We start from the raw sequence: 144,179 nt of genomic DNA on the forward strand, positions 1-144,179 counted from the left end.
CATTTGGCGCCGCATGTGGGAACGACACTTATTCTCACTCTCTTCAGCTTTGTTAAGCTGGTTTCCACCATTCGTACACTCTCTTTTGACCAGGCATCCCTCTCCAACATGGGGAGCGAAGGAAGCCACAGCACGCAGAATGACACCCCTCTTGCACTTGGTGCGAATCAACGAAAGAATGAAGGAAAAAGGGTTGCTTTTCAAGCTAAAGTCGATGAGCTAGAAGCTCAGAACAACAAGATAGTAATGAAGAACGAGGTTCTCCAGGAGCAGTATGAGAAGCTCTTTGAGACGCTTCATGAAACTAGGCATACTCAAACACGCGAGCTCGTTACCCATGTGGACATCAACCATCATTTGGGTGCCCCCCAACACGGAGGGTCGCCTTCCTTCGACATGGGTATCCCTGGTGAGGAGCGAGCTAATCATCAAAATATTGATCAACATGAGACTTCTCTCAACCCAGCCGCTTCGACCCGAAGTAGGAGAAGTGGAGGAAGACACCTCCTTACAGAAGGAGTGGAATGATCGAAAGCCATCTTTCGCAACTGTCGAGATTTCCTAAAGCAATGTCGACACAATCCCATCCATGTAAGCTCGAAGGTCAATGATCCAAGGGTCTCTGAAAGACTCGGTCCCCTCCCATGTCCCAGGCCAACTACCAATTTGGGGAAGGGGCAACAAGTCCTAGAGAAACACGAAGGTATAGAGGACTCAGAGATGTTCCGACAGACATACCTTGGAAGTCAGTACGGCGAGTCCAGGGAAAAATCACATGCTCTTGATTAAACCTTCATACTTCCAAGAGGATATGGAGATTTACGAAATAAAGCTCCAGTGGTACATGACTCCACTCAGAACCCTCTTGTCCTACAGCTTCTTAAGGAAGTAAACAAGTTGAAGGCCGAACGACAAGCTGAGATACCTGATTGGAATCAACCTAGGCCTGGCCCTCTTACAAGGAGGATCATCGACACCCCCTTCAAGCGAAGACAAAACAAAAGCTTGGTTTACAACTCTATACTGGAATGGGAGGACCTAATTGAACACTTTAACCTCTTTGAGTCCACCATGGCATATCAGATGCACGTCGACGAAAAATGATGTCTTCTCTTCCCCTCCACCCTCTCTGGCGGAACTCTAAATTGGTATTGTCGTCTTCCACCTAAGACAGTAGACTCATTTGAGGAACTAAGGAAACTGTTTGTCTCTCAACATATCTTCCAGACCAATCGCTTGCATTCTGTAGATGACTTGTACACTATTCGTCAGAAGCCGGACGAGTCACTACGAGAGTATGCCGGTCGTTTCAGCCATGAGTATTCTTGTTGCGCTGAGGCAGATGACAAGATTGCCCTCAAGGCCTTCACGGCAGGCCTACGTGATTGTTTCTTCAAGTACATGATCAATGCCAACACTTGGAAGACTTACTCTGAGGTGATGGCACGGGCTTACAACCATGCATCTGCCGAGGCAATGACATATTAAGGGAAACCCCCCCACAACCACCATTTATCAGCAAGTAGGGAGTGGAAGCCAGATCCAACCAAATGAGAAGACCTCAACCTTCCAAACGGCATCGGTGCCTCCATCTGCCTTACTTAACACTTTGCCAAATCAACAGACATATCAATCTCAGGCCAAAATGAAAGATTTCCATCATCACCAGTCTCATTTTAGTAAAAGGAGTAAGGGATACTACCGCGATAACCAAGGGTATCGCCATGATAATCCCCGACCCCAGGCAGTTAACACAGTGGGTCAAGCATGTGTCAGGACAACCCCTACCCCGAGGTATGAGGCATACACACCTTTGAACGCCACATGCGTGGCCATTTATCCTAACATAGCACACCTAATAACGAAGCCAAAACCGATGCACCCGGATTACAAGCCCACGAAGAACACGGGCACATTTTGCTGCTACCACGAGCATAACGGCCATGACGGCGAGAAGTGTATCACCCTTCGTGATCATATTGAAGCTTTGGCTCGTGAAGGAAAAATTGATCAATTCCTCCTTCACCCTCCAAAGGGTAACCGTAACCAACGCTAGGTGAATGTGATATATTCCATAAGTGGTGGCACACCCATATCTAAATCTTCCAACAGGGCCATGAAAAATAGTGAAAAAGCTTTAAGGTCTGACCACCAAGTGTTTCATGTGGAAGACATCAGGGGAGGTAAATATCAAAAGCCTAATTGGGATCCAATATGTTTCTACCCTGAGGAAGAAAGAGGTATCATCTACCCTCACAACGACCCACTGATTGTGGAAGCTCACATAGCCAACTTTGAAGTACAACAAATCTTGGTAGACACGGGGGCTTTGGTCAATATCATGTTTGCTGAAGCTTTCAAGGTACTTAATGTAGCTAAACACTTGCTCGATCGCTCGATTTCCCCTCTGATAAGCTTCTCCAGTGATATCGTGTAACCTTTGGGGAGCATACACTTACCTTTCACCATTGGTACATACCCTTACACAGCTACCATTACCATTAACTTCCTGGTGATTGATTACCCAATGACATACAATGTCATCTTAGGACGCACAAGCATCAATGATCTCAAGGCGATGGTATCCACACATATGTTGTTGATGAAATTTCCAACCCCCTATGGCAATGGTTACATCAGAGGAGATCAACTTAGTGCACGATCATGTTACAACACTTCGGTCAAGCAACAACACCTGTCTGTGCCCAAGGAAACCCTTTCTATACATGACTAAGTCATAAAGACCAGCCCAGACGAAGCCAACTTAGATCTTCACGGTGGCAACAGTTAACCCGTCGATCCTCACGATGACTATTTCACCCAGCAAGCACAACCCGCTGAAGAGTTGGAGAAGGTCTCTATCTCAAAAGATTATCCGGATCGCATGGTGAAGATTGGCACCACCTTGTCATCATCCATTCGGTTGGCATTGATCTCTTTTTTACAAAAGAACACTGAGGTCTTCACCTAGTCATACGAGGACATGTCAGGCATCTCTCCCGATATCATCTGTCATCGCTTAAGTATTGACCCCAAGACCAAGCAGTGAGACAGAAGCGAAGATCTTATGACGCTGAACGATACGAGGCAATGAAGGCAGAAGTTGAAAAACTCAAAGACATAGGCTTCGTCCATGAAGTTAATTATCCAACGTGGGTAGCAAATGTTATCCTTGTTAAAAAGAATCCGACCAAGGAAAGTCTCCTGCTCCAAAAGGTCTTGTGGACAATGTGTGTCGATTACACCGACCTAAACAAATGGTGCCCGAATGATAGCTTTCTTCTTCCTCTCATAGACAGACTTATAGACTCTACGACAGGGTGTGAACTCCTGAGCTTCATGGATGCTTACTTAGGATACAACCAAATCCTCATGAACCCTCTGAACCAAGAACACACAGCCTTCACTACTGATAGGGGATATATTGCTATAAAGTCATGCCCTTCAGCATAAAGAATGCAGGAGCAACTTATCAGATACTGGTCAATTCAATGTTCGCCGAACAGATTGGGAAGAACATGGATGTTTACGTTGATGATATGCTAGTCAATAGCAAACATGCTGACCAACACATCACCAATCTATCTGAAACTTTCACCATTCTGAAGAGGTATTAAATGAGGTTGAACCCCAACAAATGTGCCTTCGGCGTAGGCTCTAGCAAATTCTTAGGCTTCATGATAAGCCAACGAGGCATTGAGGCTAATCCCGAGAAGATCAAAGCAATCCTCGACATGAAGGAACCGGTAACTTCAAATGACATCCAGAGCCTTACTGGCAAGGTGGCAGCCTTAACTAGGTTCATCTCTAAGGCCACAGACAGATGTGCTATTTTCTTCAAAGCACTTAAGGGAAGTAAGAAGTACATTACATGGACTGATGAATGTGCTAAGGCATTCAAGAACCTCAAAGACTACATGAGTAAAGCCCATCTGCTCTCTAAACATGAGGTTGGTGACACTTTCATTATCTATCTGTCTGTATCGGCTTCAGCAGTAAGTTCCGTTCTCATTCGAAATGATGGTAATGTCGAACGGCCTATCTACTACGCTAGCAAGGCCTTACAAGATGCGGAGACACGATACTCCAACATTGAGAAATTGGCTCTAGCATTAGTCATGTCTGCTCGAAAATTTCGCCCTTACTTCCAAGCACACTCTATCATCGTGCTTACCAATCATCATCTTCGACAAATACTCTAAAGTCCTGACACTTCTGGGCGAATGATCAAATGGGCGATAGCATTGGGTGAGTTTGACATCTCCTACCAACCAAAGCCAGCTGAGAAGGGCCAAGCAGTGGCAGACTTCATCGTCGACTTCACATATCCTGTTGACATTGTTTCTACGCCTTTAGAAGTGGTTTCATTACCCTCGGAAGCTCAGAAAATAGAACCAACAGCCCCAGCATGGAGTCTATATGTTGATGGCTCGTCCAACCAACGGGGTTGTGGAGCAGGACTAGTCCTTACGACCCCTGACAAAGTGGCGATGGAGTATGCTCTTCGTTTCAAATTCAAGGCGTCGAACAATGAGGCCGAATATGAAGCCCTCCTAGCAGGCTTACGTTTGGCCAAACACCTTGGAGTTAAACAAATTGATATTTTCAGTGACTCCCAATTGGTGGTTAACTAGGTCACCAACAACTTTGACGCTAAGGATAGCTCTATGGCAGCATATCTGGCACAAACACAATTGTTGCTCAAGCACTTCTACTACCAGATCACCCAAATTCCTCAAGCGGTAAACAGTCATGTAGATGCTTTGGCTCGCCTCGCCTCAGCGGTGGAAGACAAAATTGGGAGAAAAATTCAGGTCGAATTGTTGCTAGCACCAAGCACCATGGTTGCAGAAGTGTACAACTTACAACAGGGGGATTGTTGGATTACCCCGATTTATAGATTCATTGCTCATGGCACCCTTCCAAATGACAAAGTCCATAGATTCGATACAAGGCTACCCGTTACTTAATCATTAATGACCAACTCTACAAGCGGGGTTTTAACCTACCATACCTAAGATGCCTTACGTCCGTAGAGGCGGAAACTGTCTTTCGAGAAATACATGAAGGAGTCTGCGGAGATTCACATTGTACAAGTGTTAAGCTTCAGTCGTTCGGCATCTTATGTAACGAAGACTATTTGGCATGAATTCAATAAAGAGGTGACTTAGATAACTCGGTCCTAATCCTCTTACATTTCTAGCAATGAAACGCTCGGGTTCAAAGCTTCAACATGAATGTTTCCAACATGAAACAAAGTCTAAGTATATGTCAACAAGACTATACAAATAAACGAACAGCTTCACAGTATATTCGTTCAATCATACATTCCAACACATTCATACATAAGCTAACTGTGCTTTGAAAAGGTTCAACATACTTTGTGTCATTCAACACTTGCTACAATGTGCCTAGACACCTTGCCCTTATTCTCACCAACTAGGTGATGAAATGTGAAGAAGCAACTCATCTTCATACCACCAACCAAGTGATGAAATGTACAACCCATACTCTCCTTCATACCACCAACCAGGTGATGAAATGTACAACCTGTACTCTAATATCATTTGGCAACTTGACACTCATGCCATCAACCAGGTGAAGAAGGAACTCATCTTCATGCCACCAACCAGGTGATGAAATGTACAACCCGTACTCTCCTTCATGCCACCAACCAGGTGATGAAATGTATAACCCGTACCCTAATATCATTTGGCAACTTGTCATTCATGCCACCAATCAGGGGAAGAAGGAACATTCATGCCACCAATCAGGGGAAGAAGGAACTCATTCTCGTGCCACCAACCAGGTGATGAAATGTGATGAAAGGTGATGAAGGAACTCACCATCGTACCACCAACCAAGTGATGAAAGCAACTAACAATTCATTCCACCTACCAGAAGACGAGTGGTACAACTTGTACATGTGAACTCCTAGCATTCACAAATAATCAAAACCCTCAAGCTTGACAAGTCAACTAGGGGAGCACTTATGCCCAACAAGAGTTATAGTCACCAACAAAGTCTTATTGCAAACCAATAATAACTTCAGTGCATGGCATACGAAGATCAAGCTATTCAGCCCTTTTTCATTTGCTTCAGACATTTCTCCTCTGTAACAATGCAAACACTACAACTCGTAGAAAGTTTCACACACTCTTGATCAAGACAATGTGAAACAAAACCAATTATGGTGCCAACAAAAGCTTCATCAAAGGAGTTCAACCATAATTCTTAAAAGCTTCACAAACTCTTGATCAAGACAGTGTAAAGCAAAACCAATTTATGGTGCCAACAAGAGTTTCATCAATGGAGGGCAACCATAATTCTCAAAAGCTTCACACACTCTTGATCAAGACAGTGTGAAGCAAAACCAATTTATGGTGCCAACAAAAGCTTCATCAAAGGAGTTCAACCATAATTCTTAAAAACTTCACACACTCTTGATCAAGACAGTGTGAAGCAAAACCAATTTATGGTGCCAACAAAAGCTTCATCAATGGAGGGCAATTACAATTCTCAAACCTTCGAAGCAAATTCAAGATTGTTCGAAGCAAATTCAATTTATATGTGTTTGTACCATACTTGACCAATCCCGAAACTACTGAGCACCGGTCAACGTTATACCGTCAATGACCCAGAAAAGTTTCCCTCCAACCAGGAGGCCAATCACAGCACGACATGTGTCGACATCAGAAGCCAATCATAGCGCGACACGTGTCAACGTCAGAGCCAATCACAACACGACATGTGTCAATGTCAGAATGAAACTAGAAACTCTCTTCTATAAATAGAGATCATTCTCTCACAATATTTCCTAATGTCATTTGTACTAAATTATTCACTTGTACTCACTAAAGGAGAGCTTGAACCTATGTACTTGGATAAACCCTTCACAATTAATCTATTCCGTGGACGTAGCCAATCTGGGTGAACCACGTACATCTTGTGTTTGCTTCCCTTTCTCCATCCATTTACATACTTATCCATACTAATGACCGAAGCAATCTAGCGAAGGTCACAAACTTAACACTTTCTGTTGTACCAAAGTCCTCACTGATTTTGTGCATCAACAATATGGTTCATCCAAACATTCGACTACTATAAGGTATGGCTTACATCACAATCCCTTGCTCAAAAGTGTGGAAGCAAAATTTGTATATGTTGTCTCTCCCACATTTTCAAGTTTCTAGTTTCCCAAAAAAAAAAAGAAATTGGGAAATTCAACAAAGCTTCATCAATGGAGGACAACTACAAATTCTCAAAAGCTTTACATTATCTTGATCAAGATAGTGTGAAGCAAAATCAATTCATGGTACCCAACAAAAGCTTCAACACAAAAGCTTCAACACAAAAGCTTCAACACAAAAGCTTGACCAACAAAAGCTTCATCAATGGAGGACAACTACAAATTCTCAAAAGCTTCACACTATCTTGATCAAGATAGTGTGAAGCAAAATCAATTCATGGTACCCAACAAAAGTTTCAACTCCAAAGCTTCACCTACAAAGTTTCAAATCCAAAGCTTCACATACAAAAGCTTCACCCACAAAAGCTTTACCTACAAAAGCTTCACCCATAAAAGCTTCACCAACAAAGTGTGAAGCAAAACCAATTCATGGTACCCAACAAAAGCTTCAACTCCAAAGCTTCACCTACAAAGTTTCAACTCCAAAGCTTCACCTACAAAAGCTTCAACTCCAAAGCTTCACCTACAAAAGCTTCACCCATAAAAGCTTCACCAACAAAAGATTCACCTACAAAGCTTCAACTCCAAAGCTTCACCCACCACAAAACCTTCACCTACAAAGCTTCAACTCCAAAGCTTCACCTACAAAAGCTTCATCCATAAAAGCTTCACCAACAAAAGCTTCACCCACAAAAGCTTCACCAACAAAAGCTTCACCCACAAAAGCTTCACCAACAAAAGCTTCACCAACAAAAGCTTCACCCACAAAAGCTTCACCAACAAAAGTTTCACCCACAAAAGCTTCACCAACAAAAGCTTCACCAACAAAAGCTTCACCTACAAAGCTTCAACTCCAAAGTTTCACCCACCACAAAAGCTTCACCCACAAAAGCTTCACCCACCACAAAAGCTTCACCTACAAAAGCTTCACCCACAAAAGCTTCACCCACCACAAAAGCTTCACCCACAAAAGCTTCACCCATAAAAGCTTCACCCACCACAAAATCTTCATCCACAAAAGCTTCACCTACAAAGCTTCAACACAAAAGCTTCACCTACAAAGCTTCAACACAAAAGCTTCACCTACAAAGCTTCAACACAAAAGCTTCACCTACAAAAGCTTCACATTATCTTGATCAAGATAGTGTGAAGCAAAATCAATTCATAGTACCCAACAAAGCTTCACTTATAAAGCTTCAACACCAAAGCTTCACCTATAAAGCTTTAAAAAAAAAATATATATATATATATTTTTTTTTTCGAAAATTCGAAAAATCGAAAAAAAAAATTTCGAATAAAAAAAAATCGAAAAAAAAAATTGCCTAGGCCTCCTCTTCTTCGGGCCTAACAACTTTCATAACAAATATATATGAAGAAGGAGTTTTGGGCTACCACTTAGAAAGGAAATGCCTCATTCGTTAACTCCTTCGACCGGAGACTTGGGGGACTCTTACCATATGCTACTGCACCTTGATACTCAGAAGTCTCACGACCACTCAGTGACTTGGATTTTTCAAGTCTCCAAACGAGAAGTTTTCCTCACTCGGGAAATTAAGGGAGCACTACCTCAACCTACATGCTTCACTCACAAAGCTTCAACATACAAGCTTCAACAAAAGGAAAAATTCAAAGAACTTAGTGAAGAAGGCCTTGGTGTATTTAACACAATACGTTGAAATGAAGCAAAGCTTGTTTATTGATATCTCTGATAAGTTACAAATATGTACATATACATGAATCAAAATAAACAAACAAGAGGGAGCCTTCACAAAGGTTGCTCAGGATAAGTCTCAGCAGTCGGCAGAGCCCCAAAAAGAGGAGACACCAGAGGGTGATTATTCAGAGCCTCAGTACTAGGCAGAACCCCAGAATGAGGAGGCATCGAAGGTTGATCATTTGGAGCTTTATTACGCGGTACAGCCCCAGAAGACGAAGGTAATAAATGCCTTTAGAACAAACCCACAAACCTCTGATGATCAAGTAAAATCAAACCATCAGATTCCTGCACTTGGTCGAGCTTCATCTTTATGTTTGTAGCATAGTCATGTGCGAGTTTGTGCAACTGTTTATTCTCATGCTTGAGCCCTCTGATATCCTATTTGAGACTTATCACTTCAGCCGCCAATGATTCAACTTGATTGGTTCGAACAAATAGGCGTTGGGCCATATTAGACACAGAACCTGCACACTGAACACTGAAAGCCAGAGAATCCTTAACAGCCAACTCATCAGACCGTTTGGAAAGTAGTCTGTTATCTTTGGGAGTGAGAAGGTTCATGGCCACCACCACAGCGATCATATCATTCTTCATCACAGAGTCCCCAATGGTAAAAGGACCAGTAGGAGATAAGAAGGATGGGCGCCATATGTTGTTTTGAGAAGGCATGGCTGCCTCTTCACCAAAGTTCAAGTCAAAACGACGGTCGGATAGGCCAGACATTCTCAGAAATGATGAAGGAGAAATGAGATGCAATAAATCTCTGAAGTAATGGGAAAATTCCTACAAGCAATAACTCTCTGAATGTACTTCTTGCACATAATTAGTGCCCTTATAAAAGAAAGGGCAACAGGGCCGTTGGTTCAAAAATCGAAGAGGCACCATTCTCCGAATTCTGAAGAGGCACCACTTTCCACACGCAACATCAGCTCATCGGGTTCAAAAATTGAAAAGGCACCGCCCTCTGAATCTCGAGAGCCAGACTCCCAACAGGATTACTTTCTCAAAAATCGAAGAGACACTACTCTCCGAATCTCAAGAGTTAGACTCCCAACAGGATTTCTTTCTCAAAAATCGAAGAGGCACTATTATCTGAATCTCGAGATTCAGATCCCTGACAAGATTGCTTGTTCGAAAATCGAAGAGGCATCGCTCTCCGAACTTCGAGAGCCAGATTTCCTTGGATAAAGCTTGTCTGCAATCTTCACACGCAACATCAGCTTTCCAGATACCACATACTACTTTTTCAAAGTGCCCTGACAAAGTTAAAACACGTGAAACTTGCAACTCCCATTACACTGCTATGACCAAGAAAGGTAAAAGAATAACACTACTACTTGTTGTTAGGGAGACTCCTATATATGTCGACCTCCATCCTCCACAACCAAGTAGACCTGCAAATAAAAAAAATGCTTAACTTTTCTTCACATCCGAGAGGGCACTCTCAGCAGAGTCTCTCGAAATACTCAGCTTCTTTTCCTCCTGATAATACCTCTGCAAACAAACCACACCAGAGCAAGAGTATCTCATATCATTAAGGTTAAAAGCAATAGTATCCCATATCATATTTTTTTCCCTGTCTTTTCCTTTGGCCTTGTTCTTACCTGCAAGACAAGGAGAAAGAGAGCAATCAGTTAGCACTTGGAATCAAGCTTCCAGTCAGGAATTGACTGCCTAGAACCCCTTGCCTGATTACTTACCTAGCATTGCTCTCGAGTACTCATCTTCAACATCTTATGCTTCCAGAGAAGATACCACATCTGCCTGAGGAACAGATAGGGCAAGTGAGAAGGATACAAGGAAGCATGTGGAGACAAGCGTAACAGAACGCGTGCCGATACATCCATTACTTTGTCAACAGCAAAAGTATCTCATATCATCAGGGTCGAACGTACTCTAGATTTGATGGACTTGTTTTGACCCTCAAATTCTTGAGTCGGCCTTATACTCTGGAGGAAATCAGAAAACCCTCCAGCCCAGTTCAAGAATAAGCCTGTGGAAAGTTACTTATTCAAAAGCAAAAGTATCTCATATCATCTCTTCTCCATTTGTTTCTCCTTATCCTTGTTGCTGTTTACGACACAAGGAGAATAAGAACAATCAACCGGAAGCCGAAGTCGAACCTCCAATCCAGGTTGCTTGCTTGGAAGTCTGATTACTTACCTTGTCTGTTACCTCCTTCGGCAAATCTCCTAGCTCGGCGACTTGGGGGACTCCTGCTATAGGGTTTGTATCGCATTTGACCAAGCCCAAAACTACAAGTAAGCTTCAAGTGAAATTAATACATTACCTTGTGCATTTTCATCGGTTAAAGATACCATCCCTGGATGGAGGAAAAGTACTTCCAGAGAAGATGTCACATATACATATGAGACAGATAAGGCAAGTGAAAATGATACCACATTTCGGTACTTAGAAGTTTCGTGATTACTCAATGGCTTGGATCTTGCAAGTCCCCAACCGAGGAGCTTCCCTCACTCGGGAACTTAGGGGAGCACTGTTTGTACCATACTTGACCAATCCCAAAACTACTGAGCACCGGTCAACGTTATACCATCAAGGACCCAGAAGAGTTTCCCTCCAACCAGGAGGCCAATCATAGCGCGACACGTGTCGACATCAGAAGCCAATTATATCGTGACACGTGTCAACATCATAAGCCAATCACAACACGACACATGTCAATGTCAGAATGAAACTAGAAACTCTCTTCTATAAATAGAGATCATTCTCTCACAATATTTCCTAATGTCATTTGTACTAAATCATTCACTAGTACTCACTAAAGGAAAGCTTGAACCTATGTACTTGTGTAAACCCTTCACAATTAATGAGAACTCCTCTACTCCGTAGACGTAGCCAATTTGGGTGAACCACGTACATCTTGTGTTTGCTTCCCTGTCCCTATCCATTTACTTACTTATCCACACCAGTGACCGGAGCAATCTAGCGAAGGTCACAAACTTAACATTTTCTGTTGTACAAAAGTCCCCACTGATTTTGTGCATCAACAAATCTCATCTTGAATTTGATTGAATAAAGGTTTTTTTTTTTAACAAATGATATTATCTGCATGTGAGGAAATGAGTTTAGTCTCGCAATGAGTTAGCAATAATGTGATTCAAATTTATTTTTTTGTAAGAATCAAATCTTATATCTCTTACTAACAAAAAAAAAACTAATAAAAATGGCTTGAAAACTTTGAGTTTTAATGATAAAGACAAAATAAAGGATAAAATAAATAGTAACAGAATTAATTTTTTAGTGTAAAAATATAATTTTTCGTTAAAATAAATAGTATCGAAAACTTTTCATTAAAATTTCTAAAAAAAAAGAAAACTAATGAATCGATTGAATAAAAATTAAAGAACGATCTAGACTCACACCGAAGAAAGAATGAGCCCGACAAATACCCTCTTTGGGGAGAAAACTCAAAACTCACACGTGTCCGACAAAGACGAACTGCACGTTGTTAGAAACCTCCAGAAAACTCCAGCGTTGGATGTCGCGGGAAACATCTCGAAACACCAAGCCTCGGATTTTTCCCGTTGATTTGCATTTCTAGCCTTTCCTATATATTGCTCGACTCCTTTCTCCCCAAAACACAGATTTTGAATTTCAGAAAGCGAAAGCCGAAAGAAAACCAGACTACAAAAGCTTCCATTTTTCTAATTTTCGGGTTTGTGGACCGATTCGCTCCGATAACTTTGTCATCCGGATTGTGGAACCGCAATTGGCTGTTTGAATTTTCTCGAGAAAATAAACTGTAAGTTCTTCCTCTCTTCTTTCTTCTCCTTGTGATTTTGCGTTTTCCTTTGTTTCTGCAATGATGTGAGATTATCTGAGAGAAGATTTAGATGAATAGTAATAACTCAGGAAAAAAGATTTGAACTTTTTGTGAATTTTGAGTGGAGAATGAAAACCCAGAAATCAAAATTTGGACTTTTTACGAATTTTGTTTCGAATCTTCTGATTTGTATTGTCTTAGAAAAACCCATTAATCTGAATGCAAGCTTTTTACTTTGTATGCTGTCTCTCTCTAAATCTGGAATTTCTATAATCTTTGGTATGCATCTTCTTATTTACTAGGTCCAATTTATGAGTTTGAATTTAAGGTACGGTTTGGAAATTTGGGATTAAAAGTTCATAAATTTGAATTTAGTGCTTGTTAGTTATAGAACATTAGTTTGAATGCGATTACCGTTTGGTGCTTGTTGGTTCTTTTTTCCGCTATGGTTTAGACTTTTAGGAATTTAAGTTCTAAGCATTTTCTCGTTCCTTTTATGTCAACAGATTTAACAAGTGCTTTTGGTGTTGTTTAAACACTTTTTGGAGAATTCCTTTTTCGTCTTTGTGTGTATAGAGTTGATGAATAATGATGCCATTATACAGATACATGGATTCAAACCCCTACCAAAGAAACCAAACTTTCTCTTACCCTCAGTATCATAATCCGGGTTTCGGGTCCAATCCGTCCATGGTATGTGAGCCTTGGCCCTGTGGCGGAAACTATGGCTACCCAATGCCTTGCCATTCTTGCTATAACCATAATTTCAGACCCTCTTACCCTCATCCTTCAATGCCATCACCGCGACACTTCTATGGGGGTTATCCTGTTCCGCATCACGAGGCCTACCCTGTTCCATATGTGCCGCCGCCTCCTCATTATTCCATGGAGATTCCTAAATATGAGTATGATAAGATGGCGCCTCGAAATTATCACTGCTGTGGGTGTCCTAATCATGTTTGCCACCAGAATGTAGATAAGGGTGTGAAGATTGAAGAACAAGGATCGGATGTTGTCAATAAGAAGGCAGATTTGGTTCCGGTTCATATGAACAACAACCATTATCCAACTTTGTGGTTTCCACCGGATTCCTTGAATGGTAGAGAGCAAAGGAAGGTTTCCGTACCGGAGGTCGTAGGGGAAACAAAAATTCCAACTGATTCTAAGCCTACAGAGGGTTTGAAGTCTCAGGGAGATCAAAGGCATATTCGGTTCCCTTTTGATCTGAATGACATTGGGGCTTCGATGCAAGGAGGAAATAGAGAGCCACGTCAAGAACAGCAGGTGGAGGATAAAAAGAAGGAATTCCCATTTCCAATTTTCTGGATGCCACCTTATCAGGAGGCTGGAAAGAATGACAAGAATGTCAATGCTTCTCGTGATCACAAGTCTGAGGATGAACAGAAGCAAATCCCATTTCCATTCTTCTGGTTTCCTTACGGAAACAAGCAGGAGGAAGTTCGAAAGGAGGACAACAGGGAGGTGAATTCCGCACCAAAAATTGTTCCAATGAAAATTACTGGGGGTGGTGTCACAAAGGAGGCTGGTACAAATGAAGAGAAACCTGCTGGTCAGGGTGCTGAGGAGAGGAAGGAAAACACTGCTAACGTGAAAAGCATAGTTGTGAAGCAAATGGATCCACGTAAGGAGGAAAAGAACTCTGAAGACGAGGAGAGAAGAGAAAGGAGTGTCCCCGTGAAACAAGTGGAAGAGAATGTGGGGAACAAACCTTCTGGTACGAGTGTTAAGAGACAGTCCTCTTCCCCTAAAAAGTCATCTGAGCTACCTCCCGTCTGTCTGAGAGTTGATCCACTGCCGAGGAAGAAGAAGGCCAATGGCAGTTCACGGTCTCCTAGTCCTCCTGCTCAAAAAGGACACAAAAAAGAAGTGGAGCCATCCATAAAGGAGAAGGATACAGAGGTGGTGGATAGGACAATCAGTGAGAACAAGGATCCGATGCATACATCCAAGATTCTTACTAATTCTAAAGAGGATGTTTCTAGGAATTCAACCGTTTGGGAATCTGAGAAGGATGGAGATAGATGTCGGACCAACAAGGATGAAGGAGCACAAAAGGTTGCAGATGCAAAATCTGAGGAGACTAATAAGCCTACGGAGGCAACCAAATCAGTTGCTGATGGAAAACTTGCGAGGACATTGTCAGATATAGAGGCTGCTGTGCTTATTCAATCTGCCTTTCGTGGGTTTGAGGTCAGGAGGTGGGAACCATTGAAGAAACTAAAGCAAATAGCTGACATTCGTGAGCAGGTTGCTGATATTCGTAATCGTATCTCCACTTTAGAGACTTCTGATCTCCAGAAAGATGACAAGCAGAGAGTAATAATTGGGGAGACAATCATGAGACTCCTCCTCAAGTTGGATACCATTCAGGTATGTACTTAAACTGGTTGAGTTAAAGACCCTTGTGCACGCACACTCGCGCACTCACAAACACTTGCAGAAATGGACAGATTTGCAAACCATCAACCCTCATGTTATAGTGTTCGTTTAAAAGTAATTGATGTATGTAGTTTATGCTTAGATGATTCTCCGTCTTAGCAATGAAAGAGGCACCTGAATCTAAAAGTTTCTAGATTGTGGGATTTGTTTTAAAACTATGCTGATCTGGTTGGTTATTTGGTGGTTGTTCAACAGGGTTTGCTTCCAAGCCTCAGAGACATTAGAAGATCGTTGGCAAGGGAGCTCGTAGTTCTGCAGGAAAAGCTCGACGAGTTTAAAGCTAAGAAGTCTCAAAATCCAACACAGGAGGTATCCACTGTTGAGCATATGGAAGAGCTCGGTGAGAACACCAACAACGGTAACTGCATGCTAGAGCAGCAAAGAGAGGACGTGACTGGACTTGGTGAAGGATTGCCTGATGGTGTCAGTGATAGCAGTCATCATGGTACAGACCATTGTCAAGGGGAAGTGCTTCAGAATGTTGAACCTGAGCCTGGTTTGAGAGCCAAGGAACCAGGCCATTGTAATCATAGAGAGTTGCACGCCGCAGCAGAGGATGGTGATCAAGAGCTACAGGTGGAAAGTTGCTTAAAGTCTGAAGATAATGGTTTTGCGCCCATTGTGGAAACAAAAGATGATGTGGTTGGTGAACAGTCTACTGGAGATATGGCGGTGGGAGATGCAGAAATGAAGAATGGTTTTACTCAGCCTGGGCAATGCAGTGAAGCACCATCTCTTGTAGAAGGAAACCATACTCTGACAGGAAACTCTTCCGAAGCTGTTAATATAAACGTAGAGACAAGAGAGCCTGGAGAGTTGCCTCGAGGAGTAACTGATGACAAACCTGCCATTTTGGAGCCTGGAAAGGATGAACAAGTGGAAGTGTTGCCGGATGTGACCCCACCAAATGCTTGTGCTTGTGTGATGGAAAAGGACTTAGAGATGCAAGAGATAGCAGAACTGTCACGGAGCATGATTGATGAGTACAATGCACTTACCGAATCTACCATTTTGGAGCCTAAAATCGTTGAACAAGTAGAACTGTTGCCAGATGTGACTTCATCAAATGCTTGTGCTTATGTGACGGAAAAGGAAGCAGAGATGCAAGAGCTAGCAGAACTGCCACGGGGCATGACTGATGAGCACAATGCACTTAATGAGTCCAAGGAAATTGAAGAAGTCGGAGTGGTGAAGGAAGATGATTCCCTACAAAGTGGAGAAGAACATCATGTGGCATTTGATGTAACTTCACAACCGGATGGAACTTCAAATACGGATCAATTAGAGCAACGACGAGAGGGAGCAGGGGAGGAGCAACCTGTTGTCCGTTTTGAGCAGCAGGTAGAGATTGGATCTCAGGACGATGAAGGACGCCCTTCAGATTCAGTGCTTGATTTAGAGGTAGTGCTCCAGCCACAAGAACAAGTCGGCAAAGATGATCATCTTCCACTGGCCTTCGAGTCGATTGAAACCCAAGCACTGAGCTTACCTGTTCAGACCGAAGCTCATGATGCTGTGCATGAAGATGGACCCTTGGACATAATTCATGATCATCATTTGGGCCGGCCTATCGAGGACGAAGTGCCAATTGAGAGAAGTACAAAAGACTCTGAGCACCTGCGAGCAGAAACAGTTATAGAGGATACAAAGATGCAGGAGATCAACCTCAAATGCGAGGACAACAAGAATGCACCGCCTAATGTTGCTGAAACTGTTGTGGATGACGTCTTCAGTGAGACACAATCCACTCCAGTGCAGAAGAGTGAATCATTGCCTGAGAAACAAGTAGCGATCGAGGCATCCTCCATTGATGGAGATGTCATGGAACTCGAAAGTGGTAGAAAGCTGATTGAAGAGAACGAGAAACTCAGGGCAATGATGCAGAAGTTCATGGAAGCCGGAAATGAACAGCTACAAGCTATATCGAACCTGACCGGCAGAGTGAAAGACTTGGAGAAAAAATTGGCTCGGAAGAAGAAAGTAAGGGGTAGAAGGTTACCTTCTCGTGCCAGGCCATCAAACAATTGTTCCAAGGAGATGGATGCTGGTGTTGCAATGTGAAAAGTTCATTTCATATCTCAATTGAATGAATGTAAGCAGTTGTAATCTGGGGTTTGGTTTGAGTGTCTGTGTATCTATAATGTGTGAATTTGTATTTACTTTTTTTTTTTTTTTTTCAATTTTACAGAAAAATAAAGGACTGTTTCAGTATATATTTTCCATCTTGCATTTTTTTTGGTAAAACGAAGCCACCAAATTCCAGATGATAATGTCTGTATACGTACCAAAGTAATGTTAGGAATAATTGAGGTCCAGTATTATTTTGGTAAATAAACTTCATCACCTATTGCAAGAACTTGAACTTTTTTTAACATAATCATTCGCGAGATATAAGGTAGAACCTTCTCCAACATCATGTACATATCTCGGCCAAAACACGTTTTCATGACACAATCATTCATAAGACGAGACCATGACATAATCATTCATGAGACAGAGACGTAGAATGCCCCCAGCATAATGTCTATGTTTTTGCCAAAACACGTTTTCAAGAGAGACTGAACGTAGAACGTCCCCGAACATAACATCTCTGTTTTGGCCAAAACACGTTTTCACAACATAATCGTTCGTGAGACAGAACATAGAACGTCCTTCAGCATAATGTTTATGTTTTGGCCAAAACACGTTTTCGCAATATAATCTTCGTGAGAAAGAGCATAGAACCTCTATATCTCGACCAAAACACGTTTACGCAACGTTCAACTTTCCTTCATTTATTTTTAATTTGCATCAAATACAGTGATTGTAGTTTGCATCCAATGCATACAACACGTGTATATGCATGGTGTATTATAACCAGACTTAGCAATAGGATATAGTTTTGTACACACTTGGGAAATTAAACAAGTACAATGAAATCACGGTGACAAATTAATCAAAATCAAACTAGCTAGAGCCTAGAGCCTAGAGAGCCGGTGGAGGGCTAATAATGTTCGACTTAGGATTAGAACGAAAAAGCGTAATGTAACACTGACGTTCTGTTCGAGGCATCCTCCGTCGATGGAGATGTCACAGAACTCTGAAAGTGGTAGAAAGCTGATCGAAGAGAATGAAAAAGAGAACGAGAAACATAGGGCAATCACGCTGAAGTTCATTGAGGCCGGAAACGAACAGCAACGAGCTATATCGAACTCGTCTGGCAGAGTAATGTATTGTTCGTGCACTTTATAATGTTCTTTTTATCCGATATCTAGCATCATCCAACAACTCTCGTTCACGAGACAGAACTTAAGAGAGGGTATTCAATTAAGAATTTGAGATATTTTAATTCTTTTAATGAATCTAGCGGTATTTAATCATGATTTTAAGTAATTCTCTAAAATTCAATATGTATTCAATTAGGATTTTAAGATAGTTTATTAAAATCCCTAGAAATCCGGGTTTATTCAACTAGGATTTTAAAGAAATTTATAACATTCCAGGTGTATTTATCTAGAAATTTATTTTGAAGGATTTTAAAAAATTGAGGAATTTGAGGGAATTAGAGAGATTTCGTAGTGCAATATAAGCATTCACAAATCTCACATCTCCCCCTGAGATTTCGAGAGAATTGAATCAAATTTTTTCATAGAATCTCTAGAAATCAATTAGGGGTTGTATTCAACTTGAGAATTTGAGAGACTATCATGGATTTATAAATCCATGAATTTTTATGGAGTTTAATTTACTTATAGAGATTTCATATAAAATTTGATTCAATTCCTTCGAAATCTTATAGGGAGATGAGGGATTTGTGGATGCTTAAAATACACTACGAAATCTCTCAAATTCCCTCTAATTCCTCCACTTTCTCAAATTCTTTAAAATCAATTTCTAATTGAATACACCTGGAATTTTATAAACTTTTTTAAAATCCTAATTGAATACGTCTGGATTTCTAAAGATTTTAATACACAAACTAGCAGCTGGAGCCTTGATGCTAATAGCTTATTAGCACATTTTACATATCCGGCGGAATTTGTCTAATAAATGTGGCCCGTGCCGGAGGAGGGGGCGGAGCTCTTTAAGTAATTAAAATTATGAGTACCATATAACAACGTTAATTAGAGATAAACAGAGAAAACATGCAACAACTAGTGCATGTTTTTCTTTTTAATCTCATAGCCGTTTAATAACTCTTTCGTTTTCTCCTTCTTTTTGTATATAAAAGTACCAATTAGTTCATGCATGTTAATTATAATTAGAAATTTAGAACCGAACAAACCTGCTTGGAGCGGAGCTGATTTCATACAGTGGACAAATAAGATGGGAAGTGCAACTTCCAGTCTCTTAAAATAATGTAACTGATTCATAATATATATAATATCGTTTATTAAAAATAAAAATCTACCGCTTTCCTTATAAAAAAATAAAAATCAAACTTGACTTAACATAAAAAAATTGTCGCTGCTCACTGCTCACTCATTCATCTTTTAATATAAATAATATTGTTTGTTTAAAAAAATAAACGAGTGCCACTAGAAGGTAAATTAAAAGCAAAAGGGTTAAAAATAGAATTACCAAGCAAGTTCCAACAAATTAACCCCACTGATTTTTACTTTCCACCGTATAAATTTGATGCATCATCCACCCTGTAACCACGCAACTTGACACCCCGGCAAAACCCTAGCCATCCGCTTCATTTTTTACCCTACACGAATATTCCCCCCGACTAATCCGGACCCGCCAATTTCCCCATAACTCTTCGTTTTTTTTTTTTTACTCCACCCCACCTGCCCCACCTCCTCTCCCTCTCGCCTGTCCCCTCTCCATCCACCGGCGAGCCATGCGCCGACGACCTTCACGTTCTTGAATCTCATCAAGGCCGTCCGTTTTCTCTTTTCCTTCTTTCTCGATCGATTCTCGGCCCTCCGATTCCGCCTGAGAACCGACGACGATGATGATGAAGAAAGAAAACGGAGACCATCACGTGCACGTCTTGGAGATCAACCTCATCTCCGCCCAGGGCCTCAAGCCTCCCTCCGCCGCCCTCCGCCGCATGCAGACCTACGCCCTCGCCTGGGTCGACTCTGCCCACAAGATCCGCTCCCGGGTCGACAAGATCGGCGGCGAGAACCCCACGTGGAACGATCGGTTCCTCTTCAAGGTCCCGTCCGCATTTCTCTCAAGCGAGACCTCCCAGGTCTCCATCCAGATCTATGCCGTCGGCTGCTTCAGCGATCACCTCGTCGGCACCGTCCGACTTCTGATCAACAACTTTCTCGACGTCGCGTCCAAGGTTCCGTCGTTTACGGCCATCCAGATTCGGAGACCTTCTGGAAGATTCCAAGGCGTGTTGAATGTGGCCGCGATGGTGATCGACGGCTCGTATCTGGCTCCGGCGGTGAGCGAGTTGTCTGCGATCGGGTACCGCGACCTGATGGGAAAGGGAGAAAGCTTCCGGCGCCGGCGACGCGAAAGCATGAAGAGCAAATCGAGTGATTACCCCGGCGATTCGAAGGAAAACTCTTTCACTGAGTCGGCGGAGAACTCAGACGTCTGCGAGTCGGCGGCATCATCTCCTGCGACGCCATTACCGCCTCTGAAGGAGCTGAACACGATCACCGAATTGGCGGGAACAACAAGGCAGGTGTTGAAGGCTCGTCCAATGGACGGCTCGCGTTTCCTGTGCTGCTTGCTGACGCAGAGGAAGATGCAATACAGTCCGTCGGATGAGAACGCGGATGGAGCCCACAGCAGAGAAAGGTAAAAAGAAAGAGTAAAACGGTAAAAAAGTAAAAAAAAGTTTGACTGAGCATGGAGGTTATTCGTGTGAATAATGCCGGTGGAGGGATGAAGATTAAAATGGTAATGAGAGAGGATTAAGAGTAAGAGAGTGCAAATTACGGATTAATGAGGAGTTTGATTACGAGTAGCCAGAGTTTAGTTTCTTCTTGATTCTAAAATAAAAATGTAGGAATCAGGCAGGCACCGGTGATTGTTGGCTTCTATTAAGCATGTAAATTTGTAATTTTGCTTTTTGTGCAAACAATGTGCAATTAGTCATGCAGTAATCTCATCAAATTCTCCTCTACTTTTGAGGTGTTTTAATGACAATTCAAGTGGTGGACTTTGCACATTTTTCATTTCTTTTGAAATTGGAATTTTGTTTTTGTGCATTATGGCGGTAATAATGTTATTTGTATTGCATTTACTGTTGGGTTTAGCAATTATCGTGGTGAACTTAAGCTAAGTGAGAAATTTTTACCGTTGTGACATATGTGACATCATGTAAAAAGAACATGATTGTAGTAAACTAGTGTAGTTAAAGCTGTTTTCAGCTCCACTTTGCACTTTGGATAGAAAAATGGGGTTTTCATTTTTGTGCATTGATCGTTAGTAGTGATAGAGAGCGCTAATTGTGATGACATTATGATCCACAAATACACCCCTACAATCTTGATGATCAAATCAAGTTAAGAATTTAGAGGTGTAGTTTGATTGATTTTCCCTTTTCAATTAAGAAAGGTAGCACATATGAGAATGCTTTGTTAGATTGTGGGCACACGATAAATGACATAATTAAGATCGAGAATATCTAAGGTAAAGTAAAAGTAGCTGAGATTGAACATAAGATGAGAGAAAATCGGTTAAGGTAGTTTGGACATGTGAAACAAAGATCTACAGACGTTTAAATTAAAAGATGTGATTGCAAGACACAGGCTCAGGGCCAAAGAGTTAGAGGAAGACTTGGAAATAGGCTATAAGAAAAGACATGGAGTAATTGGATTTAACGGAAGACTTGACACAAAATTGAGCACACTAGCATTCTAAGATTCATACAGCCAGCCCCACTTAACGGGATAAGACTTTGTTATTGTTGTAGTTGAATAAAAATCAATATCTAAGAACACTGATGCCATATCACAAGAAAAATGGACATCGAGAGTTTTCTTTGTGCTACGAAGAAAGTATTCAATGTGGTTGTAGCACTGTGACAGTAGACACGCATGGTGAAGGTCACGATTTAGTTGGGAGAGGGAAATGGCGCAAGGTGTGAGAGGGTTTTTGCGTGTGCATGTAAAAATACGTTTAAATTTGATCTGAACGTATGTATGAAAGTTTTTCTCCAATGCCTTAGAACTACCTATTGGGTTTACCTTTGCTATGCTGCTGGGCCCAATATCAACCCAAGTTTACGGTTGGGCCTAAATAAAAACTTGGAATTGGATGCATCAGTTCCGGCCCAATTTCCGATTTCAAAAATCCACCCATTTGTCCATCTGATTTGATGTTTCCAACAAACTCCACAAATCAAAGCAAAATCTCTTTACCAATCCCGAAAAACAAGGACAGGCACGCCACGTTTCGATTAGACAGAGCGAGTACACACCACCATCGAAGCAGTGCGAGTAAGCTCAGCAGAAGAAAATCAGCAAATTGCAGACCGCAGAAGCAGCAGGGGGCAGCCTAGAAGTAGCCTAGTACCCTGGGCTGCAGGGGCAGGGATTGTGTAGACTACAGCACACGATTTGATTGATTGAAGTAACCAAAACAAGTAAGCACCGACCACTCACAATTTCACACGTAGTCACGCACGTACACAGTTTCAAATACGCGGGGATTGATTGGTACAACTTCAGCTGATGCAACAACTGCTGTGGATCCGGCTGTCTCTGATTGCAATCTCCGGATCCCGTGCCGAACTCTGATATTGTAAATTTTTTTTTATCGATTGTCGTCAACGATGCTGATAAGTGATCCCCTGAAAGTGACTCCCTTGTGCCTAAATAATTGAGTGTTGCTATCTACCTATATTATTTTAATTTTTAATATTATTTTTAATTTTTATTCGTCAAGTAATATATATATATATATATATATATATATATAGATATTAAATTACAGAAATTATCGGAATGTGTACGAAATGTTAAAATAAGTGTGTGAACAGCATCCATCTAGATATCATGGTATTGATTTTTGTTGGCTCAAAATAGTTTTCCCTTGTAACTTTATAAGTGAGAAACCACTTGCATTTGTTTATAATGACTTTGGCTATATCGCCAAATAGTTTTAAAGTTGAATATCAAATGAGAATTGTTATTAGCACTTCAAACTTTCTATATTATGAAAGAAAAATACACTTGTGAGAAGTGTAGAATAAGATTTTTGATATATCGCCAAATAGTTTTAAAGTTGAATATCAAATGAGAATTTTTATTAGCACTTGAAAATCTCATTCTATACTTCAAACTTTTTATATTAGGAAAGAAAAATACGTTTATGAGGAGTGTAGAATAAAATTTATAGAATGCCAATAACACTTGTCTATCAAATTTTCTCAAGTCTCATGGTCGACTCGATTAGATGACTCGGCCTAAATTGGCACTTATAACTATTGTTGTACTAAAAAAAAAAGTTATAGAATATCTCCGAGTTCTTCCTTTATTGTGAATATTTTTTGAGTGAACACGTTCGCACTCTTTTGTGTTGTCAAAGTAGTTTATAGTGTCAGAGCATCCCCCCAGAGATGCTGTAAAACAACCAAAACTCTACTTTAAAAAACGAAACTCAAAAATTCATCTCCAAGAGATGTTGTCAAAGAAGATGTTGTAAAAAGTTTATGTTATAACAAAACAATCAGTTACTCTTTGAATTTAAAGAGCAATTAAATATTAAAAAATAACAAAACTCAAGGGTCCTTTGAGCAAGGAGAAAAGAAAGAGAGACGGTTGTTTTATAAAATGAGTGGGTTGTGTTTGAATTGTTAATAATAAAAGATTTAAAGTTTGTTAAAATAGCGAGTATTGTTGGAGATAAAAAGTTTGACATTGTTCACTTGTTAATTTAACAAAAATTCAGAGTTGCTCTTGGAGATGTTTTTCCTTTTTAGGAATTGAAAGCCTTGCATTAGTGTTGGGTTTGATGCTTATATTCTACCAAGATTTTATGGTGCTCTAAGGATGTTCTGAGTGTTTTCATTGTTAAATCCTGATTTTGTATTTTTACACAAAAATTTAATAGTTAAAACATTTAGAATATCTCATACTTCGAAGTACCGTAAAAAATCTTCATATTCTATCGTACAGTCGTTAGAGGTTGTTACTCAGAGAACCCTAATCCAACTGTACGAGTGGAGAAATAGGAGCTTGATATCAAAATTCAAAACAGGCAAAAGAAGGCGTCAATATCAGGTAGTGGCCTAATGCCTTGATACCTATCGACCATATGATTATGTCTATAAGTAATGCCAGGTTAACGAATTTTTTAGACAAAATTTGTAAATCATATAATGTGTCACAAATAAAAAATAAACACCTTAATTAATTTAAGTAATAATTCATCCATCAACAATCACATCATATGATTTCCAAAATTTGATCTAATTAGTTAATCTCCCTAGCATTACTCGTGTATGACTATTCTTAATTACTTTTTCACAAACTTGCATGTCATCGATCGGATTGATTACTACAATTAATGCACTCTTGCAAGTATAGCGTTAATTTGTTTATTCAGGATACTACGTGATTGTTTTTGGAACTAGCAACGATTGTGATTACATGTATGGTGGCCACTCAATAAGCTTAGAAACAAAACGTAGAACAAGTGCGATAATGTTGGACTTTGCAATGAAAACATAGGGCAAGTGGGATAACGTTGTGCTTTTGTAGTGATCTTACGGCATCATGTTTGATATCTTCTTAATATATACACATAATAGGGATTCAAATTTAGGGTATATTTGAAAATACTTTTAAAATAACTGAAATTATTTTTGGTAATTCTGATAATTGTTTGGTATTAATGTAAATGTAGGGTTTCAATCTCTTTACAAACCTGATTATTCTGATTCGATCTCTAGGGTGAAAATGTGTGTGTTGTTGATCTGAGGGTCATGATGACTTGATCTCGAATGAACGAGCGCCTCAAGGTTTTGACATGTGGGGATGGAGGAATCGGCACATGTAGGGGTGCTTGGTGGTTCTTCACAAGAATGATGAAGAATGCATAGAGTTTTCTGAATCTTCTGAGTGTCTGTGAATTTGGGAGTTTAAGGCTTGAGAGCTTCAACGTCTGGGTGTGAGAATGATTTTCTAACCCCTTTCTTTGTCTTGGAGCCTCATATTATAGGCTTTCCAAGTCTTTCCTACGACTGAATTTGGCCTTGATTGTGGACTTGATTCATTGACTAAAGAACCAAAGACTTGATTTGTGACTCGGTTCATGATTTAACTTCATCAATTAATTGTTTTAAATTTAAATCAATTAATTTGTTTGATGTAAATTAAAATCAATCAAAAAATTAAAAAAGATCATTCTTTAACTATTTTTCGCCAAATGTTGACATGTGTCCCTTTTGATAACTTGTTCGGTTTTGATGAGTCAAATACCCTGTGTACAATTTGTGAGACACATGATGTATGTCACGTAAGTCATGACATGTAAAAATTTATTATGTTAGTGAATATATATATATATATATATATATATATATATATATATATATATATATCAAGGAAATTTCAATGTCTACACAGGTACCTACTTCTCTTTTACCTTTACTTAATTTATCAAAACAAGGACCAACTTTATGGAATCGGATCCCCTCCTGAGCAAATGGTGGGGATCCTCATGACCCACTAACATGAGTCGTTGGATTTTGATCCAACGGTTACAAACAAGAGGTTCTTCTAAAAGTTATAATAATTGTAGCCGTTGAATCAAAATCAAACGGCCCTTATTAATAGGTCATGAGGATCCCACAATTTGCTCAGGAGGGGATCCAATTCCCAACTTTATAACAATACAACAACTTATTTTCTGTTAAATCAATTTGGTCTCTTCTCCTTTCCCAAGTGAGCTTAATCTGTCCCATCGTTTCTAATCACATTGATATTATTGTGCTTGGGAGAGAAGAGAAATCACCTTTTGCTACTACTTCTTTCTTCTTATTGCCTTATGTGGTAACAAGTGATCATCTCTTCTTTGGAAGATGTTATGTTGAAACCTTTTCACAATGAGAACTCACCAACAAATATAGTTCATTAAATTTTAGAAACCCTTTTTTTTTGGTTTTAACAAGAAACAAATCACCATAAGATTTTTAAATCATACATGTTAATTAAACTATAACTGAGAAATAGATATCATTAAGAAAATTAGCAAATCATATACAAAATTAAGGGGTTTTTGAACATTAATCCTTGCAAAAGATTAAAATTTAAAAAAAAAAACCTGGTGCTAGATTAAATATTCAATTTAATCCCTTGAGTGTACTTTTATCAAAATTTACATTCAATTTTTGTTACTTAATGTGTATTTTTATTTAATCTCTCCATATTAAATTTTAATTTTATTAATATGCACATATTTAGTTTTTTTTTAATTATAAATGAATGTAAATGAGAAAATATTTAAAAAATTGTGATACAAAAATATATAAATACATAAGTGTTCAGAAATGATTGTGCCAAAATATATAAAATTGACTTTTTTGTACCGAAATATTTGTACCTACATGATTGTACCGAAATATATTATAATGAACCTAAATGTATGTACCGAAATGTATTATATTGAATTAATGTACCTAAATGTCAATACCGAAATGTATGTGTCACATCCCAGCCCGGGGGGACCACTTCTCGGGCCCGCTCCACCACCGTAGCACAATATTGTCCGCTTTGGGCTTACCATTCCCTCACGGTTTTGTTTTTAGGAACTCATGAGCAACTTCCTAGTGGGTCACCCATCCTGGGAGTGCTCTGGCCTCCTTCTCGCTTAACTTCGGAGTTCCTAAGGAACCTGAAGCCAGTGAGCTCCCAAAATACCTCGTGCTAGGTAGGGATGAGAATATACATTTAAGGATCACTCCCTTGGGCGATGTGGAATGTTACAATCCACCTCCCTTAGGGGCCCGAAGTCCACGTTGGCACACTTCCGACCAAGGATTGGCTCTGATACCATTTGTCACATCCCAGCCCGGGGGGACCACATCCTGGGCCCGCTCCACCACCGTAGCACGATATTGTCCGCTTTGGGCTTACCATTCCCTCACGGTTTTGTTTTTAGGAACTCACGAGCAACTTCCCGGTGGGTCACCCATCCTGGGAATGCTTTGGCCTCCTTCTCGCTTAACTTCGGAGTTCCTACGGAACCCGAAGCCAGTGAGCTCCCAAAAGGCCTCGTGCTAGGTAAGGATGAGAATATACATTTAAGGATCACTCCCCTGGGCGATGTGGGATGTTACAGTATGTACCTAAATGTCAATACTGAAAATGTATGTACCTAAATATCAATACCAAAATGTATGTACCTAAATGTATTTACCGAAATATAATAATTGACTTAATGTATCTAAAAGTCGATACTCAAATGTGTGTACCAAAGTGTACGTAACGAAATACATTATATTGACCGAAATGCATTATGTTGAATCAATGTAACTACATGTTTGTACCGATGGATATACCAAAATATTCAAATGTATTAATGTACCTAAATAAAGAACATACAAAATTGTTATCGGAATATATATTATAAAAAAATTAGTTGCCTAAATGTAGACATTAAAATATATTATGATGAATGAAATAAAAATTAAATTTAAATGTAATTAATACATTAAAATAAAAATAAAAGGATAAAATAAAACATCAAAATACAACTAATAAATGATATGATTAAATGTGCTAGGGACTAAAATTGGATTTTAATCTTACATATGGTTATAATCTAAAACTCATATTTTTTAAGGATTAAAATGAAGTTTTCTACAAAATTAATCGTTATTATGTCCTTAGCAAATGGTAATTGTTCATAGAAGTCTAAAACCCCATTGATGGATTTGCAAGACCCCTCAGATTGCAACCACCAATTGAAAATGACCTATAAGGATTAGAAGTACATCTAGTCAAATAAAAAAAAACCCATCGAGGTCAAATCTTCTGCCCTTATTTTCTGTGTGAATTTTCTGTAGCTTCTATCATTGATTGACGCGTGTTAAATTTATGACAATAAGATAAATGAGATTTAAGTTTGTTATTATGTGTCAATCCAAAATAGAGACCATATAAAGATCACACACAAAATACATGCAGAAGATTTGAACTCAAATTATCTATGCCAAAACACAAGCACGTTTTCCACATGCATTTTCCCACCCACAGTGTTGTACGAGACTATGAGTATACAAAGCACTTGTATACAGTGGCGGATCCAGGAAAAAATGTTTATGGGGTCATAGCGCGCGCAGCGCGAAATTTTTTTTTAGCCTCGTTTGGTACTTCGGACTGTATTGACTATTTCAGTCGGATAAGATAAATAGTCGTCGGATAGTACTAACTCCATTAGTCGGGCGTTTGGTGCAGTGTCGAATTAATCTGTGAATGGAACAATAATAAAGTATAGGGACTGACCCAAGATTCTGGCATAAATCACATCATAATTCGTTTATGTGGATTCATGCAAGTAAGTTTCACTTAAAGTTCCTCTTTTATTGTCTTGTTACTGGCGTATCCAAATTTTTGCTTTCCCTGACAGCTTGATGTTTCAAATTAATTTCCGTATCTTCTTAATGTTCTCGTTCTCATATAGCACTCCTCCAACCCCTATCATTTCTTTATCAGAAAGACCAATTAAACTGGATAGAGTTATAAAAAGTAGCATGTATAAATATCATTCACTTGACAAAAACAGGCATGCAACCAAGCACACAACCAAGCTCATTTGAGTGGGCTGCTTCTTCTTCCTCTTCCTGCCCAGTTTTCGTTCAGGGCTTTTGTCGAACAGTTGGCGTGCCTCCGACCCCGACGACCCCAGCTCCAAGAGGTCGCATATGGGAGCTTCAAGGTTGTTTCCATGGTTTCCAAGGGGTCGTGCGACCCCGACGACCCCACTGTGGATCCGCCACTGCTTGTATAGTACTTCGGTTTCACAAAAATCTATAACCTCCACTCATTGCCATCGCCATATTTGCACGACCCATAAGTTTGTAATAATTCACTTTTGGCAATTCAACCATGTTGCTGTCCCTTCTGCTTTTCCTTTGATTACTTACTCCATTATCTTCCCTTTACATTTTGCCTTTTTCCATCATGCATATTGGGTCTGTAAAGGCCACACGCTCAGTTGGAATGTTTCTATAGGACTAATTAAGTCAACTCTATAATTTTAAGTATCATCTCAACATAATCCCTCATTAAGACCTCATGATCAAGGATTTGCCTTAAAATTCTTGACCGATGAGAGAGTGAGTATCGTGAAACATTTCCTCTTTTATGTTGCATTCGCCTACTGTAAAATAACGCTAGTCGACTCTCATCCTACAAACGATCTTGCATGTAGTTATAACCCGAAAATAGAAATGCATGAAAACTAATCTCTGGCCTTGTTAACTAAACATGTTTAGATGAATGGTCCAAATAATTAAGCTTGACGCGAAAATAAACGATTATATAACCATATGTCTGCAAGTTTAAAATGTATGCGGTCCGTTTTGCTTGACAAACCAACACATAACAAGACATATATATATATATATATATATATATATATATATATATATATATAAGTAATATTTGTTTTGTAAAAAGTTTGTCCATAAACTATTACAAGTGAAGCATGACTTAATGTGCAAAAGTGATAATTTTTACCATAAAGAGGTTGGTTTGTAGTGGTGAACCCACTAAAATTTGTTTAAATTCTCCTGATTAGGCAAAGAAAAAACAAACTGTGATGCCAGTGGATAATCACACTTGTATTTGATTTTGTAATTCCTAAAAAAATTGTGTTCAGAGTAAATTTTAATATGTATGGTTTAAAAATTGGGAGATGATAGTCCTACTCTCTTAAGATCATCGTTTGAAGATCTGTGGGTATCAAATGCATATTAGCCACAATATTATACTAGTTTAGATCGAAAGGCTTCTTCAACTTGTCAAATAATTTTAGCATTTGAATCTAAACTAATATAATCATGTGGCTAATATGCGTTTGGTCCTCACAGGTCCTTCAAAATAAAGATCTTAGAAGAGGACTCTGGGAGATGATCTTTTATGCCAGCTTTTTTTTCAGTTTTGAAAAATAAATAAATAAACCATGTACTCCATATACCTTTGATCCTTGGTTTGCCCATCGAACCATTTTCATTTGCTTTCATTTATTTATAGCCCGTCTATTCTGAAGAAAAGTTGATCCATCAACTGATGAGGCTCCACGCACTACACATTTTTTAGTGCAGCTGCTTATATAAATACTTAAGTTGAACAAATTTTTTTTTGTTGGTATTATGTAGCAACTGCACTAAAAATATTCCCATTATATATTTATAATGGTTTGGGATGGTATATCCTACTCCACTAGAGCATGTTCTATTCTCCCCCCCCCCCTTTTTTTTTTCCTTGAGTTTAAATTTTCTGCACTCAAAATTTTATATGGCCTTTTATGACTCTTTTTTTTGGTCAATCTGTGACTTATTTCATTTGTTGATACTTGATCAATCATTTAAATCATAAAAACATATGTCGCTCAAATAAATAGGTCACAGAGAAACCATAGAGAATTTTGAGTGCAGCAAATTTGAACTATTTTTCGTCCAGCAGTTTCTTCCCTATTTGTCAGGTAATAAAAGTAGTGTGTGTGACAAATATATGCCTAAGATTTGATTGTTACCAATTTTTTGGGAGTTTAATGGCACTTGCTAGAAACTATAAAAATTTCTCCTCTACTTTTTCAATAGATCACTTTACATCATCTTTGTCATTCCCCTTTTGCAATTGGGATTTTTTTTTTTTTCCTGATGTCCCCGAAGGGACACAATTGGGAATCCTTAGCTTTACCTCAATTACTTTATTGTATGCATTTCTGCTGTTGACTTGACCTAAGTAAGGATTATATTGTTTTAGTTCATGGCGATACTCACTTAAGCCTCTAAGAGCAAGTTTTAAAATGCATTGCTTATACAACGGCTCACCACGTTGGATTGAAGTAGTCGTTGGTAATGAAAGGACCAGATTGCCCCATGTGGCTTGAAGATGTTAAGCTTGTATTCTGCATTAATAGGTTTCATGTGTCATCCTATTGTGCTAGATTAGATCGTAAAACACGTGTTTAACAAAATAATAATAATAATAATAAGGGTGGCGTCATGCTAATGCCATCTCATCCTCGAGCTGCTGCTCGAGGTGTGGGCCTTGTGCATTGCCAAGGCACTTTAGCCTTGGTAGAGGAAGCTTTTGGATTTTAGACTGATTCTAGAGCTTTTGCTACATGATTGGTTAGCATGCATGAATAATGACGTATTGCACCGTTGAGCAATTAGTGGCCTGGATATTGTTATGGCTACGGCAAAGAATCTTCTCTTCTTGTTCATACAAAAAACATATAGATCTTCGCAACTTTGGATTTGAAATTATTTTGTTGAAAAGCTATAGAAACAATTTTGGCCGCCTTGAAAAAACTTTATGCAAATTTTAAGTTGGAGGTAATGCGGGTTGATTTAATATAGATCAATCTACACAATGGTACCCTCAAATCTTTTTTCATGGAAGAAAAGAATTCGAATTTGAGTCCTTAGTTTTAAGATATAGGTTACTTGGTTTTTACATTTTAATTTATTTAAATTATGATCTAACTGTTGGTTTGAAGTTGACAATTAAAGAAGGAGCACTCGAACTTGAGTTTTTAGTTTTAAGATGTAGGCTAGCTAGTTTTTATTCTTTGGTTCAAAATCATATCTAACTGTTGGTTGGGTGTTTGTGCTATTGTGTGTGCGCTTCTGCCTTCTGGTAACCAAGTAGGGATTATCATCATTGTTTGTTTGTGCGAATTACCTCCGGATTAAGTATTTGGTCATTAAAAATTATCTCATGTGACAACCTTTGTAACTGTTATTGTTATCGTTATTAATGAAAAATTGATGTTCTAAAAAACATAAAAATAAATTTGAGGCGAGTTATAAAGCGTGAAACATGATATTCTGATTAGGTAAAGATGGGCCAACGTGCCTCCAACCAACCAAAAGGGTCTTACCCCATTACCTCCTTTTCATGTTTCAAAGAAAATGGAAGCAAGAAAAGAATTAGCTTAGCCATGTGGTTTGGTATCATGGACTGCCTTGCTATGGTTGGTAAAGTATATACCAATTTTAAAGAGAGAAAAATTGATACCCAAAGAAGTACAAAGTTTGCAATTCAAGTGATTTAACTTTGTGTTTTATATTTTAGGGTTTTTAAAGCATTTATTTTTTAATTTTTAGTTTTAGTGACCCGTTTGATAATCATTTTAATTTTTAGTTTTTTTTTTCTTTCTGAAAATGAAAAATATGTTTGGTAATTTATTTTACTTTTCAGTTTCAAACAAAATGAAAACTAAAAACTAAAAATTGAAAGTGATATTTTGAAAACTAAAAAATGTAAGTTATGTTGCAGTCCTAAATTCATTAGGAGTGTAATTATGTAAATCCTAGTATATTATGTATAAAATTTTATCTTCTCTCTGTCCTTGACATTGGCCCTCTCCCTCTCTTTTTCCTCAATAAAATAGCACTACAATATAAATTAAAATGAAATGTTTATCAAGCAAAGAATTTAAATTCAATATAATAAGGAATAAAAAGGAAAAAAAAACTAAATGATTAGGAAAAATGAGGGTGCAAATTGTAATACCAAATTATGAAGAAGAAATAGATAGAAACAAGGGGTGAAAAGAAGAAAAAAAAGTGAAGGAAAAAAATAATACTAAAGAGACCAAAAATTTAAATTAATTTTACGAACCAAATGATGTGTCATCAATAAAAAATAAACACGTTAAGCAAAATTTAATAATTCACTTATTAACATTCATATCATTTAATTTATAAAATTAAATTTAAAAATTTGATCACGTTAGCATTACCGGAAGAAAAATAAGGAGTGATGAGTAAGAGAGCATTATACTATTCCTTTTCGGTGGGTTTTATTTTTTTGGCAAAAGTCGCCTTATTCCTCTCTCGTTAAAATTTATCAAATGCTTAAATACAAACCACAAAACCCCATAATTTCAGACTCACCATGTGTTGTATGCACAAAAACATAGCTCAACTCTCACGCGCCTCCCCTCTCTTGTCCCCCTCGCTCTTCCCCACTCTCTCACACATAAACAGAGAGGAAGAGAGAGACTGTAGGAAGAAGCAAACGTTTTCTCACTTCACTACCTGCCTGTCGTTTTTGTTGCATCGAAAAAGAAACGGATGTCACTTCTCTCTTCTCTCTCTTTTCTCCCTTTAAAATCTCCTTCTTTTGCATTTGGGTTTTTGCTCACCAGCTGACGAGCAAACATGTTTCACCAGCCGAATCTAGAGCTACCCATTTCATGGTTTTCTACCATTTGAAGGAAATCTTGTGCTTTTTTTACCTTTTGCTTCGTTTAAGGAGGGTTGGTCGGTGAAAGGTCAAATTTTGTTCGGCTCGTTTGTTTTTCGCAGCTGTCATATATTGAATCTCTGAACAAATCTGAGGGAACCCATTTGGCCGGTGGCGGTGGAGGAGGCGGGATTCGAATAAAAGGTGCGTGCTTTGTTAGATTTTGTTGCAGGAAATTAATTTTTCTCTGCTTTTGTTTTTGTGGTTTTTTTTATTTTTTTTATTTTTGTGCCATTGATGTCAGGTGGAAATATAGTTTGTTGATGTATTGTTATCTGGTTTTGTGGCGGTATTGTGATGTTTTGATTGATTGGTATCCATGGACTAATAGCTCTTCATCTAACATTATAAAACAAATTGCAAGTCACAAATCTCTCCTAGGGTTTGATTTCTTTGAAAAAAAACACAAGTTTTTGCTTTGAAATCTGATTAAAAAATTCCCTTTTTTATTTTGTTGCTTTTGCTTTGGATGTGGGTTGTAAACTATGCTGCTGAAAAGTGTTGATTTTCTGATTTCTTCACTGGATATGCATTTCGGTTTGATATTCTTCTTTGCATCATTGCATGCGATCTTATATGTGGGTGATTGGTTGTGTAACTGATTTTTCTGTTTTGGCATGAGATAAAATTTCTGACATTTGCAAGATTTAATGATGTTATGCTGCATTCTCTGTCATGTCTGTAATTTTGAAGATATGGGAGTTTCTTATCGAATTTCGGGTATTCAATTACCAAGACTGTCTGTACTTTCTGGCTGCATCTACTGTCCTTTCCTTTGTTTTACCTTTCAAATGGAGTGTTTGAAGGTTTACCATGGCATTTCTTATAGAATGAATATTGATTTGGATTCTGGATAATGAATCTTTGCTGTGGGAATAACGAATAAAAATCTTGGAAGGTGGATAAATTTCTGCTTATGTGTAGCCTTTTAATTAGTCGGAATCATGTTTCGTTCCCCTTATGTGATTATATAATTTGTAATTAATAAAGGTAGGGAGAGCAGTATTGTCTGCTGATTATAGTGTCTTGAATCAGTCAGTCACAATTAGATGAGAGAGTTAATATAGCTGACATCTGGAGTTGATATGCCATCTTTGATTCCTCAATTTTGAATTGGTCTCAGTCTCCGACTTTGTATTGGTTTAGACCACAGGTTTCATAACCAATATTGTTACTGATGCTAATCTTGCGATCGCTAACTTGAGTAGTCTAACAGTAATGCAAGAGATTCTCATTTAACATAATTTGGTGTATTATATTTTCTAGATAAGTTTTTTTTGTATTATAATTGTGTCCAGGTTCCTTTCACTTTACTCCTTTTGATCATGGAGGGAGAAACATCGTGGTTTAGCCATCCCTTTGATAACATGGCAAGAGGGACTACAGAGTATGATGCATTCTCGGAGCTCAGTGATGAAGGAAATAGAGAAGCTAATGCAGTTTCAGTGGATTTGATACTTCCTGATGACCTGTTGGAACGGATATTAGCGTATCTACCAGTTGCAAGCATTTTCAGAGCACGTAGTGTGTGCAAAAGGTGGCATGAAATTCTTAGTTCAAGAAGGTTTCTGTGGAACTTTTCGAACGTGCTATCTCAAAAACCTTGGTATTTTATGTTTACAAGTTCTAATGATCCAACTGGTTATGCATATGATCCTATCCTCAGAAAGTGGTATGGTATTGAGCTCCCCTGTATTGAGACATCCAATTGGTTAATTGCGTCATCATGCGGTTTGGTTTGCTTTATGGACAATGAAAGTAGAACTGAGTTATATGTCTGCAACCCTATTACCAAAACATGCAGGAAGCTTCAGGAGCCCCCTGGCTTGAGATTTTCTGATTACAGTGCACCAGCAGTTTCCGTTAACAGGAAGTCACATGGTTATACTATCTCAATTGTGAAATCTAAGCAAGTTGCTGGAAATTTTTTCCAATGGGATGTGTCCATTCATATTTATGATTCAGAAACAATGATGTGGGTGACCTCTTTGACAGAGGTTCTGACAGGATGGAGAGGTGGAGATGAGAGTGTAATCTGTGACGGGGTTTTGTACTTCTTGATTTACTCAACTGGGGGAGGGTCACCAGACAATCGTCATGGCCTAATCACATATAATTTATCTGCTTGTTCTACCCATGGGTTGTTGATACGCAGTATAATTCCTGTACCTTGCTCTCTTACATGTGGCCGTCTGATGAACTTGAAAGAGAGGTTGGTTATGGTGGGAGGGATTGGTAAACAAGATCGGCCTGACATAATTAAGGGGATTGGTATCTGGCTTCTAAAGGGGAAAGAGTGGCAAGAGATTGCACGAATGCCTCACAAGTTCTTCCAAGGGTTTGGGGAGTTTGATGATGTTTTCGCCAGCAGCGGCACAGATGATCTCATATACATTCAGAGCTACGGATCTCCTGCTCTTCTTGTATTTGACATGAACCTGAGGCATTGGAGATGGTCCCAGAAGTGCCCTGTAACAAAGAGGTTCCCACTTCAGCTCTTTACTGGTTTTTGTTTCGAACCGAGGCTCGAAATTTCTCCTTGATTGTGTGGATTGATAGGATGTGGTGGTGGCATTACACCAATTTGTCTGAATTTCCTGTGTTTCACCCTCGTTTTCTTTTCCCATTAGTTTCCAGTTAGCACATGTGTGTTCTAAAAGTTGTATACATATAATGTACCCGCAGATAAAAAGCTGCATATTCATGGTTATGGCTATATTATTCTTTCAATTGGAATTTGTCTCTAGTAAATTCAATCTTATGAATTCCTGACATGTAATTTATAAACCTTTTAGATTTGGGTCTCTTGTGTGGGGAATTCCATCATACAATTGGGGATTATATCTACGCTTTTTATCTCATATTACGTGACGTGAGAGAGAGATTTAGAGGGGGATATTTTTGAGATTGTCTACGTATGACAGATAAACATTGTCTGAACCGGTAGGTCAACAAAAATTTGATCCGTAGATGGTTTAGACATTATTTATATATCATACGTGTTTGTAGATATGACGGAATTTCCCTACATATGTGAGGGGGGCACATTGATTTCTAGTGTCCCTTTCAAGTTTCAATCACGCCCATGGTTTTGAAGATGTTTTCCTAGCCAAGGAAATTGGTCAATTTCTGGCAATGAGCCAATAACAGAAGCTTCCATGTTTCAGCAGATTTCCTCTTGTTTTATCTTTTTGCAAATTCACTTGTTTTCAACGTAAAAATAATTGAGAATCTGATTAGGCACTTAAAAAGTGGAGATTAACAGGGAAGCTTGTGTTTGCCTTGTGTGGGTTGGTTGAGAAGTGACGAAGATCGACACTCTGGTTTTAAAATTCTAATTTTAATAGAGGTAGATTTTGCTTGGTGGACATGTGACTATGGAAGATTGTGTTTTATGAATCCATGCTGCTTTTTTTCCCTGTGGCCCGAAGACTTGTGCCACTACCAAATATTTTAAAGAAAAGGATTTTTTTATTGAAATGCCTTGGGTTTTCAACGAATCTTAATTTTATGATTTGGAAACCGGTATCGTATTCTTTATGTACTTAAGTTTGAATTATTTCTTTGCAGTTTAGCGGAATATTGCTATTGAAAAATAAAAAATTTCTAAATGGATCGACATCTCCATAGCTGTATGTTTTGTATGTCTCTATAATTGCCTTCACTCAAGTTCAAATTTTTTTTGGATATTACAATTTTATATGTTTAAAATTATTCACTTTATGTTAATGATATTGATTTGTTCAAATAGAAGTGGGGGCAAGTTGACTAAATTAGGATTAAAAACATCCAATGAGATCATTACAATCAATAAGCCAATATGCCATGGCTTGGGTGGCACCAATTAGGTTAACTACTTATTTCCTTGTCTACTTTTTGTAAAAATATCTAATGCTCCATTCAGGCGATGACAAAAAACTTTCTTTTTTCTTTTTTAATAATTAAAACAAAACGTCTCGTCAGATTTTATGATACAACCAATATTGATAAAAGAAAAAATCAAATACAGAATTTGGAATGCAGAGATGTATACTCTTAATTACTTGACATGCAAACAATTTGCAGTTACATGGCTATTCTAAGAACATGCATCCATAGAAGTTTATAATTGTATTCAATGAAAAAATCAAGGAAGAATATACATTCTTGTGATTTGTATCCAAAAATCAATTAAAATTTGAAAAATTGAATTATGAGATTACGAAACATAATTTTTTTTATTAGATCAATACTTCTAATTGAATAAGTATGAGTAAAGGATCCATGGATAAAGATGCTCTCCGTTTCCCTTGTAGTCTATCTAAAAGGTTGGCAATGTCTTTGCTTGGAGGCTAGTGTAAGAGAAGAATCTAAACACAAAGTCATTTAGATGAAGTTCTATTTTTGTCGAATTGCTTTGGTGGATATGGTCTTTTTAATTAATTCACTGCGTTTCGGGTATAACCTCTTTTTTCCCCTTTCCATTAGTATAGCTTCAAATATTAATAGGAAAATTTTATTTGGACCCAAAGTTTTTCTCTCTACACCCAACTAATATTTTCTCTCCATTAAACTTCCGAATTTGTCCTTAAACAAATAAAAATAAATAAAATTTAAGTCTAAATTGGATCCCTACACCCAATAAACCCCACCGCCACCATTGCACGCCTCCGTTATTTCTGACGAATCCAACCTAAACTCCATCAACACTTAAATCAACAAATTAAGAGTGAAGGAGTCCCAATGTGAGGCTTAAAGCAAACTTAAGCTGCAAAAGTCATTCTTTCTTTCAATCACCATAAGAACTTTGGACCAAGAACATAAGAAACCTTAGGGTTTAGCGATCCCCTCTGTACCGTATGCATACGCACTTTTTTTTTCATATATTGATTTACAAAAAGTAAATTAATACTATTATTCTCATGAAAAGTGGGAAAGAGATCCCTCCACCCGGCTTCTTTTTTTTTTCCGATTAGTTAGATCCAAAGAGATAGAAAACAAGAGCATTAATGTAGTGGTGATGTGAGTTTAGGTTATTGGATGTAGAGATAAATATTTCAATACTTCTTTTCTGATTCTTATTTATTTAAGGGCAAATTTAAAATTTAGTGGGAAAAATTTGTTAATTGAGTGTATAGATAAAAAACTTGAGTTCAAATAAAATTTCTCATATTAATATCGTTTGTAACAAGCGAGGGCATAACAGTCAAATGAAAATGGACCGTTAGGAAGTTTTGTTGTGGGGGGGGGGGAGGGTACGTCTTGTACCAGACGCGAACGCATTCCAAAAACGGCTATATCGGTAGTTCGATCTTTCCTTGGCGCGTAAAAGTGCAGTGAATCAATGAGTCCGATGGGCAATCCTCCTCCTAGCCTCTCTGTCATAACTAAAACCCAAATTTTAAAACTGATGACGAAGACGACGACAGCACAAACTCAAAAGTTGGACCTGAAAAAAAACGAGAACCTTTTCTTCTCTGGAAATTCTTGGATTTCGAAACAGGGTTTCTGACAAAGGTAAATCTTTGCCCAAACAGTGTTGTTTTTGGTAGGTTTTGTTTGGGGTTGGTGATTTGTCAGGGATACAGAAGGCAAAGGTTGCCTTTGGGTTTTAATGTTGGGTAATAACTGCTGGGTTTGTTTGGAGTCATGTTTTTCTAGGCTTTTTCACTTTTGGTTGGTAGATTTTGTAGCTCTTTGTTTAGTAAATGTCAGATACAGGAAGACTCAATTTGCAAATTTGCATCAATTTTGTACTTTATTTATTTATTTTTTGGTTCATTGAACGAGTCTTGATTATTTACGTTGTTTATTTACGTTGTTGATGCACAAAACCGAAGGGGTCTTGGAACAACGTAAATCCGACCGTGAATCTGCAAGAAAATAAAGAACACAAGATGTATTGTGGTTCACCCCAATGTTTGGGCTACGTTCACACTGATATTGTATTTCTCTGATTGTGAGAGGATTGTGAGGGAGATAGAGCTTCTCAGAGAAAGAGAGAGTTTGAGAGAGCTCTCTGTTTGTGAGGATGAGAGCTTTATGTTTGTGAGGGTGAGGAAGCCCTTTTATAGAATAAGGGTTTCTCACTTATTACATATTTGCCCCTTCATTTATTACATAATTACACTTGAGTCTTCCGAGTATTTATATGAGGTCTAAATACGGAGGTCCTAAGTATGGTACAAACATATGTAATCTTTTTGGTTTCAATTAAAAATGATCAAAATGAAAAGAAAATACGGGTGGTTCGTTTGACAATCTTGTGATACTGCTCTTTTCAATGGGGATATAAATCATTATATGATAAGTAGTGTACAAGTTCGCAGCTAATTAAATTTTTGACTGAAACTTTGAATGAAAGGCTAGGCTGTTGATTAGTCTTTGTGGACGAAACAGAAAAACAGATGATAGTTCTCATCTTATGTTAATTGTTTATGGTCATGCGTCGTGTATATGTTTCATGACTTTGTAAGTTGTCGACAATACAAGATCATTTGTGTCATAAATATTCTCTTGCTGAACTGTGAATACGAACTATTGTGCGCCGTTGTGTCTATGCTTTGCGAAAATGAGTTAGAAATTCAAGTATGGCTGACGGATATAATAATCAATTCTGATTACATCTTTGTTGTAACATGTGATGCTAATATATGAGGCTAACAAACTCAAAGTGTAACATTGTCTACTTAGAAATGCTGATCCAATAAGAACTAGTCCGCAGGGCGATACATGGAGCTTCTGCAAGAAGAGCTTTCACCAGATGACTTCAAAGCTACTAAAACAAACCGTATTAAGTATACCAGGCAGGACTCGATACATGGAGCTTACTTCACAAATGACTTTGAATGGAAGGATTACAGTCCCGCAGTTTTCAGGTTTCTTTTTAATGTTCTTTCAATTGTGTGTTATTTTTCAAGTTAGATCTTCTCGTGTCAAGTTTCTTTGTTCATCTTATTGCAAGTGATTTGGCGTGTGCGCATATATGTCTATAGTATGTATACACATGTCTGTGTTGTTGCTATCTTTTTAAGACTTTGCAAAATATGTAATGAATAGATTGTTTGCAGACGTTTGCTGGAGCTTGACAGTATAATTAGTTATGATGACTACCTGCTTACAGTACGTGGAGATGACACTCTAAGGGAGGTTTCTTTACCAGGACGCTACGGTAGGGTGTATATATTGCCTGGTGACAAACGATTAGTGATTAAAACTCTGCGGAAATCAGAAAAGCAGGTAATCAAATAAACCTCTAGTGTCATGTGCCATTAAGGGATGAAAGGTTACTAGCAAATTTACGAGCCACATATACAAATCTGATTATATACACTTATTGCGAAACAATTCTTCCTCGTGTTTTTACTTTCTGTCGAAGGATTTTGTGTTTCTAAAGATTTCTGTATAAATTTGGAAGTTTTGATGCAAAGTTAATGGAACAAAGGAATTTCCTTTGCTTCTATATATATCTGTTTGTCAGCAGTCTAGGCATTTACTATGTTTACCTTTCCTGGTAGGTGTACCTAGAAATGCTTCCAAACTATTACCGCCATGTTAAGAAGTACGGGGCCTCACTTTTTAAAAGACTGTATGGACTTCATGTTATCAGGCCACCGGGAGGTATCAAGGTACGATCTTCTCAGTAACGCAGAATTAAAGTTTACTTAATTAGATTAAATGCAATATATTGGGTAGAGATAGTGAGCATATACTTTACACATAATATACATATATATGTGAAATGAGAGCTACATATATAGTACTACAAATATCAGCATAGATGATGTGGAAACTGCGTCATCTTTTGGCTTCCATAATGCTACGTCATGGAGGATGGTGTCATGGCACTTTTATATGCAAAGAGCTAACGTAGATGAACAAATTTTATCCTACCAAATCTCCTTTAATTAGGATTTGGCATATTCAAGCTCCTTCTAATCAATAGTTACATTGTTTGCAATGAGCAGGTTTACTTTGCAGTTTGCGCAAGTGTAATGCCGTCAGAACTTTGCTTATACAAGTGCTATGATCTCAAGGGCTCTTCAGTTGGTAGAGCCCGCAACAGATCACACGTCCACGACACGGCCATCCTTAAGGATCTGGATTTTGATTTTTGCTTTTACCTGGATCCATTAGTCCATGCTCGGCTCTTAGCGTAAGTACCTTTGTCTAATTGTCATTTCTCAGCGCATCAGCGCATAAGCAAACTTTTATGCATAACTCGAATGTCATAAATGGGAGTAAGGCTAGCCGACATTCACCTCTCCCAGACCCTGCGTAAAGCGGGAGCCTTGTGCACTGGGTACTTGAATACGTCATTACTTAAATTAGAAGAAGCTTTGATCTCAAACTCGAATGTCATATCCTATTTTCTTGTAACACATCACTCCTAGGCTGTCTGGAGATGTTCTGAATGAGCAGTTGTAGTTGTGTTTAATTGTTGAGGGAATGTTGCCATCGGTGCGATAAAAAACAAACTCTTGTTTTTCACTACTTTTACTTATTGGATGTCTAGAGATCTTGAGAATCATGAAACTTTACTTCTCTGCTATGCATTGCAGCTGCTCTACCAATTATTTGATTTGTATCGCGTTTCTAGACGAAAATTTGAGCCCATAATATTGTTATTTGGCAGGTAGACCACAAACTGATATTGTTTTCTAGCCAAGGTAATTTCTATGGGTACAAAAAGGAGAATGACACTAGTTTGGAGTGTGCATTAACAAACCATTAATTAGGAAATGCATTCTATCACATAATTCTGTTTATTAGTAATTACAAACTCCTAATTATTCATTATATGGATTTCGGCGGGTATCTTACACACAGATTTGATTGTATAGCTTATCCTGTTACGCTTGAATCTCAGAATACAAATTATTACAAGGATGCATGGATATGTTTGCTTCTAGCATATGAATCCCTCGTTTTGCCTTGTTAACACCTTTTGCCTTCGTTTTTGTGTTATAGACAAATCAAGTATGACTGCGAGTTTTTGGAGGCCGAGGGCATCATGGATTATAGTTTATTGCTTGGTATGCGCATAGATACTTCACGTTCACGGGAAGGTGGTTCTCCTCATTAATCGTTTTCTCTCACTTAGTGTGCGTTTCATCGGATGCAGATGAGGAAATTCTTATGAGAATACAACATACACAAATATTTCTGCAGAAAACTAGTCCAAAATTTTCCCGTTATTGTCGTTGTGTCAAATGTAGTGTTAGAATTGCTTATTTTCTTTCATCAATTGAACATATAAACGAACTGTTACGCTTATTAAGTAAGATCCATTCAGGTGTTCAGAAAATGTGTTGGTCCTGATTATCAAGTCTTTAATTCTGTAATATAAAGAATCCACCTATCCCTTGGCAGGTTCAATTGATAAAAGAAATTCCAGACGTTTTGATGCCAAAAAGCAAATAGATGATGCTTCTGAAGATGATGAAACCTCATCAGAGTTAACTCTTGCCGATATCTGCGATCTAATTGACAGGTACTATATTGTATGTATTTCCACATTGATATCTGGACTTGAAGATAAAAAGGTTTAGGTTGGTTCTGTTTGGGTTTAAATATAGGATCAAAACTTCCCGGTTAGCATAGAACTGTGGTAGGTTCGGTTTGGCATAAACATGGTTGGAAGTTTGCTAGGGTCACAACTATTATGTCAACTGACTCGTCGAAGAATTAATGCCATCGTTGAAGCTCTGCTGGAGAGATAATTCCAGTCATTTTCTAATCCACTTAGTGGGAAAAGGCTTTGTTGTTGTTGCATCGTTTATATTCCACCTAATATTGGCTAAGCCTTGACAAACTAGTATCCGAGCGGTTTGTCTTGGATGCGGAAGAAAGCAAAGGCAGATGGCATGAGACTTCCCAATTCAAATCTTGTCATTCTTGAAAATCTGTAGTAAGTTCCAATTGATTTGGCATTCAGGACGAACCGCTGTACCACTTTGTTACTAATCTGTCAAGGCTTAAACCCTGACTGTAGTAAGTAGTAATGTAAATGAAAGTGCCTTTACAATTGAGGTAAAAGTTTAACGAACAAAACCTAACAAAATCTCAACCATATTTTATTTCCAAATCGTATCTGTTGATCACTTCTCTTCTTTATGTTCTTCTTTGACTCTTGATCATTATTCTTCTGCTGCAGGCCTGGTTTTAAATTTGGCGACAGACTGCCAGCACGCGCTGTCCGAGCCTTCAATAATGGAATGGAGAGTAAATCATATAGGTCCAGCAGATCACATGAATGCTTCAATGTTCTTTTATTCTTTGGAATAATAGACTTTTGTCAGAATTACAATATGAAGAAACGCATTGAGCATGCTTTCAAGGCAATCAAATATGACTCTAAGTCCATCAATACTGTGAACCCCAAAGCCTATTCTTCTCGCTTTCAAGAGTTTCTGAGCGAAGTATTTCTGCCCGAAGAGTCGGATGACTTTGATCACAACTAGCAGGTTCCTTCTGCTCCTTCGAAATCTGACCTTTAAATACAGATTCATGTTACTGTTAGGCTTGAACAAAATAAGAAATGAAAAACTAGGAGAGATTCATGTAAGGCCTGCTCAGGTCGCATTGAGCCATGCTTTCGATTAATGAAGATGGTCTATTTTTGGGGAAGTAACTCAAACGTGACAATCTCTAAAGGCTTAGCTAGGATTAGATTGGATTAATATGTGAAGGTAGAACATGTCACTCATGAAGAAGACTCATTCCTTCTAACCTACGTTATCAACACCTTATAACTGATTTCCTCGAATCCCCTTCAAAATGAAAAATCGTTCACCTTTACCTTCGTTTCTTACTTCGTCAGCACCAATCGAGCTCTAAATATGCAGTGTAACAATGAAGGGTTTCTGTTCTTGACACCATTACCATTAGGGATGTCATGAGCATCTTAAGTTTAACATAACTCTAAATAAGTTTCCGACAGGGACTCAGCCACAAAATTAGTCGAAGAATGCGCTACGTTGATCATTTTAGACAGCCTAGTGAAGAGGAGATGCTTCTGATCAACACCAAGAACGCTATTGCTCATGTCAGATATCTCAGAACCCGAAAGTCGGAATTCGTGCATGTTGTAGAAAATATAGATTACTGCATTACTAGGATTGCGAATTAGTGAAGCGATGGTAATGTTTATAAAGATAAAAAAATGAAGATAGTTGCTAAGAGGTAAGTGCATCCCATTGCGTGCACAAGTTGTTCTGAATAGCCGATTCTTGCTGTAACCAATTTCAGAGCATGAGAAGAAAAATTATAAGTGCTTTTTGGGTTGTAAAAACACTTGTGTACCTTTTGGAAAGCATTTTAACATGCTTCAAATAAAGTGTTATCAGCAAAAACGTTTATGAGTAAAGATGTTAGACGGACTCTAACATATTGAATTATTCGAAACGAACTGGTTTCTATCTGAGAACGTACATGATGAACTGTTATACCAGGCCCAGTTTCCCAATAATGCCTATACAATGCCAGGCCGAACAATTGGCCAAGCTCCAATTGGTATCCTCAAAATCACAGTAAATCCAAATATCCAATCTTGGAAGCACCCAAAAAGTATGAGAAGTACTATGTCAAGGTGCAGGATACGAAAAACAGGAATGAAATTCCCATGTTACTCTACCGTTTGAGGCTTAATCATTGCCCATGTTGGTAACAAAACCAGAAAATGGGATTTTGTATAAGTTCATCAAAAGCAAAGCCCCCCCTTTGGACCACGTCCTGTCTAGAACAATACCAAACCACACAAGTGGTCCAATCGTTATGTTTTTGTGGTCCTGTTGTGGAGTTCAGTTGGTATGAAAGCTCTTGATGAAAAGGAGATGCGGTAGATTTAATATGGTAGTTGGCTCAGTAGCAAGGGTGCGCATTAAGTCGAACAATGCCAATAATAATGAGCAATTTAATTTGATTTTGATTATTAGAAAGATAAATAGTTTTAAAAAATGACGCTAAGGATTTAGATTTAGAAAAAGTGATTTGCTTTGGTTCGTTTTCATCCCAACGAATTTAGTTAGAATTCTAATTAGTTGGTTCTATTGCAATTTTAAATGTCAAACATATTCAAATTCGATCGCGTCCACCCCTACTTAACCGTTAAAACATCAATCTTTTAGATAAAGTATGGTTATCTGACAATTGAATTGACTCTAAACCTCGAATTTCCATTCAACAAGCAAAGATTCGAGTAGAGGAAAAGAAAAGGTAGGAAAAAGAAATCCAAAAATCAGAACCAAACCACATATGGGAGATGACACACTTGTTGCCTGCAGACAAAAAGCACATAGACAAGACAACAGAGGAATAAAGACGCAACAGCCTATGGCAATAGGCTGTTGCATGATAGGGCAAGGACCACAATTTTGGGCCTTCCTTCTTCTGACTGACTGGTCCAGTGGTTCTGGTGTTTCGGCTTCAGCTGTGGTTCGTCTCTGTCAGAAAGCTCCAGATTGACATGTGTGGACAATCATGCTTCTCAAGTGACTAATTGAACATACTGATTAAATTGGCTTAAGACAACAAACAGGTGACCTTCCTTGGACAAGGATTGTCTGCCCTTTCACTTTCTATACCCTTCTATTTTGTATGATTACGGTTAAGTCACATCAATATTTTATATTATTTTTTTTATAAAAATAATAAGACAAAAATGAATAGTAATATAAAATGTTGACGTGGCTTAACCGTGACCATACAAAACAGGAGGGCACGGAAGGGCAAAGGAAGTGGGAGGGCAGACAGTCCTTGTCCACCTTCCTTGGCCTAGGATTCCATTCCTGACTCTAAATTGTCCTTAATGGGGTTGGTTGGTTAAATATCAAACTTCTGCAGCTTCTACTAGTCTTCGAGAAAAGTATATCTGTATCGTATGAATCTTTTTCTATATCATATGAGTAATTTTACGATTAGAAAGATAGAGATTCGTATGGTAAATCAGATCAGATATGTAGAAAGCTATGATTAATATTTGTATTTATAGATGTAGGGCGCATGAAAGCAGAAAAGGCCAATTTCATCATGTGAATATCTTGTCATTTCTCTCTTTGAAGGGTCAAGATCTTCAGCTATCTCCTCATGTGAGTGTAAAGTTTGAAAAATGGACAAACAATATCATTGTAGGCTTTGATCTTGCTCCACAACTGTCCACAAGATAAAGAATATGATGTTTATGGGAGATAATTTTTAATTTATGATGGGTTGAGCGCACTATATAATACAATGACATTTTAGTTTCAGTAATATGCATCACGCTCAATTCTTTGTACATGTTAACTATTACAAAATGCACTTCTAGAATGTCGAAATTCATTCTATAAAACCTAAAATGTTTACCGAAAAATTGTAGTTGACACGTGTAATTAATGTACTAAGCTTGAAGTCATAGGATTGAATTTTAAGTTATGAAGGTCAAATAGTACTAAGCTTGAAGTCATAGGATTGAATTTTAAGTTACGAAGGTTAAAAACCACTACTTTACTCTCTGAAGCTTAAAATTCGTTCTACTTCATCGCATTTCCTTTTCTTCTATCAAACAACTGTTAAAGTTGCAAACGTGGTGGGTAAAATGTAATATCATAAGCTTATTTTTTAGCTACATCTCATGAAACTCGATCTTGTTCCCACTTTGCTCCTGGAACTCGATTTTGATCTCACTTTACCCCCTAAAACTCAAAAGTTGTCATTTTATAAATATCATCTCTGCTATGAATTTGATTATAAATCTTTACTATGTGTTAACTTCTAACAGTTAGAAAATATTAAGTTTAGAAGAAGAAATTAAGGATTAATTTTTTTTTTGGTTTGCAGAGATCTGGAAAAAAAATATAAAATAAATTGATTAGACTGGTGCATCCAAATCTGGCCCAGATAATAGAATTTGCTTTAATTCTACAAATAGCAAATCAATCTTGGAAAAAGTGTGAGGAAGAAGTTCAAACTAGTTTGAGTATGCATACTCAAGCTGCTTTGAATCTTGTTTTTTTTTTTTGGAACTTTAACGAAAAACTTCATATACTGTTTACTTTAATGAAAAATCACATTTTTACACTAAAAAGTCAATCCTGATACTATTCACTTTACCTTTTATTTTGTCCTTATCGTTAAAACTCAAAGTTTTCAAGTCATTTTCATTAGTTTTTTTCTTTTCACATATCCACATCAGCACATTTGATGGATTTTGAATTGAATTAACATAATTAAGGCAATGTGGTGCGAATTTTGAGTTTCACAAATTAAATGACGAGTTTTGAGTTTCAGAGGCCAAAGTGAGATCAAAAGCGAGTTCTAGAGTGCAAAGTGGTATAAAAATAAAGGAAAACTAATGAAAATGGCTTGAAAAATTTGAGTTTTAACGCTAAGTACAAAATAAAGGGTAAAGTGTATAGTACCCGGATTGACTTTTTAGTGTAAAAATGTGATTTTTCATTAAAGTGAACAATACATGAGCTTTTCTTTAAAGCTCCCTAAAAATAAAGTGAATTTGACAAAAGAAAGATAAATATGGAAAAGTGAAGCGAATTTTGTATTTTAAGAAATAAAGTGATAGTTTTGAATTATATGAGGCAAAGTGAAATCAAAATCAGCTAAGAAAAAAAGAAAACACATTCAAGCGGTAAAAATTTACACATAAAGGAAAAATAAAACATACTCTTGTTCTTTTTTTATTTATTTATTTAGAGTATATCAACATATTTACATTAGGAGAATGGGGAGTTCGGCTAAGTTTTTTTTTTTAATACATTGATATTTTTACACTAGGAGAAAGGGAGTTCGGTTAAGCCACCAAATGAACAATCTAATTTGGTATTGAATTCGCTATCTAAAAGATTCGAATATAAAATCTCTTACTTTTAAATAAAAAGTAATACCAGTGGACTATAGTAGTGTTAGACTATTCTTGTTCGTTTTAACTTAAAAGGAGGAAAAAAAGCAAGAACAGATGACTGTGAGGAGCTAAGTGGGCCCAATTTTTGGAGGTCACTGTCCCAATTCCTTTGGCATATTATGGTTGAGGTGGATAAACTTCGGGTAAATCTGGGGACAAAAAAATAGGAAATATAAAAAATTACTGCTCAAATAAAAAAATAGAGAAATAGATTCCAAAAGAGAGCAGGACAACCTCGACTCTGTAGCTTTTGAAGAAAACGAGAGTGAAAGAAGCAACCTTGTAATCTTGAATCTCCAAAAAAAAAAAGCAGAAAACAAAAACAAACACAAAAACGTGGGTCAGCAAGAAAGCACAGGTTGAAATTTGAATTGAGAGAGAGAGAGATGGAGAGAGAGGAAAAAGGTGCGGAAAGTGAAAGGAAAAAGGAAGGGGGAGTGATGGTGAAAAAGTTGAAACGGGTTGTGTTGGTGAGGAAAAGAGGAGGGCTTTCCTCCAGTACGCCACCACCCATTTGGAGGCTCGACGATTTCTCTTCTCAGAGTCGCAGAAAATCCACCTCAGAATTCCTCATCCCTCACTCCGCAGCGTCACTCTCTGCCAGAAAGCTCTGTTCCTCCGTCTGGGAAATCGAGCAAATGAGCAAAGCCGGCGGTCGGCTCCGCCGCAAGCAGCAGAGGAGAAATGGGGACGGGATTTCCAGGCATCTGGTGGAGGTTGAGAGTCCTGCTGGCTCACTTCGTGACCAGGTGTGTGTGTAATTTGTGTTTATTTTTTGGTCGAATGCTTAGTTATACTTTGTTTTATGAAGCCTGTTGCAGAAACGGAATGTTTCTTCAAATTGGGATTTCTTGCTATGCTGAAAATTAGTCTAAAGATTGTATGACACATTAAAGACATACAATTACGTAGATATGAGTTATGTCAGTTGGTTTAGGCAATATATCCACCCATCCCATCCAATTTCGGAGCTTCCGTAGATTAGTCTTGTCAAAACAAAAACAAAAAAAAAAGACAACAACAAAAGTGAGGCATTCTCCTTGTCTTATATTTTTGCAGTTCTGCTGCAAATATGATTTAGAATTTCCTTTTATCCGGAAAAGTTTGAGTTGTTGATTCTTAATTGTCAGGGTTAATGTGTTTGAGTTGTTGATTATGCAGCATTAACATTAGGGGAAAATTGTAAAGTTGGGAAGAATTGCTCGTCTTTGTGTATGATTTGATAGTTGTGATCTTACTTTTGCTGCTCTGAAATTTCAAAATCATATGAAATTGCGTTCGTTTGTGTGTTTTAATTGATTACTGATCCCTTGACCTTTCTGATTCCAGCCAGCAGGTGCAAGAAGCTTGAGAAGGCTTGTATCAGCACCGCCGACACAGCACCATCAATCAGTTGAGAGCAATGGTTGTGCTCTCCAACCCCGATCTCCTGCTACTTGTAGCTCATTGGAGGTGAGTAATTATGTCCCTCTTCTCCTGAATATTCTTCTCCTGAATAATCAGAACGGCTGATCCATTGGATAGTCTGTGAGTGATTACTTTAATCTGTGAGTGATTACTTTAAGGGTAAAGTCAATTGATAAGTAGACAACAATGTAAAGTACTACGCGTCCGAAAAAATTCATTCAAGTGTAGATTCCATGCTGTATAAAAATGTTTTCAAATGACGATATCCAAGAAAGAACTTTGGGGTATCAAGTATAATTTATATAAACAATATCATCTGTACAATTGATAGATAGGAGGCATGAATTGAAAAGAAGTTTAATGCCTAAAAAAAGAGTTTCGTAATTATTTGTATTGGAATGGTAAATAGTTACACACATTGTAGAATCAATGTTACCCAAGATCAGAGACTGATGGACTCGGATACCCTTTGGTTTTCAATTTTTGTAGGTGGCACCTTATAAGGGAAGCATGGGCGAATCAAGTCGTAGTTTTAAAACATCCACAGAATTACTCAAAGTACTAAATCGTATCTGGACTCTTGAAGAGCAACATGCATCTAATATATCATTGGTAAAAGCTTTGAAAGTGGAACTAGATCATTCTCATGCAAGAATTGAAGAGTTGTTGCATGAGAAGCAATCGGATAGGCAAGAAATGGACGACTTGATGAAGCATGTTACAGAAAATAAACTTGTTTGGATGAATAAGGACCAAGACCGAATCAAAGCAACTGTCCAATTGCTCAGGGATGAGCTAGAAGGTGAGAGGAAGTTGAGAAAGCATTCAGAAAGCCTGCATAGGAAGCTAGTTAGAGAGCTCTCTGAAGTGAAATCTTCTTTCTCTAATGCTTTGAGAGAGCTTGAAAGGGAGAGAAAAGCGCGTATCCTATTAGAAAACTTGTGCGATGAGTTTGCCAATGGAATAAAAGAGTATGAACAAGAGGTGCGATGCCTGAAGCAAAAGCCTGAGAAGGATCACAGTGGTATGACCAGCTCAGACAGATTAATTCTCCATCTTTCAGAAGCATGGCTTGATGAACGGATGCAAATGAAGATACCAGAAGCTCAGAGCGACCTTGCAGAGAGGAATACAATTGTGGACAAGTTAGGTTTTGATATAGAAACCTTTCTTCAGGCTAAACGATCTGTTGAGTCAAAGAAAAATGGTAAGTTATCCCCAGAGGAGCTGAAGGGAAATTGCTCACGCCGGCAGTCATTAGAGTCCTTTCCATTGAATGAAGCTACAAGTGCACCACAACACGTAGCTGACGAAGATACTACTGACAATGATTCACACCCTTTAGAAGCAGGCAAGAGTGCCAGTGGAAAACAAATCAAGCGCAGCTCTAGACAGCGAAAAAAAAATGTTGCAGAAGGCCAATATGATGGAATGGCGAGATCTTATTCTGTGAGAGAGAAGCTATCAAAGGAGAACACTAAGGCTAATAGCTTGTCTGGTTTGCAAGGGCAGTATGAAGAACGTATGGCCAGAAGCATGTCCTATAATGCAAACAGAAGCGAGTCTGCAGATAGGGAACATGGTGAAATCACTGAAGTGGGAGCAGAAAATCAAGCTCTGATTGAGAATCTTGAAGAATCTGAGTACTGTGATTTAATCACAGGTCTACAAGAAATACAAAGTAAACGGCTTAGGGCACGTGGAATGAAATCCAGTCATCCTGAAAGTAACTGCAGGGTGGAAACTTGTGTTCAGCCTGTGTATACAGGTAATGCTAGTCCAGTGCAGCAATGGATGTCAAAACTAGGAACCCCAGATTTTGGAAAATCTCAATCTTCTTTGGAATGGCCTCCGGGACTTGACGAAAATACCTTGATGGCAAAACTACTAGAAGCCAGGTTAGAAGCAAAGCGCTCTCGCATGAAAACTTCCAAGGGGCCTCTCTAGTTTCTCATAACAGGAAGAATAGCTGATCTTTGAATTGAGGCCAGAATCTTTGTAAACTGAATTTCTTGTGCAAATGCCAAAATGCAGTACACTTGTACATGAGAAGTGTTTTTCTGTTTACCTTGTTATAAATACCTAGTTCTCATCCAAATCTCCACTTACCATCAGTAAACCTCTCAAAAAAATTCAGTAACGATCTATGATTTTTAAAAACTTTCTTGAATCTCAATCCAATCATCTAAAATAAAAAAATGGACTTGCAATTATTCTTATTTTTCTTTGGCTATGGATACAGGAACCAACTGAACCCCTTGACCCCTTATGAGATCAAATGGAACTCTATTAGAGCATCTCCACTATTTGGTAGAGGGCAATGGCAATTGAGAGCAAGGGCAATAAAATTGCTCTTACTTTTCACTCTAAACACTATTAGTCTTTGTGCAAGTTCACCAGTTTGGAAGGATGAATGACCAGGGCAATGGCGCTTACTATTCACAAATATAATTTTTTTTGATGTTTTTAATATATAGTTGGGTATTTGTATACAAAAATAAAATTGGGTAGGTTTTTTGGAATTTTTATAGTAATTTTTTGGAATTTGTACTGTTAGAATAATCTTAGCCGTTGATTTTTAAAATCATAAACTGTTAGAGGTCAAGATTCTGCCACGTGTCAGCTGACCACAAAAGGACAATTATTGTTTTTTGTTGGAAAATCAACGGTCTGAACCGTTGGAAATCCAACAGTGCCATTTCATCCGGAAAGCCATTTGGCTCATCTATTCATCATGTGGGTAGGACCCACGGATGTTTGCTGGTGCAATTGGATTGGGTGGTGCCTGCCCTTACAATAACAGGGAGGGCAGTTGCCATGCCACCTGCCCTCCTACCAATTACCTTCTCATTTTATCACTGATGGGGCAAGTTTTTTGTGGGCAAGAAGGCATGTTCACCCATTTGCAAGGGCAATTGGAAATTATTGGAGATGCTCTTAAGAACTATCAAGAATATATATAAGATAAACATATCAAACGTAAATCAAGAGGTCACAAACACAAAATAAAATACTACAATTTCACAATTACAATTACATACAAATAAATACAATTTCTTAATTACAAAAGTCTCACATTCAACTAACAAGAAAGATAACACTTACTCACGATGACTAAACATTACAAGTTGTAGAACTTATTCTAAAGGCACCATAAAGAAAAGATTGACTGCATCACCCTTTGATAATCTTGCAATTGTTAGTTAAGAAACATTATCATGAGTCATCTCCAAAACATACTGAACTTCTTCCTTATAGTCTTTTATCATGCACACAACCCACAAGAAACACAAAACACCATCACCTCAACGCTTAACGACAATCACCACTCAAATATATCAATCCGAGTCGAAAGCAATAAACACCAGACAGAGGGAGATAGCGACTTTTATAAAAAAAAAAAAAAGATTTTTCTAACTAGAGAGGAAAAAAAGTAACCCCAACCAAAGGATAAAAGATCGTTAGGAGATGAGAGACACAGGGAGGGGAACAAAGGGAATATACCCCAAGTTCAAAGGCAACGGTCGGCAACAAAGAGCTTTTTTCTCATTAGCGGCTAGGGTTTTAAACCAACTGAACTCTAAATCAAAGATTCTTCGGTGCCGAAGCCGTGTCATGTCACTTGTCCACCCAAGGCAAGGCCCTAAAAGGACCTCCTGTATTTAGGTGCATAAATATGCACTCGTGTAGGAATCAAATGCAGGAAATCACTTGCATGTGTCTTGGGTGACGGGTGTCACTACTAATCGTTTTCAATTAGCAATATTCCACAATCAGAGCATGGAGTCCTCTTTAATAAATCGATTAAAAAAGTTAGAAGAGGAGAATTTCCATCTTCCTTCTGGATAAGAACAAGGGAGACTACTGGATTGAAGTAAAAGAAACTTTGGACCAAGCTTCGATTTAACCGGAATATAATTGCTTGCTCGAAGTGGATCATAGGATCTTTGAGTTTCTTCTAGAGAAAATTGATAAATACGCACTATTTTTCTTCTCTTACACATCGTTGCTAATTATTGTACGTTGTTTTTATTTGATTTGTTCAATCTGATAACCAAAGTAAAGAGAAGTGTGTAAAAATAAAAAAAGAATTGGTATGTGAAGATCACCCCTCTCCTAAGTGAATGCCGAGCTTCATGTAAGTATCAAAGTATCAAATTAAGGGTTGATTCATGATTGTGATGGCCATCAAAGCTACTACTAACCTTCCAGACTGTAACGAGGAGACAATTGGCAGCACCACCACTGAGATATGCATGATCTTCTAAGCTCTTCAAATGAAAATAATTAGGTTTGCTCAGTTGCTTTTGACCATGTAAAGAGGTATAATTTAATCCACCAAATGGTACTTAATCTCAATTAGAATCCAAAACCCAAAAGCAGACCAGAATCTTAGGTAATTGCTGACTACAACATCAACCATCCCTTCCCAAATGAGTGGATTGAAATATTTAAAATTGTTTCTAACTTGCCAACAATAGTTAAACAACACAAACAACATTTTGTTAGATTTTCACTTCGTATGGGCTAAGTTTGGTATTTGTTGGGCAGATTTTCAACTATATGTGTCATCCGAAGTCTTGCTTATTAGGTATATAAATAGCGAGTGATATGGCTTAGCGAGCCTTCCTCTCACTTGTCAATTCGTCTGTCAACGATGGGATATAATTTAGTATATACTCAATTATTTGGGATATGCTGTTTTTAGTGGGCGTTGTCTCGTATAACGAGTGATGTGATCTCGTAGATTGTTGCATCTATTGTTTTTTGCGAAAAAATTGTATTGATAATCTTATGCTTGTGGTAACCATATAGAGGTTTAATCAATTTGTTAGTTTATGCAAATTACTTCCAAATCTATGTATTGGTCACTAGAGCAAATGTACCTTAGTAACAATCGTTGTAATCGCTTTTTGTTGGTAATGAAATCACTATCGCTTCTTATTAAAAAAAAAAAAAAAAAAAAAAAATATATATATATATATATATATATAAAATTACATTCAGTCTTATATTTATAAGTTTTTTTCCGCAATATTTGATTTGTATGATGGCAATAGGACTTGCATAGGGTCCTCTTTTTATACTTTTTCGTCCCTCCAAAAATTTAAAATAAATAAAAGATTGGGGATAAGTTCCACCCCCATTTCATGCAAGTAAGATTAGTGTGGAGTGCATAGAAATATATAAATTATTTTGCATGATCCAAAATTTCTTGGTACCTTTTAAGGATCCAATTAATTTTGGAACTTTGGAACTTGGTAGTGAGTGTGACTGGACACCTCTGTGTGTATAGTTTCGTATCATAAATTATTGGTTCGTATTGCTAAAACAATGACAAAATCGAACCGAAATGGGGATCTAAAATTTATAAAATTATGTTCCTACTATGTTTTGTCTGTTAAAAGATAGGGACTACACTGAAACGTCTTTCTTTTTTATTATCCAGTAACTTAATAAAGCCTATAAACAAATCATAATTGTGCAAAAGCATAACATTTTTTCTTTTAAATTTATGTATGTAGTGGACCACTATGGAAAAGCAGCTAGCATAAGAATCAACTTTGTGATCGATGATGGTTGAAGCAGTAACATATATCTTTCATGGAGATGTAGCAACTCTCGTGACAACTTACACACATACACTACTTCAAAATTATCTATAACTGACGGTCCAAAAATCGACAAAAAACGTATATTACTGTCAGATTTTTAGCAAAATCTGACAGAAAATGGATGCAGTGGCTGTAGAAAAATAATATATGGCTAAATAATAATTTTTATTGATACGTGAAAGGGTATATATACAAATACATTCCTTGAGTAGCAAGGATTCCTCCTACAAGTTAGGAGTACAATTACAATTTAAATCTAACTACTTTCCTATTTGTCTAACACTCCCCCTCAAGTTGGAGAGTGGATATCAAGAACGCCCAACTTGCGTAGCATGGTTGAAAATTTTTCCTTCCCAAGAGGTTTCGTAAATAGGTCTGCCAGTTGATTTGCCGTCCCAATATACTTGGTAGTTATAGTGCCATCAACAATCTTTTCACGTATAAAATGACAATCCATCTCAATGTGGCGAGTACGCTCATGAAAAACAGGGTTGGCAGCTATATGCAATGCTGCTTGATTGTCACAAAATAGATCAGATGGACAGGTTAAGGGAATGTTCAAATCCTTCAATAGAAAGCGCATCCAAATTATCTCACAACAAGCACCAGACATAGCTTTATATTCCGCCTCAGCAGAAGAAAGTGACATAGTTTTTTGTCGCTTTGTTCGCCATGAAATTAAAGAATTTCCCGAGAAAACACAGTAGCCAGTAGTCGACCGACGAGTAATAGGACAACCTGCCCAGTCAGAATCACAAAAAGCAGTCAACTTGACTTGATTGTCAGAACGGAATAATAAGCCTTGACCCGGGGTAGACTTTAAATAACGAACAACTCGAAGTGCAACATCCATATGAGGAATACGCGGCTCATGCATAAACCGACTTAGAACATGTACAGGGTAGGTGATATCTGGCCGAGTTATTGTAAGATAAATTAGTCGCCCTCCTAGATGCCGATACTTTTCAGGATCCTTCAGAAGTTCCCCTTTGTCAGATAGTTTTGTATCGTCCATAGGAAAAGCAATTGGTCGTGCTCCCAGGAAGCCATAATCTTTGAGAATTTCTAATGCATATTTACGCTGAGAAACATAAATACCACGTTTGGACCGAGAAACCTCGATACCCAGAAAGTACTTTAAATCACCAAGATCCTTAATCCGAAAGTGATTATGGAGAAAACGTTTAAGAGAATTAATGGCACCCACATCATTGCCTGTTATCACAATATCATCCATATAAATGAGCAAGGCTGTAAAAGAAGTACCTGACTTTTTCGTAAACAATGAATAGTCAACTTTGGATTGTTGAAACCCAGCAGAAAGAATGGCACGAGTGAACTTGGCAAACCATTGACGAGAAGCCTGCTTGAGACTATAAAGGGACTTGTGGAGGCGACACACAAGATTCTCCCCCTGTCGCCGAAGACTAGGAGGAGGAGACATATAGATTTCCTCATCTAAATCACCATGCAAGAAAGCATTATTGACGTCGAGTTGGTGAAGAGACCAAGATTGACTAGCAGCAAGGGCAAAAAGACATCGCACTGTGACCATTTTAGCAATAGGAGAAAATGTGTCATGATAATCTATACCTTTCGACTGTGTGAAACCTTTGGCAACCAAACGAGCTTTGTAACGCTCAATAGAACCATCAGAATGGTGCTTAAGTTTGTACACCCATTTACAATCAATGGGAACCTTGCTAGAGGGCAGGGTAGTCATGGTCCAAGTACGGTTGGCATGGAGGGCATCCAGTTCCTCGCTCATAGCACGACGCCAGTGAGGATCACAGGCAGCTTCTGTAAAAGAAGAGGGTTCGACACCCCGACTCACAGAGTAGATGTATGAAGGATGATGTGGAGATAAACGATGGTAAGAAATATAATTATAGAGAGCATATCGCGTATCGTGGGCAGAACCTGGTGGCGAAGACGAGGACGGCTGTGGGGGCAGAATCACCTGCGAGCAAACGTAATCTTTTAAATAAGGTGAGGGTGCATGGGAACGGGAAGACACGCGGGGAGGTGGAGAGGGTGCATGAGAGGGCACGGGGGTTAGGTGGGGTATGGGTGGAGGAGTTGGTGGGGCCGGGGGTGGGGGAATAGGATGAGGCGGTGCGGTGCTGGGAATGTTGTCAGAAGGCGGGGAAATAATAGGGAAAGAAGGATGGGGCAGTGGTGTAGGGCCCGGGAAGGTGGGAAAAAGGACATCCATTAAGGGGGGATGGGTAGAGATAGGTGTGGGATGGGGGGGTCCGTGACAGGTGTGGTGGGAGGGGAGGCAAAAGGGAAAAAGTTCTCATGGAAGATGACATCCCGGCTAGTGAATGTGCGATGTGTGTCAAGGTCATAGAGTTTATAAGCCTTTTGACCAGCAGGGTAACCAATAAAGATACAATGGTGAGCCCGAGGGGAGAACTTAGGGGTCGGAAGAACAGAGGTGGCATAGGCTAAACAATCGAGAACACGAAAGTGATCATAGAGCGGAGGTTTATGGTGGAGGACTTCAAAAGGTGTTTTGTTGTGGAGAAGACGGGTGGGAAGACGGTTGAGGCGGCAGTGAGTACACATTCGCCCAAAAACTTGAGGGGAAGCTGTGATTGAAACCGAAAGGCCCGAGCAGTTTCAAGGAGGTGCCTGTTTTTGCGTTCAACAACACCATTTTGCTAGGGCGTGTAAATGCAAGAAGTTTGAAAAACAACCCCATGTTCAGAGAAAAAAATGATGAAGAGAATAAAATTCCCCTCCATTGTCGGTACGTATGCTTTTAATGGTGGTGTTAAATTGGGTGAGAACATAGGCAAAAAAATGTTTGATAATTTGTTGAGTATCAGATTTATGCTTCAGTAAGAAGACCTAGGTAAAATGAGAGAAATCATCCACAATAGTAAAAAAATAATGAGCACCAGTAAGAGAAGACTGACGAATTGGACCCCAAATATCACAATTAATTAAGGAAAAAGGAAAAGTTGTTGAAATTGAACTTAAACCATAAGGTTGACGAGTTTGTTTCGCTAAAGGACAAACATCACAAACATGACTAGAATCGAAAGAACATTTGAGAAAACTAGAGGCTAAAACTTGTAAACGAGCAGAAGAGGGATGGCCGAGGCGCCTATGCCAGAGGGAAGGAGGTATGGTGATGATGTTGCATAGAGGTTGGTGGGTGGGAAGAGAGGCAAGGGCCACGAGGTAGTAAAGGTCGCCACATCGCTTACCCACACCAATCGTCACTTTCGAAACCAAGTCCTGCAAAATACACCAAGATGGGAAAAAAGTCACGGAACAAGATAAACCATCTATAAGCTTACCAACTGATAAAAGGTCCACTTTAAAATTTGGAACACATAAAACATCCATCAAAATAATCGACGAATTTAAGCAAAGATTTCCAGTTAAAGTAATGGGAGTCGTGGCACCACTAGGCAAAGAGACAGGCGGCAAAAGTGAAGCAGAAGGATGAGCCAAATTGGAAGATGAGGAAGTAATATGGTCAGTGACGCCATTGACAAGGATCCAGTGACCATGACATGGGTCAACAGGCAACAAACCTTTGGTGAAGTTATCATTAGAGACGACATGGACTTGAGGAGAAGACGACGGGGCTGCAGAATCGTCAAGAGCAGCAAGGAGACGAGTGTATTGATCAGCGGATAGATTAGGCATGGCTAACTGCAGGTCATGAAGGCTGAGAGAGCTGTGCACCTGATTGGCAGATGGTGAAGAGCGCGGTGTGAAGGCGCTGGAGTTGCTGCCGGAGGAGAGCCGGGGGCTGCTGGAAGGGCAGGAAGGCGCGGGGGCACTACGAGCAGAAGAAGCAGTAGGGTGGTTGCGAGAGGAGCCGCCAGAGGTGGATGCGCGGCGTGGTGGTCGCCAGGGTTTCCCATGGAGAGGGTGGCCAACGGGATAGCCATGCAGCTTATGACAGGTCTCACGAGTATGGTAATCGTAGTCGCAGTAGGTACAATGGAGCGGGCGCTGGTCTGAGGAGGTGTAGGAAGAACTGCGGACAGCCATGGTAGCGGGAGAGTCAGGGGGGACGGACAGAGCCCAAGGAACGTTGTTTCTCGGCCTGAGAAACAGAAGAACAGGCTTGTCGAACAGTAGGCAAAGGATTCATCAAGAGGATTTGGTCACGAACAGCAAAGAAAGAGTCGTGAAGACCCATGAGGAACTGCATAAGGTGTTGCCGTTCAGACATGGTGCCACAAAAGCATGTGTAGCCATCACTATAAGAGGTATGCTCATCCCAAATAACTTTGAGGCGAGTGAAATAAGCAGAGACAGAAGAGGATCATTGAGAAATCGTAGCAAACTCACGGTTGAGTTAGAAGATACGAGGCGTGTTGCTATGAGAAAACCGTTTGTGAAGGTCGTCCCACACATCCTTAGCAGTTGTGGTAAAGAGAACAGATTCTTGAAGATCAGGTTCCAAGGAATGGAGAAGCCAAGAAAGAATCATGTCATTGCAACGACGCCAAGCCGCGTGAGCATCAGGTTCGTCGGAGGAAGAAAGTTCCTGAACATCGCCAGTGATGAAACCAAGCTTTTTCTTGGCACTCAAGGAAATCTGCATGCCATGGGCCCAGGAGGTGTAAATATCACCATTTAATTTTTTGGAGACAAAAACAAGGTTGGGGTGGTCTGAATGATGAATGTAAAAGGGGCCATCGAAGGAAGAAGGGTCGGCCATAAAGAATGGCAGAAATGGCTGCCGAGAAAAAAAAAAAGGAAAAAAATAGAGCTAGGGTTTTGAACCTGCTCTGTATACCATGTAGAAAAATAATATATGGCTGAATAATAATTTTTATTGATACGTGAAAGGGTATATATACAAATACATTCCTTGAGTAGCAATGATTTCTCCTACAAGTTAGGAGTACTATTAATGCACAAAATTAGTGTGGACTTTGGTATAACAGAAAGTGTTAAGTTTGTGACCTTCGCTAGATTACTCCGGTCACTAATATGGATAAGTATGTAAATGGATAGAAATAGGGAAGCAAATATTAGATGTACGTGGTTCACCCAGATTGGCTATGTCCACGGAGTAGAGGAGTTCTCATTAATTTTGAAGGGTTTACACAAGTACATAGGTTCAAGCTCTCCTTTAGTGAATACAAGTGAATGATTTAGTACAAATGACATTAGGAAATATTGTGAGAGAATGATCTCTATTTATAGAAGAGAGTTTCTAGTTTCATTCTGAAATTGACACGTGTTGTGTTGTGATTGGCTTCTGATGTTGACACATGTCGCGCTATGATTGGCTTCTGATGTCGACACGTGTCGCGTTGTGATTGGCCTTCTGGTTGGAGGGAAACTCTTCTGGGTCCTTGACCGTATAACGTTGACCGGTGCTCAGTAGTTTCGGGATTGGTCAAGTATGGTACAAGCAGTGCTCCCCTAAATTCCCGAGTGAGGGAAGCTCCTCGGTTGGGGACTTGCAAGATCCAAGTTGCTGAGTAATCACGAAACTTCTAAGTACCGAAGTGTGGTATCGTCTTCACTTGCCTTATCTGTCTCATAGGTAAATGTGGCATCTTCTCTGGAAGTACTCTTCCTCCATCCAAGGGTGGTATCTTTAACCGGTGGAGATGCATAAGGTAATGTATCAATTCTACTTGAAGCTTACTTGTAGTTTCAGGCTTGGTCAAGCGCGATACAAACCATGTAGTAGGAGTCCTTGAAGTTGCCGAGCTAGGAGATTTACCGAAAGAGGTAACAGACAAGGTAAGCAATCAGACTTCCAAGTAAGTAACCTGGATTGGAGGTTCGACTTTGGCTTCCGGTTGATTGTTCTCATTCTTCTTGTGTTGTAAACAGCAACAAGGATAAGGAGAAGCAAATGGAGAAGAGATGATATGAGATACTTTTGCTTTTAAAGAAGTAACTTTCCACAGGCTTATTCTTGAACTAGGCTGAAGGGTTTTCTGGTTTCCTCCAGAGTATAAGGCCGACTCAAGAATTTAAGGGTCAAAATAAGTCCATCAAATCTAGAGTACGTTCGACCATGATGATATGGGATACTTTTGCTGTTGACAAAGTAGTAGATGTATCAGCATGTGTTCTGTTACGCTTATCTCCACATGCTTCCTTGTATCCTTTTCACTTGCCCTATTTGTTCCTCAGGCAGATGTGGTATCTTCTTTGGAAGCATAAGATGTTGAAGATGAGTACTCGAGAGCAATGCCAGGTAAGTAATCAGGCAAAGGGTTCCAGGCAGGCAGTTCCTGACTAGAAGCTTGATTCCAAGTGCTGACTGATTGCTTTCTTTCTCTTTGTCTTGCAGGTAAGAACAAGGCTAAAGGAAAAGATAGGGAAAAACATGATATGAGATACTCTTGCTTTTAACCCTGATGATATGAGATACTCTTGCTCTGGTGTGGCTTGTTGCAGATGTATTATCAGGAGGAAAATAAGCTGAGTATTTCGAGAGACTCTGCTGAGAGTGTCCTCTCGGATGTGAAAAAAAGTTGAGCATTTTTTTTTATTTGCAGGTCTGCCTAGCTGTGGAGGATGGAGGTCGACATATATAAGAATCTCCCTAACAACAAGTAGTAGTGTTATTCCTTTACCCTTCTTGGTCATAGCAATGTAGTGGGAGCTGTAAGCTTCACGTGTTTTAATTTTGTCAGAGCACTTTGAAAAAGTGGTCTGTGGTATCTGGAAAGCTGATGTTACGTGTGAAGATTGCATACAAGCTTTATCCAAGGAAATCTGGCTCTCGAAGTTCGGAGAGCGGTGCCTCTTCGGTTTTCGAACAAGCAATCTTGTCGGGGATCTAGCTCTCAAGATTCAGAGAACAGTGCCTCTTTGATTTTTGAGAAAGCAATCATGTTGGGAGTCTGACTCTTGAGATTCGGAGAGCAGTGTCTCTTCGATTTTTGAGAAAGTAATCCTGTTGGGAGTCTGGCTCTCGAGATTCGGAGGGCGGTGCCTCTTCGATTTTTGAGCATGTAATCTTGTTAGGATTATGGCTTTCGAGATTTGAAGAGCGGTGCCTCTTCGATTTTTGAGAAAACAATCTTGTTGGGAGTCTGACTCTTGAGATTCAGAGAGCAGTGTCTCTTCGATTTTTGAGAAAGTAATCTTGTTGGGAGTCTGGCTCTCGAGATTTGGAGGACGGTGCCTCTTCAATTTTTGAGCACGTAATCCTGTTGGGAGTCTGGCTCTTGAGATTCGAAGAGCGGTGCCTCTTTGATTTTTGAGAAAACAATCCTGTTGGGAGTGACTCTTGAGATTCGGAGAGCAGTGTCTCTTTGATTTTTGAGAAAGTAATCTTATTGGGAGTCTGGCTCTTGAGATTCAAATAGCAGTGTCTCTTCGATTTTTGAGCACGTAATCCTGTTAGGAGTCTGGCTTTCGAAATTCGGAGAGCTGTGCCTCTTAGATTTTTGAGCAAACAATCTTGTTGGGAGTGTTTTCTCGAATGTGAGTAAAGGTTGGGCATTTTTGCCAGTCTGCCTTGCCACAGAGCACGAAGGTTGACACACATTGGGATTTTCTAGTTATCAAGCAGTGGTGTTGTTCCTTTACCCTTGTGGGTAATAGTAGGGTAACTGGACCTTCGAAATTTATGTGTCTAAACTTTGTCAGAGATTTTTGGCAAAGTTATCTATGGTACCCGAGGAGCTGATGTTGCGTGTGGACAGTGGTGCCTCTTCGGAATCTAGAGAGTGGTGCCTCTTCGATTTTTGAACCAACTGCCCTGTTGCCATTTCTTTTATAAGGGCACCAATTGTGTGCAAGCAGTACATTAAGAGAGTTATTGATTGTAGGAATTTTCCCCTTACTTAAGAGATTTATTGCACCTCATTTCTCCTTCATCATGTCTGAGAATGTCTGGCCCATCCGACCGTCGTTTTGACTTGAACTTTGGTGAAGAGGCAGCCATGCCTTCTCAAGACAACATATGGCGCCCATCCTTCTTATCCCTTGCTGGTTCTCTTACCGTTGGGAACTTTGTGATGAAGAATGATATGATCGCTGCGGTGGTGGCCAGAAGCCTTCTCACTCCCAAAGATAACAGACTACTTTCCAAACGGTCTGATGAGTTGGTTGTTAAGGATTCTCTGGCTCTTAGTGTTCAGTGTGCATGCTCTGTGTCTAATATGGCCCAACGCCTATTTGCTCAAACCTGCCAAGTTGAATCATTGGCGGCTGAAATGATAAGTCTCAAACAGGAGATCAGATGGCTCAAACATGAGAATAAACAGTTGCACAAGCTCACACATGACTATGCTACAAACATGAAGAGGAAGCTCGACCAGTTGCAGGAGTCTGATGGTCAGATTTTACTTGATCATCAGAGGTTTGTGGGTTTGTTCCCAAGGCATTTATTGCCTTCGTCTTCTGGGGTTGTACCGCTTAATGAAGCTCCAAATGATTAACCTTCGGTGCCTCATCCTTCTAGGGTTTTGCCTAGTACTGATGCTCCGTATAATCACCCTCTGGTGCCTTCTCTTTCTGGGGCTCTGTCGACTGCTGAGACTTCTCCTGAGCAACCTTTGTGAAGGCTCTCTCTTGTTTGTTTTTTTTTATTCATGTATATGTACATATTTGTAACTTATCGGAGATATCAATAAACAAGCTTTGCTTCATTTCAACGTATTGTGTTAAATACACTAAGGCCTTCTTCACTAAGTTCTTTGAATTTTTCCTTTTGTTAAAACTTGTATGTTGAAGCTTTGTGAGTGAAGCATGTAGGTTGAGGTAGTGCTCCCTTAATTTCCCGAGTAAGGAAAACTTCTCGTTTGGACACTTGAAAAATCCAAGTCACTGAGTGGTCGTGAGACTTTCGAGTATCAAGGTGCAGTAACATATGGTAGGAGTCCTCTAAGTATTCGGTTGAGGGAGTTGACGAATGAGGCATTTCCTTTCTAAGTGGTAGCCCAAAACTCCTTCTTCATATATATTTATTATGAAAGTTGTTAGGCCTAAAGAAGAGGAGGCCTAGGCAAATGTTTTTTTTTTTTTTCGAATTTTTGAATTTCCGAATTTCCGAAAAATATATGTATATATATATATATATTTTTTTTAAGCTTTGTAGGTGAAACTTTGGTGTTGAAGTTTTGTAGGTGAAGCTTTGAGGTTGAAGCTTTGTTGGGCACCATGAATTGATTTTGCTTCACACTATCTTGATCAAGATAGTGTGAAGCTTTGTAGGTGAAGCTTTTGTGGGTGGAGCTTTTGCGGGTGAAGCTTTTGTGGGTGGAGCTTTTGCGGGTGAAGCTTTTGTGGGTGAAGCTTTTGTAGGTGAAGCTTTTGTGGGTCAAGCTTTTGTAGGTGAAGCTTTTGTGGGTCAAGCTTTTGTAGGTGAAGCTTTTGTGGGTGAAGCTTTTGTAGGTCAAGCTTTTGTAGGTCAAGCTTTTGTGGGTGAAGCTTTTGTGTTGAAGCTTTTGTAGGTGAAGCTTTGGAGTTGAAGTTTTGTAGGTGAAGCTTTGGAGTTGAAGCTTTTGTTGGGTTCCATGAATTGATTTTGCTTCACACTATCTTGATCAAGATAGTGTGAAGCTTTTGAGAATTTGTAGTTGTCCTCCATTGATGAAGCTTTTGTTGGTGAAGCTTTTGTGTTGAAGCTTTTGTGGGTGAAGCTTTTGTGGGTGAAGCTTTTGTGTTGAAGCTTTTGTAGGTGAAGCTTTGGAGTTGAAGCTTTTGTTGGGTACCATGAATTGATTTTGCTTCACACTATCTTGATCAAGATAGTGTGAAGCTTTTGAGAATTTGTAGTTGTCCTCTATTGATGAAGCTTTTGTTGGTGAAGCTTTGGAGTTGAAGCTTTTGTTGGTGAAGCTTTTATGGGTGAAGCTTTTGTTGGGTACCATGAATTGATTTTGCTTCACACTATCTTGATCAACATAGTGTGAAGCTTTTGAGATTTTGTAATTGTCCTCCGTTGATGAAGCTTTGTTGAATTTCCCTTTTTTTTTTTTTTGGGAAACTAGAAATTTGAAAATGTGGGAGAGACAACATATACAAATTTTGCTTCCACACTGTTGAGCAAGAGATTGTGATGCAAGCCACATTTTGTAGTAGTCGAAGGTTTGGATGAACCATATAAATTGAATTTGCTTCGAACAGTCGTGAATTTGCTTTGAAGGTTTGAGAATTGTAGTTGCCCTCCATTGATGAAGCTTTTGTTGGCACCATAAATTGGTTTTGCTTCACACTGTCTTGATCAAGAGTGTGTGAAGCTTTGAGAATTGTGGTTGAATTCCTTTGATGAAGCTTTTGTTGGCACCATAAATTGGTTTTGCTTCACATTGTCTTGATCAAGAGTGTGTAAAGCTTTTGTTGGCACCATAAATTGATGTTGCTTCACACTGTCTTGATCAAGAGTGTGTGAAGCTTTTGAGAATTGTGGTTGAACTCCTTTGATGAAGCTCTTGTTGGCACCATAAATTGGTTTTGCTTCACATTGTCTTGATCAAGAGTGTGTGAAGCTTTTGAGAATTGTGGTTGCCCTCCATTGATGAAGCTCTTGTTGGCACCATAAATTGATTTTGCTTCACACTGTCTTGATCAAGAGTGTGTGAAGCTTTTGAGAATTGTGGTTGAACTTATTTGATGAAGTTCTTGTTGGCACCATAAATTGGTTTTGCTTCACACTATCTTGATCAAGAGTGTGTGAAGCTTTTGAGAATTGTGGTTGCCCTTCATTGATGAAGCTCTTGTTGGCACCATAAATTGGTTTTGCTTCACACTGTCTTGATCAAGAGTGTGTGAAGCTTTGAGAATTGTGGTTGAACTTCTTTGATGAAGCTCTTGTTGGCACCATAAATTGGTTTTGCTTCACACTGTCTTGATAAAGAGTGTGCGAAGCTTTCTACAAGTTGTAATGTTTGAATTGTTACAGAGGGGAAATGTTTGAAGCAGATGCAAGAGGGTTGAATAGCTTGATCTTCGTATGCCATACACTGAAGTTGTTGTTGGCTTGCAATAAGACTTTGTTGGTGACTATAACGCTTTTTGGGCATAAATGCTCCCCTAGTTGAGTTGTCAATCTTGAGGGTTTTTTATTATTTGTGAATGCTAGGAGTTTATATGTACAAGTTGTACCACTCATCTTCTGGTAAGTGGAATGAATGGTGAGTTGCTTTCATCACTTGGTTGGTGGTACGAATGTGAGTTCCTTCATCACCTTTCATCACATTTCATCACCTGGTTGGTGGCATGAAAATGAGTTCCTTCTTCACCTGGTTGGTGGCATGATTAGAAAGTTGCCAAATGATATTAGAGTACGGGTTGTACATCTCATCACCTAGTTGGTGGCATGAAGGAGAGTACGGGTTGTACATTTCATCACTTGGTTGGTGGCATGAATGGCAAGTTGCCAAATGATATTAGAGTATAAGTTGTACATTTCATCACCTGGTTGGTGGCATGAAGGAGAGTACAGGTTGTACATTTCATCACCTGGTTGGTGGCATGAAGATGAGTTCCTTCTTCACTTGGTTGGTGGCATGAGTGGCAAGTTGCCAAATGATATTAGAGTACGGGTTGTACATTTCATCACCTAGTAGGTGGCATGAAGGAGAGTAAGGGTTGTACATTTCATCACTTGGTTGGTGGCATGAAGATGGGTTCATTTTTCACCTGGTTGGTGGCATGAGTGGCAAGTTGCCAAATGATATTAGAGTACGGGTTGTACATTTCATCACCTGGTTGGTGGCATGAAGGAGAGTACGGGTTGTACATTTCATCACCTGGTTAGTGGCATGAAGATGAGTTCCTTATTCACATTTCATCACTTGGTTGGTGAGAATAAGGGCAAGGCATCTAGGCATATTTTAGCAAGTGTTGAATGACACAAAGTATGTTGAACCCTTTCAAAGCACAGTTGGCTTATGTATGAATGTGTTGGAATGTATGATTGAACGAATATACTGTCAAGCTGTTCGTTTATTTGTATAGTCTTGTTGACATATACTTAGACTTTGTTTCATGTTGGAAGCATTCATGTTGAAGCTTTGAACCCGAGTGTTTCATTGCTAGGAATGTAAGAGGATTAAGACCGAGTTGTCTAAATCACCTCTTTATTGAATTAATGCCAAATAGTCTTTGTTACATAGGATCCCGAACGACTGAAGCTTAACACTTGTATAATGTGAGTTTACTTGTAATAGTACTTTAAGTGATTAGCGTTCCATGGATGGCCAAGGGTCTTGCCATCAGAGCTTTTAAGCTTGTAGGAGCTAGGGTGACTGATGCCAACAACTTCAAACGGTCCATCCCAGTTTGGACTAAGTGTTCCTTCACTCGTGACTCTATCGCAGAGTAATCTTTTCTTCAATACCCAGTCCCCCACTTTGAAAGAATGAGGTTTGACCCTTGAGTCATAGTAGTTGGAGATGCGCTGCTTGTAGGCGACATTCCTCAAATGAGCCTGGTTTCTGTGTTCCTCGACTAGATCTAAGTTGACGGTAAGTTGTTTACCATTTTCGCTTTGCACGTAGTTCTGGACTCGGAACGTTGCTTACTCAAGCTTAACTAGGACAACTGCCTCTGTACTAAAGGCAAGTGAGAATAGGGTTTCTCCTGTTGATGTTCGATACGAAGTGCGGTATGACCAAAGAACTTGGGGTACAAATTCTAGCCAACAACCTTTAGCCTTGTCCAAACTGGTTTTCAAAGTTCGCTTGATTATTTTGTTGATAGCTTCAACTTGTCTATTAGACTAGGGATGAGTTGGGAAGGCAAAACATAAGTTGATGTTGAACTTAGAGCAGAACAACTTGAACTTATTGTTGTCGAACTGTCACTCGTTGTCAGTGACTATCGCATTGGGAATGCCGAATCTGCAAAGGATGTTCTTCCATACGAAGTCTTCTATTTTTGCCTTAGTAATGGTTGCCAAGGGTTCTACTTCGGCCCACTTTGTGAAGTAGTCAACTGCAACGATTGCATAGCGAACTTTGCCCTTCCCTGCAGGCATTGGGCCAATTAAATCAAGTTCCCATTAGGCGAAGGGCTAATGGCTGATCATAGGAGTGAGCGGCTCGGGAAATGAGTGAGGAATAGTTGCGTAGCGTTGACACTTATCACATGAGCGGGATATTCTGATGGCATCTTGGTGGAGTGTTGGCCAGTAATATCCTTGGCGAAAAGCCTTGTGTGCTAGGGGTCGAGATCTAGCATGATCTCCGCAGACTCCTTCATGTATTTCCCGAAGGACAGTTTTCGCCTCTGCGGGCGTAAGGCATCTTAGGTATGGTAGGTTAAAACCTCGCTTGTAGAGTTGGTCATTAATGATCCAGTAACGGGTAGCCTTGTATCAAATTTGCTTAGCTTGGACTTTGTCATTTGGAAAGGTGCCATGAGCAAGGAATCTATAAATCGGGGTAATCCAACTATCCCCCTGTTGTAAGTTGCACACTTCCGTAACCATGGTGTTTGGTGCTGCCAACAATTCAACCTGAATTTTTCTCCTAATCTTGTCTTCCACCGCTGAGGCGAGGCGAGCCAAAGCATCTGCATGACTGTTTGCCGCTCGAGGAATTTGGGTGATCTGGTAGTGGAAGTGCTTGAGCAACAATTGTGTTTGTGCCAGATATGCTGCCATGGAGCTATCCTTACCGTCAAAGTTGTTGGTGACCTGGTTAACCACCAATTGGGAGTCACTGCAGATATCAATCTGTTTAACCCCAAGGTGTTTGGCCAAACATGAGCCTGCTAGGAGGGCTTCATATTCGGCCTCATTGTTCGACGCCTTAAATTTGAAACGAAGAACATACTCTATTGCCACTTTGTCAGGGGTCGTAAGGATTAGTCCTGCTCCACAACCCTGTTGGTTGGACGAGCCATCAACATATAGGCTCCATGCTGGGGCTGTTGGTTCTGTTTTCTGAGCTTCTGAGGGTAATGAAACCACTTCTTTAGGCGTAGAAACAATGTCAACATGATATGTGAAGTTGGCGATGAAGTCTGCCACTGCTTGGCCCTTCTCAGCTGGCTTTGGTTGGTAGGAGATGTCAAACTCACCCAATGCTATCGCCCATTTGATCATTCGCCTGGAAGTGTCAGGACTTTGGAGTATCTGTCGAAGAAGATGATTGGTAAGCACGATGATGAAGTGTGCTTGGAAGTAAGGGCGAAGTTTTTGAGCAGACATGACCAATGTTAGAACCAATTTCTCAATGTTGGAGTATCGTGTCTCCGCATCTTGTAAGGCCTTGCTAGCGTAGTAGACAGGCCGTTCGACATTACCGTCATTTCGAATGAGAACAGAACTTACTGCTGAAGTCGATATCGACAGATAGATAATGAGAGTGTCACTAACCTCAGGTTTGGAGAGCAGATGGGCTTTACTCATGTAGTCTTTGAGGTTCTTGAATGCCTCAGCACATTCATCAGTCCATGTAATGTACTTCTTACTTCCCTTAAGTGCTTTGAAAAAATGAGCACATTTGTCTGTGGCCTTAGAGATGAACCTAGTTAAGGCTGCCACCTTGCCAGTAAGGCTTTGGATGTCTTTTGAAGTTACCGGTTCCTTCATGTTGAGGATTACTTTGATCTTCTCGGGATTAGCTTCAATGCCTCGTTGGCTTATCATGAAGCCTAAGAATTTGCCAGAGCCTACGCCGAAGGCACATTTGTTAGGGTTCAACCTTATTCGATACCTCTTCAGAATGGTGAAAGTTTCAAATAGGTTGGTGATGTGTTGGTCAACATGTTTGCTCTTGACTAGCATATCATTAACGTAAACTTCCATGCTCTTCCCAATCTGTTCGGCGAACATTGAATTGACCAGTCTCTGATAAGTTGCCCCTGCATTCTTTAGGCCAAAGGGCATGACTTTATAGCAATATAGTCTTCTGTCAGTAGTGAAGGCTATGTGTTCTTGGTCCGGAAGGTTCATGAGGATTTGGTTGTATCCTGAGTAAGCATCCATGAAGCTCAAGAGTTCACACCCTACTGTAGAGTCTATAAGTCTGTCTATGAGAGGAAGAAGAAAGCTATCCTTCGGGCATCATTTGTTTAGGTCGGTGTAATCGACACACATTCTTCACAAGACCTTTTGTAGCAGGAGACTTTCCTTGGTCGGATTCTTCTTAACAAGGACAACATTTGCTACCCACGTTGGATAATTAACTTCACGGACGAAGCCTATGCCTTTGAGTTTTTCAACTTCTGCCTTCATTGCCTCGTACCGTTTAACGTCATATGATCTTTACTACTGTCTCACTGGCTTGGTCTTGGGGTCAATACTTAAGCGATGACAGATGATATCGGGAGAGATGCCTGGCATGTCCTCGTATGATCAGGCGAAGACCTCAGTGTTCTCTTGTAAAAAAAAGATCAATGCCAACCGAATGGGTGGTGACAAGGTGGTGCCAATCTTCACCATGCGATCCGGATAATCTTTTGAGATAGAGACCTTCTCCAACTCTTCAACGGGTTGTGCTTGTTGGGTGAAAGAGTCATCTCAAGGATCGTCGGGTTGACTGTTGCCACCGTGAAGATCCAAGTTGGTTTCGTCTAGGCTGGTCTTTATGACTTGGTCATGTATAGAAAGGGTTTCCTTGGGCATAAGCAGGTGCTGTTGTTTGACCGAAGTGTTGTAACATGATCGTGCACTAAGTTGATATCCTCTGATGTAACCATTGCCATAGGGGGTTGGAAATTTCATCAACAACATATGTGTGGATACCATGGCCTTGAGATCATTGATGCCTGTGCGTTAGAAGATGACATTTTATGCTGTTGAGCAATCAACCACCAGGAAGTTAGTGGTAATGGTAGCTGTGTAAAGGCCTGTACCAATGGTGAAAGGTAAGTGTATGCTCCCCAAAGGTTGCACGATATCATCGGAGAAGTTTATCAGAGGGGAAATCGAGCGATTGAGCAAATGTTCATCTACATTAAATGCCCTGAAAGCTTCGGCAAACATGATATTGACCGAAGCCCCCGTGTCTACCAGGATTCGTCGTACTTCAAAGATGGCTATGTGAGCTTCCACGATCAGTGGGTTGTTGTGAGGGCAAATGATACCTCTTTCTTCCTCAGGGTAGAAACATATTGGATCCCAGTTAGGCTTTTGATGCTTGCCTCCCCTGATGTCTTCCACGTGAAACACTTGGTGGCCAGACCTTAAAGCTCGTTCATTATTTTTCACGACCCTGTTGGAAGATTTAAATATGGGTGTGCCACTACTTATGGAATATATCATATTCACCTGGCGTTGGTTACGGTTACCCTTTGGAGGGTGAAGGAGGAATTGATCAATTTTTCCTTCATGTGCCAAAGCTTCAATATGATCACGAAGGGTGATACACTTCTCACCGTCATGGCCGTTATACTCGTGGTAGCAGCAAAACGTGCCCGTGTTCTTCATGGACTTGTAATCCGGGTGCCTTGGCTTTGGCTTCGGTATCAGGTGTGCTATGCTGAGGTAAATGGCCATGCATGTGGTGTTCAAACGTGTGTGTGCCTCATACCTTGAGGTAGGGGCTGTCTTGACACGTGCTTGACCCACTGTGTTGACTGCCTGGGGTCGGGGATTATCGTGGTGATACCCTTGGTTATCGCGGTAGTGTTCCTTACTCATTTTACTAAAATGAGACTAGTGAGGATGGAAATCTTTCCTTTTGCCCTGAGATTGATATGTTTGTTGACTTGGCAAAGTATTAAGTAAGGCAGGGGGAGGCACCGCTGCCGTTTGGAAAGTCGAGGTCTTCTCATTTCGTTGGATCTGGCTTCCATTCCCTACTTGTTGATAAATGGTGGCTGTGGGGGGTTTCCCTTGATATGTCCTTGCCTCGACGGAGGCATGGTTGTAAGCCTGTGCTATCACCTCAGAGTAAGTCTTCCAAGTGTTGGCATTGATCATGTACTTGAAGAAACAATTACATAGGCCTGCCGTGAAGGCCTTGAGGGCGGTCTTGTCATCTGCCTCAACGCAGCGAGAATACTCATGGCTGAAGCGACTGGCATACTCTCGTAGTGACTCGTCCGGCTTCTGGCGAATAATGTACAAGTCATCTGCAGAATGCAAGCGATCGGTCTGGAAAATGTGTTGAGAAACAAACAGTTTCCTCAATTCCTCAAATGAGTCTATCGTCTCAGGTGGAAGACGGTAATACCAGTTTAGAGCTCCGCCAGAGAAGGTGGAGGGGAAGAGAAGACATCGCTCTTCGTCGGTGTGCATCCGGTATGCCATGGTGGACTCAAATAGGTTAAGGTGTTCAATCGGGTCCTCCTTTCCAGTATAGAGTTGCAAGCCAAGCTTCTATTTTGTCTTTGCTTGGAGAGGGTGTTAAGGATCCTCCTTGTAAGAGGGCCAGGCCTAGGTTGGTTCCAATCAGGTATCTCAGCTTGTCGTTCGGCCTTCAACTTGTTTACTTCCTTAAGAAGCTGTAAGACAAGGGGGTCCTGAGTGGAGTCATGTACCACTGGAGATTTCTTTCGTAAATCTCCATCTTCTCTTAGAAGTAGGAAGGTTTGATTAAGAGCATGTGATTTTTCCTTGGACTCGCCGTACTGACTTTCAAGGTATGTCTGTCGAAACATCTCTAAGTCCCTTATACCTTCGTGTTTCTCTAGGACTTGTTGCCCCTTCCCCAAATTGGTAACCGGCTTGGGACGTGGGAGGGGACCGAGTCTTTCAAAAACCCTTAGATCATTGATCTTCGAGCTTATGTGGAGGGGATTCTCTTAATGTTGCTTTAGGAAGTCTCGGCAATCACGATAAACGACTTTCAATCATTCTAACCCTTATGCAAGGAGGTGTCTTCCTCCACTTCTTCTACTTCGGGTCGAAGCATCTGGGTCATGTTGATCAATGTTTTGATGATTAGCTCGCTCCTCATCCGGGATATCCATGTCGAAGGGAGGTGACCCTCCGTGTTGGGGGGCACCCAGATGATGGTTGATGTCCACAGGGGCAACGAGCTCGCGTGTTTGAGTATGCGTAGTTTCGTGGAGTGTCAAAGAGCTTCTCATACTGCTCCTGGAGGACCTCATTCTTCATTATTATCTTGTTGTTTTGAGCTTCTAGCTCATCGACTTTAGCTTGAAGAGAAAACTTCTTTTGTTCATTCTTTCGTTGCTTCGCACCAGGTGCAAGAGGGGTGTTATTCTGTGTGATGTGGTTTCCTTCGCTCCCCATGTTGGAAAGGGATGCCTTGTCAAAAGAGAGTGTACGAATGGTGGAAACCAGCTTAACAAAGCTGAAGAGAATGGGAATAAGTGTCGTTCCCATAGACAGCGCCAAATGTTGATGCACAAAATCAGTGAGGACTTTGGTACAACAGAAAGTGTTAAGTTTGTGACCTTCGCTAGATTGCTCCGGTCACTAATATGGATAAGTATGTAAATGGATAAAGATAAGGAAGCAAACACAAGACGTACGTGGTTCACCCAGATTGGCTACGTCCACAGAGTAGATGAGTTCTCATTAATTGTGAAGGGTTTACACAAGTACATAGGTTCAAGCTCTCCTTTAGTGAGTACAAGTGAATGATTTAGTACAAATGACATTAGGAAATATTGTGAGAGAATGATCTCTATTTATAGAAGAGAGTTTCTAGTTTCATTTTGACATTGACACGTGTTGTGTTGTGATTGGCTTTTGATGTTGACACGTGTCGCGCTATGATTGGCTTCTGATGTCGACACGTGTCGCGCTGTGATTGGCCTCTTGGTTGAAGGGAAACTCTTCTGGGTCCTTGACGGTATAACGTTGACCGGTGCTCAGTAGTTTCGGGATTGGTCAAGTATGGTACAAACAAGTACAATTACAATTTAAGTCTAACTACTTTTGTTGATGCACAAAATCGGAGGTCTTGGAACAACGTAAATCCGACCGTAAATCTGCAAGAAATGTAAATAACACAAGATGTATCATGGTTCACCCCAAGGTTTGGGTTACGTCCACACTGATTGTATTTCTCTGAGAGTATTTGTGAGGCAGAGAGTGTGAGAGCTTTGCTCTAGATAGGAGAGGCTTAGGAAGTGGCCTCCTCCAATTATGAGGGTGAGGAGTCATTTTATATAATAATGGCTCCTTACTTATTACATATTTGCTCTTTCCTTTATCACATAATTACATTTAAGTCCCTCGAGTATTTGTACGAGATCTAAATACGAGGCCCTAAATATGGTATAAACAACTTTCCTATTTGTCTAACAGTGGCAGATATAATAAGCGACAAAATTGCTAGCGTTAGGAAATGAATTTTTTGACAGAAAATACTATAAAACCGACAGAAATTATGTCGGATATAACCAACAGAGAATATATTAATAATGAATAAATTAGAGCATTTTTGTCGGCTAAAACCGACAGGAAATACTAAAACCGACAGAGCTTCTGTCAGATATAACCGACAGAGAATTTATTAATAAGAATAAATAAAAGCGTTTTTGTCGGATAAAACCGACAAAAAATTATATTAATAATTAAAAAAAATATAAACAACTTTCTGAATCATTTCTTAAAGAATCCAAAAGCACTGCCATAGTGCCCTCCCTTTCCTGGGTTCTTGTTCTTCTTAGCCATGACCAAATATCTCAAAGAATCTCCTTGCACTATTCTTTATACCATAACAGTGATTTTCCAGTTAAACAAAAAGGGGTCAGCTAGGTTGCTTAGGAATGAGCTATTCCGCCTCTTCTAGCCACCCAACACTCCGCGTTCTCCTTTTTATAAAACTCTTTTCAAATTAAGCCCACTTCTCTACAAATATCAAATAACCAAGCATCGTTAATTGCTGGAAGAGAAACAAAACTTCAAATCTTGCTTAAAAGAAACAACCAAGAACTAAAAACCCAATAAACCCAAAAAGTTCACAGACATAATCAACCAATCAGATACCAAAGAACCCAAGTGGTACAAATAATAAAATATGAAATTCAAAACTCTAAGCACCTGATGAAGCGAAATATAGAAACAAACTTTCAGACGTATACATACATATATAGTTAGTATATTATTGTAATGCATAGATGCTGACCTGGTAGAGAAGAACCTATAGAGAAGATGACTTTGTGTTGGTATGGAAATTGGAGTCGATTATTGGGTGCTCTGCCTCCAGAGCTTTCAATAGCACATTAGGAATAAAAAAAACAACAATTTCACAGATAAATTCAATTAAATTTCTCTGAGGCATTCAAAGAGTAGACTCAAATTTCCCAATTTTGCATCAGGTTTCCTCCATTTCCTACCATCTTTATATCTTGATTCTGACCCAAGTGATGGAATTTGTTAATTTTGAAGAGATGGAGGATGCACCCCCCCCCCCCAAACCACAAAAAAAAAAAAAAAACGAAAGCTAAGAAAATATCTTGCAGTGGGTTGAGAAAAGGGTGATGTAGGGATGATTTGCTTGGGATCAATACACATCCATACCTTGAATACCTGATGGTGAGGTCTCGAGGGATAAGTCAATGGCGAAGGCCGACGTACGGCGATTTAGAAAAACTTGCGGAGAACGGCCTGGAGACTCTCAGTTGCGAGTGTTGAACCGGAAGTAAATGAGGAAAGAAAAGAAAGAGAAGGAAATGAGGAGAGGAGAAAAAGGGGAAGGGAGAAGGCACCGGAGCAAGGAAGAGATGGAGGAGTTTTATTTTGGAAAATTTTCATTACTGTTGGTTAAAATCGACATAATTTTTTTTTTAAATATAAACCGACATAAAATTTTCATTACTGTCGGTTATATCCGACAGAAACAAAATGGTGGCAAAATTCCCTCCCAAAATTTTAAATTCCCTCCAAAATTTTGTTACGATTTAAAAAAATAAAATAATAATTGTTGGGTTTAATAAATAAATAAATAATATGTATTTAAATAGAATACATTTTTAAAAATTAAATAAATAATTGTTTGGTTTAATAGATAATAACCCATGTAAAATATGCAATAAATAAACAAAAAGATAATTGTACAATGAAAATGTCATCACACAAACCAAATATTGTCTAATCAATACTTGAAAAACATAAATAAAAATTTAGCACAAATTACTTTTCCCACTTCAATGATTTAACCGTCAAACTTGTTTGTAGATACTATAAGATTGCATATGTAAAAAATCGTAAAAAAAATACATTAAGAGATTAGGTAACGGAACAAAAGTTTTCGACGGTTATAAACGAAAAATCACAATTTAATAGTTATTTTAGCTCCGATTTTGATGATTTTTTTACAACTACACTCCTCGACCTTATAAGAATGCAATGAACGAATTCGATCTTCAATTTAAAATATTTACACTTGTGGATACCACAAATTTTTATTTTATACTTAATGGAAGTATAATTTTAACTCTAAGTGTTTGTTTAATCTACCATTTTGACATGATATGTATTCTACGAAACTTTTTTCAACTATCCAACCGTCAAAATTATTTGTACACACTCTGAGATTGCATACGTAAAAAATCCTAAAAGACAAACATTTAGAGATTAGGTAACGGAACAAAAGTTTTCGACGGTTATAAACGAAAAATCACAATTTAACGGTTATTTTAGCTTCGATTTTAATGATTTTTTACAGCTACACTCATCGACCCTATAAGAATGCAATGAATAAATTTGATCTTCAATTTAAAATATTTACACTAGTGGACACCATAAAATCTTATTTTATACTTAATGGAAGTATAACATTAACTCTTAAGTATTTATTTAATCTACCGTTTTGACGCGATACACATTCTACGAAACTTTTTTCAATGATCTAACCGTCAAACTTGTTTGTACACACTCCAAGATCACATATGTAAAAAATCACAAAAACAAACATTCAGAGATTAAGTAACAAAACAAAAATTTTCGACGGTTATGCCATCAAACTTGTTTGCAGTTACACTCCTCGATCCTATAAGAATGCAATGAATGAATTCGATCTTCAATTTAAAATATTTACATTAGTGGATAATTCTTATTTTATACTTAATGGAAGTATAACATGAACTCTTAAGTGTTTGTTAAATCTATCAATTTGATAGGATATGCATTCTACGAAACTTGTTTCAACAATCCAACTGTCAAATATGTTTGTATATACTCCGAGATAGCATGTGTAAAAAATCATAAAAAAAAAAACATTCAGAGATTATTTTGGCGACCATCCAAAATTTTGCTTTGTTCGTGTCGGTTATATCCAACCGGGCCATGAGTAAAAAAAAAAAAATTAAAACATGTGTTTATTTATTTTATTTTTATCAATATAACATTTTAAAATAATAAAATTAGACATGATAGAGTACAACAAATGTTCATGTGTGTTTATGTGCCAGACAATGTGCTTTGTGACGCATTAAAAAAAATTGTTTGAATTTATTTGTATCTTGTTGCTTGCCTGTGAGGGAGCATAATACTTATTACAAAAATGATAACGCTTCAGATTGTAGTCTGTTGTTATTATTCTCTCAGGAAATTTATGGCTCGTGGGAATTGGGTTCATTAGACTTTAGGGTCAGAGTGAAAAAAAAAAATATTTAAAATATGTGTTTATTTATTTATTTATTTTTAATCAATATAACATTTTAAAATATTAAAATTTTCATTTCTGTGGGTTATAACTGCCAGAATACTAAAATAATAACCGCCAGAAAGTAAAACAATAAAATAGTCAATTTCTGCCTGTTATAACCGCCACCATTAACTTAAAAACCACCATAATCTGTAAAAAATATTAAAAAAAAATTAAAAAATAGCCGTTACAACCAACATGATTTTTTTGATATCCGCCACTAAATATCCGCAAGGACTTTATGTTGGATATAACCGACATGATATCTAATATCCGCCACTAATTAAATGATGTGTCAGATATAATTTATCCAACAAGATTTTTATAATATCCGCCACCATCATCCGCCAGCTAGAGTTTTTCACGTTCTTATGGATTGATGCAAAGTTATAAAGTAATGGATCATAAAATGTGAGGGATTTGTAGATGACACATTCTAAGCATGGATTAGCGAATGCCTCTTATATATGCATGTGTATTGCTCATGTATGATTATTCTAATCTCTTATATGTTACATTTTGTAGCCATTCCATAATATCTTGATATCAATCTCTTGAAACTTGGAAAACCATCATCCAAACATAGTTAAGAGAACGGTTGGGTACAACAAATTCTACTTTTTTGTTTAGAGTAAAATTGTCATTTCATGTTGAGATAATACAGCAGCTTAGTGGTTGGACGGATCTTCATGAATTTCATATCGTTTGTTTGAAAAAAGAGAGAAAAATGATTCAATTAAATTTCCATTGCTAGTGAATAAAATTTGGTGAAAAATAATTTGTCTCGATAGGATTTTCTTCATCGATATTGCTTTTTTTGGCGGATTAATTGTCTTGTTGCGCCTCAAGTTCAAACTTTCTCTCTATTCTCGAAGTATTTCAGAGGCTTGTATTAAAAAAATGGTGATCATATTCCTTATAGTAAGTTTATGAATTAGATTGTTATTGGAAAAAGAAATTAAAAGAAAATAAAAAGACCATGCGTATTTGTCAATAACCTCACCGTTCTCAATCTTCTGTTTTTTTATACAAATCATATCAAGAGAGGGGAGAGTGGAATGCTTATAATCAACTATCTTACATGTCTCTTGCTTCTAAATGTCTATATTTCTTATTTTTGTACCAAAATTCACTAGTTAACAAAAGAAATTATATGAAAGTACAAAAAAAAATTTCTAAAAAAAAGGGACAATTGGTGGTAAGTCACAGTTATCTACCTCTTCTAAGCTCATAGAGGCTACGAGGAATTTCACCCTGCCCATGCCCAGGGTCAAGCAGACTCACCAACTCGAAGTATCGAACATGGAACCTCCCACATTTTTTTTGGGGAGCCTAGTCTAGTGCACTTACCATTGGGCCACTTGTTGTGGTTTTGAATGCACTAATTTAGCAAAGTCTCATTACATTTTTGCTTTTGGCGTCAGTTTGTATTGGAACGACTCTACAACTTTGTGTTACAAACGTTTAATAATTACCGAGACATTTTGTGATAAAACTCCACACCTGACGAATTGTTAGGCAGTAATTATCAAATTGAGGACATTATCAATATTATTAAAAGTGAACATTTGACTCCTCTCTCTGATAATTCAATAAAAGCAACATTTTACAAACGTTTAATAATTACTAGCATTTGCCTACACACTTTGTGTGTATGAATACATTTTTTTAGAAAATGATAAGGAGAGAGGGAGAGAGAGAAAACTTGGGGGGAGTGGGAGGTTTTTGTTTTTGATTTTTTTGATTTTGTTTTATTTTTGATTTTTTATTTTTTAATATTGGAGGTATTTTAACATCACTTGTAGGTGAGGCTTTAATAAAAAACAGTAAAATTTGGACCTATGAAATTATATTATTTCCCATCATTTTTTTGTGTGATAGACTAATTTATATTTTCACCTTTTTTTAGTTGACAAAGAGGATTTCATTAATTAGTAGAAATAAGGCGCGTTGGATCATAGCTGTAAAGATCTGTAATCTCTTCATAATTCAAACGTTACATCCACTCCTAGTCTCCTAATTCCATCCTATAGTCAAATTTAACCTCTTCATAGATTCTATTGGAATCTGTACTTGTCTGATTTTTGTATCAAAATTCGCTCTCCTTTTCTTCATGGTATCGCACTCAATTGTACTAAATCATATTTTTTTTTAAATTTCTGGACCCCTATACGTGGAAACAGGCACGGCCCAAAAATTATCCTAATTAAGGTGACACCAATGTTCCACTTAATTAAATATTCAACATACCAATTACCACCAGATGATAATCCACGCCACACGAGCAAACTTTTTTCCTTTTCTTTGATGATGCACACAATTGACAATTGGGACACTTCGAACCAACGTTCTTCTATGGGACCTACGAATTGTAGACCCCTTGATTTAAAGATACACACGCACTTAGCTAATGTATGATTATATATATATCATCATCACCAATAATAACCCGTTCAAAAAGTTAAGCAAAAAAGATGCTCTCAATCAAGAGTAAGTGATTCTCTCTTTACTATTGCAACGTTTCACCAATTCTTGGACAAGAAAATCCCATTACCAGATTCTTTCATTAAATATTAAATCTCGGAAGATCAGTGGCCTTAATTAACTTCACCCAAAGCCAATGTCCTGGTCTATATAAACACCCCTTGAGGCTTCCCATTCTCATAGCCAAATATCATCACTTCCTACATATGTTTCCTAAGAAGAGTAGTGATATATATTTATATGCATACGTGTAGTAGCTAGCTAGGGCATTAGGGTTTTGGGTTTTGGGTGGGGCCCAAATGGAGCTCCCTCCACTTCAACTCTGAAAGGAGGTGATGGTAGACCACGACTGCTAGTTCATGAATGCCCCTGGATGCGCACGATAATGTTGAGTGAACGCATACTAAGGGTTTGCATGAGATAGGAGACGAGACTATCTTGAACTTTTTGGTATTGGAGTGAAGGGAGCTCCTAATGGTCTTCCTAAAGTTTTTCGTTCTTTCTTATTTCTAAGTTTGTGCGTGCTTGCGTCTTTTATTCTCCCTCCTTTGTCTAAGCATGTAGGTGTGATGGTTAGACTTCAAATATTTTTAGCACTAGACTTGCACTTGCAGTAAGAGCTAGTCTGCCTCTTCTGTTCCTCTCCTCCTCAGACTCATGAAAAATCACGATGGTGGTCCAACCTAATTTCTCTCTATTTATATATCTGGTGAAATCGATGCCCCATTTTGTATTTGCATGACAATGTGCTTAATTATGTTTTTTTTTATTTTTTATTTTTTATTTTAATTAACATTATTGCTTAGTTGCTTGGTCAATTAGATTACAGAAAGTTGCGATTTAAGGCATTGAGACTTGAATACTCTCGTGACCCTGCAGGTGTGATTTTGGAATTGTTATACATGGCCTGCCATTTTTCATGCTAAATGGGGACTCTGTCGTGGGAACATCCGCTTCTTTCTTGCTTGAGGGCAACTCCACAGGTGTGGATAGCCCGATGGATGGGCAAGGATTTAATACAATTGCCCCCCCCCCTCCCCCCCCCCGGCGCGGCTCTAGCCTACGTGGATGATTGGACTGAAGGGGGGCCCGAGAGCCTGAGGTCTGTGTGATGCTTGGCTGACATATTTTAAAATTAATAAAAATTTAAAAATTTAAAAAAATTGATTTAATTTTTCTATAAATATGTTATCATTATCTTCCAACTTACACCACAATTTTATATTTTCTCAAATACTTGGGTTGTAATTTCTTATTTATTGACACGTGATACAACGAGACCGATTAAAAATCCTATCCGAAATTACAAATAATTTTTTTTTATAAAATAAAAATTGCTAATATTTTATTGTCTATTTTCATGGCTATTCAATTTAAAGGTGGAGATGCAAAAGACAATTACTGTTCATTAAAGGTAGTTACTGTTCATTTGAGGAGATTGAATAGGAAGTTGCCCTAGGGGGCCTTCCTCATGCTAGAGTTGCTCTGATAGCGGGACCTTCCAATCACCAACATCAACAAAGTACTCCCCGAACCGTGCTGGATAGTCACCGCCATCACACGACTCTCAAACCTAGCCGTGGTGAATCCCGGAGGACAAAGTGAAGGCATTTGATTCTTGCCCCATACTTAAGCTAGGATGTGCCTGATATATAGACGGTTATTATTGGACAAATAGAAAAACTAGATAAAATCATCCTTAAATATAATAAGGCATATATATATATATATGTGTGTATATATATGTATGTATGTATTTATGTATATATATATGTATGTATGTATGTATGTATGTGTATATATAATATGGTCCCATTTTATGTACAATTTGAATGTACAAGTTTTCCTTCGAGTGACACTGAATTATTCCCTACTATTCAAATTCTTCATTTGTAATTATACATCGATCTACTAGTTCTCCAATTATTCGGGAAAATTGAAAAGCAAGCTGCATGCAGTTTACAAAGTACAGTAGTGGACTGCAAGTTTTCCTTTAAATGAAAAATAACGTGATGATCAAGATGCCAAATACACAGTTATGGATTTGCTGTCTCCAACTACGTGTCTCTTTTGTGTCTCCTTTATATTTTTTTGACATGTGTTCTCTAACTTAACCAAAACTTAACATTGTTAAATTTTATTATTTTGTGTTGAAAAAAAAAATTAGACCAGTTATATTATCTCTTCCCCCATCTTCTTACCGACGACCAAGGCACCCACCCTTCCGCCATCTTCTCATAGACTCCGGCGTCCCTCCATCTCCTCCTCTTCCTTCGTCTCCCTTTGCTCCTCCATCCTTCTCTATTTTAGCCCAAACAATTGCTCTCTCCAACTAAAATCAATGACACCGACTCCAATTTGAAGGCCTACATACCTGATTATATGAAACTCAAAGTTTATCCTTATCGTTAAAACTCAAAGTTTTCAAATAATTTTCATTAGTTTTCCTAAAAATCAAAACACTTTTTTTTTTTCTTTTCTTTTCGGTATAGCCGATCAAGATATTATATTGTTGAGGAAGAAAAAGCAATCCAGTATAATGAGAACCAAACTGGAAGCGAGAAACAGTAAAAGGTACCGAAGGATCATGCAATACCGAACTACACACAAAGCCATAGTCGTTGAATTATTAATGGCGGTTTCTTCTTCAGTCGACCGCGGTTGGGAATGACGGCAAGTTTTCTTTTTTATTTTTGGCTTAAAGGCATGGGTTGTCACGTCACACTTTAACGGATTCCTAATGAAAAGGTTAACAAAAGTATGAAAGTGTCACAAAATTCAAACTTTAGATTAAAGTGGGATGGAAAAAAATTTAAGTATGAAAGTTAAAATTTCACGATACTTAAGGGTAGTAAAGTGAGAATTATCCAAAAAAACTTTTTAACTTCAAGCATGCTTAAAGAAAAATACCTAGATATAGAAAACATAGAGCTTATAGATTGAAGGTGGATGAATTGAAGGAACGATGTGTGAGATTTTTTTTCTTCTTATTTATGTAATCTAGGTGTTGACAACAAGTTTAGTTTTGATCAAAGTTTAATTTTCAAATAGTATTAACTATAGTTCTTAATTATATTTGGTAGACATATACTTTTCTGAAAATATAAAGCTACCGTAACATTTTTTGTTTAATTATGAAATGGTTTGAATCAGGTTACCATGGCCTCCCATAAGGTTGAAGATGGTAACCTAGCTGTCAAATGCAAATAGATGTCTAATAAATTTTCAACGATACTTGCTCAAATTTCAATGACACAGAGTGAGGAAGAAAATGACATGTTTTCTTCCCATATATTCTTATGAACAGAGGAAAGTCACACGGGGGGCGGGGGGAAGAAGACTGACAAAGAAAATTTAGGAAGGAAAAAAAAGGAGGAGAAGAGGAAAAAAGTGAACCGTCACAAACTGAGTCATACACAATTTTTTTTTTTTTTTTTAAAGCTTAGATAGAGTTATGCATACTGTGGTTGCATGTATTTTCCTTGGATTGCAGAAAAATCTACCAACCAATCAAACGGTGAGCATGAACTCATATATAGCTCGTAGCTAAACGCAATTCTTTTTTTGGTCTGATGGTTGGCTTCGCACATTTACTCTTTGAATGGAGAATCTTACAAAACGTACAGATGCTTTTATATATCACCACCATCTTTACGGTGCAGCCTTAAATTATAAAGTTTTATACATCAATTAAGTAACTCGTAATATAATTAACATCTATACCTAAACAAACCCCCAATTTATGATTCCGTTAATTCTTTTTCTTTATTAACCCATTTACTCATATTCACATTAACCCATCCCTAAAAAATGAGCTGCCCAAAGTCCATTTAACTCATTTAGAGCACCTCCACCCCTAAAAATTGGGTTAATAAAAAATGAGTTGGGCAAGAGTCTAGTCATTTAGAGCAACTCCACTTCTAAAAATGAGCTGGCCCAAAGTCCATATAATCTACCAAACTAAATGGTAATTGACCAAGTGCATCTTTACTTCTAAAAATTGAGCTAAGCAAGAATCTAGTCAATTCGAATTAAAATATTATTAATTTTTTTTATAGATAATAAAAAATAATTTATTTTTAATTTCGGATAGGATTTTTCACCAATCTTGTCACGCCACGTGTCATTATTCGAAAATACAATTTTTGTGGATAGATTTTCATGTAGAATTTTAACCAGTTTAAATAAAGTACCCAATTTAATAAATTTTCATTTTATTTTTTCTGTATTTTAAAACAATTTTTAAGAATTTTTATTAAGTTAATTAATTTAGATTGTTGGATTTAAAAAAAAAATGAAATCTAACAACCCAAAATTGAACATGTGGAGTGAGATCGAGGAGTGTGGAGGGGAGAAATTGCAGCAGACATGCCGACAGTTCCAGGTTCAGGGAGGGTGGACAAAGCCTCCATTTCAAACAATTAAAGTCAACTGTGATGGGGCTTGGTATAAGCAAACGGAAAGGGGTGGATTTGGGTGGGTTGCTAGAGATTTTGCGGACATTTTTAAAAGAGCTGGAGGGGTAGGGAATATCTTATGTGAATCTAGTTTGATGGCCAAAATGGAAGCGATGAGGGTGGCTTTGTTGACTTATGTGGAGAGAGGCTTTGGGATAGTTCAAGTAGAAACTGATTTGAAGGTAATGGTGTACATGCTAAATGGTGTTTTACAACCGGAGGCTGTCATGGAAGGTGTTATATGAGACATTCATCATATTAAGCAGCAATTGAGTTCAATTGAATTTCTTTTTACTCCTCGAGCCTGCAATGGGGCTGCACATTTGGTGGCAACTTATGTCAAACGTGTGGAGGAATGATTTGAACTGAAATAGTTGTTTAATACTCCTGATTTATGATGTAAATATTTCAATTCATATCAAATAATACTACTATATCTTTGGAAAAAAGAAACCAAAATCTAGCCGTTGAGAGTGCCAGTGTGCCACTGATCTATTTCTAAAGCTAGAATCGGCCTTCTCTTTGAAAATAGGTAATAGTTAAATTATCTATTGAATCCCTGAGCCAGATTTTTCTTACCTTTATCAAAAGAAGAAATGTAGAAAGATGCCGTTGTCTGCCATTAACAGTCCCTGTTTCCAAAACCAACCCAATGCATCCAACTTTCTTCAGAAATTAATAAATAGAAAATCTAACTCTCCGATTTTCTTCAGACCCCCCATTAATGTCCATATTTATTTCTCAATCCTATCCTGTGGTCCTCTCTCACCAACTAGGGTTTCTTTCCCATTACTCCCATGAGCCCCCCCCCCCCCCCCCCAACATCTCTATTTAAAGTCCCTTTAGACCACAATCCCTCTTCATAAGTAGAACTAGGGTTTCTCTTCACGACTAGGGTTTGTCTTTTAGTTTGTAGATCTGTAGAAGTGAGTAAATGGGAGCTCCCTTTGATTCAAAAGCAGGAGGGAGAGAGGGTCTTACACTGCTGCTGGTTCATGGATACCTCTGGGGTGCGCACGGTAAGGAAACTGCGCAGTTTAAGGGTTTGCATGACCCAGGAGATGTGAATTCCTTCTCCTCTCCTTTCTTGGATTGAAGGGAGCTCCGATACTATTTGCCTGTCCTGTCTCTCTCATTTTATTTCAATTTATTCGTTAATTTTATGAAACTATAATTATATGTATGTATGTATAAATATTGCTGACCTGTAGTGTTTTTTGCGAAGGTTTTTGTGACTTCAGGGTTCGTAAGAAATTTAGCCTGAAATACGTTGAAGGGCATGCATATGCAGATCCGGACGGAGCACCATATTATTTAGTTTCTCTTTTGCTTGTGTAAATCTACGAAATCCAAATGTTTTTTGTTATCCAAATTTGCCAGGGAATGTTCATGGAGTTTTTACAGACTGCGTAACTCTGTAAACTAATTAAATAAAAATTAATTATGTATTAACAACAACACCGTATCCATCGTTCTGGTTCTGGATCTGATCCTAGATGGCCGTAGACAATACTTGTAAACTGTGTATTTTGGTCTGATTATTTTATGTATTAATATATAAACACATTCAATGAATTAATCTTCTAATATAACAAATACTTTCTCTGGAAATCTCATCTTTCTTTTCCGATTACAATGTTGAACATGGCGTTGGCGCTTTCTTTTTTTCTTTTTTATAAAATGAATATTGGATTTCGCTGCAGGTGCCATATTTGAATGCATAGCTAAATATATAAGATTGTCACATCCGCCTTGATGATTTGGTCAATCGCCATTGTCTGCCTGACTCGATAAAAATAATGTTCATCATCTCATTCATCACGGGTATATTGTATACTTCATGTAACCTGATACACGTTTTTTGATCGGATTATTCAATCCAAACAAAAGGATGACTTTCTCATACTCCAAACTCCAATTTTTGTTATGTTGTAAATAGCGTAAAAAATTATTTTAGCTACTCAATTCAACTTTTCATTACTATTTTAACAAGTTTTCATTAACATGCAAAATCAAAAGGTTACTGTTTTTCTCCTCTCTCAGATGACTCTTATAATTTTTTTAATATCTAAGAGCATATCCTAAACTCCGCCTATGTAAGTTTATCTTACATTGCCGGTCCCAAGCCCAAGTAAAGGAGGAGGGGGAGGGCGTCAGGTAGTCGACAGCCGGCACTCCATAGTTACGTCGAATCCTTATGAAAATGAATTCAGAACGAAATCGCGCTAAAGCTAGGGCGTCACCCGTAAGTGGCGCGTTGTGTGGCCCGAGCACAGTGATAAGTGAGCAAGGGTCGCTGTATCTCCATAGGCACCCGGATGCAGTGTTAAATGAGCAAGGGGGCCATAGAAACTTCTTTTCGAACGACTCCACTCAAAGTTGTTTGGGAGCATATGCACCTATCAACTTTACACGGGACACACAAAAGAAGTACTTTGATTCCATTGGACGGGGGAGGGTGAAGAAGCTAGGACAGAAGGGTAGAGTTCAGGAGAGTAGAATGCGTTTAGGAACGTGGAATATAGGAACCTTAACGGGAAAATCTATGGAAGTAGTGGAAGTTATGGTGAGGAGAAGGATAAATATTATGTGCTTACAAGAAACTAAGTGGGTTGGTCTTAAGGCAAAGGATCTAGAAAACTCAGGGTTTAAACTTTGGTACTCGGGCACAAATAGAACGAAAAACGGTGTTGGCATCATCGTGGACAAGATCTTGACACAAGATGTTGTAGATGTCAAGAGGGTAGGAGATAGAATCATGGCAATCAAGATTGTAATAGGACAAGAACTTATCAATGTGATTAGTGCGTACGCACCTCAAGTAGGGTTGGATATGAGTTCGAAGGAGAAATTTTGGGAAGACCTTGGAGACTTGGTGCAAGGAATTGCTCAGACGGAGAAGTTATTTATAGGAGGAGATTTAAATGGACACGTGGGCAGGGAGACAGGCAACTATGGAGGTTTTCATGGTGGCCATGGTTTTGGGGAGAGAAACGAGGATGGGGAAGCTATCTTGGATTTTGCAATGGCATATGATCTCTTCTTAGCCAACACCTTCTTTAAGAAGAGAGAAGAACATGTGATCACCTACAAGAGTGGGTCGTCAAAAACACAAATAGATTTTCTTCTAATGAGGAAAGGGGATCGTATAACTTGTAAGGATTGCAAAGTTATACCAGGAGAGAGCGTGGCTAATCAACATCGCTTGTTGGTGATGGATGTACATATCAAAAGAGTGAGAAAAAAGAACAAGACTTGGAAGTGCCCAAGGACTAGATGGTGGAATCTAAAAGAAGAAAAACAAGTCATTTTCAAAGAGAAAGCAATCACCCAGTGTGTGTGGGATAGAGAGGGGGAAGCTAGCCAAATGTGAGATTCCATGGCTAGTTGTATCCGAAAAGTAGCAAAAGAGGTATTAGGAGAGTCCAAGGGCTTTGCCCCACACCAAAAGGAATCTTGGTGGTGGAATGATGAGGTACAAACAAAGGTGAAGGCTAAGAAGGAATGTTGTAAAGCCTTATACAAGGATAGGACCGATGAAAATGGTGAAAGGTATAGAAAAGCGAAGCAAGAGGCGAAGAAAGCTGTGAGAGAAGCTAAGTTAGCGGCTTATGATGATATGTATAAGCGACTAGATACCAAAGAAGGAGAGTTTGATATCTATAAACTAGCTAGAGCAAGGGAAAAAAAGACAAGGGACCTAAACCAAGTGAGGTGCATCAAGGATGAGGATGGAAAGGTTCTTGTTACAGAGAACGCGGTTAAAGATAGATAGAGAGATTATTTTCATAATCTTTTCAATGAAGGACATGAAATGAGTGCTTTTTTAGGGGAGTTGAGTAACTCAGAAGAGTGTAGAAACTACTCTTTTTATCGTCGAATCCGGAAGGAAGAAGTGGTTGTAGCTTTGAAGAAGATGAAGCATAGAAAAGCAGTAGGCCCAGACGATATACCAATCGAAGTGTGGAAAGTTTTGGGAGAGACAGGTATAACATGGCTCACTGACATTTTCAATAGGATTTTGAAAACGAAGAAGATGCCAAATGAGTGGCGAACGAGCACTTTGGTGCCTATCTACAAGAATAAGGGCGACGTACAAAATTGCATGAACTATAAGGGTATTAAGCTAATGAGTCATACAATGAAGCTCTGGGAGAGAGTCATTGAGCATAGATTGAGGCAAGAGACACGGGTTTCGGACAACCAATTCGGGTTCATGCCAGGGCGCTCAACCATGGAGGCAATCTATCTCTTACAAAGATTGATGGAAAGATATAGAGATGGGAAAAATGATTTACACATGGTCTTTATAGATTTGGAAAAAGCGTATGATAGGGTCCCAAGAGACATTCTTTGGAGGATTTTAGAGAAGAAAGGAGTACGAGTAGCATATATCCAAGCTATAAAGGATATGTATGAAGGAGCAAAGACTGCCGTAAGAACTCATGAAGGACAAACCGAAAGCTTTCCCATAACTGTAGGATTACATCAAGGCTCATCCTTAAGTCCTTACCTTTTTGCGTTGGTAATGGATGAGTTAACAGGACATATTCAAGATGATATTCCTTGGTGTATGCTTTTCGCAGACGATATAGTGTTGATAGATGAAACTCAGGAAGGGGTAAATGCAAAGCTTAACCTTTGGAGAGAAGTGTTGGAATTTAAAGGTCTTCGCCTAAGTCGATCAAAGATAGAATATATGGAGTGCAAGTTCAGTGCAAATGGAGGCCAAAACGAGTTAGGGGTGAGGATCAGAGATCAAGAAATACCAAAGAGCGATTGTTTTCGTTACCTAGGATCTATCTTGCAAAAGAACGGAGAATTAGATGGAGATCTCAACCATAGAATACAAGCTCGATGGATCAAGTGGAAGAGTGCATCCGGCGTGTTGTGTGACCGCCGTATGCCACTGAAGCTCAAGGGAAAATTTTATAGGACGGCAATAAGGCCGGCGATGCTGTATGGCACAGAATGTTGGGCGGTGAAGCATCAACAAGTACACAAAATGGGTGTAGCGGAGATGAGGATGCTTCGTTGGATGTGTGGGCACACAAGAAAGGATAAGATTAGGAATGAGGATATCCGGGGTAAAGTAAGAGTAGCCGAAATTGAAGGAAAGATGAGAGAAAATCGGTTACGGTGGTTTGGACATGTGCAAAGAAGGCCTACTAACGCTCCGATTAGAAGATGCGACTATGGGACAGAGGTTCAGGGCCGAAGGGGTAGAGGAAGACCTAGGAAAACTTTGGAAGAGACTTTAAGAAAAGACTTAGAGTACTTGGATCTAATGGAGGACATGACACAGGACCGAGCACAATGGCGTTCAAAGATTCATATAGCCGATCCCACTCAATGACTTGGATTTTTCAAGTCTCCAACCGAGAAGTTTCCCTCACTTGGGAAATTAAGGGAATACTACCTCAACCTACATGCTCCACTCACAAAGCTTCAACATACAAGCTTCAACAAAAGAAAATTCAGAGAAGTTAGCAAAGAAGGCTTTGGTGTATTTAACACAATACGTTGAAATGAAGGAAAGCTATTTATTGATATCCCGGATAAGTCACAAATATGTACATATACATGAGTCAAAATAAACAAACAAGAGGGAGCCTTCACAAAGGTTGCTTAGGAGAAGTCTCAGCAGTCGGTAGAGCCCCAGAAAGAGCAGGCACTGGAGGGGGATCATTTGGAGCCTCAGTACTGGACAGAACCCTAGAAGGAGGAGGCAGCAGAGGTTGATCATTTGGAGCTTCATTACGCGGTACAGTCCCAGAAGACGAAGGCAATAAATGCCTTTGGAACAAACCCACAAATCTCTGATGATCAAGTAAAACCTGACCATCAGATTCCTTCATCTGGTTAAGCTTCCTCTTCATGTTTGTAGCATAGTCATGTGCAAGCCGGTGCAACTGTTTATTCTCATGCTTGAGCCCTCTAATCTCCTATTTGAGACTCATCATTTTAGCCGCCAATGATTCAACTTGGCGGGTTCGAGCAAATAGGCGTTGGGCCATGTTAGACACAGAACCTGCACACTGAACACTGAGAGCCAGAGAATCCTTAACAACCAACTCATCAGACCGTTTGGAAAGTAGTCTGTTATCTTTGGGAGTGAGAAGGTTCCTGGCCACTACCGCAGCGGTCATATCATTCTTCATCACGGAATCCCCAACGGTAAGAGGACCAGTAGGGGAGACGAATGATGGACGCCATATGTTGTCTGGAGAAGGCGTGGCTGCCTCTTCAACATGGTTCAAGTCAAAACGACGGTCGGAGAGGCCAGACATTTTCAAAGGTGTTGAAGAGAGAAGAGGTCGGACAAATCAAGATCTTAGAAGTGCAAGAATGGAGCTTCTACTGGTGGAGATTCAAGTGTGCTTTGGAACTTAATGCCAGCCTCTATAAAAATCTGCACTCGACGGAGCTTCAGAAATCGAAGAGGCGTTTGCTTTCTCAAAAGCTGGGCTGCTCAGAGACCACGACACGTTTGCTTTCTCAAAAGTTGGGCTGCTCAAAGACCACCAATGCCGATCTCAGAAATCGAAGAGGCGCTTACTTTCTCAAAAGCTGGGCTGCTCAGAGACCACGAAGGCCGATCTCAGAAATCGAAGAGGCACCTACTTTTCCAGCCTTGTCAGCACCTGTCAGCTTTGCGGAAATTATGGGCATTATGTCGAAGATTTCTGGTGAAGTAGAAAGCACATGAATCTGACTGTTCAATCACCCACTTCCCACACGCAACATTAGCTCATGGGTACCACAGATAACTTTGCCAAAGTTCTCTGACAAAGTTGAGACACGTGAAGCTTGAAGCTCTCACTACACCGCTCTGACCAAGAAGGGTAAAAGAATAGCAAAGAAACAGCACTAACAAAGTTTAGACACATAAATTTTGAAGGTCTAGCTACCATATTATTACCCACAAGGGTAAAGGAACAGTACCACTGCTGGATAATTGGAAAGTCTCTGTGTGTCAACCTCTGTGCTTCGTGGCAAGATAGACTAGCAAACATGCCCAACCTTTTCTCACATTCGAGAAAACACTCCCAACAAGATTGCTTGCTCCAAAATCGAAGAGGCACCGCCCTCCGAACCTCAAGAGCCAGACTCCCAACATGATTACTTTCTAAAAAATCGAAGAGACACCGCTCTCCGAATCTCGAGAGCCAGACCCCTAGCAGGATTGCTTTCTTAAAAATCGAAAATGCATCGTTCTCCGAATCTCGAGAGCCAGATCTCCGACAGGATTGCTTGTTCGAAAACCGAAGAGGCACCACTTTCCCAACTTCAAGAGCCGGATCTCCTTGGATAAAGCTTGTCTATAATCTTTACACGCAACATCAGCTTTCCAGATACCACAGACCACTTTTTCAAAGTGCTCTGACAGAGTTAAAACATGTGAAGCTGGCAGCTCCCACTACCGTGTTATGACCAAGCAGGGTAAAGGAATAGCATTACTACTTGTTGTTAGGGAGACTCCTATATATGTTGACCTTCATCCCCAACAGACAGGCAGACCTGCAAAAATGCTCAACCCTTCCTCATATCTGAAAGGGCACTCCCAAAGAAGCCTTTCGAAATATTCAGCTTTCTTTCCCCCCGATAATACCTCTGCAAACAAGCTATACTAGAGCAAGAATATCTCATATCATCAGGGTTAAAAGCAAGAGTATCCCATATCATGTTTTTTCCCTGTCTTTTCCTTTGGCCTTGTTCTTACCTGCAAGACAAGGAGAAAGAGAGCAATCAGTCAGCACTTGGAATCAAGCTTCCAGTCAGGAACTGACTGCCTGGAACCCCTTACTTGATTACTTACCTTGCATTGCTCTCGAGTACTCATCTTCAACATCTTATGCTTCCAGGGAAGATACCGCATCTGCCTGAGGAACATATAGGGCAAGTGAGAAGAATACAAGGAAGCATGTGGAGACAAGCATAACAGCACACGTGCCGATACATCCACTACTCTGTCAAAAGCAAAAGTATCCCATATCAGCAGGGTCGAACGTACTATTGATTTGATGGACTTGTTTTGACCCTCAAATTCTTCAGTCGGCCTTATACTCTGGAGGAAACCAGAAAACCCTCCAACCCAGTTCAAGAATAAGCCTGTGGAAAGTTACTTCTTCAAAAGCAAAAGTATCCCATATCATATCTTCTCATTTTTCTTCTCTTTATCCTTCATGCTGCCTGCAAGATAGGGAGAATGTGAACAATCAACCGGAACTCGAAATCAAAGTTCTGATCTGGGACTGATTGCTTGGAGCTCTGATTGCTTACCTTGTCTGTCACCTCTTTCAGCAAATCCCCTAGCTCGGCGACTTGGAGGACTCCTACTACATGGTTTGTATCGCGCTTGACCAAGCCTGAAACTACAAGTAAGCTTCAAGTGAAATTGATACATTACCTTGTGCATCTCCACCAGTTAAAGATACCACCCCTGGATGGAGGAAGAGTACTTCCAGAGAAGATGCCACATCTACCTACGAGACAGATAAGGCAAGTCAAGACGATACCACACTCCGGAACTTAGAAGTTTCGTGATTACGAGATCATTCTCCCACAATATTTCCTAATGTCATTTGTACTAAATCATTCACTAGTACTCACTAAAAGAGAGCTTGAACCTATGTACTTGTGTAAACCCTTCACAATTAATAAGAACTCCTCTATTTCGTGGACGTAGCCAATATGGGTGAACCACGTACATCTGGTGTTTGCTTTCCTATCTCTATCCATTTATATACTTATCCACACTAATGACCGGAGCAATCTAGCGACGATCACAAAAAGCGACCGTTTTCGCTACCTAGGATCTATCTTGCAAGAGAACGGAGAATTAGATGGAGGTCTCAACCATAGAATACAAGCTCGATGGATCAAGTGTAAGAGTGCATCCGGCGTGTTGTGTGACCGTCGTAGGTCACTGAAGCTCAAGGGAAAATTTTATAGGACGGCAAGAAGGCCAGCGATGTTGTATGGCACAGAATGTTGGGCGGTGAAGCATCAACACGTACACAAAATGGGTGTAGCGGAGATAATGATGCTTCGTGGGATGTGTGGGCACACGAGAAAGGTTAAGATTGTGAATGAGGATATCCGAGGTAAAGTAGGAGTAGCCGAAGTTGAAGGAAAGATGAGAGAAAATCGGTTACGGTGGTTTGGACATGTGCAAAGAAGGCCTACTGACGCTCCGGTTCGAAGATGTGACTACGGAACAGAGGTTCGGGGCCGAAGGGGTAGAGGAAGACCTAGGAAAACTTTGGAAGAGACCCTAAGAAAAGACTTAGAGTACTTGGATCTAACGGAGGACATGACACAAAACCGAGCGCAATGGTGTTCTAGGATTCATATAGCCGACCCCACTTAGTGGGAAAAGACTTTGTTGTTGTTGTTGTTGTAAGAGCATATCCTAAAAATCCACATTAGCAATGACAAAAATAAAAGACAATGTTACTGTTTTTCTATCGATTGCAAATTCTTATGTAGTATGACGTGAAATGGCAGTAAAGATGGTGGCTGCTAAAATTGATAGCAACTTGAAATCCATTTTTAATTGGTTAGTAAATGCTTTTCATGATTTTTATTATTGTTTTTTGCTCTCAAAATATTTATTACAATTATGAAAAGAAAATAACGGAATGAATAATAGTTTAATTTTTACATATCAACTATCAAATGAGAAAAAAACTTTTAAAATATCGAAGTGCCACTTAGGCTTTTAAATGTATTTTTTATATTAAAAATTTGACATCTCATTTGAAGATGATGTAACAATTGAATAGTTGGTCCCTCTAAATTTAAATGAGCGATTGTTCGTTTGGTATAATAAAAGCTTTGTATGGAGATGAATTTTTTGAGTTGGGAGTATTAACCTTTTCACTTAATTTTTTACGTTTGGTCACGGGTATTTTACTAGCATGCAAAATTAAAAGTTTAGTTACTTTTTATTACTAAATTAAGATTTTAATTATACCAACAAAAAATTATGACTTTAATATCATTAAAATTTAGTTTTTAGTGTTAATAGAGTACACTGAGCAAAATGAAAAGCGAAAAAAATTAAAATAAAATAAACATTTCTCTTTTAAGTTTGATTATTTAAAATAGAGTTTTGATGGTTCTTATTCTGATTTTGTGGTCCGGATATATATATCATCTTTATTTAGATTTTGAGTACCTTGGTTCATGCTTGTGACCGCTGTCCATCCATCTCTAGATGTGTGCCCTTTTGCGACCTTTGAGGTGGTCAATCTACATTTCCCAATTTTTAATAAAGGCTAATTTTTATTCAATTAATTTATCTTCTGAATCTCGAGTCTAAAATGAATTAATTTATAAATATTTTTTTAAACATTTACCTTTTTACATACTCATGTTCAATCTTGTTTATTAATTCTGTTTGATTTATTCCATCTGACAGTCATAATAAAAACAGTTTGAGAAGCTAAAAAAAAGTGTGATATTATTTATTTTTATTTTCTTGTGTTAGTGTAAATATGGTGTTATAAGCAGTAATATTATAATTAGTGAAATGTCATGATTGTTAGAGCATTTGTATTCAATTTATCGCGTTATAAATTCAAATCCTTTCACCCCGTTAAATTACCTCATATTTGGACACAATATTTGATAACATTGGCACAAGAATTAACGTTATAATGTAAGGCTACATTTGTTTGGACTCCTTAGTTAGGATTAGCTAGGATTGGCTTAGTTGCTGTCCTACTTCTTTGTTTGGCGTGGGTAAAGGACTAAGTTAATGAGACTATGTGGGACTCGTCTTCGCTAAGGGCCTTACTACCATTCCTGTGTGAAAGGTTGGTATTAGCAGTCCCGTTGTGAAATCCCATCCTCGGAATTCACTACTTAAAATTATGTATTGTGTATTCTTAGTTTCAACGCGTTTATAATTATGGTGTGTAGTTTTTTTTTTTTTTGATAAGTAAAAGGATGAAAACGCCCTTAATGAACTAAACAGACTTTTCAAGGATGTATTTAATTCGTATATCTTTTATCACTTTTATTTACATATTTGGATAGAGCTCGACCTCACGAGTGCGTAGGAAAAAACCGTTCGCCAAACAGAGTTATAACAAATGAGATATAAGCAAGCAAATATAAGGGCGAAATGGTCATGTGACCATTATCTGGAAGGCTCCAAATTTGTTGGAGCAATGATCTAGGGTGCCACGTGTGTGGCTATGATAGGAAGAAGATAAAAGAAAGGAGGGAAATGAGAGAGAGGGCGGACCAATCAGAAAAAGAAAGCAAGAAGGGGAAATAAGGGAGGGAAAAACCACCCAATTTGGATCTTCCTTTCGACTCGTGGTCCCGACCCGATTTTAGGTAGCAATTTCGTCAATTTTCATCGATTTTTTCGACGAATTCCACTCAGCCGTCACTTGCACACTCCACCTCGACCTCGATTCTCCTATTTCCATAAAAAAAATATGAGAGTTTTTTACCTTGATTTAGCAAAAAATTGCACCGAGGGCTTCGTGGGTGCACGACGACAATTCCACCATTTCTGAAAGGTTTTCCATCAACCACCACCACCCACAGGGGTCTCTTGAGTCCAAGAACACAGCCCAAACAAGTTTGGGGGCGGCGGAGCTGCAAATTCAACGAATCGAGGAACACCCATTTCTAGGTTTTGACGGATCGAGGATGTTTTCTGGCTTTTCTCAACCGAATTGGACTTCAGCCCAGGTATCAAAGTTGTTCCCCTTATTTTTTTTATACAATTTTGTAAAATTTGGTAATTTTTGGAGTTAGGTGAATTTTCCGTTGAGTCGGGGCAATTGGCCGCCGTTTACCCGATGACCCACTTGACCCTTCTAGGCTAAATTTGATAACCCGATTCCATATGTGACATCCGATGGATGAAATCCCATCGTTCGGACATAGTTTCGTTAGGGTCGGCTTCTTGATCATTATAACCATTGACAATCCGACCGTTGGATCGTCACCAAACTTTAATGCGTTATAGCATGTAATATTTGAGGACATTAGAAACTGATGGATTAGGAATCCGACTTACAAATTTAAATTTTTAAGTTTGTTAAACTAATTGTTGACCACCACCTAATTCTAGCAATTGGCAGAGATCCGACCATTGGATCATTTCGAAATTTTAAGATATTGTTTTAGAAGATACATGGCTCTTGAAAAATTACAAATCGGAAATCTATGAGTGGGTATTCTGGATTGAAATACATAGGGTTGCGAGCCCCACCGTTGACTTTTTGTCAACATGTCTCGAATCGTTTTAAATACTAAAATTAGTACTACTAGAGACTGAGTGAATTCTAGTAGGCCTACATTGGTTAGTGAGTGACTTTAATAAACGTGATATGGTTATTACCTTGGTTTAGTATTTAATATCCTTTGTGGATATGACTTGGTTTTATGAATGTGATTTCTATTAAAATGTATTTTTATATTTGGCCATCGGTCTATTGTTATGAATGTCATTTCGTTAAGCCTTTCTAAATTGAGCACTTGATTCATGTTTTGTTTCTTCGAGTCGTTGTTATGTTTCTTGGGCTTTCGTTTGGTTCCGTTGAGTGGTCCATAACTTGGTTCTGCTTGGGTTCCGTTGAGTAGTCCAGTTCCCTGCTCCGTCTAGATTCCGTTAAGTGGTCTGGAATGCCTCATACTCCACGATTCCGTTGAGTGGTCCATAATCGTATCCACTCATACTTCGTTGAGAGGTCCGGAATCCCTTATACTCCACAATTCCATTGAATGGTCCATAATCGTATCCTGGTTTGGATTTCGTTGAGTGGTCTAGAATTGTATCCTGATTTGGATTTCGTTGAGTGGTCTGGAATCCCGCTTGGTATTTTGGTTCCATTAAGTGGTCCGGAACCCGATGTTTTTAGATTTCATTGAATGGTCCGAAATCACATTCTTCAAAGATGTAGGCTTTGGCCGAACTGTGTTGCTCTGGCTTTGCATTTTGGTGTATTGTATGTGTTATTGATTTATGTGATTGTGGAATGGTGTTGGAAAACATATGTGTGTGTGAATGGCAAGATGACAACTATTGTTTGGCTTATGGTTGACATGTTGTGTGGTACTCTATGTTTTCTGCTAGGAAGTGTTTTACAAAAAGTTTAAAGTTTAACAAATGATGAACTACGAATGGATTGATCCCGTCGGAGGGTACGTAGGCAGTCTAACAAAGAAGTTAGATGTAGCCATAAAGTCTATGAAAAATTACTACGCAATTCGAATCTTGAGTTGTGATTTGTCCATATTCCGGAGCCTGGGTATGTTAGATATACGGGTCTTGGTGTTGTCACATGTCAATCTTGGACGTACGTAGGGATCTGGGGGTGACACCCGTATTCATATTTCCATCAATTTCGCCCATTTTAGTGAGAACTTTCTCTATCATGAATATCCACTCTGTGGGGGAGGGCTGCACCATGACCAAGTGTTACAGGATCTTGAGTGCCTTGTCGACGTCATTGTCTTCATCGTTTTTTAGCTTCTGTTGCAGAAGCGATTTTATGGCATAAATGGTTTATGAATTTGAACCCAAGAAGTCGGACAAGGGCTATGAGTTGGTTGTTCTGGCCATCTGTGACATGGTTTGTTGTGGGAGTTACTTGGGAAAAGGGTGCAGTGGTGGTGGAGGAAAAAAGAGCTGTGATTTTGAGGGATTGGGGGGACTCGATCTGGGTTTCAAACGGGATCCAACAAGTTGACGATGAAGTTCGGATTTTGTTTTAGCTTTTGATTTTTTGCTTCCATAAGGATTCGGTCAGGATTTCAAATGAGATTAGAGGACTTGATTTGCCAGCCTTATGGGAGCTTTCCAGCTTCTAGAGTTGGACGGAGAAAAGTAGGAAGAAAAAAAGCGAAAGGGGAGGGAGATAGAAGAGGTTTCTAGAAAAGAAAAAAAGATATAATTAATAAAGTATTAGAAGATAAGGATTAAATAATATAATACTAGAATTTGTTAATTATCATGTTTTTAGTCCGACAATACATCAAACGCTTCATTAAGTTAGTCCATCTTAGTCTATTCCAAGTCAGTCCAACTTGGTCCCTGAAGCTAGTCCAGTTTGAGTTAGTTCTGTGCAACAAACGCACCCTAGTCCAGTCTCTTTAGCATTTGTCAAGCCAAAAACAATCATGAAATCATTCAAATTGTGCCCATGGCATTCGCCTATGTGGCTTTATTATTTCTCCCCCAGGAATTGATGAGGGTAATGTTAGGGAGACCAAAATTTTAAACTAAATTTGCAAACCAAATGACATACTTGTTGATGATTGGATTATTACTTAAGTATTGATTAACTTGCTTATTTCTTATTGGTGTCCCATCATTTGGTTTGCAAATTTAGTCTCCCTAGGATTATCCTTGACGAATTGTCTTACGAAATATTAAACTAGCTCGCATATGTAGAATAGACTAAAAATGAGAAAACCAAACAACAATGGAACAAGTGAATTAATTAGTTGAAACTGGGCACCATAATATTATATTATATAAGTAGAAAATTTTTAGGTTCGAATTTTGATGAGTTCAATATGAAATGGTATAAGAATCAGTGTGTGATTTAGTCTGAATATAGAGAGAGAGGTGCAGCAATATCAGAGAGAAGAGAGAGATGTGTAATTGTGAGGTGTGTATTATTCCACCCTATTGTGCCTTTATTTATAGTAGTAGTGAAGGTTAATTCCTTACCATTTAGTATTACAACATTTAATAGGTAATATACTTCTAATAGGAATATGAGAGATATTCCAAGATATACTATGATTTACACAATCACATTCCTAATCTAATAGGATTGCAACATTCCTCATTGAGTGTGTAAATACTCAAGTAAATGGCGCATTAGGTCTTTAGCGATGACGTAAGTATAGTTGGTGAAGTCGTTGATACATTGAGCGAATGGGAGTCTTAAATCAATGGAAGAATGCATAAAAAGTAAAACTCACAAAACCTAACTATGGTAAAACCCAAAGTGGGAGAAAAAACCATAGGCTAAGGAGAAAAGTGAGAAGTTGCATTAAGTTAAAACTATACGTCTTTTGGACATAAGTAGAAGATCTCACAAGGGTATGATCAGCTCAGGATGGGTACCTTGTTAAAACCTAGTTAGGTAGCTAAAACCAGTGGGAAAAAATGCTCCTAATCGTAGGGAAAAAGAGTACATTAAGATCAAGTGAGTATAATTTTGGATACTCCCCCTTAGTTTCACATAACTTCTAAATGAGAACTACAAGCATTGCATATGCATAGTTAGGTATACCAATTCCTCGGACAAGCTTCTGAAAGGTTGACTTCAGCAGTGACGTCGTGTAGAGGTCAGCAAGGTTGTCTGGGATCGGCTTGCATGACTTCAATCTCCTAATGTTTTGCTGATGTAGATGTAGACGCAATATGTCTTGGCATTGACTTCGTTGATGGATCATGGCTTAGTCGGGTTGATACATGCGACATAATCTTCATGGATCGTCGTTGGGACTCAACGATGGATGAAAACATAGCAAGTACTTCAAATATGCTCAACAAGAACTCCAAACCATGTCTCACTTGTGGCGTAGTGAAGTGAGGTGAGTCTTGGAATGATTCGAAGATTTCGCAACTAAGGTCATATCGTGGACCTCTAAGATATTGCGTTATCCCTAACGGTAAAGACATAACCATTTAGGGATTTTTCATTGTGCGGGTTTAATAAGTAACCATCGTTGGCATAACAAACAAGGCAAACATCATTTCGAGGATCAAGGAGGTTGGATCCACTGAGATGCGTTGGGATTTGATTTGCCCAAATTCGTAGTACCTTCATGGTATGTCTTTAATACCAATTCAGAGGTTGCGTGTAGGCGCGTTGTTGCATCTTTATCAATAGATCAACAAGGAAGGAGATGTCCTGTCTAAATACAATGAGCTAAGTACAACGAAGCGCAAAGTTGAACTTAGATATGGAATTTCAGACTCCATAACCTCTCCAAGAGTCTCATTTGCATATAACGTATGAACAATCAAAGGTATACTCAAAAGTGACACATTCGGGGTGTAGTTCGACTAGTAGACCAAAATACCGTCAAAACAATGCTTGAACTTCAGGTCAAAGTATAAATGAGTTTTCACAAGATCATTTATCTCAAATTCCATCTTTAGGTGCAAGACAGTTTTCTCAAGCTCTTTTGGAGTCTTAGTGAGATTCATGTCAACGACATAAACTGTAACTCTAGTAATTCAGAATATGACTTTATAGTTTAACACGCAAGGGCATAATTCATCCCTGACTGATCAAATAATCACTTAGATTGGTATACCATATCCGTCGGATTGTATATGAACGCCTCAAACAAGTTAAAAGGGTGTTCCGTGGTTTGGAACTATTTGAACCAGTCCATGTAATTCTTTGGGAACTCACGTGTAAATCTTCGTATCTATATCCCAATGGAAAAAACATTAACCACATTTCATAATGCTACTATCAATCACAGGACGTTTGAGAGAAATATTGCACCGTAATACGTGCATCATATCACACTATTTCATTCATCTCATAACATTTCCTTTCAATTTTTAACGCAACATGGTTACCTTGGGCAATGTAGGAATGACAGGTCCAAACACACTTTGGTAAGGAATTTGACCTGGATTGTAACTTTAGTTGTCCAATCAGTTCTACGTTGTCACTTAATCAACGAAACATGGTTCAATATCATTGCTTTTCATTTATATCGGTAGATACCATATAAGTGAAAACATCATCAATGGTAATCTTATTTCAATTCCATTTAGCTCATCCAAATTAGTATACTGGACCAAGAACTTCAAGTCTCGGGAGTAATCCAGATTAGTCTCATGAGATGGAAATGATTTGAGACAGCGATCAAGTAAGGATTCATTGTTGTGCCATGTCTTCCTCGTCTAAGGAAGTGAACCTATGAACCAAATGATTTGTCGTGTTCCATGCCAAGACAAATTGATCGGCTATTTGCCGGTGTACCCAACCGTTCAACATGGGCGTCCAAACCATCCAATAGGGGCGGCACATCCTCCAGGGATGTTGACTGGACGTCAGTTAAGTACGTTCATCCTTGCAGGCATGTTTGTAGATGGTATATCATCTCGTCACTTTAGCTAGATTAGAGGAATGCATATGGAGCAACATTCTGAAAATTAGAATTTATCGCACTTGCTTATCACACTTGTGCGGTACAGGGATCAAGATGAGACATAGTGGGAAACGTCCACGTAAATTCGCGCTGTTCTCCAGGAACGTTGACATTCTCATCTCCTCTTAACGACGGGAAGATTGTCTCATTAAAGTGACAACCCGTAAATAAGTGGTAAAGAAATTGCGTGCAAGTGCTCTAAGAAAGCTAGTGTGAAGGAGAATCATAATTGACAAAGATTCACATCCTTCTTTGAAGACCCATGTTGGTACGTTGCGGCGGCGCAACTTGGCACATAGAATGCACACCTAAATGCGTAAATACGAAAATCGTCAGGTTCGTACCCAGTAGCCAACTGTAATGTCATATAAGTTGGGTGGTAATGGGCCTCAAGGAGGACCAACATAGCTGCATACAAGATTGCAAAGCCCTAGGCAGAAACCAAAAATTTGGTACGTTTACCAAAATTCGGGCGATCATTTAAATTGCGCTTTATGATCACTAGGTGAGGCTATTTGGGGTGAATCATGGGAATTCGATGTTCAATTATAAACCTAAAATACATGCAATACTTTATCAAAAACCGTCAATATAAACTCTCCAGTATTATCCAGTCTCCTGAATCTTAAGGGATAAGTAGGGTGGTGAGCCCTTAATCAGCCAAGAGGTTTAGCAGTAATGTGTGTGGACAAACATATGACCAATTTGTCGATTCATCAACCAAAACCATAAGTATTTATATAGTCCGCATTTTGGTTGGATTAGTCCACATATATTCCCTTGAATCCATTGTGAAAAGGGGTGATTTCGTATCTTTCTGAGAAATGATATAGAAAATCAATTTCCCTAATAAGCAGGCTTGGCAAAGTGTGCTTGTTGGCACAAGATCCTTACTTCGGGTAAGGAGATGCGTCGTAGCAACATTATTCGACCTAAGTGTCCCAAAATGTCATGCTAAAGAAAGTAAACTGCTCAATCACCCGGCTCCAGGCTGGCCATATGTGGTGTATTCCCAGTTAGGAGACAACTTATTGGTCCCAAATCAAAGCTTCGGGCTCATTTTTTGAGGTGGTGCAAAGATATTTCACTCTATTTTCTTCAGTGGTTTCATTTATGATCATTGTCATCTCGAATATCCTTAAAAACTCAACGACATGGAGAATTTAAGGTCCCTTGAATGGTGATGCAGTACCATTCATACAACGAGGAGCGTGCCAATGCTCTTAATCAGGTTGGATAGACTTGAAGTCTTTGTTAGAGATGTGATTTAGGTGTAAAGTCAGTATGCGTAGTATGCATGCATCCAGACAACTAACTTTCCCACATTCCTACCTAATCACGTTTTTAATTGAATCAGTCATATGTATTAAGAAACATGATTCAATTAACTCATATTCGAGGACAATATCAATAAGATTATCCATAAGTAAAACATACACCAAACGTGAATCCAAGAACATGGAAAAATGTTCACAAAGTAAACAGTTTACTAAGGGGATGCGGCCAACAAGGTCGTCCATGTCAAAATTCTGCTCTTCCAACGATGTTTGGTGGAGCAAAATTATTTTCACATATTGACTGCCAAAATGGTACTCCTTAACAACATTGGTAGGGGCATGAACAGGTGCATAACCAATGATCTATTCCATCAAGATGAAAGTAGATTATGCAAGGTTAAGGCTTAGGAATATTATCCTTTTATTCTTGAAGTTTTAGGGCTTAGGTGTCAAGGATCACTCTTCGGGCCTGATGCCACACCTTGGCAGGCCCTGATTATACTATATGTTTATGGTAGTAATCAGATCCAAGAATTTGGTAAACTTCTACTTTCTACACTGCTGCTTCAGGAGCAAGTTAGAAACATGGAAGGACGAAAAAAGTAAGGACGAAAAAAGTCTTCTCTAGTCAAAAGTCGATCGGATTTATAAACTTCAGAATTGTACTCATTCATGGACATAATCATGGTGTGCTTCATGCAATGTCTTTCATGATTAAACGGTCCATAGAAGCGAGCCAAAGAGCCATGGAATGGTCGTTCAAGAGGTACTTCTGTTGGTAATGCTTCGGGCATAAGTCTTCGAATGAAGATCATGGCGAAGGCTTATTCAACTCTTCCTTGCCATTGTTGGCTTCAATGGTTTCTCAGCTTCTTAATAGTCAAGTAGAGATTCACGTCGTGTACCCCACCTAAAGTGGTTTCTCTTATAAACGTCCAAATCAGGAAAATCGAACTTGTGATGGTTCGACAATCCACTATATTGGATGGAACAAGATTGTGATTGGTGCTATGGGAATGAATTATCCATAAGCATCAATGTTAGAACAGTTGTGTTCTAAGACATGGTTTTCATGAAAAACGTCGGGTTTTCATGGGTGTATTTTTTTATGAAAACTTCGGGTTTCAAAGTCATTAAATTTGAAACTACATGTTCAATTTAGTTTATGAACATTTAGTTCATAAAATAGAGGTTCCTGCAAGAACACATAATGCAATATGCTGATTTAAGTGTAGTGGATTTGAGGTTCTTCAGGAACTCGAGTGTGACAGTTTCGTTACTACCAAAGTATGTCAACGGTTCAAAGTATAAAAATAAATTATTGAATCGTTAATGTCCAAAAGTGATCCTCACGTCAATAATTTTGGATTCATTATCGGATAATGGACTGTAGGTCACTTTTAATTAATTCAATAAATTGGGACCAAACGGGGTCGATTGTAAAAGCAAAATAATATTAGAATAATAGCATAGGTCGAAAATATAGCCCTAAAAATATTTGGGCTAGGTGAGCAAAAGAGCTCGGGAGTGGGCTGCAGACCACGGGTCCAATGAAAAAAATAGGCCCAAAGTCCTACGGGAGTGGGAGGAACCCCAGCAGCACCTGGGTTTTTGTTTAGGCCAAAAGTGGGGTAAGGGCACAGGTCAAGGCCCAGTGACAGCTGGCCTGTGGGTTGAGGTGTGGGAGCCCAGCCATGTGGCTAGCGTTATGCGAGACCTAAGCCCAATTATGTGGGATGACACCAAAGCAAGCTTCAAGCCTTGGTGTGCGCAAGACAAGAGCCCAACAAGCATGACAGCTTGTTGGCATGTGCCGAGAGTATATGGTAGGTTCAAAAGGAAAGTTGCAAGCTTCCTTGATGAAGGTGGGTTACGGGCCCAAGTCAAACCAACCAGGCAAAAGGCCTGGGGTGTCCATATGCTCACAGCAAAGCTGCTGCCAAGGTCCATCACAATAGTTTCCTTTTTTTTTTCAAAATCCCCTAGGGTTTAGGAAACCCTAAATTTGCTTCTAATTTGATTTTATATACATTGACTCATAATTCCACATAGCAAAAATTGCGTAATGCATGAAACAAATATATATATTGACAAAATATATGAAACATATACCATATATATATATATATATATATCGGAAGGTAAATATAAATGTAGGGGGTTCATGCATCATGAGGAATGTTTTCATGCTTCAAGGTCGTTTCAAATATCTTACTTTATTTTAAGTGTACCTGATTGGCAGAAAACAACAAAAGTCTTTGAATTTGTAGGAGATCCTTCTCATAAAGCCGGAATTACATCTCTAATGCGTTGTATCACGTTCAACAAAGAAAAATTAAATTAAATCAATAGCATGTAGATCAATTCAATAAAATAGTAAATTAATCATAAAAAGAATGATTAAAACGTAATACTCCTCTGATTGAAGATCAAACTCTTTAGTGCAGTGTCAAGAGTGTGCTGATAACGTGTTGTAGGCATAATTTATTGAACAATTATGGAGGCCACATAGAGAGAGAAAGGTGCGGCAATAGCAGAAAGAAGAGAAAATGGAGAAAAGAGAAGGAAGCAAGTTTATTAAATTTTCTAGCAAAGTAGATAAACGACTAGCAAAGGCCAAAGAAGTTCAAGCAAAACAAGAGCAACAAGGAAAACAAAGAAAATCCTAAAGGCTACCTAGAAAACTACCCTTCAGCAGCAACATTCCACAACTACTCGGCCGTCACACCTTCAACAGCCGTAACGCTCCCAACAACGACATCATCCAGCATTTAACCCCCGACTGCTTCAACTTGGGCATCAACCTCTCCGACTACTTCACTAATTAAGGCCTTAAAAGTAAAGGCAAGCGAGCCTTTTGGAGAAATAGAGAAGGTTTCGAAGTCTTCCAAGCAAACTCAAAGTCAGACGACCTACCAAAGAGATGATCTACAAAACCCAACTTGTAGAAATCGGCCTTACTCTGAACAAGTGGAGCCTCGAGCCCAACCTTCTCACATTTCAGCTGCTCGTTCTCCTCGAGCAGACTAACATGGACATGTTACAGTTCATCCACTTATTTCTTCAAACTTTCGTTAATCTTTAGCGTATCTGGGAATTCCAACACTTGGGGTTCAAGGCTATCAACGACCTTCTTCAAGTGGATCACTTGGTTATAAGCAGCTATCAACTCTTCATCATTTGCATAAGCAAGGGAACGAAGCTCAGAAACAACACGCTCAAGATCTTGAATTTGAAGTATGTATCATCTGATCTCCTTCTCTGCACTTTCATACTTAACTTGGATTGCATCAAGCCTAGTTTTCAAGTTAACGATCTCTTGGCGAGCGGTCTCAAGTTGCAGAGAAGTGGGGGAAGAGATATTAGACCCCTTCAAAGCGACGAGCTCAGATTCCAACCTTTTAATCTTCTCGGCAGAAGAATAAGTTTCGGCTGTCACAACTTTTGCCACCTCCTTAGCAGCCTTGGTATCCTTTTGGTCAAGGAACATAAACTCAGTTGCCATAATAGCTGTCTTCTGCATCATGGCAAGTAGGGCAGTTTTCGTATACTCGGTTGTATGCTTTGCAAAGGAACTTGGGCAAAGAACCCCTCTAACGCCATCGACAAACTTGGCATAAGCGTCCATGTCTTCAAGTAGATTTGGTTTCAAAAGCGCACAGATCTCAGCAGCCTTTCCAGAAGCAAACTTAGTGGATTTCTTATAGCTACCCACGCAAGCAATCTCTTCCTTCCCAGCAGGAAAATCAGTCTCAACAGCAGGGGAAGTGGGCCTTAGAGCCACTTTAGCAGCAAAGTCCACATTATCGCTCTTCATAATAGCAAGCCTCTCCAAAGGTGAACCAGACTTAGCTCTCAATGGACGTCTTAGTACAGACTTCGGCATTGGGGACACGACATGACCTCTACACTGAGCAATCCTATCAGCAATCGTACTAGCCATTCTCGGTATGGCAGACGCCACATGCTTAGATCTATCAGCCTCAAATTTCTTCTTATTGGAAGAAGTCATGTCAATCACATGCATCTCGGTAGCAGGCGGACCCTCACAAGCAGCGGAGGAAGTCTTCATTTTTTTCTTAACTGGCATCTCTTGAAAATACAAGGAAGATCTATTCTTTTCACATTCATTCATAATAGGCTCCACAATAACGATCAGACGAGCCAATGCATCCGCCTTGATCGTCTTTCGGGAACAGCCTACCTTTCTCTCGACGAAGAGGACTAAGCAGCCAACATCATTCACAGTACTCAATAGAGAAGCTCAACCTATACTAGCTTTTCCCTCATTTTTTCTTTCGGACCAGCAGGCAGGAGGCCTGCATACCCAAAATTCCAACAGTCTATGAGGCTTACGACCTCCTCATTTCTTTCAATCGCCAGTCTGGCCCACGACAGGTCCAAAAGCCCAAAAAACATGAGCCATGCGGCTCGCCTAGCACTGCGCCCTAACGCCTCAATCCACGGTCCCATCAGCACAAGTTTCCTTTGGCACTAGCCAAACCGAGCAGCCCAAGCAGTGGTCCCTGCCACAACACCTCCTTAGCCTATGCCGAGCTGACTCCTGGCCCTTGTCAACCGACATGCCGTACCACCCCGACGGCTGCCCCGCGACAACACTATCCAAGAAAAAGACAAGGAAAATTAAATTTTTCTTACCTCAGTGCGGCGTGGAGAAGAGGAAGAAAGCAAAAAAATATGGTCCTTTGGACGGGCAAGTGTAGAAGATTGATAGGGGAGGGGGAACAAATATCTTCTAGCTTTCTCTCTCTTGTAGGGTAGAAAAAATTGCTCTCTAAAGTTGATTTAATCATTTACTTAAAGAGACATAAATAGACTTTAGAAGTGATTTATTTCCCTTTCCTAGAATGATCTAATTTCCAATTAAAAAGGGAATCTACATCAAAATAGGAAACAATCATATGTTTCCTAAAGCAAGAAAATCTTTACACCTGCTGCCCTTTCCTGCGAGCAGCCCAATAGGTGTGGGGGCATTTGTGGAGCAAACAATAATCAAGAAAAATATGGAGGTGACACGTGGATTCTAGGGTAAAAAGGATAAAATTACCCTCAAGGAATACCGGAACTCCTATGCCCAAGCAGTGGACAATTATGACTCAATCAAGGTCAAAAGTGCTCAAAATAGGTAATTATTCAAAACCTATTTCATCCATCCTCATCAAATGTCACAGCCCGTCCCGAAATTTCTTTTATCGTGGATGTGAAATGACAGAATTGTCCTTAATGGTTGCTAAGGTACGTTTGACATGTTTATTTGAATATTTCATACTCTCCTAAGTTCTTAGGAAATTTTAAGTGGATTAAAATTGTATACAATTTGTGTGGTTAGGGACTTAAGAAATTTGAATTTTGATTTGTTTTGGGTGGACCACACACACACACGAGGACAAACACACTCACCCCGTGCTCTCTCTCTCTCCTCCCTCTCAGTTCACTCTCTCTCTTTCCATCTCGAACTCATACGGACTAGAACCAAACCTCCTCAAAACTTGGCAAATCGACGTCAAAAAGGTGAGTTTCTTCATCCTTGCAACCTCCTGAATCGATTGGTACTAGTTTTAGAACTGGAAACCCTCGAAATCACGTTGAAACCGTAACCCAGTTTAATGTCACTGTTCATGCACACGTGAAATGTTGGTTTTTAAGGAATTCTAAGCCTACAGGGAGCTTAGTGAGGTCCCAAGGAAGCTCGGAGTACTTAGTTTGAAGGTTTTGGACGTCGAGATCGTAGGGTTCGAAGTTGGCTGGTTTTCTTGGATTTTCTCCGGTGAGATTTCATGTGTTTTTTAGCCTTAAATTAGTACATCGTGATTCTTCATGCTTAGGGCTTCATTTTGGTATAAATTGCGTAAAAAATGGTTGAGAATTGACGGAGAATAAGAAGTTTGAAAATTTTCCAGAAACCGGCGACTTTTCCGTGGCCGGCAAAACCAGTCCGGTGACTGGAGGTAGGGGACGACACGAGTGGGGGCGCGTAGGTCCATGTCATTCCTAGCGCGTGAGGGCGCGTGACTGATCCAAAAATATCTCGACGTCCGTAACGTCGAGTAGGTCACTGTGGTATATTCATATACCCAATTTGAGCATCATATGAGAAGTTATTACGTATTGTTGGTTAAGTGCTTTAAATAACATTTTTATAGTTGTTTCACATATAGGTGAGACCTATCCCGAGGACGAGCGCGTTCAAGGGCGTCACGTGGGTTACGACCCTTCAACATACCAGTGAGTGGGCAATTATTTTCTGTTTATACCTATATACTACTGATTTTTCCCAGAAATTGAATATAAATGAAAGTATGTTTTAAAATGCCGTGCATGCATATTATATGAATTAGTATTTGATGCATATATGTGAAATAGTGTTATAGACATACATGTGAGTATCAGGTGAGTTTTATGTTGTTCATATGGTTTATTGATGATGTGAATTGTGTTGAGAGCTCATAACCTGCACCCTTGGTGTTAGTGCTTATATTATTCACCCCGCACCACACGCTCACCTTGGATCCAAGTAGGTGCATGTCGTACAGATCACTAGAGGTGGTTCCGACATGTCGTACAGACCATTAGAGGTGGTTCCGACTTGTAGGTGACTTTAGATTATTATACAGCTGTTGATGAAAGAAACACTAGAGCGTATTCTTACACCATTCTTATCGTACAGACTACTTCAGGTAGTTCCGATTTATGTGTAGAGTAGTGTCGTACAGGCAAGGAAGAAAATATCGGTGATATCGGAAATATCGGTAGTCCGAAAACACGGAAATATCAATGGAAATATCGGTAAAATATCGATATCGATAAAAATTACATGGAAACCACGGAAATTGTAAGAAAAACTTGGAAATTTTTATTGAAACTTTGTAGGATGTTTATTTAGTCAATTATCTATTAGTTTATCACAAAAAATTGGAAGGAAATGCATTGCATGATGGATTTAACATTATCAAGTTGATTATATAGCGATCTGACAAACATTATGAGTGTAGAAAATATGTAGTAATTAATGAAAGAAGTCTAAACACACCATAATCATTTATATATAATGAATTAGTACAATATTTTACACTTTAGTACCACATAGAGTTCCTATGAGGTTCAAATTTGTCACTATCTTCATCATCTCTATGTGTAGAATGAGTGTATTGTGAAGAGTAGTTATCAAATGATAAATCCCCAAAATAGTTTTGCATGTAATTGTTAATATGCCACCCATATGGATCCGAGATTGGTTGAGGTTGTCCATAAGAAAAATCATTTGAAGATTGAGGCTGGGATTGTTTCCATGAGTCGCTCGATTCCATCCCAACAGGAATGGGATATGAAGGGTAGGGAAATGGTTGGTTATGAGTATAACCATAGTTACTACTTCCCAATCCAACAGAGTCTGAAGTTCTAGATAACGAGTCATCTTCTTGACTTGACAAAATCCCTTTGCCTATTTCTCTGCGAGTATAGTCCTTCCCTATGGCACCAATTCCTGGTCCTGCCCGCCTACTGCCATGGTCATCATCCTGTGTTGCATGCGTGAAGTTTGCCTCACCAGTGAAGGGGCTCATATATCCGGGAGGTGGTGGTCCATAATAGTTTCCATATCCACCACCACTACCTCCAGCTCCACTACCTCCAGCTCCACTATGTCCTTCATCATTCCCACCTCCAGTGGTAGGTGAGTCTCCTGATCTTGTACTAGAGCTATCATTAGTATCAGCACGATGTTGTGGTTGTGTAGGATTGGAAAAAGGTGGAATTCCAGTGTTGCTTGGTATTAGGTGCAAAAGTTCTTCGAAAGAGTCAGCGCTGCTAGATCCCACCTCCTCCTCTAATACTCTTTCTACATTTATCCCTTCATTACGTGCTTCTTCAGCAACTCTGGGAGCGGGGTTGCCTTCATCATCATCTAAATGAAGAGGTCTAATCCATTGAAAAAGTTGGTTACCCTCCGTATCATCATCTTCACCAACAATATCAAACACATCTAGTGGGTCACCACGGTCGACATGATCGATTTCTGCTTCCTTATCTCGAATTTGAAGCTTCATGTTGTAGTAGCAATAAACTAATTTTTCCAAGCTACTATGAGCCAACTTATTTCTTTGCTTTGTGTGTATGAGTGCAAATGTGCTCCAATTTCTTTCACAAGCAGATGAGGAAGCTGTTTGTGATAATACTTTTATTGCTAACTTTCTCACAGTTGGTGCATCGGTCCCATACATGATCCACCATTCAGCTACAATGAAAAATAATGTTGATAAGCCTAATAACTCCAACAAATTCTATTATAAACTTATAGTGAAATATGTTTATACTCACTATGAGACATATTTGTTCGAGCAGCAACTGATGTTGGTTCTCCAAATGTTCTTCTTGCATCTTTAAACCATGTTAGCTGAATACAATAAATTGTGTTAGTTTAATCCAACAAAGTAATTATTATAATTTAAGTAATTGTGTACCTCATTTCCAAATTGGCCAACTGCTGGTGATGCAGGGTCTAATTTAGAGTATACATTATGTACAGCACGTATAAGGTTACCATCATCTCCAACACCGGGTCTGTATTGGTATCGGGGATTCAAATAATATGTTGTTCAAAGAAACACATACTCTAATAAGATAAATAATACTTATGCAACTAAAGAAATGAATTGCAAATTATGACATAATTTATACCTGCTGCATGCAAATCGTGGTATAATGTTTTATACCATCGGTCTTCAATTATTTTTACGACCCACCTTGCACCATGTTTTCTTTCCAATTCATCCTTCACTACACGCATCAACTCATATACAGCCCCCATAGTAGGATACACTTCTGTGTCAACGATCCGTAAAACTTTGTAAAGAGGTTCAAACACTTGACACACATGTTCTGTTTGACTCCAAAAAGCATGATCAAGCACTATACTTTCCACCATACGACCTGTATTTGAGCGGCTGAAATTGTGGTTGGCCCAATCGTCACTAGTGAATAGTTGCTTCAACCCTGCTTTCTTCTTGAGTAGGCTGTTTAATGCAATATAGTTGGTGGCGAATCGAGTGGTAGCTGGACGAATAATTTCTCCTCTGCAAAATTCACGCATCTTTGCCAACAACCAACCGTGATTGTAAATATAATTAGTGATCGTTCTAGCTCTTTTGACCACAGTAGCAACATTCTCTCTCTTCCCCATTGCCTCAAACATAAGATCAATACAATGTGCTGCACATGATGTCCAAAACACATTATGATGCTTCATTAACTTTTTTCCAGCTTTGACAAATGCAGAACCGTTGTCGGTCACGACTTGGACAACATTATGCTCTCCCACCTCCATGATTACATCCCTCAATAATTTGTAAATATACTTGTAATTCTTTATATGGTCTGAAGCATCAACAGACTTCAAAAAAATTGTCTTGCCCTTGGAATATACCATGAAGTTGATGATAGATAATCTGGTCGGGCCGGTCCATCCGTCACACATGATTGTGCAACCATTAGTTTCCCACTTTGACCTCAACTTGTTAACATACTCGCCAATGTCTTTATACTCCATATCCAAATATTTGTTTCTTATCTCATAGGGAGTGGGAGGTTGTACTCCAACACCGGCCTGTTGACATCCCACTACCATATTTTTGAAATGATGTGATGAAGCCTTCGCAGCAGGGACATTTTCATAGATAAAGAACTTGCTAATTAGACGCCCCATTCCCTCCTTCACATTACCTCCCTTGAAATAACTCCAAACACTCTTTTGACGTGCGTTGGATGACTTATATAAACTTGGGGCTATTGGTGGTGTTGGTTGTGATTCTCTAAGACTGCCTCCCCGTCTCATTTGTGCACCACCACTTGTCCCGGAACCTTGTCCCCTATTAGGAATTTTATGAAGGTGTTCTCTTTCCCATGCTGACTGTTTGGAGGCACGTAATGCTTGTTTCAAACTGCGTCGTTCTTCAGGTCCCATGTCATCATCACATTCGTCCTCATCGTCATCATCATCACTGTCAACCGCTTGGCCATAGATTTCTCCCCGTAGCCCAGCTCGAATATTTTCCATTCCTTGTGTCATCTTTTCCTTCTGCTGTTTTTTATTTTTTAATAATGTGCTGATGAATGCCTTCACTTCTGGGGGGACATTATCGCATCGTTGGACATTTTTTGCTGGATCTAATCCACTAAGATGGTACTTAAGTCGTGTCACTCCACCACTCTTCATTACCCGACCACAATATTTGCAAATTGTGCCATGTTTGTTTCCGTCTATTGGGTCGCCATGTTCCCAAGCTGGATCACGTTTACTAGCTCCACTAGACATCTTAAACGTACCTACATTTAATTTGATAAAACCTAATATTAATGAATAATAATCCAATTTGATAAAAAAATAATCACTGATGAATAATAATCCAATTTGATAATAATCCAATTTAATGAATAATCCAATTTGATAATAATCCAATTTAATGAATAATCCAATTTGATAATAATAAAAAAACCTAATATTAATGAATAATAATCCAAATTGATAAAAAAATAATCCTAATATAAAACATAGTGATGAATAATAATCCAATTTGATAATAATAAAAAACCTAATATGAATGAATAATAATCCAATTTGATAAAAAAAATAATCCTAATATAAAACATAGTGATGAATAATAATCTAATTTAATGAATAATCCAATTTGATAATAATCCAATTTAATGAATAATCCAATTTGAGAATAATAAAAAACCTAATATTAATGAATAATAATCCAAATTGATAAAAAAAATAATCCTAATATAAAACATAGTGATGAATAATAATCCAATTTAATGAATAATCCAATTTGAGAATAACAATAATATAAATATAAGTTAGGAAGGGCTTAATAAAAAGTTGTACACATGCTTTCTAATCTAACCTCCGACCAGGCTAACTAATATATTTCATATTAAATTCACAAACATGCAACTGAGATCCCCATGTTCTATTTTACTTTTTATTTTATTTTTTTTGTCTTAACTTAATATTAATGAATAATAAAAAACCTAATATTAATGAATAATAATCCAAATTGAAAAAAAATTAATCCTAATATAAAACATAGTGATGAATAATAATCCAATTTGATAATAATCCAATTTAATAATAATCCAATTTAATGAATAGTCCAATTTGATAATAAGCCAATTTAATGAATAATCCAATTTAATGATTAATAATCCAATTTAACAATAATCCAATTTATTTGTTATTGTATAAATTACAATAATATAAATATAAGTTTGTAAACTTACCTTAAATATGAAACCCTTTGTGTTCAAGCTTTGGAATAGATCTGGAATGGCTTTGAAAATGGTAAGGGAAATAAAATAATAAATAACATTAAACATATTAAAATAATCCTAGGGAATAATTATACAACATTACTTAATTACTTAAAAAAAATTAACATGTAATTGTTAACATTACTTAATTACCTACAAAAATTAACATGCAAGTATTAATTAGTTAAAAAAATTAACATACGAGTCCATACAAATTTATTTGTTGTTGTATACATTACAATAATATAAATATAAATTTGTAAACTTACCTTAAATATGGAACCCTTTGTGTTCAAGTTTTGGAATGGATCTGGAATGACTTTGAAAATGGTAAGGGAAGAAGAATAAACGAAATTGCTCTGAGGGAATGCCTCTGATACTCCAACTCTCATAAGGTTTTGCACATCCTCTGAGGGAATATAAGTATATAACAGAGAGTGGAACATGGTTTTGCCTGTGAAAGCATATCACAGACTCACAGTGATACACGGTTTCATTATTAAAGTTCTAATATTCGTTGTCCATTGTCTGCAATTGTAAAAAGTGATTGAAAAATTAGTGAGGTGAGTCAGATGGGGTCAATCAACCACAGAGGCACACACACAGACATGCTATTATTCGTTGTCCATTGTCTACAAATGTAAAAAGTGATTGAATAATTCATGAGGTGAGTCAGATGGGTCACTCAATCACAGAGGCACACACGCACACAGACGTGCCATCACACACGCACACAACACACGCACACATATCACACACGCATACCGCACTCTCTCTCTCTCTCTCATTCTCGATCCTTCTTTCATCTTCTCTGAGTCGCGCCGGACCTCTCTTCTCCCCCTTCTCCATTCGACCCACACACATATCTCCATCCTTCTCTCTTCTTCTCTGAGGCGCATGACCTCTCTTCTCCCCCTTCGCCTTTCAACCCACACACACACAGATCTCCCCCTTCTCGATCCTTCTCTCTTCTTCTCTGCCCTCGATCCTTCTCTCTTCTTCTCTGAGGCCTGACCTCTCTTCTCCCCCTTCTCCATTCGACCCACACACACACAGATCTCCCCCTTCTCCCACTCTCTCGATCCTTCGCTGCCGTTGATCGTGGGTCTGGCGAAGTGGAACATGGCTCAGTCGTCTCAGGTAAGATTCCATTGAAACCCTAACTTAGATGTGTTGAATCGTTGATGCATGCGTGAAATTTGAGGCTTATATGTGAAATTTAAGTTAAAATTCGTGTTTTTGCAAGGTTTTTGGGACGAAATGGGCTCGGGAACAGGCACACATCTCCGGCGTTCTTCTCCGGCGTCCGATATCGGAGTCCGATTGCCGCGTTTGCCGACATTTCTCGATATTTCCAAAATATCGCGATATTATCGATAATATCGATAATATCGCGATATTTGGCCGAAAACCCCACGGAAACCAGTTTAAATATCCATGTCCCGAAAAATCGATATTATCGGCGAAATATCGCCGATAATATCGATATTTAAATCTGTGCGTACAGGTCACAGTTGTGACTCCGGTTGGGTTGGATATTGAGCTATAGAATTAACTGTACAGGACAGCTGCAGGGTCTCCGGTTGATTCATTATTTCACCTGTTATATTGATGCATCCTTATCATGTTTTGAATCATAGCATGGCATATTCTTGAAAAGTGTTAAAGACTTGTGATTTGAGTTTTGCTGTGATATATGATTATGTATATACTATTTTTTCTGGGAAAGTATACATGTTTTACAGTGAGGGGTTAAAAGTGTTGTTTAATGAAATATTTTCGAAAAGGTTTGTTTTACTGACCCACTCAATCTTGTTTTGCGCCCCTCCAGGTTCTAGTTAGCAGCGTTGGTGGCTCAGGAGGATTCCCATGGCATTCTGATAGACTACTTTCATGTAGGACTCACCTTCGGGTGTTGTAATTTAGTTATGGTCCTACTTGACTACACTTAGTACTTATGCTCTGAATATGTGTGTTTCACACTTAAACTCACTTTAGCATGTTAGTTGGATATTATTGCTAGTAGTTGGTTTTTATTCCTTCGTATTTCTTTTATCTTTTGCTTCCGCATCGCACTTTTGGTTACGTCACGCCCACGTGATGGCCAGCACACCTTGATTCTAGGATCGGGGTGTGTCATCAAATCTTATCCACAAGGTAACCCCCAAATCATTCATTTCAAATTATATTAATTAGCTAATTAATTGATTTATTACTCAATTAATTTATTAATTAGCTAACAAATTATGAATCACACCAAAAAAAACCATCCAAGTGGCCGATCCCATCCTCCCAAAGGGGCTGGCCATACCCCTATAAATACCACTTCATTTTTCCAAAAACCTAAGTTGAATCCTCTTACAAAATTCTCTAAATTCTCCAAACACTTTTCCCTCAAAATTCTAACTTTAGCATTAGAGGTTCTTTGGCCAAAGCTCCCTCCATTCATCGTGGGTGCGTGAGGCTCTTGGCCTTGACCTAAGGTGTTATTTGTTTTGTAGGTGCAATTTTACCCAAGAAGAAGAAGACGGAAATTTGCATCCACACATATGTTCCCTTGAACCTATTCATTTAACTTAGCATGTCCACCCCAAGACATATATTTTCCTATCTTATGCCAAGACATATGTTTCTCGTTCCTATTCATGCTGCAACTCATCTCACCCTTTTATCCATAAGTTACTAAGAACATTCTACCTTTTTAGCCGTTGGAAATAAGCTATTTCCGCCTCCTATTATCCATAGGTTACTAAGAAGATAACATTCCACCCTTTTATTTGTTGGAAATAAGCTATTTTCCAGCTCCTACTATTATCCATAGTACATAAGGAGGTTCCAATCCATCTATTTACCCGCTAGAAACAAGTAGTTTCTGGCGCACACATTTATCTAGCAGAAACAAAAGAGAGCATTCACCCTCTATAAAATAAAATTAAAAAAAAAACAAAAAAGACAGAGCAAATGTCAAATGAACTTGTCCTACATTCACCCAAAATGAAGCTCATGCCGTCTCATTTAATAAACTTGTGGGTCTCTAGCTTCCACACCCCGAGCTCTTATCTCAAACTTTTTTTAACATTGACTCACCACATAAAAAATCACAGGAAACACTTCAATAACCACCTGGAAGAACTTCGACAGACCGCTGGAAACATTTCCACAGAAAATAGACTTTACACTTTGGAGCTCTTAGAAGGACAACAAAGCATTTTCGAGGACTTTTATTTCCTTCGAGATGTTTTGGGCATGGTTCGCACTAACTCGTATATAAGGAACTTAGGGTGCGTTTGTTGCACCTCCTTAAGAGGGACTAGCTTGGATTGTCTTAAGCAAGACGATAATCCCATGTTTGGTAGGTTGTTAGACTAACATAAATGTGACTCACCTCGACTATGAGTCCCACCGCACTTCACTAAAGTTGTCTATCTAACCCCCAAGCTTTCGTTTGCTAAACCAAACACCCAGTCCCTCTGCGCTCCACCTTCTTCTTCTCCAGCACAGTCACTATAGCTAGGCCGTCACCGTAAGCCTAGGGAAGATGACGACAACGCTGCAGTAAAACTTCGATTGATTTGGCGGTGTGGGTTTAATTTTAAGCACTGACGGTGGTGTCCTCCTAGAGGTCGCAAGCGCTCTGCCAGGAAGATGCACCCGCAAGTTTGTCACTTTCTTCTGCAAGATCGACTGACGTCGATCTTCAAAAACTGAGTGAAATGAATTTGCAAATTCAACAAAGCCTCTGTAAATTAAAAAAAAAAGGCCTAATCGAATAAATGGTCCCCGTGGTCATAAGTTATTTGGATGATAGCATCAGTGGTAAAAAAAAATCGGATTTAAACCCATGTGGTCATAGTCTATTAGGATTTAAACCCATGTGGTCTAAGTCTGTTAGGATTTATGCCCTTCTTTCATTCCTCCATTAGGTTTAGGTTGGCCAAATCGGATAAATGATCCCCGTGGTCATAATGAATTCGGAAGATAGCCCCTGTGGTAGAAAAAAATCGAATTTAAACCCTTGTGGTCTAAGTCTATTAGGATTTATGCCTGAAATTAGAGGTTTGTCATTCCTTCGTTAAGCTTACAGGTGGAGCAGAGTTTCTCTGAGTATCTATCAATAAAAAATATCTTACAATAAAAAGAGGGGGGGAGAGAAGATTTTAGTTTATGGTAAAAAAATTTATTCATCTCAGTTATTTCTCAAGAAGAAAAAGACGAAAACAAAGGATCTGTTGAATTTCAAATGGTTAGTTTCACCAATAGGATACGAAGACTTACTTCACATTTACAATTACACAAAAAAAAAAAAAAACTATTTATCTCAGAGAGGTTTACGTAAAATTATGGGAAAACTCCAACGATTACTGTCTTATTTGTCAAAGAAAAAAATAATATGTTATAAAGAATTTATTAATTGGTTGGATATTCGGGAGTCAAAAACTCGTTAATTTTATAAAGGCATTTTGAATTATTTGATTTATTAGATCTTGAATTTTAATGAATTGTGTGATTTATTAGTTCTATCTCGTTCTGTCGCATCTCCTTAGAGAAACTCTGCTCCACCTGTAAGCTTAGCGGAGAAATGACAGAACCTCTAGTTTCGGGCATAAATTCTAACAAACTTAGACCACAGGGGTTTAAATCCGATTTTTTTTTACCACAAAGACTATCTTTCGAAAACCTTATGACCACGGGGACCATTTATCCGTTTATCCGATTTTGCAAACCTAAACCTAATGGAGGAATGGTAGAAGGGCATAAATCCTAACAGACTTAGACCACAGGGGTTTAAATCCTAACAGACTGTGACCACAGGGGTTTAAATCTGAATTTTTTTACCACAGGGGCTATCATCTGAATACCTTATGACCACGGGGACCATTTATCCGATTAGGCCTTAAAAAAAACGATATGTGATTTTTCTTTGTTTGATTTGAAGAGAAAGAAATTAAAAGAAGAGAAGGTTTGAATTGAAGAGAAAGAAAATGAAACGAAGAGAAAGTATGAGTTTGATTTTTCTGAGTTTGGTTTTTAATGGGAGTAATTTGGGTATGCGAAGAACAAGAAGCATATGAAAGAAGAGAAGTAGAGAGACAGGGGAGAGCAAAAGAGTCAAATAAAAAATGTGTATAATAATAATAAACTATTAATAAAATGAATTAAAAATGACAAAAAAATATTTGATCTGCAAAAATAATTTAGTTTGACATTGCACCAAATGCTTTATTATATTTATACTAATTAGTTCATGTTAAGCCAATCCACCTTAGTTTTTGAAGTAAGTCTAGTTCGGGATAATCCAATGCAACAAACACATTCTTAAAGGCTTAAGTCCCCTTCACGATGAAAAACGAAACAAAGCCTTCGATCCAAAAGGCCCCAATAACTTTCTTAAGGTGTACGGACCCAATGCTCAAATAAATGCTCAATACCACGAGTAGTAGATTGTGCCGCCTGAACTTACTCTTAGTATCTTTTTCAAGCAAAAAACCGTTTTTGATTTTAAGACCCAGTCAACCCATTATATTTTTTGACAAAACTCACTATATTTTAGAGAAAATCCAAACTAAATGCTTTAGTAATTCAATCTCTATTAAATTTATAATTTAAGAGCTACTAAACCCACCACATTGTCCTATTTTTCTACCCACATTTTAATAAAATTTTAAAGACATGTATATCCTTTTAAGAAAAAACTTTTAAATCCCTACATGTTTATCTCCCCCACCGTCTCTCCCTTCTCCATTCTCTCTTTCTCGGCTCCTCCACCAACCGTTACATTCTTTCTTCCCGTCTCTATCTCGGAAACCAGTCTCAAATCATTTGAATCTCTCCCTCTCTTTCAACCTCCCTCTCTCTTCCCCTACCCAAATCTTATGTCACCTACAATCCAAATTGCATCACTGAAATAGCGGAACCTCTCCTCACCCAATATCCCTTTTTACCCTCTTTGTCTATTTATGATTTCTACTTGCTTCCACTGTCAATTTTGTATTTGAATTAATTTTGGAATTAATCAATTTTCAAGCTAGGGTTCTTTTTTATTTGAATAAAACAAGATTGGTTGTATTCGCATCTGACTCCAACAAAACCAATGACTATGTGGCTCTCAAAGTTATAAATTTTTACCCTTTTTAATTTTTCACAAGATAAGTTAATTTCAGGGTTTGTTCAGAGATTTGCAATCTTGATTTTGGTGCAAAGTTAGTTCTTGGAGGTGTGGTGTTTAAAGGTTATTTTAGGAATAACAATGGGTGGGGAAATAAAATGTTAAGTTTTTAATTTTTTTATGGTGGGTGGGATAATAAGGTGGGTGGAAAAATAGGACGATAGGATGGGTCTAACACCATTCTATAATTTTAGGGTTGAATGTTATGTTTGGGACGAAAATACCCTTTTAAATATTTAAGGAATAAAATTTTAAAAATCTTGATTAAATGTATTATTTGATCAAATTATACATTTTAATATAGAAAGCTTGCATTGCCGCCATAATACCTAGTGTTTATGTGGAATAAAATGTCTCTTAAAAAACAAAACTCAAATATCATCTATATCACATTTGCGATAAGTATTTGAACTTATATATCCACATTACCTATACATTCAGTATCAAACCCATCCATAATACCTATACATTCAGTATCAAACTCATTCATATTATTATTACCTACACATTTAGTATCAAACCCATCCACATTGCCTACACATTCAGTATCAAACTCATCCACATTATGTACACATTCAGTATCAAACTCATCCATAATGCCTACACATTTAGTATGAAACTCATCCACATTACCAAAAACTTGATTTATGTCATGTCTCCTGATCGTTGAACTTTTAAGTATTAGAACTAGACACAGTAAATTAGAAAATGATCCAATATATGGCGTCTTAAACTTCACTTAGAGAGGTAAAACTCTATACGAATGAACTAGACTAATTTCCAATCATGTTCAGTTTCAACAGCCAAACCAATATGCCTTCTAATTCTTGCCTATATTATATTTCGATATGTCACATGCCTTAATTCTTAGATGTCACACATATTAGTGATGGGAATAAGTAGATGGTTGTGGTCTTACAAGCCTATTTAGGTTGGTACCTAACTATTCTCTTAAACCTAATAAATTGTATGTACACATTGCAGTTGGACCGTATCATACAATTTACCAACCAAAAGAATCTAGTAAATGGACATCGCATTTTTACTGCCCAGCAGTTTCTATATCTTCATTGTAGCCTTTAGATTTTATAACATTCAACGGTCTAGATTAAGAGTGATGTGGAGAGTCTTAAAATTAAATGACTTGGATGATAATGTGGATTATAACTAATAAAGAAAACACTAATCTAAAATAAAAATTAATATCTAATAGGATAAAATTGAAAAAACCAATAATCAAACTTTGAACCTAGCGTAAAATTTCATATCAATCATATGAAAATTGCAGACCTCATCGACAAAGAGGGAGATGGAGGATACAGTACTTCGAATCAATGGAGTTCTACGTCCTTTTTTGTTTGCACGCTTAAAACTGGGTTTCTTCCTTTTTAATTTATTTTTAATTACCCTCCATATTTTATGTTTTTTTAATTTTATTTTTATGTTTAATATTAGTTAAAATCCACTTAAGCATCCATGTCATTTAATGAATGAATATGGACCTTTGGATGTTTTGTAATCTAAAGGTTTAAAAGAAGTGTCAAAATGTTTGTCCATTGATCTAATCCTATCCCTATATATATTTATTTATTTATTTTTGTCAAACGATAGATTTTGTTATGTTAAATATTAAATTAACCACAGATGACCCACTCTGTCATACAAGGGCTTAATTATATATATATATATATATATATATATATATATATATATATATTTAGGGACACAGTAGACTTGGCCAATGATCTGAGAGTAGCCTAATTAAACAGATTGTCGGCCGCCCAATAAACAATAGTAATTAATTAAGCAGTTGAGGATTTTTTTTTTTTTTAAACAATATTATTTACGATAAAGGGATGTGGAGTAGCCTAATTATACCGATTATTGGCCATCTAGTAAATAATAGTAATTAAGTAGTTGATTTGTTTTTTTTTTTTAACAAACGATATTATCTACGATAAGGAAGTGGTGAGTAAGCTAAGCCTCACAATAGACTAGCAATAATGTGGTTCAAATTCACCTTTGGTGAGAATTGAACCTAAGACCTCTCACTTATAAATAAAAAGAGATACAACTAGATGATAATACTAAGTGACAAACTGTTAAGGATTTATATTGCAATAAAATATGGCTTGCAAATCATACTTTTATCGTTTAAACCGTGTACAAATGATTAACTTTAGATTTTATCCGCATATCAACAGAACTCAGACGTGAAGAACAGCTTAATTCGACCCTTCAACACTCTCACGATATTGTGACTAATTCCACAAAATATGTATGGATGGAGCCTCTCATTGCCTGCTCAAAAGTCGCAACCGTGGCATGCACGAAGGGCATTTGGGGTGTAACGGAAACTACGTACGTACCATCACTTTTAGTAGTCGTTGTTAGTTTATTACTGTTTAGTGTTTATGATCCAACTGGTGGTGGGTGGAAAATTATTAATTTTCGCTCTCTTGTTATAATAATTTGATATTAAATTCGTCATCTATCAAATTTAAATTTAAGAATTTCACTTGTAAGTGAGTAAGAATGCTAATATACTATTATGTTGTAGTACTAAGTGATGACCAAAGTTAAAGATTTGAAGAAAAAGAAAATGAAGTTTTGATCAATTCTTCAATTTTTCTTTTTTAACCAAAAGGCTTTTTAGCCAAAATGGTCCCTGAGATTTACATAATTCATCACTTTAGTAATTGGGATTTGAAATCAATAGAAATGATCCCTGCGTTTGTCCACTATTAATCATTTTGATCATTCCATAAAAAATTATATTAAATAAGGACCAAAATGATAAAAATACTCTCAATTTAATAAACAATGGGCCAAATGATTTGACAAAATTTGAGGGTATTTTTGTCATTTTAGCCTTATTTAATATAGATTTTTCAAAGAATGACCAAAATGATTGATGATGGACAAACTCAATGACTACTTCTATTGATTTCAAATCTCAAAGATCAAAGTGAGGAATTATGCAAATCTTAGGAACCATTTTGACTAAAAAGCCTAACCAAAATAAACAATGTTTTAAAAGAAGTATATATGTTTGATTGTAAGAACTAACGGTTTATTAATATATTGGTTTGAAGAACCACCAAATGTAATACATGCTCGATCTATTATTAAGAGATAGCTCCAATACGTAATTGGTGTGGGATTTTTTTTCCTTTCGGCTGGATTAAAAGTCCCAATAAGATTTACGAGGCTCCCATAAAAGCACCCTAACTTCGCAAAACCAATTTATGCTTTTTTGTGGGATTGATTGTTTGATCATTCATTAAATTGATAACATGGTGAGTGACACACCCCAACCTAGATCAAGGCATGCTGGCTGTCACGTGGGAGTGACGTAACCATGTGCACAGTGTGGAAGCAATAAATATATAAGGCAAATGCAAAGGAATAAAAACCAAACTACTAGCAGAACTAGATAAAATAAGGTGTAAGTGCAAGATGAAGTGTGAAATACACAATCAAAGCATAATAGCCTAAGTGCTATCAAGCAGGACAAGTACTAATTATACAACACCCAAGGGTGATCCTACATTTATAATATTCTGTCAGAACCACCGTCGAAATCCTCGTGATCCACCAAAGCACTTCTACCTAAAACTTGGAGGGGCGCAAAATAGAAAGTGTGAGTGGGCAAAAAACAAAGCTTTTCAAAATCATTTCAATCCTTAAAAGTTCTAACCCCTCGCCTTAAAACCTGTATAATTTCCCAAAAATAATATAAGCTAAATCAGAAATCACGCTTAGGATGAAAATCCATAGAAATATACCATGCCAAAGTATCTCAATGCAATGCCATAAGTAATCCAGGCAAAATATATCAATGTCAAATATCGCATCGGCCAAATCCCTCTAACTTAATCTGCACGGCTAAGTATATAGCTCATAACCAATCTCAATCATATCAAATCAAATTCTACACACGAGTCAGAACCACCTAAAGTGATCTGTATGACAAGACTAGGTGTAAAATAAATATGCTCTAGTGCTACGATCACGTGAAGAATGTGCGAATGATCGCGAGTCACCTACTAGTCGGAATCATCTAAAGTGGTCAATAAGACAAGCATGTGCACCTAACTTGGATCCAAGGTGAGCATATGGTGCGGGAGGTGAACATCACGTGAAGGACTGTGCCTTAACTCTGGACGGGAGCACTAACACAGAGGTGCAGGTTTATGAGCTCTCAATACATCACAACATATCTCACATAACTAAAGCAATTTCCTATCTTTGTTATGAACTTACCTGGTACTTACCTGTGCATCCACAGCACCAATCATAAATATATGTACTTTGCATGGCATTTCAAAATGCATACTCATTCAAATTCATTTTCTGGGAAAAATCTCAAGTATATAGGTATATACGGAAAACCAAAAGCCCACTCACTGATATGTCGAAGGGTCGTAGCCCCCGAACCTCGATTGATGGCTCTCGTCCTCATGATAGGTCTCACTTATATGCAAAATAACTAAATAAACGTTATTTAAAGCACATATACAAAACTAGGAAATAACTTCTCATACTTTACTCAAATGGGGTATTTGAATATACCATCATGATCTACTCAACCTCAGGAACATCCCCATATTTTTAGAAAAAAATTCCGACCACACGGCCAGATGAGCCCCCACACGCGGCCAAACCCTAACTGAAACTTAACTGTCGTTAGGAATATTCCGTTAAAACCTTAACAGAAATTAACGCCGTTACCTGATGCCATTAGAATATTCCGTCAAACTTGACGGAATATTCCCTTCTCTTTCCTTGTTTCGTCGGAGTCCGGCGCCGGTCGTCGCTGCACTCGCCGATTTCTGGGAGATTTTAAAACTTCAATATCTCGCTCATTTTTCCACCAAAACTCATGAAATTTGTACCAAAATGAAGCTTAGGACTAGAAGAACAAAATCTTACCACTTTCAAGCCTTGAAATCCACGGGATTTCATCGGAGGAACCTCAATATTTCGTAGACCCGGTAGTTTCTGACACGACACGGTGACGTGACATGAAAATGACACGAAAATAACGGGTTTCGAGTCAACACGATAACTTATCGGGTTATTATCGGGTGACCCATTAAGAACCTGTTAATAACGGGTTCTTAACAGGTATACACGCAGGTAACACGTGGGTAACCCGTTTCGATTAGTTAAGAAAAAATTTATTTTGATAATTTTAAAGTTTAATTACTAAAAGATTTATTATAAAATACAATAGTCATATTAATATATACAATATATTATATATTAAATATATATTTTTGTATTATTATTCTATATAAGTTTAAAAAAAAGTTTTAGTCATTATTTATTTTTATTATGAGAGTTTCTTATTATTATTACTAGGATATATTTTACTTAACATGTAGTTCTCCAAAATTAAAATAAACTAATATAGTATTTGTATAAGCAAGAACTAAGAAGAAATACATACAAGTATGAAAAATGTGAAAGAATATATAAACAATCGTGATTCATCATTATTCCTCCAAACCTTCATGAATAATGTTTTTTATTTGAGGGAAAAATTAATAAAATTAATAATAATTATTGTAGAAGTGTAACAAATGTATAAAAAAATACAATCACTCATCACAAACTTTACAACTTTTATGAAAGGGTCAGCTTTGAAATCCAACAATATAATTCATAAACCTTAAATTTATATTTAACCATAGATTGCCATTTACGCTTTATTCTTCTTACTGAATTTCATTTTTTAAATTTTCTTTTCTGAAAACATGATCATCTGGCGGATGTAAGAAAATGAACGATTCAGATCTTTGATATCACGTTTCGATATTTACGGTTAACTGAAATATGAGTCGATCTCATATAGTTTGTAGAAACTTAATAAACATCAAGTAATATTATCGAAACGTGATATCAAAGATCTGAATAAGTATATACTTATTTATGAAAATATACTTAAAAGAAAAATACGTTTTTATGTTTTGGATGTGACAATATGGTATGTATATACTTATTTAGTATTATGTTTTTCATTTGATTATTTATTGGTTTAAAATATATTTTCCTTAACGAATAACGAGTCGAGTCATATTACCTGTTAATATTATCAAGTCGATTTCGGGTCTGGTCATTGTACCCATTTATTTTAACGGGTGTTACACGACACGACCCGTTAAGATATCGGGTATGACACAAAAACAACACGAACATGGAAAACACGACACGAATGCGAGGTCTAATATTCCGGCCAAACTTGAAACTTGCCAAACTCAACTTCCCGATGTCTAATTCACTTCGTTTTTCTTCTCCGAGCTTCGCAAATACGTCCTAAAGCTCACTAGCAGCTTGAAACCTCCTAAAAACTTCACATTCACGATCACATAAATAGTGCATTAAAACTGAGATTTCTGGTTCTCGGGAAAACAAGCTCTTCACGTCAAACTAAGGGTATAGATGACCACCTGGACTCACGAGGAACACAAAAGCACCCTATTTGACGTCGATCTGTGAAGATAGGGTCTGATTTGGGTGCTGTCCGTACGAGTGTACGGAAATGGAAGAAAACCGAGAGAGAAGAGAGAGAGAAATATAGGGTCAACGGGAGAGAGAGATTGTGTGTGTGGTCCTGATTCTCTTACAACCAACCAAAACAATTAATTCTAATTGGGTCCAAAAAGTTAGGAAGAAAATAATTGGTCCACAACGCAACTTAACCTACACAACACCACAAACGTCTAAGGGTATTTTAGGCAATTCACACCATCGAAAGATTTATTTCAAGACGGGCTGTCACAGTGAGTGTGCGACTCTTCTATGGACTAACATGTAAACAATATTTGCACCATATCAACAAAAAAAATATTCATAAAAAATTTAATGAGAGAATAGATATTCGAAGAGACTTGACAAAAAAAGACAATCAAAGAGTCAAAAAGTATAAATTGAGACAATTTAAAAACCTCAATGTGCAATGTAAAAAAATTAAAATCTCATGACTTTTTTTTTTTAAATTACCCCTAACATATAGGGTGTAAAATGCAGTTAGCCCATATATATGTTTTTACTAGTTTTCCTTCCTTGGGTGTTTTATTTGCGTAAAACAACCTTATTTTTACACTAATTTTGCTTAATATGTATTTCTTACCGTGTAGACATCTCAGTAACTGTCCGTATTTTATTTTTATCAATTAATTGTCTGTACTTAAGCTGTCAAATATTTTATTAAACTATTACTCTACTAATTTACAGCTCTTCCTTAACTAATATTCTCTACATATCTGCTGCAGCAAAACTTAACTATATTCTCTTTTATCCTTTTACCCTCTTGAGAACCCCCTTAATATAGTAATTACAATTCATTAGCAAACAAAAAAGTACGTTTATTATCCAAATTACAAACAACAAAGTTACGCACCACAACCTATTCTGCACCACTCGTTATCACGATACAAATCTGTCCATATATTGCCAACTCTTTTAACTTCATTCAGTGATATGATTTAGTTTACGCATATTCACTCGTTAAGTTTGGTCTTATTAGAATTTTACCCTTGTGAAACGAATCCAAAGAAACCCAATTTGTTATTAAGCATGCATGTAAGAAACAAAGTTTAAAGTGGAATAGTACTCAACAAATAAGGTAGTGAAGGATATGAAAATACCCAAAAATTGGGATAAGCTTTTGAATGAGTAAATATTTTACACATTAGCATATATGGCCACCCTAATTGACCTGTCACAACCCCTAATTACATATGTTTACCTTGCTAATTGCTATTAATTAGCTAAAAAAGGTTAACAAAAACTGCACAATAAAATCCAAGTCAGATGCACCAACCCAAATGGCAGAAATTTCAGTAAACAGTAACAAACAAAACCAAAGCAGCACACAAAAGAAGGTTAGGAGAGAGAGAGAGACAAACACAGAGAAAGTTTGAAGAGAGAGAAAGAAGAGAGAGAAAGAAGAGAGAGAGAAGGGTCGTCTACCGCTTCAGTTTTATTATCACGACTTTATGACCCTCTCCCTCCTCATCTCCTCCTCATCATTTCTCCTTCATTCCATTTCTCTGCTCCCCCTCTTCCCTTTCAGCCACCGCCACCACCCAAACTCCTTCATACCTCCTCCCAAATTCTGCCACCTCAGACCCTCTTCGGGTCGTCTTCTTCTGTGGGGTTTTAGCTCTTGGGGGTTGAATCATGAAGGAATTGAATACGGATCTATTCGACCCGAGAACTACGCTGATGGAACCCGACTTCTCGCGGGCCGTGACGCCGTCGGCCGACGCTGACGGCGACGATTTCGGCTTCGCCTTTAACGATAGTAACTTCTCCGACCGTCTGCTTCGGATGGAGATCATGGGTGACACACCCGAGTCCAGACCCGATTCCGAGGCCTGCACCAGTATCGCTGATTGGGCCCGTCACCGGAAGCGGAGGAGAGAAGACATCAAGAAGGAAAACAGTATGTTCTCTTTGTATTTTTCAGTTTGAGTTTTGAATTTTGATGGGTTTTGTTTGGTTTCTGAGAAATTAGGGAAAGTTTGAACATTTGGGGTTTTAGGATTTCGAATTGCGGATTACTTTGAAACTGTTTGTTGCTTGTTCAGCTGAAAAGCTTAGTAATATGGTGTTTATTTATCATAGAAGTGAAATTATTATTATGATATTGATATTGGTTATTCCTTAATAATTGTGCTTAAATTTCAAATGCAAATATTTGGGGGCAACTTTTGATTGAGATTATTACTTGAGCGGTAGTAGGCGTACATTGGTTGCTGAGAAAATTGTGGAAATGAAATGGAAGAAGGAGAATTTCATATGAAATTCGGGTGATACTTCGTATATTGTACGCCTCATAAGAAATCAAAGTATTTGACTTTACGGAGCCATATGACTGCATAAGACTTACTTGGTTTGACCTGGGACTTCAATTTTTAATTTATAATTGATTTCTTCAACACTTTTTTGGCCGACATGTATTCAACTCGGCATTTTCATGTATTATTCGATTGTGATTTGTGGACAAGAAGAAGGCATAATTTCCGTTTCCCAGTTGGTTTGTTTTTCCCTTTGATTGTTTGGGATTGTGGTTTCTGTTATCTGGATATTCTTCATCACCTGCATGATTCTCACTTCCCATGCATTGTGTTTATGCACATGATGTGGTGTTATGGCAGTGTTGGTTAAAGTTTTAAATTTTGTTTAGTTCTGGATCTCGCTGAATGCCCCGAGGAGCAAATCTTGAATGACAACCAGCCTGATATGGATGATTGTGAGGGCTGTGAAAATCAAGATGAGGAAGCAGTTGCAATGGTTGAAGAATCACCTTCAGGTAACCAAATGTTTCTTAAGTGAAGTTTGTAAAGCACATAAGAATACGGGCTTAATTGAGTAGGATCTCCCATATGCACATTTCTCTGTGTCCTTAAGCTCTAAAGAAAGTCGTATGAATAAAATAATAATGGCTTCGACATAATTCTTTTGTATCTATTGCATCTCTAAGGATTCTGAGCGAGAATGCGTAAATTTATGAGAATAATATTATCTGAGGTGAAACCCTGATACTATCGAATGAGCGCTTATAATTTCATTATGTCATATCCTTGTCTTGCTGTGAGTCATGTTTGCGGCCATATTAAGAGATCTGCTTTGTAATTCTAGTGGTGTCATGTTTTAAGCGTTCTAAGCTTGAATGAATATTCTTATAGGGGATGAAGCTGCAAACAGCAATGATTCAGATTGGGGAATGGATTGTTCTACAGTTGTGAGAGTTAAAACATTGCACATTAGCTCTCCAATTTTGGCAGCCAAGAGTCCATTTTTCTATAAGGTAATTGTCCTTTGGTTTTATCTGTTCCTGTTTATTTGCTCGTTATCGTCAGTGGATGGTTTTTCTCATTGCCCTCCTTTTGTATTATTATGCAGCTCTTTTCAAATGGGATGAGGGAGTCTGAACAGCGACACGTAACCTTGCGAATCAGTGCGTCCGGTAAGAACAAATATTAGAAGCTTACTGTCCCCGAAATGTTTCCTTCCATGGAAACTACTACTTTACGAGTTGATCGTGAAGAAGTTACCTGACATGTGTCGTTTTGTTTCCGAGTGCAGAAGAAGCTGCTGTCATGGAGCTCCTGAATTTTATGTACAGCAATACCTTATCCACCACCACAGCTCCTGCTCTACTAGATGTGTTGATGGCTGCTGACAAATTTGAGGTTGCCTCATGCATGAGGTATTGCAGTCGGCTACTGAGGAATATGCCCATGACACCTGAATCTGCATTGCTTTACCTAGAGCTTCCTTCAAGTGTCTTAATGGCTGAAGCAGTCCTGGCATTGACTGATGCAGCAAAGCAGTACCTCGCTGTCCGTTACAAGGACATAAGCAAGTAAATTTCTGTGTGACTCGTATTTGAACTTGATCTGACTAAGTTCTTGTTCATTAAAGTTGTTTGAAATTTAGGAGATATATTTTTGACAGTTGGTTCTTTCAACCAGGTTTTTCGAAGAGGTGATGGCCTTACCCCTAGCTGGAATAGAGGCAATTATATCCAGTGATGAACTCCAGGTTGCATCAGAGGATGCTGTATATGACTTTGTGTTGAAATGGTGTAGGACTCACTACCCTAAGTTGGAGGAAAGGCGAGATATCTTGGGTGCTCGTCTTGCACGCTACATTCGCTTCCCATACATGACTTGTCGAAAGCTGAAAAAGGTCTTAACCTGTAATGATTTTGACCATGAAGCTGCATCCAAGCTTGTCCTTGAGGCCCTTTTCTTCAAGGCTGAGGCTCCACACAGGCAGCGAATTCTTGCAGCAGAGGAGTCTGGTACTTTGAATCGTCGGTTTGTGGAGCGGGCATACAAGTATCGCCCTGTTAAGGTGGTAGAATTTGATCTTCCGAGACAGCAGTGTGTGGTGTACCTGGACTTGAAGCGGGAAGAGTGTGCAAATTTATTCCCATCCGGACGGGTTTATTCTCAGGCATTTCACTTGGGCGGGCAAGGGTTCTTCCTCTCTGCGCATTGCAACATGGACCAGCAGAGTTCTTTCCATTGTTTTGGCCTGTTTTTGGGGATGCAGGAAAAAGGGTCAGTGAGTTTTGCAGTGGACTACGAATTTGCGGCGAGATCAAAGCCCACTGAGGAATTCATCAGCAAATACAAAGGCAACTACACATTTACCGGGGGCAAGGCAGTTGGCTACCGTAACTTATTCGCCATACCATGGACTTCCTTCATGGCCGATGATAGTCCTTTCTTCATAAACGGCGTCCTCCATCTTAGAGCGGAGCTTACCATCAAACAGTGACTTGTCTGTCAAGCCGATTGTCGAAGCACAAGTTTTATTTTCGTTTTGCTTTTATGTGTTTGCTTTTTACCATCCTTGTCCTAACTTGGACAAGGCATTGTAATAACTAGCCACCATTTAGCGCTCTCCTGTTGGGGGCTTAAACATGATCACAACTATTTATTTCTCCATCCTCTGTTAATCGTGATTATCATGTATTTAAGGTATCCAAATTAGGCGAAGTCCAAAACTAATCCAAATTATGGTATGGTGGCGCTTTAGTGGTTGTGTGGGGATGTGTGGGGATGACAATTCAAACCGTTAAACTCGATAACCGTGGATAACTGTTAGCATGAACAAAGTTGGGATGAAAATTTGGTTATATTTAAGATATGGGAAAAAACTGGGAATATTATTCGGGTATGATTTTAGATATCGTTATAGGGGTCCTCGATTCGTATCTAACCCCAATAAAATACATATGGTCTCGGATATGATTTTGGAAATATTATTCGGTTATGGTTTCGGATATGGTTAAAAGTGTAAGAGCCGATTCCGATGGACCAACTGACATAAAATTGCCAAATCTTATTCCAAAGATGAAGCTGAAGGACGGGAGTACATTAACATAACTACAACAATAGTTCAAATAAAAACCTATTTTAGATTACAGGATACAAATGCCACCGCGTCATACGGATCTATTCAGTCCCGGCAATCTTCTTCTTCAGTGCCTCAATGTCTGTAGCTAGTTCTTTTCTGCTTGACTGAGGGTGATACCAAACACAAATTGCACTTGTTAGAATTATCGAGTGCGCAGATACAGGAAGCAAATATGGTGTTATAGCCATTAAAATCATTGATGGATGGACGGGGGCAGTGCGTGAATGACGTGATCATCCAGTGTATACGAGATCCTATTAAGGGGGCGAATATGAAACGGAAAACAGATCTGATTTCTTGTAAAGGAATGCATCGTGCTTGAAGAAAACAGCGATAACTCAACTTTAAGTCAGGAATTTTAGACTCACCTTGAAGAGTAGGTAACGGTAGACAAACCATCCTGTGTATCCTAGCCCTACCAACTCCAGGACCTTTGGAAGCTGAAAGTCAATTCAGAGTGGTTCAATTAATTTCTAAAGAGGACATAATTCAACGACACGGACAAAGTTGTAACTTGAAAAATAGATTCATCACTTTCCATTTCAAAACTGAAAAACCTAGAGGTATGTGGTTTCCGAAGAAATCACTTACAAGTGGCACTGAATTGACGGCACCAACAACTATTGAGGACAACCACACTGCGACTATCGCCCCACCTCCATATACAAGTACTGTAGACTTGTTTTCAACTGCATCCCACTGGGAAGGAGAACATACAGGAAATTGTTTTTAAACCAACTATTGGATTCACTTCAGCAAGCAAAGTCGTAACAAAATAGCAGTAAGTAGAAGAAACATAGACATGATTGTCATAAGATTCAACACAAAGGGGAACAAAAAGCTTTTCATACCTTCGCCTTCAAGTCTGATATAAGTTCATCAGTGTCGACGGATGTGGATGTCTCTTCTGAAGATGAAGCTCTGACCTGAAGAGAAAGCCTCCGGGACCCTTTGAAAGAAAAACAATCTTTGCTTAAGCTTATAGTTAATACATTCTTAACGGTTTATATAAAGAGACAAATTAAAAAATAAGAAATCAAACTCAGTTTCCAATAGACAGTGAAACCAATTAAGTAATAGAAAAACTAAGGATAACAATGGTCTGCTCTTAAGCTTATGCAATGATTTTTATCTTTCAAACGTTCTGCCAAACCAAAAAGAGAAAAATTCACACCCCAAAAGTCTTTTAAATATCATCTTCGTTTGCGTGTCTTGGATTGCATATATGTGCTCCAGAGTTGGAGCAAATTTTGAGCAATATATGAGATTGGCCAATTCCTACTCTACTCTATGACTGTTGCCTTTTCACAGAATGGCGTACCTGAGTTGAGTCCCACCACCTATATCAACAACTCTCAAAGAAACCTGACATGTCAACTTGGCTGTGACCGTGTTATTTGCCTACACAGTTTGAGCACTAAGGTTCCCTTCTCTTACCAATTAACCGATCAAGGCTATGAAAGGTTTTGAAGTGGAATTGGAGCATGGAAGCAAAAAACAGCGCTTTTAAGTTCATTTACTTGGAATGCAGTCAATGAACCAAATTAGCTATAAGCCTAAATGCTTAGATACATAAATACGTGTTAAAATCCAAAAACTCTGACACTCGTCATTCCCACCCGTAAAATTTACTGAGACTAGTTCCAAATGAAACTAAAGTCGGAATCTTGGAGCCCCATTCTAAGGTAAGAAGTTACTACCGCAATGATCCAACTTAACCAACTAAGATACATCCATTCCTTCTCGTAACTTGCATACCTTAATTTCCCGTCTATGACGTATATTAGCACAGGAATGCAGTACAGTAATCTTCGTCTCAATCAACACCCGACTTTCAAAATATCAAAACAGCAAGGTTCAAAACCTCTGCTTTAAGAACCAGAACCTTACCTTTCCTCTACATCTATTAGCTTGAGAAATGCAGGAAAACAACAGAACAAAATTCTTCGTTCATGAATTACTTCAATTCACAAAACCATTAACAACTAAACGCAGGGAAAATACTTGATATACACAAGTCAACTGCAACTGGCAGATAATTCCATTGAGATCCACATAACAACTTAACCAAAATAAATAAAAAAGCACAAAAAAAATTTCCCTCCCACCCACATTTTCTCAGCAACCCAAAAAAGCAAGTAAAAGAACACACATAAAAACCACAAAAAAACAACATAATTTGTTAAGAAATAAACTTAAAAATACAAGCTTGAGAAGTAGCTCACCTGAGAAGGATTTAAGAGGGAAGGAAGAAGGGGAGGAGAGGCGAGGAGGGAGGTAAGGCAAAGCGGAGCAGCGGGTGGGTTTGATGGGAAAGCGTGGTATGAAGACGGTGGTGGCCGCCATGGATGAGGCTGTCGCTGCCATTAGAATTGAGTCGTATCGTCAGCTGCTTGACTTGGTAGCCTTGGTTGATTGCTTCGGTTGCTTGCAATGGTTTTGTTTCTCTCGAAGTGTTGGGTGTTGGTTGGTTCGTTATCTCTGAGGGTTGTATTACTTCCTCAGTTCATTGGGAGAGCCTGACACGTGGCAGATTAAACCATTTTGATTGGTTGGTTCCCTATCTGAAATCCACGTTTGAGGTCTCTTTTTGTCAAAGCCCAAAACAAAATAATCTCTCTTTTGCTTGAATTGCCTTATTTTCTTGTCATTGAAATGAAAGAGCAAATATGCTAAATTTTGAGATTCTTGGATGCCACAAGTTGTGTGCAACTATATGTTTGTCTCTCTTTTCACCTAATTAGTTATATTGTTTAGGCAAAACCGAAATAATATATAAGTTCAATTTAAAGGTGTTTAACATGTGAGCCATTTGGATATTAGCTACTTCGACCAGGAGGACTCATAAACCTATTAGATCATGAATTTGTAAGTTTGTATATGACATTGCAATGTTTTAAATTTGAGGTATGGAGTTGTAATTACACCCAAATTTAAGGGTGCAAACTATAATTTACCCTAATCATAAAGGATATTTTGAATTTGCCAAGATACACATACTTGAAAGATAGTCTAAATACTAAAGAGGTTAGGTCATGGTTAATGTTATATAAATGTTTTTAAGTAGAAGGATAGTGAGTTCAGAGGACGAAAAATATGACTCCGTTTAATCATACTAGTTCACTCTAGAAAGTCGAACTATTATTCAATTCAATTGAAATAATTAAGTTAAATCTTGTGTTAAAAAAAGATTTGTATAAGAGAACGTAGAAATGCTCATCTAGACGCCTAGGTTGTGAACATGCCCATACAATGTATCTCCAGTATAATGACGATACCCTATTTATATACTATCAACATGGTAGGGATACGCTATTAATATACTATCTATCCAGGTCCTACACAAACCATTTACACAATTCAAGTGCTCGGGTGAGCGAAGCTTTAAGAGAAATGAAAACTAACGAAAAGTCCAAAAAAACTTCCTTTATAATGAAATGCCCTCTTTAAAGGTATAGTGAATAGTACCAGTGAAAAGTATAAATGTGGTTTTTCGTTATAAATAAACAGTACCGGAAATGTTTTGTTAAAACTCCCTTAAGAGAATGTTGAATATGTGTGAGAGAAAGAAGAGTAGTGTGTTCTATAGAGCATAACAAAAGTACATATTTAAGTTATAAATCTGAACAAGAGCCATTAGATCCCGTTTGGTGTAATGATCTAACGATTCTTATTAAATCTGTAACTTAAGTGTTCAGTAGAAAAATCTCTTGGAGTGTCAACTATTTGCTCCAAATGAATTTTAAGCCCGTATTCCACATAACACATCTTGGGTTCGATTCCTGGCACTGGTGAATCAAACAATGGTGGCCAGAAGGAGGCTGAAATATCTCTGTAAGTTTTTCCAACCCCCAAAAAAGTATACTGCCATGGCAAGTCACCAGCTAATCCATTTTTAAAAAGAAAGAAAAAATAAAAAACTATTTGCTCCAAATGATCGTATAAGTTTTTGTTTCTATAAGACCAACCCAATTCAGGAAAGTATGGGCTTCTTTGAGAGGCTTGGGCTGTTAATGAACCACTACACAGACCCAATTGAGTCAGTGACCCACCTTTTAAATATGTCTTAACTACAAAACAGAAGCAACAATTTTAAATCATATTCAAGGAAGGCCAATTATTCACTTAGTATTATAGTCTAATGATATTTATCTTCATTTGAACCACATTATTGGTAGCTCATTGTGAGGCTCGCCTACCTCCTCCACCTTAGTGTAAATTACTAACTCATTGTGAGACTTAGTCTACCTCCACTTTCAGATAATATTGTTGTTAAAAAAAATAAAAAAAAATAGGACGACCAAATTATGATTAATGACCTCGTTGAAAAAAAATAAAATTAATGAAAAAGATTGCATTGCTGGCAGTGACCACTTTTTCTCCAAGAAAATAGTATAATTGCATGTTTTTGTTTGTCACTATGAATTTAATAATTAGATTTGTTTATGCTCAAAATTGGATCATTGCTTAGCCAGTAACTCTTACTCGAATGATTTTTTTTTTAATACGTTATTATTTACACTAAAAAGAAAGAAGAGTGGGTTAACACACCTCGAAATATTTACTTGGACTCTAAATCGAGCTGTGATGGCCAACACCAGGAGGGTGATGAAGCCATAAAGTGTACTGATGTAGAAAATGTGAGTAAATTTAAACCTAAAAGTGTCTAAATGCACGAGTGCGCTTGTGAACGGGAATGAACTCATTTCGCACGTGATGTCAAAGTATAAGTAAAGTACAGTAAAAGTAGAATGAGAATTGTACCACCAAAGGTTATCTCGAATACCAAGATTTACCAAGAATCCTCGTTGACACGAAAGGTCTGCTACTAAAACTTGAAGGGGCAAAAAACAAAGGTGAGTGAGCCTAAAAATAAAGCTTTGTAAAACCTTTTCAAAACATAATAACCATTCGCTGTAAAACAAATATAATTTCCTATAGCATAATACGTATAGTATGAAAATACTTATCATAAAAAGTAATATCATCGAGAACGTAATACTTCATAATATTTCGTAAATAAATGCTCAACATCCGGTAATCACAATATCTCTAATAAACGAACATATTATATCGAGTGCTCATCGACATATGCTGACACATAGTTCATGCAGAGATCTTCAGACATGAATAGGATTTGTTGAAATAATGATTTACGCTCTAGTACTACAATCACGTGAAGACAGGTGCTATGTGCATCACATGCGAGTCCTAATTGCCTATAGCAATCTAAGACAGAACTAGCACCTACAATGGATCCAAAGTGAGCGTACGGTGCGATGTGAACATACACGTGAAAAATTGGCCCTGGCCCGGGCAAGTACTAACACCAGTGTAGCACACAATGAGCAGATAACGTAAATATGATCATACAACTATAAATCGATAATTCTAGTCAACATAATACTATTTCATAAAATATTAATCATAGCCGTAAATGAAATCTCATAATAGTTCACCTACCTGTGCATCTTGTAGAATTTAGCATAATTTCATAAATCTCAACAATACAACATTTCTTACAAACGTTAATTTAATTATGGCATCATGTAGAAAATTCATTAATAATTATATATATGGGGAAACTCCACGAGTATAAATACCATATAAAAGAAAAAACCCACTCACAGATACTTGCGAGGAGCAGCCGTTCGAACTAGAAAAGTCGGATTCTACAATAGCAATCGCACATAAACATAATATTGGGACCGATTAGTAAAACTCAATTAAAACGATTAAATTTGGGAAAATGGAGTGTGGATTTGGAACTAAGGCGTCAACATACGCTAAAAAGGGTCCCGAGCAATTTTCATAAAAAGTCAACGAAAAGTCAATGGTCAACCCTAAAAAGTAAACCAAGACGCCGAGCCAGTCAACTACGTTAAAACTTCGGAATTTCACATAATGGATGTCAAAATCGGACTCGGGGCATCGAAATTAGCCTAGGAGGGTTTCCGAGAAAATATCAAAAAGTCAACTAATGGTCAACAGTTAACTTTAACAGAATATTCTATTCTCAAATGGAATATTTTGTTAAAAATCAATTGGAAGATTAACGAAATATTCCCTCTGTTGATGCACAAAATCAGTGAGGACTTTGGTACAATAGAAAATGTTAAGTTTGTGACCTTCGCTAGATTGCTCCGGTCACTAGTGTGGATAAGTATGTAAATGGATAGAGACAGGGAAGCAAACACAAGATGTACGTGGTTCACCCAGATTGGCTACGTCCACGGAGTAGAGGAGTTCTCATTAATTGTGAAGGGTTTACACAAGTACATAGGTTTAAGCTCTCATTTAGTGAGTACAAGTGAATGATTTAGTACAAATGACATTCGGAAATATTGTGAGAGAATGATCTCTATTTATAGAAGAGAGTTTCTAGTTTCATTATGACATTGACACGTGTCGTGTTGTGATTGACTTTTGATGTTGACACGTGTTGCGCTATGATTGGCTTCTGATGTCGACATGTGTCGCGTTGTGATTGGCCTCCTGGTTAGAAGGAAACTCTTCTGGGTCCTTGACGATACAACGTTGACCGCTGCTCAATAGTTTCAGGATTGGTCAAGTATGGTACAAACAGTACTCCCCTAAGTTCCCGAGTGAGGGAAGCTCCTCGGTTGGGGACTTGCAAGATCCAAGCTATTGAGCAATCACGAAACTTCTAAGTACCGAAGTGTGATATCATTTTCACTTGCCTTATCTGTCTCATATGTAGATGTGGCATCTTCTCTGGAAGTATTTTTCCTTCATCCAGGGGTGGTATCTTTAACCGATGAAGATGCACAAGGTAATGTATCAATTTCACTTGAAGCTTACTTGTAGTTTCGGGCTTGGTCAAGTGCGATACAAACCCTATAGTAGGAGTCCCCCAAGTCGCCAAGCTAGGAGATTTGCCGAAAGAGGTAACAGACAAGGTAAGCAATTAGACTTCCAAGCAAGCAACCTGGATCGGAGGTTCGACTTCGGCTTCCGGTTGATTGTTCTTCTTCTCCTTGTGTCGTAAACAACAACAAGGATAAGGAGAAGCAAATGGAGAAGAGATGATATGAGATACTTTTGCTTTTGAAGAAGTAACTTTCCACATGCTTATTCTTGAACTGGGCTGTAGGGTTTTTTGGTTTCCTTCAGAGTATAAGGCCGACTCAAGAATTTGAGGGTCAAAATAAGTCCATCAAATCTAGAGTACGTTCAACCTTAATGATATGGGATACTTTTGTTGTTGACAAAGTAATGGAGGTATCAGCACGTGTTCTGTTACGCTTGTCTCCACATGCTTCCTTGTATCCTTCTCACTTGCCCTATCTATTCCTCAGGCAAATGTGGTATCTTCTCTGGAAGCATAAGATGTTGAAGATGAGTACTCGGGAGTAATGCCAGGTAAGTAATCAGGCAAGGGGTTCCAGGCAGTCAGTTCCTGACTGAAAGCTTGATTCCAAGTACTGACTGATTGCTTTCTTTCTCCTTGTCTTGCAGGTAAGAACAAGGCCAAAGGAAAAGATAGGGAAAAAACATGATATGAGATACTCTTACTTTTAACCCTGATGATATGAGATACTCTTGCTCTGGTGTGACTTGTTTGTAGAGGTATTATCAGGAGGAAAAGAAGCCGAGTACTTCGAAAGACTCTGCTGAGAGTGCGCTCTCGAATGTGAAGAAAAGTTGAGCTTTTTTTTTTATTTGCAGGTCTGCCTGGCTGTGGATGATGGAGGTCGACATATATAGGAGTCTTCCTAACAACAAGTAGTAGTGTTATTCCTTTACCCTTCTTGGTCATAGCGATGTAGTGGGAGCTGCAAGCTTCATGTGTTTTAACTTTGTTAGAGCACTTTGAAAAAGTGGTATGTGGTATCTGGAAAACTGATGTTGCGTGTGAAGATTGTAGACAAGCTTTATCCAAGGAAATCTGACTCTCGAAGTTCGGAGAGCGGTGCCTCTTCGGTTTTCGAACAAGCAATCATGTCGGGGATCTGGCTCTCGAGATTCACAGAACGGTGCCTCTTTGATTATTGAGAAAGAAATCCTGTTGGGAGTCTGACTCTTGAGATTCAGAGAGCAATGTCTCTTCGATTTTTGAGAAAGTAATCATGTTGGGGATCTGGCTCTCGAGATTTGAAGGGCGGTGCCTCTTCGATTTTTGAGCACGTAATCTTGTTGGGAGTCTGGCTCTCGAGATTCAGAGAGCGGTACCTTTTCGATTTTTTAGAAAGCAATCTTGTTGGGAGTGTTTTCTCGAATGTGAGTAAAGGTTGGGCATTTTTGCCAGTTTGCCTTGCCACGGAGCACAGAGGTTGACACACATTGGGACTTTCTAGTTATCAAGCAGTGGTGTTGTTCCTTTACCCTTATGGGTAATAGTAGGGTAGCTGGACCTTCAAAATTTATGTGTCTAAACTTTGTCAGAGATCTTTGACAAAGTTATATGTGGTACTCGATGAGCTGATGTTGCGTGTGGAAAGTTGTGCCTCTTCGGAATCTGGAGAGTTGTGCCTCTTCGATTTTTGAACCAACGGCTCTGTTGCCCTTTCTTTTATAAGGGCACCAATTATGTGCAAGAAGTACATTCAGAGAGTTATTGCTTGTAGGAATTTTCCCCTTATTTCATAGATTTATTGCACCTTATTTCTCCTTCATCATTTCTGGGAATGTCTGGCCCATCCGACCGTCGCTTTGACTTGAACTTTGGTGAAGAGGCAGCCATGCCTTCTCAAGACAACATATAGCGCTCATCATTCTTATCCTCTACTGGTCCTCTTACCATTGGGAACTCTGTGATGAATAATGATATGACCACTGCGGTGGTGGCCAGAAACCTTTTCACTTCCAAAGATAACATACTACTTTCCAAACGGTCTGATGAGTTGGCTGTTAAGGATTCTCTGGCTCCCAGTGTTCAGTGTGCAGGTTTTGTGTCTAATATGGCTCAACGCCTATTTGCTCGAACCCGTCATGTTGAATCATTGGCGGCTGAAGTGATAAGTCTCAAACAGGAGATTAGAGGGCTCAAGCATGAGAATAAACAGTTGCACAGGCTCGCACATGACTATGCTACAAACATGAAGAGGAAGCTCGACCAGCTGCAGGAATCTGATGGTCAGATTTTACTTGATCATCAGAGGTTTGTAGGTTTGTTCCAAAGGCATTTATTGCCTTCGTCTTCTGGGGCTGTACCGCGTAATGAAGCTCCAAATGATCAACCTTTGGTGCCTCCTCCTTCTGGGGTTCTGCCTAATACTGAGGCTTCGAATAATCACCCTCTGGTGCCTCCTCTTTCTGGGGCTCTGCCGACTGCTGGGACTTTTCCTGAGCAACCTTTGTGAAGGCTCCATCTTGTTTGTTTATTTTGATATATGTATATGTACATATTTGTAACTTATCGGAGATATCAATAAACAAGCTTTGCTTCATTTTAACGTATTATGTTAAATACACTAATGCCTTCTTCACTAAGTTCTTTGAATTTTTCCTTTTGTTGAATCTTGTATGTTGAAGCTTTGTGAGTGAAGCATGTAGGTTGAGGTAGTGATCCCTTAATTTCTCGAGTGAGGAAAACTTCTCGGTTGGAGACTTGAAAAAATCCAAGTCACTGAGTGGTCGTGAGACTTCCGAGTATTAAGGTGCAGTAGCATATGGTAGGAGTCCTCCAAGTCTCCGGTCGAGGGAGTTGACGAAGGAGGTGTCTTGCTAGTAGCCAAGTTTCCAAAGTAACAAAACTTCACCATTTTCCTTTCTAAGTGGTAGCCCAAAACTCCTCCTTCATATATATTTGTTATGAAAGTTGTTACGCCTAAAGAAGATGAGGCCTAGGCGAATTTTTTTTTTTTTTTTTTTGAATTTCCGAATTTCCGAATTTTTAAATTTTCGAATTTCCGGAAAAAAAAAAATATATATATATATATATATATTAAGCTTTATTGGTGAAGCTTTAAGGTTGAAGCTTTGTTGGGTACCATGAATTGATTTTGCTTCACACTATCTTGATCAAGATAGTGTGAAGCTTTTGTAGGTGAAGCTTTTGTGTTGAAGCTTTGTAGGTGAATATTTTGTAGGTGAACTTTTGTGGGTGAATCTTTTGTGGTGGGTGAAGCTTTTGTGGTGGGGGAAGCTTTTATGGGTGAAGCTTTTGTGGTGGGTGAATCTTTTGTTGGTAAAGCTTTTGTGATGGGGGAAGCTTTTATGGGTGAAGCTTTTGTGGTGGGGGAAGCTTTTGTTGGTGAAGCTTTTGTGGTGGGTGAAGCTTTTGTTGGTGAAGCTTTTGTGAAGCAATTGTGGGTGAAGCTTTTGTAGGTGAAGTTTTGGAGTTGAAGCTTTGGAGTTGAAGCTTTGGAGTTGAAGCTTTGTAGGTGAAGCTTTGTTGGGTACCACGAATTGATTTTGCTTCACACTATCTTGATCAAGATAATGTGAAGCTTTTGAGAATTTGTAGTTGTCCTCCATTGATGAAGCTTTGTTGAATTTCCCTTTTTTTTTTTTGGGAAACTAGAAATTTGAAAATGTGGGAGAGGCAACATATACAAATTTTGCTTCCACACTGTTGAGCAAGAGATTGTGATGCAAGCCACACCTTGTAGTAGTCGAAAGTTTGGATGAACCATATAAATTGAATTTGCTTCGAACAGTCTTGAATTTACCTTAAAGGTTGGAGAATTGTAGTTGCCATCCATTGATGAAGCTTTTGTTGGCACCATAAATTGGTTTTGCTCCACACTGTCTTGATCAATAGTGTGTGAAGCTTTTGAGAATTGTGGTTGCCCTCCATTGATGAAGTTCTTATTGGCACCATAAATTGGTTTTGCTTCACACTGTCTTGATCAAAAGTGTGTAAAGCTTTTGACAATTATGGTTAAACTCCTTTGATGAAGCTTTTGTTGGCAACATAAATTGATTTTGCTTCACACTGTCTTGATCAAGAGTGTGTGAAGCTTTTGAGAATTGTGGTTGCCCTCCATTGATGAAGCTCTTGTTGGCACTATAAATTGGTTTTGCTTCACACTATCTTGATCAAGAGTGTGTGAAGCTTTTGAGAATTGTGGTTGAACTCCTTTGATGAAGCTCTTGTTGGCACCATAAATTGGTTTTGCTTCACACTGTTTTGATCAAGAGTGTGAAGCTTTTTACGAGTTATAGTGTTTGCATTGTTACAGAGGGGAAATGTTTGAAGCAGATGCAAGAGGGCTGAATAGCTTGATCTTCGTATGCCATGCACTGAAGTTGTTGTTGGCTTGGAATAAGACTTTGTTGGTGATTATAACTCTTGTTGGGCATAAGTGATCCCCTAGTTGAGTTGTCAAGCATGAGGGTTTTTTATTATTTGTGAATGCTAGGAGTTCACATGTACAAGTTGTACCACTCGTCTTCTGGTATGTGGAATGAATGGTGAGTTGCCTTCATCACTTGGTTGGTGGTACGAAGGTGAGTTCCTTCGTCACCTTTCATCA

General features: G+C 38.5%; 9 protein-coding genes across 11 annotated transcripts; 7 read left to right on the plus strand and 2 right to left on the minus strand.

The window, feature by feature from the left end:
• The first annotated feature begins 12,482 nt into the window (after positions 1-12,482).
• LOC126628736 (BAG family molecular chaperone regulator 6-like) lies at positions 12,483-17,366 on the plus strand. Of its 2 annotated transcripts, none has more exons than XM_050298856.1 (3): positions 12,483-12,672; positions 13,200-15,084; positions 15,349-17,366. In XM_050298856.1, exons 2-3 carry the CDS (start codon positions 13,282-13,284, stop codon positions 17,212-17,214), a joined length of 3,669 nt encoding a protein of 1,222 aa, XP_050154813.1. In that variant the 5' UTR covers positions 12,483-12,672; positions 13,200-13,281; the 3' UTR covers positions 17,215-17,366. The 2 variants fall into 2 exon arrangements, with proteins under 2 accessions (XP_050154813.1, XP_050155493.1); XM_050299536.1 differs by having other exon boundaries at positions 13,270-15,084.
• A 2,498-nt stretch (positions 17,367-19,864) lies between these two features.
• LOC126621410 (uncharacterized) lies at positions 19,865-21,271 on the plus strand. The gene has a single exon (XM_050289956.1). It carries the CDS (start codon positions 20,090-20,092, stop codon positions 20,900-20,902), a length of 813 nt encoding a protein of 270 aa, XP_050145913.1. The 5' UTR covers positions 19,865-20,089; the 3' UTR covers positions 20,903-21,271.
• An 11,899-nt stretch (positions 21,272-33,170) lies between these two features.
• On the plus strand, positions 33,171-36,269 carry LOC126625464 (F-box/kelch-repeat protein At3g61590-like). Its single transcript, XM_050294558.1, has 2 exons — positions 33,171-33,683; positions 34,838-36,269. The coding sequence occupies exon 2, from the start codon at positions 34,865-34,867 to the stop codon at positions 36,080-36,082; it is 1,218 nt and encodes a 405-aa protein (XP_050150515.1). The 5' UTR covers positions 33,171-33,683; positions 34,838-34,864; the 3' UTR covers positions 36,083-36,269.
• Positions 36,270-38,799: 2,530 nt separating this feature from the next.
• On the plus strand, positions 38,800-44,151 carry LOC126629294 (putative phosphatidylinositol 4-phosphate 5-kinase 11). The gene is made up of 8 exons (XM_050299294.1): positions 38,800-39,035; positions 40,236-40,396; positions 40,589-40,757; positions 41,036-41,146; positions 41,486-41,673; positions 42,489-42,586; positions 42,891-43,011; positions 43,675-44,151. The coding sequence occupies exons 2-8, from the start codon at positions 40,251-40,253 to the stop codon at positions 43,979-43,981; spliced, it is 1,140 nt and encodes a 379-aa protein (XP_050155251.1). The 5' UTR covers positions 38,800-39,035; positions 40,236-40,250; the 3' UTR covers positions 43,982-44,151.
• Positions 44,152-48,640: 4,489 nt separating this feature from the next.
• Positions 48,641-51,919, plus strand: LOC126632714 (uncharacterized protein At5g41620-like). Its single transcript, XM_050303178.1, has 3 exons — positions 48,641-49,163; positions 49,744-49,866; positions 50,311-51,919. Exons 1-3 carry the CDS (start codon positions 48,801-48,803, stop codon positions 51,766-51,768), a joined length of 1,944 nt encoding a protein of 647 aa, XP_050159135.1. The 5' UTR covers positions 48,641-48,800; the 3' UTR covers positions 51,769-51,919.
• A 33,783-nt stretch (positions 51,920-85,702) lies between these two features.
• LOC126632675 (uncharacterized) lies at positions 85,703-88,608 on the plus strand. Its single transcript, XM_050303122.1, has 2 exons — positions 85,703-85,874; positions 86,081-88,608. Exon 2 carries the CDS (start codon positions 87,053-87,055, stop codon positions 88,226-88,228), a length of 1,176 nt encoding a protein of 391 aa, XP_050159079.1. The 5' UTR covers positions 85,703-85,874; positions 86,081-87,052; the 3' UTR covers positions 88,229-88,608.
• Positions 88,609-110,287: 21,679 nt separating this feature from the next.
• LOC126627966 (uncharacterized) lies at positions 110,288-112,020 on the minus strand. The gene is made up of 4 exons (XM_050297577.1): positions 111,993-112,020; positions 111,776-111,875; positions 111,633-111,708; positions 110,288-111,549 (listed from the first exon to the last, which is right to left on the minus strand). The coding sequence occupies exons 3-4, from the start codon at positions 111,640-111,642 to the stop codon at positions 110,390-110,392; spliced, it is 1,170 nt and encodes a 389-aa protein (XP_050153534.1). The 5' UTR covers positions 111,643-111,708; positions 111,776-111,875; positions 111,993-112,020; the 3' UTR covers positions 110,288-110,389.
• A 16,632-nt stretch (positions 112,021-128,652) lies between these two features.
• LOC126620211 (BTB/POZ domain-containing protein POB1-like) lies at positions 128,653-132,317 on the plus strand. Its single transcript, XM_050288728.1, has 6 exons — positions 128,653-129,247; positions 129,992-130,117; positions 130,494-130,615; positions 130,711-130,774; positions 130,894-131,173; positions 131,283-132,317. The coding sequence occupies exons 1-6, from the start codon at positions 128,983-128,985 to the stop codon at positions 132,094-132,096; spliced, it is 1,671 nt and encodes a 556-aa protein (XP_050144685.1). The 5' UTR covers positions 128,653-128,982; the 3' UTR covers positions 132,097-132,317.
• Positions 132,318-132,643: 326 nt separating this feature from the next.
• Positions 132,644-135,217, minus strand: LOC126620226 (protein CURVATURE THYLAKOID 1A, chloroplastic-like). Of its 2 annotated transcripts, none has more exons than XM_050288740.1 (5): positions 134,964-135,217; positions 133,590-133,687; positions 133,330-133,437; positions 133,107-133,178; positions 132,644-132,842 (listed from the first exon to the last, which is right to left on the minus strand). In XM_050288740.1, exons 1-5 carry the CDS (start codon positions 135,103-135,105, stop codon positions 132,777-132,779), a joined length of 486 nt encoding a protein of 161 aa, XP_050144697.1. In that variant the 5' UTR covers positions 135,106-135,217; the 3' UTR covers positions 132,644-132,776. The 2 variants fall into 2 exon arrangements, with proteins under 2 accessions (XP_050144697.1, XP_050144702.1); XM_050288745.1 differs by having other exon boundaries at positions 132,784-132,992.
• Between the last annotated feature and the right edge of the window lie 8,962 nt (positions 135,218-144,179).

Source organism: Malus sylvestris, chromosome 1, assembly GCF_916048215.2.
Source record: "Malus sylvestris chromosome 1, drMalSylv7.2, whole genome shotgun sequence".
In the NCBI taxonomy this organism is placed as follows: domain Eukaryota; kingdom Viridiplantae; phylum Streptophyta; class Magnoliopsida; order Rosales; family Rosaceae; genus Malus; species Malus sylvestris.

What these genes read in the sequence shown, in the direction of transcription:
- LOC126628736 (XM_050298856.1), top strand. Translation starts at nt 13,282, where the DNA reads ATGATGCCATTATACAGATACATGGATTCAAACCCCTACCAAAGAAAC. An exon ending in TCAAGTTGGATACCATTCAG is followed by an intron (nt 15,085 to 15,348) that starts GTATGTACTTAA and finishes GTTGTTCAACAG; the next exon opens with GGTTTGCTTCCAAGCCTCAG.
- LOC126621410 (XM_050289956.1), top strand. Translation starts at nt 20,090, where the DNA reads ATGATGATGAAGAAAGAAAACGGAGACCATCACGTGCACGTCTTGGAG.
- LOC126625464 (XM_050294558.1), top strand. Translation starts at nt 34,865, where the DNA reads ATGGAGGGAGAAACATCGTGGTTTAGCCATCCCTTTGATAACATGGCA.
- LOC126629294 (XM_050299294.1), top strand. Translation starts at nt 40,251, where the DNA reads ATGGAGCTTCTGCAAGAAGAGCTTTCACCAGATGACTTCAAAGCTACT. An exon ending in GGCCACCGGGAGGTATCAAG is followed by an intron (nt 41,147 to 41,485) that starts GTACGATCTTCT and finishes TGCAATGAGCAG; the next exon opens with GTTTACTTTGCAGTTTGCGC. An exon ending in TACTTCACGTTCACGGGAAG is followed by an intron (nt 42,587 to 42,890) that starts GTGGTTCTCCTC and finishes ATCCCTTGGCAG; the next exon opens with GTTCAATTGATAAAAGAAAT.
- LOC126632714 (XM_050303178.1), top strand. Translation starts at nt 48,801, where the DNA reads ATGGAGAGAGAGGAAAAAGGTGCGGAAAGTGAAAGGAAAAAGGAAGGG. An exon ending in CTGGCTCACTTCGTGACCAG is followed by an intron (nt 49,164 to 49,743) that starts GTGTGTGTGTAA and finishes TTCTGATTCCAG; the next exon opens with CCAGCAGGTGCAAGAAGCTT. An exon ending in CTACTTGTAGCTCATTGGAG is followed by an intron (nt 49,867 to 50,310) that starts GTGAGTAATTAT and finishes CAATTTTTGTAG; the next exon opens with GTGGCACCTTATAAGGGAAG.
- LOC126632675 (XM_050303122.1), top strand. Translation starts at nt 87,053, where the DNA reads ATGAAAATGAATTCAGAACGAAATCGCGCTAAAGCTAGGGCGTCACCC.
- LOC126620211 (XM_050288728.1), top strand. Translation starts at nt 128,983, where the DNA reads ATGAAGGAATTGAATACGGATCTATTCGACCCGAGAACTACGCTGATG. An exon ending in CTTGCGAATCAGTGCGTCCG is followed by an intron (nt 130,775 to 130,893) that starts GTAAGAACAAAT and finishes TTCCGAGTGCAG; the next exon opens with AAGAAGCTGCTGTCATGGAG. An exon ending in CGTTACAAGGACATAAGCAA is followed by an intron (nt 131,174 to 131,282) that starts GTAAATTTCTGT and finishes TCTTTCAACCAG; the next exon opens with GTTTTTCGAAGAGGTGATGG.
- LOC126620226 (XM_050288740.1), bottom strand. Translation starts at nt 135,105, where the DNA reads ATGGCAGCGACAGCCTCATCCATGGCGGCCACCACCGTCTTCATACCA. An exon ending in CCGTCAATTCAGTGCCACTT is followed by an intron (nt 133,179 to 133,329) that starts GTAAGTGATTTC and finishes ATTGACTTTCAG; the next exon opens with CTTCCAAAGGTCCTGGAGTT. An exon ending in ACCGTTACCTACTCTTCAAG is followed by an intron (nt 132,843 to 133,106) that starts GTGAGTCTAAAA and finishes TATCACCCTCAG; the next exon opens with TCAAGCAGAAAAGAACTAGC.